General features: G+C 40.9%; 2 protein-coding genes across 3 annotated transcripts in view; both read right to left on the bottom strand.

Annotated features, from left to right (window-relative positions):
* NELL1 (neural EGFL like 1) overlaps positions 1-60674 on the bottom strand; it is an 876262-nt gene extending 815588 nt beyond the window's left edge. For both annotated transcript variants that reach the window (XM_021002019.1, XM_021002018.2), the window contains exons 1-2: positions 60299-60674; positions 48166-48294 (exon numbers count right to left, since the gene is read on the bottom strand). In XM_021002019.1, coding sequence (XP_020857678.1) covers positions 48166-48294; positions 60299-60347 — 178 coding nt within the window. In that variant the 5' untranslated portion in view covers positions 60348-60674. The remainder of the gene's footprint in view (positions 1-48165; positions 48295-60298) is intronic.
* Positions 60675-69427: 8753 nt separating this feature from the next.
* Positions 69428-137909, bottom strand: SLC6A5 (solute carrier family 6 member 5). The gene is made up of 15 exons (XM_078148283.1): positions 137406-137909; positions 134940-135078; positions 131168-131299; positions 130314-130487; positions 123361-123502; positions 120963-121095; positions 116724-116858; positions 112417-112520; positions 110462-110586; positions 98136-98248; positions 97222-97353; positions 94897-94996; positions 80849-80949; positions 76629-76796; positions 69428-74347 (listed from the first exon to the last, which is right to left on the bottom strand). Exons 1-15 carry the CDS (start codon positions 137907-137909, stop codon positions 74192-74194), a joined length of 2358 nt encoding a protein of 785 aa, XP_078004409.1. The 3' UTR covers positions 69428-74191.
* Between the last annotated feature and the right edge of the window lie 6270 nt (positions 137910-144179).

Genomic DNA, 144179 nt, shown 5'->3' with positions numbered 1-144179 from the left:
AAAAGAAGAGACAGATGTATAAACTGAAGGAAATCGAGGGGAAGCTAAGTGGCTCAGTGGATAGAGCACTGGCCCTGGAGTCAGGAGGACCTAAGTTCAAATCCGGACTCAGACATATAATACTTCCTAGCTGTGTGACTCTGGGCAAGTCACTTAACCCCAATTGGCTCACTAAAAAAAAAAAAGAAAGAAAAGAAAATAGGGTGGTGGGAAATACAGTTAGTAATCATAACTGTGAATGTGAATGAGATGAACTCACCCATTCAAAGGAAGTAGATAAAATGGATTCGAAACCAGAATCCAACAATATGTTATTTACAAGAGAAACACTTGAAACAAAGACACTGAGTTAAAATAAAGGGCTGGAGCTGAATCTGTTATGCTTCAGCTGAGGTCTAAAAGGTAGGGCTAGCAATCAAGATCTCAGACAAAACAAAAGCAAAAATAGACCTAATTAAGAGTAAAGGAGGGAAACTACATTTTGCTAAAAGGTACATAGACAAGGAAGTAGTATCAATACTCAACCTATACACACCAAATGGTGCAACATCCATTTGGAACATTCAAAACAAATTAAACAAATGCAACCAAAATTAGAAGGAAAGTAGGAAGGGGGGAGGGAGAGGTTTACAGCAAGTTTTTTTTTCTGATAAATAGCATATTTCTCAACTATATAGGAAACTGAGTCATATTTATAAAAATAAAAGCCATTCCCCAATTGATAAATGGTCAAAGTATACAAACAGGCAGTTTTTAGAAGGAGAAATCAAGCTATCAACAGTCATATTAAAATGCTATAAATTACTATTGATTAGAGAAATGCAAATTAAAACAACTTGGAGGTACTACCTTACACCTATCAGATTGGCTAACATGACAGAAAAGGAAAATGACAAATGTTAGAGGGGATGCAGTATTGGTGGAGTTGTGAACTAGGCCAACTATTCTTGAAAACAATTTGGAACTATGCCCAAAAGGCTATAAAACTGTGCATACCCTTTAACCTAGTAATTCCTCTTCTGGGCCTATATCCAAAAGAGACCCAAGAAAAAGGAAAAGACCCACAACTACAAAAATATTTATGTTCAATTCTTTTGTGATGGCAAAGAATTGGAAATTAAGGGGATGCCCATCAATTGGGGAATAGCTGAACAGGCTGTGGCGTATGATTGTTATGGAATACTATTGTGCTATGAGAAATGATGAACAGGATGGTTTCAGGAAAAAGAACCTGGACTTACATGAACTATCAAAGAATGAAGTGAGCAGAACCAGAAAATCATTGTACATAACAGCAGCAATATTGCAATGATGATCAACTCTGAAAAACTTACATAATCTGATCAATACAATGACCTAAGACAATTCCAAAAGACTCATGATGAAAAATGCTATCTACCTCCAGAGAGAACTGATGAAGTCTGAGTGCAAATTGGAATATAGTTTTTTTTTACCTTCTTTATTTTTCTTGTTTTGCAACATAGCTAAGCAATATATTTTGCATGATTGCACATGTATAATTTGTATCGTATTGCTTGCCTTCTCAATGGGAAGGGTAGAAACTCAAGGGAGGGAGAGAATTTGGAACTCAAATTTTTAAATAAAGATCAAAAATAAATAAGTGATCATTTAAAAAACAAGCAATTATGGATCTACCACCAACGGATTTATCTAAACCATTTTTAAATGTTCTGTTCAGATCTCTACTACTCCTTTGTACTTCAAATGTACAGAGTAGTAGACCTTCATAGACTTTCCCAAATTGATCCTTTTTGATCTCGGGTATACTAGCATTTAATAAATATAACTCCATTAGCATCATCTGCACCTTTAGTGATGTACCCTTCACTCTTAACCTTTCTCAGGCTTCCTATTTCCAAACTGAAAGAGTTTCTCATGGGTTGTCATTTAGCAAATTCTCTCATGTTGTCCATTTCAGTTAGACTTCTCTGAACTTTCTCCAGCTTTGTTACAGGATCACAGATTTTAAGTTCAAAGAAGTCTTACATACCCCTCATTTTCCAATTGATGAAACTGAGGCCCAAAGAGGTTAAATGACTTGGCCAGGATCTCAAAGCTAGTATCTGATGTAGAATTCAAACTCAAACTCTCATCTTCCTGATTCTAATCTAGTACCCTAGCTAAAATACTGTGCTGTCTTTACATTTGCTCGCCATACAAGTTTTTGTGGTTGTCGAGTTGTTTCAGCCACGTCTGACTCTCTGCGACTCCACTTGGGATTTTCCTGGCAAAGACACTAGATGGTGTGCCACTTCCCTCTCCAGCTCATTTTACAGATGAGGAAACTGAGGCAAACAGGATGAAGTGACTTGCTCAGGGTCATTCTCAGGCCAGACTTGAACTCATGAAGTTGAGTCTTCCTGACTCTAGGCCTGGCACTCTCCACTGTGTCACCCAGCTAAGTAGCAGAGCTAGGATTCAAACCCAAGTCTTCTGATTCCAAATTGAGCCCTCTGTGCACTACCCCACACCACCTCTAGTCTCCCAATACACATCCTCCTTACAACCATACTCTATACAATACTCTAAATTCTCTTAGTCCCCACTCACACATCTCCCTATCCTCTCCATGCTGGCATATACTTCTCTTCCCCTCCTTCCTTGTACTTACCTTCTAAAGAAGATTACAGTTAAGGAGAGAGACAAGGTGAATACATTCAGACATGACAGGAATAAACACTTAGAGCTCACAGAATAAAGAGTTTCCATGGAGTGCATCAATCATTTGGCTAGAGGGAGGGTTGGGAACACTAAGATGATATGGGGTTGAAATATGGGCCTTTGAGCTAATCAGCTGATAAATGAGGGAAACCCGGTCCCTCCAAGTATAAAATGGCTAGGATTTCATGAGTGATGATTATATTTCTTTTTATTTTTTAAAAATGAATCCCCCCATCCCAATACTTTTGGGTTGTTTTTTTTAAAATTAGATCCATGATTTCATAGGTATTAGGCATATTTGGTAAAGAAATTCCTTCCATAACACAGATTACCACCTGCTCCATAATTGTGTGGCCTTAGAAAGTTATAGTACTGAGAGGTTAAATGATTTGGGTTCACTTTTAAGGTAGACCAAGATCAGTTCACCAGGGCAAAGTATATTCTAATGTTGTAGCTTCTTGGCATAATCTAAGTAGGATTTTGTTTTGCTTTTCATTCTCCCCAAAAAAGTTCTGAGCACCACAAAACATACACATACATACATACACACACACACACACACACACACACACACACACACACACAAACACACACACACACACACACACACATCCCAGATGTCATGGGGGGGGGCAGGAGAATAATCTGCCATGTTTTCTTTATAAGTGTATCAAACAGAGTGATGATGTGTGAGTAAGAGATATGCAAAGATGCTTTTCAGCTTTTCCAGCTATGCTTAACTGCTGCTGTGACCCTCTTTTGGATTATGGTCTCATTCAACAGATACATGTAGTCTTTTGAGAGAGATTCTGATCGAACAGAGTACCAGAGACCTAAACAACCATAAACAGACTAAGAATAGTGAGTCACGGTGTGAAACTTTTTAAATGAATTATTTCAGAGATTTAATTTCCCCCAAAAAATGTCACAATAATAACTGTTTTATCTTTTTACACCATAATTATGATTTGGAGCCTTGCTTTTCTTATTTCATCCAGGCACACCACAACTCATGAATAAAATATGACAAGTTTGATAGCATCCATTGCAGTGGGTTCATCCGTAGCAGAAGACGTGCTCAGGATACAAAAAGCTTTGGGAATGGATAGGTCTTTGTTTCTCCATAGGGCTTTTATTTAAATAGAGCTGCCACATGTACTTTCCCACTCTCCTCTCCCCATCCCCCACGACGACCATTCTAAACACCTTCTGCCTTTTTTGGCAGATTGACTTTTTTTTTTTTAACGAAGACATTTCCAAATTATCAAGGGAAAAAAAAGGACTGAGTAGCCTATCTGAAAGACAAAATCGAGTTGGACTAATACATTCAAAGACAGAACTACAGTCACAGAACAACAGGCTAATGTGTAGCTATGAGTATATTTTACATGCTAATACAAAAATGTGCTCATTCACACCTGGTGACCAGTATTAATGAGACTAGAGAAGTCTACTTCTAGAAACTTCCTTTCCCCCAGAAGCCAGCCTGACCTTTTGAAGTTTAGGCTAAACACCATCATCAGCAGTAATTCTTTCTAAGGAAAGTCCATGAGAAAGAAGACAGAGTAATGGGGCTCAGCAAAGCCACTGGCATTTATCAAACAAACTGAGAGATGTCTGCTTTCAAGTTTCCAGGATTTATTTCATTTTTTAATTTGTTTAGTATTTTATTTTTCCTCAATTACATATAAAAACAATTTTAATATTTGGTTTAAAAACTTTGAGTTCCAAATTCTCTCTTCCTTTCTCCGTCCCCGCCACCCCCCTCATTGAGAAGGCAATTCAATATAGGTTATACATGCATAGTCATGCGAAACATATTTCTATATTAGTCATGTTGTGAAAGAAAACATACACCAAAAAAAAATCAAGAAAAATAAAGGAAGTTAAAAAAAATATACTTCACTCTTTATTCAGACACCATCAGTTCTTTGTCTGAGGACAGATAGCATTTTTCAACCCAAGTCCTTCAAAGCTGTCTTGGATCATTGTATTGCTGAGAATAGCTAAATCATTCACAGCTGATCATCTTACAATATTGCTGTTACTTTATACATAGTACATGTCACTTTGCATCAGCTTCTGTAAGTCTTCAGCATTCATTTTAAAAGCAAACCTAGGAGCATCTTGCTCTTTCTCAAATACTAACCCAGCTGGCGAGTGGGTTTCCTTCCCCCAACTAAATACAGATGTTGCTTTCCCCAGAGTTTGCATTCCAAAACATGTGTGAAAATAAGTGGCACCAGGACAAAAAGAAGTAATTCACTTTTGCTATTTCGGGAACAGAGAACTTGACTGAAAAGTTAAAAATCCTGAATTTGATCTATGGTGGAGAACACTGCTGGCCTGAGAAATCTGTCAGATTATTCTGATGAATGGTTTCATTACAGGAATATGACAAACAAGTCTAAGAGCCTACATGAGATGGAGACATCCAAAGACGTCTCTAATGTTCCTCATGAAAAAGATGCCTGATAGCTTAATGTAAGCTGGAATGCAGAAGCCTGAACATATGCCACTGTTTGCTATTGATGAGTGGACAGATGTGTAGCTCTCCATTGTGTGGGCAAAGTACAAAGTTGCTTGTGAATTTTTTCCCACTGCCTGCCCCCTCTCCAAGCCTTAAAAATGCTCTGGAATAGCAACTTACCCTCCCACATTCTCCAGCCAGCCAGTCTAAGGACCAAGACATGACTGCAGTCATCATTTGTGATGCACAGTGCTTCGTCACTTTGTCTTACCTCGTGTCATGTTAGATTAAACAGCCACATGCCACAAACCGACACAGCATGAAATGATGCTACCAAACAGTAGTTATGTTACAAAAGTGCAAAATAAAAACGCTTCTCCCTGCCTGTTCTCCCTCCCCCTCCCATACCACCACCACTCACTCACACACCAGACGTACTAGCAGTTTGGGTGGTGAGACAAGTCTGAATTTTTGGCACACAAGCACGACAGCAGCTTGAATACTTGTGAAAAAAGAACTAATTTTCATTCTCTGGGGATGGTGCAAGATAGCAGCTTTTCTCTCTCCAAGAAGCTGCCCATTTGGAGTTGCTACTCAAGGCCTGCTTTCCATCAGTTCAGATTTTCAAAGTGGCAAAAAAAAGGGTGGAGGGGTTTAAATTGTTAAAGAGACACTGTCAAATCTGACTGAAAACTAAAACTCAGCTCCTGAAGGAATGATAGATTAAAACAAAAATGGAAGAATCTAGGAGCCAGCTGCAACTATCCTTCCATTAAGGCAGCTCCCAAATCCCAGCAGAATCTGCATTGGTGTAGAAACCTCGAAGCTTTATCTGCCCCACCCCACCCTACCTAGAAAGCACACCTCACTCAACTCTCCCCACTCAACCCTCACAGTTCCTTTGTTAATCTTCAGTTAAATCCAACTCTTAAGGACCTCATTTGCGTTTTCTTGACAAAGATAGTGGAGTGGTTTGCCATTTCCTTCCTCAGCTCATTTTACAGATGAGGCAAACAAGGTTAAGTGATTTGCCCAGGGTCACACAGCTAATAAGTGTCTAAGGCCAGATTTCAACTCAGGAAGAGGAATCTTCCTGACTCCAGGCCAGATACTCTATCCACTTTGCCACCTAACTGGCCCTTTAGGATTCCTACTTTCCTTCAAAGCTCAGCTCAAGCACTTTGGCATACATGTGGTCCTTCCTGATAGATTTACCAGCTTCTAGAGCCTCTTCCCCCACTCCAAATTCATTTGCATTTATTTTGTGTATACTTTGCATATACTTGCATATGTACATGTTATCTCCCCCATTGGAATGTAAACTCCTTAAGGGCTGGGACTATTTCCCTTTCCAAGCTTATCATGGTGCCTGGCTATAGTAGCTTCTTAATAAATTCTTGCTGATGAATTTACAAGCTCCCTAAGTAGGCTGCCCATTTCCTACTTTTCCTCCCTCTGATGGACTTTGCAGAAGGCACTTTCCAGTCAGCACTGCTCCCCAAGCCCAGCCATCTCAGGTTCCAGTAATACAATCTAGGAGGCTGAAATTATATTCAGATACACACACACACATATACACACACCACTACTACTACTACTACTACCACCACCACCACCGCCACCAGCATGGGGCCAAAATTTTCCTGAGTCATTCCATCAGCCTGATCAGCAGAGTGACTAGATCTCAGCTAATCAGTTTGGCCCAAAGGTCCAGTCAAAAATAATTTCTTCTCAGAATTTCTACTGCTCTGTGTGTGTGTGTGTGTGTGTGTGTGTGTGTTACTCATACAGTCTAATCCTCTAGCAGCTGATGAAGGTAATGATGTAATTTCTCTATTCAAATGTTAATTCTTTTACTTCAGCAGCATTTTTAAAGGCAGACTGAAACTTTCTGTCTGAACTACAAGGACATAGCTAGGTCCTTCTTCTCCCACCAAATGTCTTAAGAATCTATGACTCCACCCAAGTCACTGAAGCTCCCAAATTGATCACAGCCCTGTAGCAGAAGGGACCCCAAATCTCCACTTGCTATAGGAAACAGACTTGGAAGGTCACTGCTCACTCTCAAATGAGAAGTTATAAACGCAGCTCTCCCACCTCCCAGTGTGCGTTAGCTGAAGATGCTTCAATGAGTCTGAGGGCCTCCTTTCAAGATGAGATGTTTGAAGCATGGAAATTATTAGGAATGGTTCCTAGTTCTGAGACTGTCAGTTTTAAGAATAAGAATTTGAAGAAAATACCATGTGATGGGAGCATTTCCTGAGAGTATTACCTCCCATTTATACTCCATATATAATGTATATGTACATAGTTGTCTGCATGCTATCTCCTTCATCAGAATATGAGCTCCTTGAGGGCAGGCACAATGTTTTTACCTTTCTTTGCATCCCCAGAACTTAGCATGATGACTGGCATATAGTTTTTGTTCTTTGTTGTTAATGATGTTAATTAGGAAACTGCCATCTTCTCCAAACAATTTGAAAAACAGAGATTTTCTTAATTTTAAAATTGTAGCTCTTACTTCAGACAAAGGAATAAATTTGATATAGGGTGAGGGAAGGAAGAAACAGAGAATGAACTATAAGCTCATTATAATTAGCAGTGTACATGGTAACCAATTTTCTTAAGCTTTGCATTAAGAAAAGCAAGGAGTCCAGAAAGAGAAAGGGGACTGTCCCAATGTATTCTGCCCTGCTCAGACCACACCTTGAGTACTATCTTCAGAAAGCATCCAGCAGAGGAAAGCTTAGATGATGAGGACCATGGAGACCATACAAAAATTAACCAAAGAAATGGGAAATTTAGCCTAGAGAAGATGAGATTCAAGAAAGACATAATGACTAACATAAGCTCATTGACAGCAGGTAGAGCCAATCAGGGAACCAGAATATGATGTGACCTAGAGGTGCTAGGAACCCCGAAATGCAAGTACAGGTGGAGGTCTGCCTTGAAAGAATTCAACCACTCAAGCCTTCTTTGAGTCAGAGATAAGGTTTATTGTGTCTCCAGCAGAAGCAGGCCACATTTTATGAATCTGAGCATTTAATGAGGATAAAACTGATACTTTTATACAGAAAGACTGTGGGGAAGATATGGATGGGATTAAGGAGTGGCAAGTAGCCTGGTGTGGGCCAAATGCAAGACAGTGAGGGCCACAGTGAAAGGGTTGTTAAAAGGATTATTGACTGAGAAGGGCTGAGTACCTCAGGAGAACATCAGGGATCTGGGTTTAGGGGCTGGGTTCCTGAAATTTGTGGGAAAGTTTAGGGGCTTTTCCTTTTAGGGGTCCAGCATGCATCTCATCCCCCATCATTAGGACATTTTTTTGGCCAGACCTGTGATTTCATTGGTATATGGAATTCCTGGTGAAGAAATTCCCAGTTCTGCAACTTAAGCTTAAAGAGATGTCAAGGATATAAGGGGTCTTAACACACCTTGGTTCACATAGTCCATATGGGTCAGAAACAGGACTTGAATCTGGGTTTCTCTCATTCCTAAGCCAGCCCTATGTTCAAAAGCTAGTCTTCCCCTAGCCTATCATACAGTTGGTGCTAAATTAAATTGGATTGAATCTGACTGAATCCAATTGAACAGCTGTCATGGAAAGGGGGTTAGACCTTTCTGCTTGTCTCCCTAAGATGGAATTAGAAGTAGTGGGTATGTACAAATATGTATTTTAATAATGTCTCCCCAAATAGAATATAATGTCCTTGATGATGGTGAAACTTTTTTTTTGTATTTGTATCAATAGTGACTAGCATATGATTAATAAATAATTGTTATTTATTGGTAACAAAGTAATATATCAATTTCAGTCAGTAACACAAAGTCATTTTAACATCTGCTAACCACCCTGAACCCACTAAATATGCTTAATAAAAAGTTGATCCCAGGAGCAACTTGTTTATTGAACCAAGGACAGTTAGCTTTTCAGGGCTAGCAGTACTCTGAGGAAGCTGAAAGTCATTTTTGCACACCAATGGCTTGATTCAAGAACAGGTACATGCTGTCACAAGCTTCTCATTAAGAGCAAAGGGGTCATGAGCACCCACGTTTGGGCTTTCCAGTCATTCAGATAATGCCTGACTGGGCTAGCACTGCACAGTGAAGAGCAACGTGGAGATAATTCTATTAGCAGTTCTCATCTGGTCTTATCCAGAGTATGTGGAACATATTTTTGCCCAGATTTGAGACAGTAGGATGCATCTCAGGGATGAGAGAAGACAAGTGAAAAATTGGTTGAGTGATTGTCAAGGAAACTCCCCAAATTCAGTTCAAGTCACTACTATGTGAGCTACAAGTGACTCCATAACTGGGACTACAGATACAAAGGGAACTAGTCCTTGTGCTCCAGAACCATGAATCCGATGGGGGGGGGGGAGTAACATGTTCACAGATAGGCAAGGTAAATATGCAAAATAAATACAATATTGATTGGGGGCATTAACTACTGGGAGAATCAGAAAAGACCTTTTGAAGGAGGTTGAACTTGACCTGAGCCTTGACCTTGAGCCTGAGCCTGGAATTGCAACAGGTAGAGTTGAAAGTGAAGAACATTCCAGTAGCATAAGAGATCCCTGAAAAAAGTCAATACCGTTTCTCTACTTCCCACCCTACCCATTTTAAACACTGGTAATGAATTTGAAGTGTCTGTAATGTATTTTATCCAGTAAATAAAAATACTCTCAACTATATAATGTTTGTACCCTCCCACATTGCAAAACAAACAGTGAAGAATAGATGGGGAGAGGCCTTCAACTTCAGATTGACTCCACCAACATACTCTCCATTCTCCCCTTTAATACTCTCAAATCTTTTCCATGGCCCCCAACACGAACCTTGTTGTGTCCAAAATCCATGCTGGGCTAGGCTCCATTATAGTAGAATCTTAGTGCTTAGGATTAATATTAACCATATTTGGGGACTTTGGATTTTTTCTAGGTCACTTTCATAATTCCCCACACTGAGCAGTCTTTGGCTGTTTCTCAACTATGTTTCCTAAATCTAATCCTTTGTCTATAAATCAAGCACCCCCTCTTGGGAGCACTTTAAAAATTGAGGGGAGGTCAGTTCTCCCATTTATGTCTATGGAACTTCCATTAACGTTAATGGCAATTACCAACTAGAATCCCACTGCGTATCGATCGGGCAAAGATCCCCCATGGCTTTCACTTTCCTCATCTCCAGCAAACACTTTGTCAGCTGGGTTGACAGGAATGTTCAAGGGCTTTTAGCATGCCACACAATTTCACTGGCTGCATTTAAGCTCCCACCCGCTCCACCCATACTAAAAATGTAAATACAGGCAGACAGGCAGTACCGTCATTGTCTGCTGAGAAGGCATAAAGAGCTAGGGAGCACACAGAAAATAAAGAACCAAAATTCTCATTTATTCACTTAAATGTATATTGGGATGACCCAGGAGCATTTGCATCCTAAGAAGCAAACTGATGATATCTTCTTTCCACCCTAGACCCCTCTGAAGAGAACATTGATAGTTTCTAAGAAAGTCTACTTTACCAAAGGGATCTGGTTACCTATAAGTGCTACCTAGGAATCCCAGCAAGCCTTGCAAGTGTGTGCCAAGATACAAGATACTGGTTTTCTGAGGAGAGTCCTGGTCTCACCTGACTTCACCACCCAAGTAAGGGAAGAATGGAACCTACTAGGTGAGAGCACCAGCTATCCTTTGTGATACAATGAACTTCGGGAGGTATGAGAGAAAAGGCAGGAAACTGTCAAGGGTGACATAGGTCAAACACTTAACCAGCCTTAAAAGATTACATAAATGTCAGCTACTATTAATGAAAGAGATCAGGTCTGAGCTATTATGTAGCTGCCACAGGGAACTAGGGCAGCCAGGTAGCACAGTGGATAGAGCATAGAGCCTGGAGTCAGGAAGACCCAAGTTCAAATTCAGCCTCAGACACTTACTAGCTGTGTCACCCTGGGCAAGTCACTTAATTCCATTTGCCTCAGTTTCCTGTTCTGTAAAATGAACTAAAGAAGGAAATGACAAACAACCCCAGTATCTTTGCCAAGAAAATCCCAAATGGGGTCATGGAGAGTCAGACATGCCTGAAACAAATGAACAAAAACATAGGGAACACTGAGATCAGAAAACTCCCTCTATTAAAGCAGGCCAGCACCTTCTCTGCAACTTAGATTCTGAGGGAGCTGTCCAGGTAACTAAGAGGTTAAATGATTTGCTCAGGATTATACAGCCAATATATGTCAGAGGCCAGATTTGGACCCAAGCCTTCCTGGCTTTGAGGCTGACTTCCTAGCCACTAAAAATCTGCTGCTGCCTTCTGTGTAACAGTGCTAAGTATTGGAAGGTAACAATCATATTCCCCTTATTCTTCTTTTTTTAGGGCTGAACATCCCCAGTGGTTTATAATATGTTCAACCAGGGTCAGGAGGGCCTGAGTTCAAATCTTGCCTCACATACTTACTAGTTGTGTGACTGAAAGCAAGGTACTAAACCTCTCTCTCAACTTCAATTTCCTCATCTTAAAATGTTGATAATGATAAGATCTGTCTCACAAGCTTGTTGTAATGATCAAATGAGATGTTATATGTAAAGTAATTTGCAAATTATGAAGCCCTATATACATGTGAGCCATTCAATTTACAAAAGTAGGTTCTGTGATTCCAGGATTCTCTATCTACTATTTCCTGTAGCTATTCATGTCTATTATTATTTAAGTGATTGATAAGACAGAGAGTATCCAGAGGGTGGTAACCAGGATGGCAAAGGGTCTTCAGACCATGTCACACATGAATCAGTTGAAGGAAGTAGGCATATTTAGCCTGGTAAAGTGATTCAGTGGGGAATATCACAGCTGAGTTCAAATATTTGAAAGATTGTCACATAGAAAGCAGAACAGACTTATTCTATTTGGACCCAGAGGGAGAACAAGGAGAAGTGGGGGGACAGAATCACAAAATGGCAGATTTGGACTTCATGGGAGGAGAACCTTGGTAATGTTGCTGCCCAAAAGTAGAGATGCTGGTTTCCCTCTTACTTGATATAATTGCAAGAGGCCTAATGACTGAGTATGATATAGTGAGGAGGTCTTTCAGATGTGGGTCAAACTAGATGATCCCCGAAGTATCTTCTACCTCCAAATACAGGGATTCTATGGCAAAGAGGCAGGAGACCTAGCAGCATGGGGAACCATGGATTAAAATAGCCAGGGGTCAATCAATATCCCAAAGGGCAAATGAGGCTTTCTTTCCCAGAGCAAAACATGTTTCAAGAATCATTTTGACTTAGACAGGAACATGGTACAAAATTACATAAGCCAATAACGTGGAACAAAAAACAGGATCAAAGGAAACAGTTTACTAAGTTCATCCTTCACTGGCACCACGTTTCACTTACCCAGTAATTGTACAGACCAACCTTCTGAACTGTTTCACTGAGTACTCAGAACATCTGCCCCAACACTGTTTGACGAACAGAAGTTAACTATGTCAGGAGTCTACAAGATGACACGTCAGAGCACAAAGGACATAAGATGCCAGTAGCTCAAGGCTCTACAAGATGGCCCCAGTATAACTCCTTTTTCAGGCATGACCATGGCACACATACTCCCAGATAATTTTCTCTGACTCTACCAAATATTCATGGTATCCCTCCCCCAACATGGACCCAAGATATTTTACTGCAAACTCTTTCTTCCCTTCCACAATGCCTTAGGAGCAGAGAGGGGAGAAGGAAACCTCTTAACCTCTTCAGAGCAGAATCTCTTTTTGGTGTGTGTCATGGACTTTGGAAGTCTGGTGAAACCCATGGACCCCTTCTTAGAATAAGGTTCATAAATGCCTCAAAGTAATTCATAGGATTACCAAAAAAAACCAATTATATTGAAATACAGTCATCAAATTTTGGGGGAAAAAAGTTTGCACTTTAATTCAGGTTAAAGAGTGCAAGTCCAACTTAAGATGAACCCATCCCAACAAGGATCACTGAAATACCAGATGTTTGGAATGAAGCAAGTAATCTTTCACCAAAAACCCACTCCTTCTCTAAACTTCACCATCACCATGATGATGATGATGATGATGATGATAATTAACATTTATATAGTACCTAATATGTTCCAGGCTAAAGTGCAAAGCACTTTACAAGTATAATCTCATTTTATCCTCACAAGAGCCCTAGGAGGTAGGCCCATTCCCATTTTGCAATTGAGGAAAGCAAGGCAGATGTCATTTAAGTGACTTGCCCAGGGTCACAGAGCGAGTAAGTGTCTAAGGCTAAACTTGAATTCAGGTCTTCCTGACCCCAGGAATAACTGTCTATCCACTTCACCACCTAACTGCCTGAAAGCAGTAAGCTCTTCACTGAGGTGGGAGACCCACTGAAGCATACCTTCCATCTGACATAGATCAAGCAATTTCTTCCTCCAGAAATGTTAGTCCTTCCTCATCAAAAAGGCATTTTGTTTTGTATTGTTTTGTTTTTTAGGCAATTGGGGTTAAGTGACTTTCCCAGGATCACACAGCTAGTAAGTATCAAGTGTTTGGTCTGAGGCTGGATTTGAACTCAGGTCCTCCTGACTCCAGGAGTCTCTATCCACTGCAACACCTAGCTGCCCCAAAAAGGCATTTTTTTTCCACCTTGGCTAAGCATTTAGACACAGACCAGACCAGATCAGCAAGCTGGCTGGGTTTTTTAGAGTAAATGAGCATATTATCCAAATAGAGGGGCACTTTTCATCCAGCAGACTCTGGAAAATGTAATTCATGAACTACTGTCAAGCCGCTGTGGGAGGGAGAAGCCCAAACAACATGACTTAGGAGTAATAGTGACTAAAATATGTCTTCAGAGTACAGTGGAAGCTTGCATCTAGGGTCAAAAGATGTAGGTTCAAATCCCATCTCCAACCAAGGTTTACTACACATACAACCTTAGGAAAGTCATTTAAACTTCCTGGGTCCTCATTTTCCCCACCAGTAAAATGAGATAATTGGAATAGAGAGCCTCAGAGATCCTATACAACTCTGACTCAGTGACATTATAATGCTATAGACCCTTTAGACTTTTAACCTTGTTTAGTCACCATCTAGTTTTGCTGACATAACAAGTCTGCAGTCAGCAGCAAGGGGTACTAGTCACCTTGTGAACAGCACCAAGCATCAACAGTCATGCCAGAATCTCTGTTCCCTATTCTTGTTTGAAGCCAAAAAACTGCAGGAATTCTCAGCACAGGAGCATCAGTTCTGATCAAAGAATAACACTGGATCATAGGAATTTGCAATGGAAGAGACCACAGGAATCTCCTAGTGCAACCCTCACACTTTACAGATGGGGAAACTGATGCCCTTAGAGGTTAAGTGATTGGCTCAAGACCGCAGAGTCAAAAGTCGAAAGAGAGAGGTTGCAACTCAGGTATTCTGATCCCAAATTCAGACTAAGGGAACAGATTTTTTTAAACAACCCTGTTTAATGGTGTTTAAACCAACCATTTCAATTATTTTTAAAATGTCGGGATATGAAATTATATCAAGAGTTGGTTTAGTTACTCAGCCTTTTCAAGGGAAAGATAAACTGAGAGTGAAGATCTACTGATTAACAAACGTATTACAAACTAGATAAGGACCAAGTCTATGGGAGGCGTATGATCTTCATAGGAAGAAGCAATACCCCTTCATTTCCCCCATGCTAAAGACACTACAAAATAGGTAGTGCAAGGGTGCAAGATTCCCATCAGGTTCAGGAGACAACTGATGGCATCCATCATTAGCATCAATCAGTCGATCCCCAAACACTTGTTAAGAGCCCACTATTGTGCTGGGCATCAAGGATTCAAAGACAACCAACAGTTAGTACCTATCCTCAAGGAGTTTACATTCCATTGGGGGAGATGGAATGTACAAAGATAGATCCATACAAAATAAATGCAGGGTAGTTGGGGGATGAGGAACTAGCCGCTGGAGGGAAAGAGGGAGAAATCAGAAAAGACCTCATAGAGAAGGTGGCATTTGAGTTGACCTTTGAAAGAAACCAGATTCTGAGAGGCACAGGTCAGGAGGGAGTTCATTCCAAGCGTGGAGCAATTTTAATTACAAAACAGAGACTGAAATACTACTGTCTTCCACGCCAAGCCCCCAAGCCTCATCTGGATTGTGTCCAGCTAAGCAATTAAACCACAGCACTGTGGGAAACAGGAGGTGGCGAGTGACATCAAAGATGAGCACAAGATCTCAGGCTGTGCCCTGAAACCCCCTATCTCAGCATTTTCACTCTCATCGATTATACCTGGGGTTGGAGAGACTCCTGTTCCCACTGGGCCAGGCTCAAGCTCCTAGGTCCTCCAGTACCTACAACCCTGAATAACCAGTGATCTGGGGACTCTTGATTAGGGGGGCCTAACAGCTGGTCTGTTCTTTAAGGGACAGACAATAGTCCCTCAAAGTCCTAGGAGCCAAGGCCAGGATCATGCTTCACCAGGCTCTGTGGATTCTTTGGTACCTGGAATAGGGACTGACAATGGGGTTGGAAGGAAGAGTGTAAGGGAGGATTCTTAGGAAAGGCTACCCGTACGATCTCTATTCTGGTGTCAGTCAGGAAACGTTGCCAAATCAGAACTGGCTGTCTCTCATCTCTCTCCAATCCCTAGCTCTTCCTTAAGAGGGTCAGGTAACTTCTTTACAAATTTGGTCACAAGTGCTGGTTTTAGCGAAACTATATACTGATTTAGGGAAGAAGCTGCTGAGTTCATTGTGGATTTTGGCCTCTGCTGGAGGCTATAAATGACATAACTGCTTATCTCAAGCCATGTTGGGCTGTTGTACATGCCTCAGAGTCCCGGCAGGAATGCCATAGTCAGGCAACAAGCCATCTTTGGTATAATCCTGTCAGTCACAAGACCAAGGAAATCACTATTACCCAATCAGCCTTGTACTCCTGAATCCCTGAACTTCCAACAACAATATCACTAGAAGATAAACAATCTATGATCACCCTCAGTATATATCTCTGTAACACTGAACCAGCTGCTAAGAAACGGGCCAGTGTTTTTTTTCCTCCATACATTAGAATGTAAGCTTGTGGAAGGCAGGGGATTTTTTGTTGCTTTCCTTTCTATCATTTAGCACAATGACTGGTATGTAGTAAGCATTGTTGACTAACTGGTGGACTGTTGACTGACTGGTGGATTGTTGACTGATGATGCCCATTCCAGGGGTGGGAATAGAATGAAGTAACCAACCCCTGAAATGATGGAGCCTTTATGGAAGCTTGGCTAACTAGCCTTTATGGCCCAATGTTACAGACACGAGGTATGACTGCTGCCATGCCCTAGAATCACTGGGTCATAGATTTAAAAACCAAAATGGACCTTCAAAGGCATCAGGAAATTCAACAGGCAGAAGTGGGCTCTCCAGCCATCAGCAACCTTCTTTCTGATTCAGCCTCTCATCTTTCTTGACACTCATGATAATGAAGAGATACTGTGACATAATGGGAAATGCAACAGAGTGGGCAGTCGGGAGACTTGGCTCTGCCACTTACTACCCATGAGATCTAAGGTAAATCATTTAATGAAGAGAAGATCATTTTCTTCATCAGTGAAATGAGAATAATCATATACTTTATGCCCACCTCAGGGTTGTTGTAAAAATAAAACGAATGTGTGAAAGCTTTCTGTGATATGAGAAAATCAAATATTGATTTTCTATTTTATATGAGTCATTCTGTAATTGATTCTATTCTACAACTGCTTGAGCCATGTTTCTTTGTCTCTGAGTTAAGAAGTTCATGAGTCCAGAAGTTCAGTTTTCCTCTCTGAGTTAAGTTTAAAAGTTGTTTCCCTATAAATCTCTTTAATTGGAAGAAAACAGTTATCTCTGTATCGCTAGCAGCCCTTACATAATTAGAAGAAATCTGTTATCAGTGGGATTTATACCAAGAATTCGGGGTTGGTTCAAAATTAGAAAAACTATCAGCATAATTGGTCACATCAATAACAAAACCAACAGAAATCATATGATTATCTCAATAGATGCAGAAAAAGCTTTTGACAAAATATAATATCCATTCCTATTAAAAACACCAATGAGCAAAGGAATAAATGGAGCTTTCCTTCTATCTAAAACCATCAGCAAGCATTATCTGTAATGGGGATAAGCTAAAAACCTTTCTAATAAGATCAGGGATGAAGCAAGGATGCCCATTGTCGCCACTATTATTCAATATTGTGCTAGAAATGTTAGCTATAGCAATGAGGAAAAAAAAGGAATTAGAATAGGCAATGGAGAAAAAAAACTATCATTCTTTGCAGAGAGTATGATGCTATACTTAAAGAACTTAGAGTATCAACTGAAAAACTACTGGAAATAATTAACAACTTTAGCAAAGTTGCAGGATATAAAAAACCCACATAAATCATCAGTATTTCTATATATTATCAACAAAGTCCAGCAGCAAAAGATAGAAAGAGAAATGCCATTTAAAATAACTGTAGACAATATAAAATATTTGGGAGTCAAACTTCCAAGACAAATCCAGGAACCATATGAATACAATTACAAAACACTTTTTACACAAATAAAGACAGATCTAAGCAGTTGGAAAAATATCAATTGCTCCCAGTGAGGCCAAATCAATATAATAAAAATGACAATTCAACCTAAATTAATTTACTCTTTCAATGCCATGCCCATTAAACTACCAAACAATTGCTTTATAGAGCTAGAAAAAAGTAAAAACAAAATTCATATGGAACCACAAAAGGTCAAGAATATCAGGGGAATTAATGAGGGGAAAATGTGAAGGAAGGTAGCCTAACCATACCAGATCTCAAACTGTATTACAAAGTGGTAATCACCAAAACAATATGAGACTAAGAAATAGAGCAGTAGATCAGTGGAATAGATTAGGTACACAATACACAGTAAAAAATGGGCATAGTACTCTAGTATTTGATAAATGCAAAAACCCCAGACTTTGGGACAAGAACTCATTATTTGATTAAAAAAACACTGGGAAAACTGGAAAACAGTATGGCAGAAATGACATATAGACCAACATCTTACACCATTTACCAAGACAAGGTCAAAATGGGCGCATGATTTAGACATAAATGGTGATACCATAACCAAATTAGGGAAGCATGGACTAGTTTACCTATAAGATCTATAGATAATGGAAGAATTTATGACCAAAGAAGAGATAGAGAAGATTGTGAGACATGAAATGGATAATTTTGATTATGTTAAATTAAAAAGGTTTTGCACAAACAAAACCAATACAACCAAGATTAGAAAGAAAGCAGAAAATTGGCAAGTTTCCCTGGTAAAGGCCTCATTTCTCAAATATATAGAGAACTGAGTCAAATTTATAAGAATACAAGTCATTCCCCAATAGATAAATGGTCAAAGGATAGGAACAAGCATTTTCAGATGAAGAAATCAAAACTATCTATAAACATGTGAAAAAATATTCTAAAATACTATTGATTAGAGAAATGCAAATTAGAACAACTCTGAGGTACCACCTCACACGAATCAGATTGGTTAATATGGCAGAAAAGGAAAATAATAAACGGAGGGAATGTGGGGAAATTGGGACACTCATGCACTGTTGGTGGAGTTGTGCATTGATCCAGTCTTTCTGGAGATCAATTTGGAACTATGCCCATAGGGCTATAAAACTATGCCTACCCTTAAATCCAGCAATACCACTACAAGGTCTGCATCCCAAAGAGATTTTTTTTAAAGGGGAGGGGGGGGAAGGAACTATTTGGACAAAAATATTTATAGCAGCTCTTTTTGTGATGGAAAAGAATTGGAAATTGAGGAGATGTCTATGAATTGGGGAATGGCTGAACAAATTGTGGTGTATTAATGCAATATTGTTGTGCTGTAAGAAATGACAAACAGGTAGGTTTCAGAAAAACCTGGAAAGACTTACATGAACTGATGCAAAGCGAAGTGATCAGAACCAAGAGAACATTGTACACAGTAACAGTCATATTGTATGATGATTAACTATGAATGACTTAGCTATTCTCAGCACTACAATGATCAAATACAATTCCAAAGGACTCATGATGAAAATGCTATATACCTCCAATGAAAGAATGGATAGAGTCTGAATGCAGATTGAAGCATATTATTTTTCACTTTATCTTTTTGTGGTAGTTTTTTTTTTTGGTCTATGTCTTTTTCCACAATATGATTAATATGGAAATATGTTTTGCATGATTGCATATGTATAACCTATATCAAATTACTTACTGTCTCAGGGAAGAGGGAGAGGAAGGAGAAGAGGAAGGGAGGTAGAGAATTTGGAACTCAAATTTTTTTTTAAAATGAATGTTAAAATTGCTTTTGCATGTAATTGATAAAAAAAATTATTCAAAAAAATTTAAAAGAAGAAATCTGTTATCCTTGAAAAGTGTAGGTGGATGCTAGGGAGTCTAGGCTGCTATCTCTGCAACACTGACTGTCCTTCAAGAAAGTCCGGTCTGCTATCACTGTGACACTAATTAGACATGCAGGTGGACACGACCAATGAGTTTGCCATAGCAACAAAGATGGAAGGATGGCTTGTCGCTAGTTCTGCATTCCAAACTTCCAGTCAATCATGTTGCTTTCCAATGTCTGTAATACTTCAAGTTTTGCAATCAATCATATTGTTTTCCATCTGTGATGCATCCTGTTCTTTGTTCTGCACTTCTAAGAAAATCAATATGAAGGCTAGTAAGCCCTACGTCATGGGCTTTATCTTAGTAAGGAGCTGAAAGTACTATTTTATTTTGTATGTGTTGGATTTGAACCCAGGTCTACCTGACAGTCCAGTACCCTGTCTGCTATACCAAATTATATCTCTATATCCCCCATGGAAGGCCTAGGGGAATAGAGAAGTGGAAAGTGCAGTATCCAACATACTGTGCCACCTGGTGACATCCTCTCCCCAATCTTAACCCCTATAGGAATAGGAGAAGCAGGTACAGGATAGGAAATCTAGCTGCCCTATGTGTGACAGTCAGCCTGGATCAGGAGAGAGGTAATATGTCAATACAGAGAGATATTTGACAGAATATTTGAAGAATTACATCATCCTAAGGAGAAAAAAAGATGGAGGTTTTTCCATTATAATTAAATGTTGTCAGATCATGATCACAAAAATTAAAGGGACAAAGTGATCTAATCCAAACTAAACAAGATCAAAGACATTCACCAGTGGTCATCAAGCCTCTATCTGAAGACCTCCAGTGATGGAGGACCCGTAAATCCTAAAGATCCCGTTGCATTTTATAAAAACTCTTCATCATTATGTTGGAGAGCTTTCTCACATGTAGAGATAGAATCTGCCTGTCTTGACCCTCAACCAATTGTTCTTCCTTATCCCTTCTGAGACCAAGGGGAATGAATGAGTCTAATCCTTCTATATGGTAGGCCTTCAATTATTTGAACACAGATATGATGTCTCCCCTCTTCCACCCAATCTCTGCTTCAGGCTAAGCATCCCCTTTTCCTTTAGTAGATCATTCTATGCCATAGAATCTATGGCATGAACTCCCATCCCCCATCTAGTTTCCCCCTCTCTAGATGCATTCCGAGTTGACAATATCCTTCCTAAAAGTCATAGCTCAGAAGTGAATGCAATATTTCAGAAATAGTCTGACCAGCAGAGAGTTCAGCGGGTATAACGCCTCCCTTCTTCTGGACATCATCCCTCTCTTATGATCATATCAGTTTTTCCAGCTGTTATATATCTCACTGTTGTCTCCTTTTAAACTTGTAGTCCACTGGAACTCCCCAGATATTTTTCGCATGTACCACTGTCTACCAACACTTTTAGGATCTTGTACTTGTACAGTTGATGTTTTAGCCTAAATGTGGAACTTCACCTTTTCCCTGAATATGTATCACCTAATTCAATTCAGTCCATCATTCCAGCCTATCAAAAGCTTTGTGGATCCTATCATCTGACAGGTTAGCTATCCCTCCCAGCTTTCCTTCATTCCGAATGTGATCAGCATGCCATCTCTGCTTTTATCAGAATCATTGATTCAAATGTTGAACAGCTCAGCATTTAAGACAAAGCCTTGGGGAACGCAACTAGAAACCTCCCACAAGGTTGGTCCATAGTGTATCAATGGTCTTCCAGTTTGGTCAGTCAACTGGTTGTGAATTCACATGATTGTCCTATCACCTAGATCACATTTTTTTCTCTTATCTACAAGGAAAATAATGAGAGATTCTGTTAAATGTATTGCTGAAATGCAGGTATGCTAAAATAATTAAATTCCTTTGATCTATAAGTCTCATAATGTTCAAGAAGGACCTGAATTTAAGAATACCTTGAAGGACCAAGCTATGTCAATTGATGCAGTGCAGATTTTTGTTTGGTTTTGATTTAGGTTTTTGTCAATAAGGCTAAGAGAAATGGGATGAACATTCGTATTTCAAAGCAAAGTGATAATAAAATTTTTATGCTAATTGATGTACCTGAGTTCCTAAGAGATCCCAGGCATCAATGAAATAATCAATAAATATCAACTTTGGTCCAGACTAGTGAACCAGAAGACCAAGCTCATGAAGGTTCAAGAAGAAAAATTCTGAGAGGTACTCAGTGTTAAATATAACCCATTCCTTCACATTCTTGGTAATTCTAGAGATCACTTGCCTGGAATTGAATAATCCAGCTTTTGCCTGAGAATTGGAAAGGTCACCTTCTGTTCCCAGTACTGCCAGATACCATGCCTAGAACAAAAATATGCCCTATCCATCCCCAACTGTAAGCAAGCACTAAGCCAAAGTTCTGTTCCCTCCCCAATAGCAGTCTTACTGAGAAGTGTTTAACAGAGGATTTTCTTCCACATAGCCTTTCTGATGGGAGGTCAACCTAGTTCCAGAAGTCCCAGTCCTAGTCAGTGGGATCTTCTCATTGACCAAACAAGAGATGGATGGCCCAACCAGCCAGAGTTCTTGAAAAAGAACCTGAAGAAAGGATTCATCCAGCCTTTCACTTTTCCCATCAAGATCTTAGTACTATTCATTAAAAATAAACTGAAAATCTGCTATAACCAGGGAGCCTGGTATCACTTAACTTGACATCTAATCCAATGGAATAGTTGGCAGGAGTAGTGATATTCACCAAATGCATTTTCCAAGAAATGTGCCCTGGTCCAGATACAAAAAAGTTACAACTGAAGGGTAGAATTCCAGAGCCAGATTATAATTGTTAAAGGTTTAAAACTAGAAGGAGCAAGAAAATCAGACAACCTGGGTAGCAACTGACCCAGGTCCGAGGATATGAGCCTTCACATCCTTGTTTTAAAAATAACCTTGTTAGAGTTTCAGCATTAACCTTCATTAATGTAGCATCTTTGTATTTTCATTAAGATTCAATAATAATAATAACAGACATTTATATAGCTCTTTGAGGTTTGCGAAGCATTTTACATATGTTATCTCATTTGAATCTCAACAAACCTATGGGGCAAGTGTTATTATTATCACTATTTTATAGATGAGGAAACTCAGACTCAGAGAAGGGTAAATGACTTGCCCAGAGTCACAAGGTAATTAGATGATAGAGATGAGAATTGAACCCAAGGCATCTCCTGACTCAAGGTCCAGTGTTCTTTTAGCTATTCTGTATTGTATCCCGTATCAAAATATAGAAGCCCTTTACAAGAAGGTCCACATCACCATAAAATGCCAACCTGGTGATTCTTATTAGGATCAATGAGACATGCAACCAAAGCAAGACCATTACCAAGATTCCTGAGATTTCTTATCCCTAAAACTTGAACTAATTAGATATGTGTAGTAATAAGCTATTGGGAGGCAGAGGGCCATTTCTGCCAATGTATGGATGACTTTGGGCAATTATCTTCGCCTTATCTTGTCCTTTCTGGGTGTCAGCTTTGGGTTTGGGTTTTTTTTCTTTTAACTTTTAAAATGAAGGGGTATTCCTCTTAGTGCTAAATCCATGAGCATATGATTGTATGTTAACTAGCATTAACCAGGACAAAGCCCTCTCATCAGCACTGCTGCAATAGCCTCCTGACTGGTCACCCTGAATGAGGCCTCTCTTCTCCCAGGTCATCCTCCTGATGCCTGCCAAATCAATAACTCTAAACAATTCTAACCATGGCATTCCCCTACTCCAACAGCTTTGGTGGCTCCCTATTATCTCTTTACTGCAATGCCCTTGCCAATTTGGCTCCAAGTGACCTTTATAGGCTCACTGCATGTCTGTTCCACCATACACTCTTCATTTCAGCCAAACTAACCCACTTCCAGTTCTTATCTATGGAAGTGTCCTCTTTGAGGAAAGGGGGATTTTACTTTAGTATTTCTGGCCTTAGGACCTGGCATAGTGTCTGTCCACATAATAGTTGCTTAACAAATGTTTGTTGATTTATTGATATCCTAGACAGACTTCTGAGTGACATTTAGGGAAAGGCAATATAGGAACAATATCAACAAATGGGGACAGAAAAAGGCAATAACGACCCTCAGCAAATCGGAAGTTCTGATTTTCTAGGACTCATGAAACTTCACTGTTCTATAAGCACTGCAAAGTCGTTCCCCATAGCAGTTAACCAGCGTTAACATGGACCAATAAAGTAAAACCCAGCTTTTCTTTGTTATTCTCAACCCTGAAAAATTATGGCAGAGGAGGGGGTCAGAAGCAATGTAGCACAGTTTGTATGAATATTGACTGGGTTATGATGTTTGGTTCATGCAACCTCCCTATAGGCCTCTAGAGATTTATAAATTCACTGTTTCAAGGCTTACTGGACAATAGCTTCCATGATGCACGCTGAGTGAATCTGAGCCATCCTCCAGCACCTACACAAGCTCTAGGTCTGTGCAAAAGCAGAGAGATGACTATTTGAGAAAGAGGAGCTAGAGTTCCTGAGAAGCATTAAGACTGGTGGAGAGTCCTTAAGGATATGTGCAGGGTTGTGGCCAACCCGAAGCCAAGGAGCTTCTACCTTTCACTAAAGACTTAAAACACCCCTCCTTGTCTTGGGAGGGTACAGCTAGAGCTTAGTCCCTGGGTTCTCTACCCCAGTAGTGTTTCTGTGGAACCACCCAAAGGCACTTTAGCAAAGATCAGAGGCAGAAGATATGCTTAATGATCTGGATGAAAATAATGGGGGAACTGGTCAACAAGGTTCCAGTCCATAGTATATATGCTATATGCTCTGACTGGTATCAACCAATGTGTAGGCATGGTGAATCTGCCTTCAAAATGTGTAATGTTACCTCTTTCCCTCTCTACTTCCAAGTAGGTACAGATATTCTGTATTTCCTGTCAGCTTACTGAATGGTGACAAGATGCCTTTTAATTTACAACTGAGCCAGAACCACATATGCTTACCAAAAAAATTATGCAGATTAAATCTCTCTCTCTTTCTTTGCTGGTAGTGAGGGCAGAACTGCTAAAGGTGTCCAGGTTCAGGTTGAATACTGGAGGCAAATGCAACAGCAGCCTGCTGCCTGCTGACAGTGGCCTCACATACCACTCAGATGCCATGTGGACATGAACTCAGGTGTCTCTGTCTTCTGTCTCTGCTGTATTTCTTTGTTTCCTGATTTTAGGAAAATCAGTACTAGAGACAGAATGGATCGGGTTACTTATGATCTTATGAGGCAGAAGAGGCATGAAAATTCCCCTCAGAAACCAGAGGTAGTAGCATCAGTAGCCAAGTCAAGTGGCAAGCCAATCCATCCCATGTCCTATAAGCAAAGGAATGTCCTGTCCATCAGCCATGCCACACTCAGAAGTGAATTTGGTGGGGAAAATGTTTTGTAGAAATCACTTTACATATGAGCCTACTCCCCCCAAGATCTTAGATGGTAGAGAAAAGTATGCTCCTCATGTTGCCATGTTTTGACCCTGGATCCTTCCTATACTTTTCTCAGTAATGGTAAAAGATAGTTGATATTAATTGGTTAGTTGATATTGAGGAGATGTTAATCAATTGATTGATTCTGGAGAAACACACTAGATGGGGGCTCATGAGCAAGAAGATACTAGAAAACAATAATTTAAAAAAGAAAGACTCTCAAGGTTACCTGTAGAATTGTAAAGTAGAGGTTGAAATTGTGCTTTAGGGAACTGACCTGCCAGTCTAAATGTGAATTAGGAAAGTAAGCCAGCCACAGTACTGCAAAATAGTAATAATAATAATAATAATAATAATAATAGCTCACATTTAAATAGCATTTTAAGGTTTGCAAAGCATTTTACATATATTATTTCATGCAGTTCTCCTGAGCCCCTCTCTCAATATATCCCAATCCTCAAGCAGACCATCACTGAGACTGATGAACTCAGTATTGTTGCAGGGGCCATCTTCTTACAGAAAGTCATGCCATCATCCATGCTTGAAGTATGAGTATACTTCTTACATGAGATGACCAACATAAAAAGCTATGTAGGCTAGGAAAAATGAGTTGCTAATAGTCAAAGCTATATTCCAACCTAATCCAAAACAAAAAGTATTTATTTATTTACTTATTTTAGGCAATTGGGGTTAAGTGACTTGTCCCGGGTCACACAGCTAGCAAGTGTCAAGTGTCTGAGGCCAGATTTGAACTCAAGTCCTCCTGACTCCAGGGCCAGTGCTGTATCCACTGCACCACCTAGCTGCTCCTCAAAAGGTATTTATTAAGCACCTACTATGTATATGACACTGAGCTTTGTTCTAGAAATACAAAGACAAAATGGAAAAATAAAGTTCACACAGGTAAGGCCCTTACAATATACAAAAGTATTGTTTGGTCATGCAGTAGTGTTCGACTCTATGTAACCTCATCGACTTTGATCACGGGATTTTTTTTGGCAAAGATAACTGGAGTAGTTTTGCCATTTCCTCCTCCAGTGTGTCCCCATTTTATAGATGAGAAATTGAGGTGAATAAGGTTTAAGTGATGTGTTCAGGGTTATAGAGCTAGTAAATGTGTGAGGCTGTATCTGAACTCACATTTTCCTGACCTCCAGCCCAGTACTCTGTCCATTACCCCACCTCATAGAGTGTAAAGGTTTCTGTTGTTTTTACTAAACCTCCAATTTTATTGGTGTGGGGAACTCCCAGTAAGAAAACTTCCTCCACCAAAGCAACTATTACTGCTTCTATGATTTCTAGCCTTCAAAAATTATCTGGAGCACTAACAAGTAAGCAACTTCCTCAGGGTCAAACAGAATATATGTGCCAAAGAAGAGACTAGACGTCAAGTCTTGCTGACTCCAAAGCTCGCATTATCTACTTTGCTGTCCTACCCTCACAAGCAGAGAGATAGGGCTAGGGACTGCACTTCTGATTTAAGTGGTATAGAAGAGAGGTTCCTAACCTGGGATCCATGGACCAAGGGTGAATTAAATGGAATTTAATGGAAAAAATTAAATGGATTAAATTAATTAAGAGGGGAAAATTGCATCTATATTTTCACTAACTTCTAGCTGAGATTTAGCATTTCCTTCAATTATGAAGGTTAAAAAATAATTCAGAGAAGAGTCCATAGACTTCACCAAAATGCCAGAGGGGTCTGTGATACAAAAGGGTTAAATACACTGGTAGAGGGGACTCTTGAATAGCCACATTCTTTCTACCTATGTAGCACCTTCTCTCCAATTTATATTCTTAAAGAGCTGGGACAGTAAAAAGTTACATTATTTGCCTGAGATTAGACAGATATGTGTCAAAGGTGGGACTTGAACCCTAGTTTTCCTGATACTGAGGCTAGCTTTCAATGCATTCCACCATATTGCCCTTATAGGAGGATTTCAACAATTAAATAAGCATAAACTAATTGGGTGAGGAAAGACAACTTTAACTTAGAGAGATGAGGCTCCCATAAGCGTTAACACATGAGCTGATCCTTAAAGGAAACAAGAGATAGTAAAAAACAGAGAGGAAGAGAGTATGCCTTCCAGGCCCAGATGAGAAGCTGCCAGTGCAGACACACAGAAGGAGGAGATGGAAAGCCAAGTTTGGAGAACACCAAGTAAGCATATGAAGCCCTCTGGTGCCCTCTCAAGGTAGGGTGGCAAATACTCCATCACCACACACAGGGACCTTTATGGCACACAGCACTTTAAGGCAGGTGCAGCCACTCGATCAATGCCACGGCTGCTGAGCGTTATTTTTCAGTTGATTTAACTTTACCATTATTTATGCTTTCAGACATCATAATCTGCAGGCAAATTTGTTGTCAAGAAATGAGAACTTGGATACCTGATGGATCCTTAGACCAGGCAGGCTTGTCTAGAAATCATAAACTTTGCAATCTCTAAACGTCAACTACAGGTTCGTGGGGTTTATTGGTTTATGGAGGCAGTGTGACTGAGAAGAAAGGAACACCAACTTTGGAGTCAGAGGACTTCAGTTCAAATCCAGTCTCAGTCACTACCTATGTGACCTTGTGTGAGTTCTTTACTCTCCCAAGATTCCAGGTTCCTAATCTGTAAAAGGTTAGAGTTGGATTAGATATTCTCTGAAGTCCCTTCTGGCCCTATATCAGTGATCCTAAGTTCACCTGCCAGCAAGAGCCTTGCATGCCTACCCACAAACACAGCTGTCTACCCTCCAAGTGGGCACAATGCCTACACCAAGCAGAGATTCCTGTTCTGGTTGAGCTTTCTGCGCCTCTGCTCAATTGGACATCCCTACTAATAAGGCCTGATGATCAATGTTTCATCTTAACCATGATAACCCAGAATTAGGGGATTATTAAAGATTTTGCACATGGTCACCCAATAATTTTGTGTATGGCCAGGTACATGAAGTATGAGCCCTGACAAAGGCCAGAATGTTTGTGGCCATCCTCCCCTTTCCTCGCTTCATGGTGATAGCATCAATATCAATGTGGACCATACCCTGTAATAGGTTTTTATACCATCTTTGGGGTTATAGGATAATAAAATCACACATTCAGAGCTGAAGTGGACAATGGAGGTAAGGTAGGACAATTTCAGGTGATGACACTGGGCCCCAACGAGGTTACATGACTTGATGACTTGACTTAATATCAAGAGAAAGATTAAAACTCAGGTCCAACAACTTCAGAGCCAGTGTTCTTTCCACTAAAACACACTGGCTTCCTAGGTGGACATCCTGGTCAACTGACTCACTTCCTCTCCTGTGCCAGACTTCCCACCACTCCCAAGGCTACACATTTTTCCTGAAGGAAAACTTCTGACTCCACAACCTTCCCTCCTGTGTTACCTTCGATATAAGTGCCCAGTGTATCCTATCTTTCCAAACTGCACTGATCAAAACCCTTTTCCACAGCATTTCCCCCTCAAACCAATGTTCAGCAAGTGAATCCTGGGATTCACATATCTTCAGTGCTAATAATCCTATGATCCTATTCATGACCACAAAATTTTGTTATGATAACTTGGTCCATCTATCCTCCCAGAATGTACTATCCTATACAATCTATAGCTTCTACTCTTAGTTTTTGCCTGACCCTTTTTTGGTTGAGATCTGTGATTTCATCAATATAGGGAATCCTGACACCAAAAAAAAAAAATTCCTTCCAATTTACCTGAAATTTATAGTCATGAAGACTTTCGAGGGGAACTGAGACCTACCTAGGGTCACATGACCAAAGTATGTCAGAGGTAGTATTTGAATCCAGATCTCTCTTCTATAACCAGTATACCACAATGCCTCTCATTCCTGACCTTGCCCCATGCAATATTGTTCCATAGTTAATGGCTACCTGGGTTGAGGGTAGAGTAAGATAAAGAGGAGGCTGCTGACACTGAATTACTGCAAACTCAATGAAGATCCAAAATGGTGAATGAATGGGAGGTAGCTGCCACTGCAAGGCACCCTCACTCCAGGAGCCATTAAATGCAGGAACACAAATCTAAGTATCTTCTTATAACCTCCAAACCAGTAGGTCTCCCCTGAAACTTCCCCATCACTCAGGTAGGGAACCTAGTAACCTACCAGCTGGAGTTACTCTCCTCATTCCATATCCACCAAGTATTTTACCAGTTGTTGTTACAACAGGATCCCATCAACCCCAAACCCCACCTTCCAAACTCTCATCCCTCATTCCTATTGGGAAGTCTAGAATGAGCTAATTAATAACTGATATTTATTTGGCACTTCAAACTTTGCAATGTGCTCTCTCTACATATTATCTCATTTCAACCTCAAAGCACCCCTACAAAATGTTATACAGGTATCATTCACATTTTACAAATAGGGAAACTAAGGCTAAGAAAGGTTAAGTGACTTGACCAGGGTGACACAGTTAATAAATACCAGAGATATGATTTTAGATTTCTAATCCTGAAAAAAGTACCTAGGAAATAACACATGATATGAACTCTCTAGAACTGGTAAAAAGCCTTTTCCCAAGGTCATTTCACTAAAGTCACAGCCTCAAGGTCCAATGAAGCATTCCAGGGAAAGGAATGTAGTATCTGAGCCCACAGCCTTACTGAAGTAGATTATAAACTCCTTGAAGGTAAGGACATTTTTCTTTTTTGTCTTTGAACCTATGGTGCCTATTACCCTCTTCACAGAAGGCATTCAGTAAATGCTTGTTGAAGTAAATAGATGTGATTAAGTCAAGAGGATGAATGACAGAATTGGACATGACCATTGCCAAGAGGTCAGCCCAAGGCAAGAACAGGAAATGTAGCCAGTATAAAAGTCCAAAGATTTGAGGAGACAGTTTGAGTCAGATAAAAAGCTTCCCAACACCCCCTAGATCTTGCCTCCTGAGTACTGACATCCGTGGTCTGAATCTTGGTCCTGCAATTTTCTGCTTCTGTCTCCCAAGTTGGGTTCCAACATTTCAAAGAGAATGATCACCTAGCTTTTCCTTAAACAAGACTCCATCTCTAGTTTCTAGGCATTTTCTCTAGATATCCCCATGCCTGAAGTGCTCTCCCTCCTCCACCCCAACTACTGAGCTCCCTGGCTTCCTTTAAGTCCCAATTAAAATCCCACCTTCTACAGGAAGCCTTCCCCAATCCCTCTTATTTCCAGGCCTTCCTTCTGTTATTAGTTGTTATTTATCCTATATTATGGTTGTTTTGTGTATATTTATTTATATGTTGTGTTCCCTATTAGATTCTAAGATCCTTTGAGCAGGGACTGTCTTTTGCCTCTTTTTTGTATCCTCAGCTCTTAGCACAGTGCCTGGCACATAGTAGGCATTTAAATGTTGATTGATTGATCGATTGATTGATTGATTGATACAGACCTAGCCTGGTTTGCTGGGTCTTGTTTACTCATATTCCAATTGGGACCTGCTCCTCTTTCCCAAGAGGAAGATAACCTTGTCCAACCCTCTTAATTAGTAATCCATGATGCCTCCTTTACATAGGAGATAGCATCCCATTTCTGGATTCCCTTACAGGCATTCCTCTTTCTCATACAATACAAATATATGTCCCATTTTATCTTCCTATTGGTAATATGTACCTTTTCATAACTACATTCTAGTAATAAGTCATATCCTTTCCACCAAGTCTCATTGTTGCTTATGAGATCAAAATTTCTCTATATATTAAATTGCCTCTTTCATCTTGTTTATTACTCAACCATTATACTTATATGTGTAGACATCTGAGCCCATGGTTTTCATTTCTGCCCCCATTTTTGAATTCTGTCTCCCAAAAAGATCTTCTCCATTGATATTCTTCTTCCTCTGTCACACCTGATGTGTTCTGGGATATCTGGTGTGTATATGTGTGTGTGTGTGTGTGTGTGTGTGTGTGTGTGTGTATTGTGTGTATATTTGGATGTGTGGAGAGAACAAGAGAGACAGAGACAGAGAGACACCACCCCACCTCTTTGTAGCTTATAGCCCTCTTTATCAACTGCTCAAGACTTTAATTCAGGCGAATTCATATTCACCAGCTTTTTGTCAACTCCTCCAACAACAAATGTTGGGAAAGGGCTTAGGCTAAGTAGTATTCCAAGAGGGAAGGGACAGGCTGATAACAAAGAGAACCCCAAGAGAAGCAAAGAACAAAATGTATTGAGCCCAGCTTCCTGCCTTCCCATCAACCTTTGGCTATGTCAGTAGTCAGTATGAGCTGCAGAGTACAGCGTTACCCTTCCCTGCCCCAATGCCCCAAACTGATGAACCACAGTACCTGGCTGTCAGGCTAGAACAGCAGACAAGGGAGTATTTCCTGAGGAATCTACCTTTTTGACAAGCGGCCCTTTGACAAACATTTGGAATATTTCTATTTGTCTTTAAATCTCCATTTCTGAGGTCTCACTGTAACTGCTCCAGTAGAAACAGCTCTCTACAGATGCCCCTCCAAGCTACCTTTGGCTTAGAGGTCCTTTCCAGTCTTACCCAGTGCTCACCTACACAAACTCTCTGCTTTACAAACAGATACACTCAAGGTTTGACAGAACAGGCTGGCACATTCCTGTCCACGTGTTTGTCCATGCCAAGCCCTCCAATCCTGAAAGCTCTGCCTATCCAAATCACACCCATCCTTCAAAACCCAGGTCAAGTTCTACTTCTTCTGTGTGAAGCCTTCCCCAATAACTCCAGCCCAGAATGATCTCTCTCACCTCTGAATTCCTAGAATACTTCATGCCTGCCCTATCCCTTTGACAACTGACAATTCTTTTGACACCTATATGTAATCTTTTCAACTAGGCAGCTAGACGGCACAGTCGGATAGATCACTGGACCTAGAGTCAGGAAGACCTGACTTTCAATCCAACCTCATGCACTGACTAGCTGTGTGACCCTGGGCAAATCACCTAACCTCTGTCTGACTCAGTTTCCTTATCTGTATAATGAGAATAGTAGTACTTGCCTCACAGGTTATTATATCAAGTGAGATAATGCTTGCCAAACATGGACTAAATCCTAGCTATTATTTGATTGCAACCCCCTTGATAGTGTAGACCAGAGTCCTATTCATCCTCAAATTTATAGGAGCTAAGCTAAATCTACAATTAGTCAATCAACAAGCATTTATTAAGTGCCTCCTGGATACCAAGACTGTGTTAGGTGCCAAGGAGGATACTACTACTACGATTAATAATAATTATTATTATTATCATTATTATTATAACTAGGCAGCGAAGTAGCACAGTGGATAGAGTGCCAGGCCTGGAGTCAAGAAGACCTGAATTCAAATCCAGCCTTAGACACTTACTAGCTGTGTGACCCTGGGAAAGTCACTTAACCATTTTTGCCTCAGTTTCCTCATCTGTAAAATGAGGTGGAGAAGGAAATGACAAAACATTCCAGTATCTCTGCCAAGAAAACCCCAAGGGGTCATGAAGAATCAGACACAACTGAAAACGACTGAACAACAACAATCATTGTAATTAGCACTCACATATCACTTTAAGGTTTGCAAAAACGCTTTACATGACATCTCATTTGATCCTTACAACATTCCTGGGACATAGGTGTTATTATTATCCCCATTTTACAAATGGGAAAACTTTAGCACAGAGGGGTCAAGCGACTTGCTCAGGGTCATATAGCAGTTCTTTCTGACTCCAAGTCAGATGCTTTATGTTATGTATCACCAAGAGAAAGAAAGAAATAAAGAAACAAAGGAAAAGAGAGAAAGAAAGAAAAAGAGAGAGTGAGAAAGAGAGAGAGAGAGAGAGAGAGAGAGAGAGAGAGAGAGAGAGAGACAGAGACAGAGACAGAGACAGAGACAGAGAGAGACAGAGAGAGAGAGAGGGAGAAAGGGAGAGAGACGGAGAGAGGGTGAGAGGGTGAGAGGAAGAAAGAAAGAAAGAAAGAAAGAAAGAAAGAAAGAAAGAAAGAAAGAAAGAAAGAAAGAAAGAAAGAAAGAAAGAAAGAAAGAAAGAAAGAAAGAAAGAAAGAAAGAAAGAAAGAAAGAAAGGAAGGAGGAAGAAGGAAGGAAGGAAGGAAGGAAGGAAGGAAGGAAGAAAGAAAGAAAGAAAGAAAGAAAGAAAGAAAGAAAGAAAGAAAGAAAGAAAGAAAGAAAGAAAGAAAGAAAGAAAGAAAGAAAGAAAGAAAGAAAGAGAGAAAGAAGAGAGAGAAAAAAGAGAGAGAAAGGGAGAGAGAGAGAAAGAGAGGGAGAGAGGGAGAGAGAGAGGGAAAGAGAGAGAAGGAGAGAGAGGGAGGAAGGAAGGAAGGAAGAAAAAGGAGGGAGGAAAGAAGGGAAGGAGGAAAAGGAAGAAAGAGAGAAAGAGAAAAAAGTGAGAAAGAAAAGAGAGAGAAAGAGAAGAAGGAAGAAAGGAAGAAGAAAAGAGAAGGGAAGAAGAAAAGAAAGAGAAAAAAGAAAAGAGAGGTGGGAGGAGAAGAAATGTAGTGGGGGACACAAGTACCTATATAAATTTATAAAAAAAAATAACTATAAAGAGACTAAATTCAGGACTAAAATGGAGGGATAAGCAACAAGACAAATGCCCACATTGCAAGTATAAACCTCAAAACATCCTGAAGAACTCGGTAACAAGACTGGATTAGAATTGGCCCCTTCTTACCGGCCCAGCTACCGTCCACGGCTGCCCAGGAGTAACACTGACTTATTTAAACCTGAAAACCTTTTTGGCAGAGATGTCATCAGGCCAAATATTTCGTTTCCAAGTTGCCTGGAAGCTTTCAAAATATAGAGACATAGCAAAGATCAAAATTGCATAAGGACAGCACAAGCTACATTATTGTCTTTATTGCTCTGTTTGCTACTTGAATTGTCCTGAGGCTCTCAGTAAACCTGACAGAAAGATGTTGCATAGGAGCCCTTTTATTCACTTACAAAAAATCAGTTATCTACCTGTTCAACAATCTACAGAACATTAAGTATGAAGGAATAATAGTAGAAGAGTGACTTGTCCTTGGACCATTTCTACCTAAACCCCATCAAAAAAGATGAGAGGAATAAGTTAACTATAATAATAATAATAATAATAATAGTAATAATAATAATAATAATAACAATAATAATAATAATAATAATGGCAAGGGACATTTATGTGTGTGCATGTAATAGATAGCATTTATATAGCACCTACTATGTTCTAGGCACTGTGCTAAGTACTTGACAATTATTATCCATTTTATCCTCACAACAACCCTAGGAGGTAGGTGCTATGATTATCATTCCCATTTTACACATGAGGAAACTGAGGCAGATAGAGTTTAAGTAACTTGCCCAGAGTCACACAGCTAGTAAGTGCCAGAGGCTGAATTTGAACTCAGGTCTTCCTGACTACACACCCAGCTCTCTGCTCATTATGGTACCACCTAGCTGCCTGTGAGGTACTTTAATTTTTTTCAAAATGCTTTACATATAACTGATAGTGTTTATCCAGCAGGATGTGGATCTGAGACAGACAATACTGTTGGACACTGAGTTTGGGCCTAGACTTGAACAGGAGGAAAGCAACTTGGATTTCCTTCAGGAAATCACCAAACTTCTTTAATGGCCCCAAGCTTCTCATGAAATCAAAGGTCTGGTGTCTGGGTGTTGTTTTGTTTTGTTTAAATATTATTAGTCCCTTTTTGTTTAATTTAGGACCAAAGTCAACAAATAATTTAAATGACATAATATTTAAATTCTTTTTAAGGCATTTGAAATATTATCAGTATCTATGAATAACTACAATTTTTGACATTTTAACCATCTTATTTAAATAATTCCATTCAATATGAAATAATCAGTTGCCTCTTTTGTGTGAGGCATTATGCTAAGTGCTAGGATGATAAAGACAAAAAAGAAATACCCCTCCCCCATCAAGCATCCTAAATGAAAAATATATTCATATAGCCTCTCAAACATCCAGTTCACCTAAAAGCTTGCCTCTAAAATTCTCAGCCCTATTCTTTGTTGTTTTTTTTTACAACAATGAATTCTATTGAAAATGATGTAATTTTTGGTTTAATTCACATAGCAAAACTTTGCCTATCAGCTAAACTGTATCACATTATGATTTTTATTACAAAATAAAAATGGAATTATTGAAAAATAATTAACTGATAGGTTGGTAAATAAATATTGCTCAGCCCTTTCATAAGCTTCCACAGACTAATAAGTTAGCTCCCTGAGGGAATGGGCTGTCTGTAAGGGCTGCCAGCTGTTGAGTCAAGAAGGTATGAGATCTTGGAGCTGCACTATGTTTGAGGTACACGGAAAGTGAAGGAGGAACCCCGCTGGGAGGTAGCCCAGCCCCTAACCACAGAGCCTGGGAAGCACAGAACAATTAGGCTTCCCCTGATATGGCCTGTGGCGTGGTCAATAATGGGCAAATGGGATGGTAGCAGCCCAATTAGAGGAAAGACCTGAGCAGTCATCCCCTTCCTTCCCTTCATGAAGCAGAATGGCTGAGAACCATCTGGCAAACGTATGAAAATGTGAGGACAAGAGTGGCAGAGGAAGAGCAAGGATAGATGGACTGCAATCTGTATTGCTGGAGGGAGATTCTGAGTGGGTGAGGGCACAGAACCATTTGAGTATTTACACAGATGTCACGTGAGCCTCATGCCAACCTTATGAAGAAGGCACTCTAGCTATTATCCCCATTTTACAAATAAGGGAAATGAGCCCATGAAAGCTACTCAAGTTCCGGGGAACGATAGTTGAGAGACGCTTATAAAAAAAAAGCAGAGAAGCCACAATATATTCCATGTCCTTTATCCCCCTTACAAATCAAGCAAGCCAACCCTCTGCTCAAAGAAAAGACGGTGTACAGGACAACCTAGAGGCAAGAGTCCTGGATCTGGAGTTCAAGGATTGATACTAGAGTTTCAGCTCTGCTACTTACTAGCTGTATAAATGGGAACAATGATTTAGGCAGCCTCAGACACTAGCTCTGTGACCCTGGGCAAGTCACTTTACCCCTATGTGCCTCAGTTTCTGTAAAATAAGGATAATAATAAAATTTACCTCCCAGGTTCTTACAAGGATGAAATGAGATGATATTTGTAAGAATTCTTTGCAAACCTTCCAGCACTGTGTAAATGCTAACTATTATCATCATTGTTACTAATATTTGGCTTGTCTGAGCTTCAGTCACTTAATGTGTGAAATGGGGGTAAAAACACCTGCCCCATATAACAAATGGGTTAGGGTAAGTGTAGTGATGAAATGAAAGATCATGAATTTGGAAGTACTTAGCAAACAACAAAGAAATAGATGAATATCAGCCATTTCATTATTAATAATATAGTGGACACAGCTTATAATGGATTGATTCATGGGAGATTTCTGAAGGTGTTTTGGCTTTAAGGAACAATTCCCAGTACTTTCTCCCCCAAACCTGGTCCCTAAGGACGTATATCTCAGATAGCTCCCCACAAATGGGAAGTGAACTGGGCCCAGATTTGAACAGGAAGAGGAGGAAGGACTAGACTACAGTTAGGAAAATGCAGTATTTTTAATGGCCCTAATCTTCTCTCTACAAAAAAAAAAAAGTTCGTCTTTTAAAAACTAATTTTCTTCCAGGGATGCATACTGGCAGGAAGCATAGAATACCAATGTCTTGGAACAATTAAAGTTTGAGGTCACCCAAAGGGCACTGTAGGCATAAATGGGGCTGCAGAACCAAGGAAACTATACAGAAGCCACAGTGTTAATATTACCAGACTTGCATGATCAAAAAAGAGGCAGGCCAGTGGGATAAGGAGAGGGAGGGATCCCTGTGTTTTTGTTTAGTTGTTTTCTCAGCCACGTCCAACTCTTCATGACTGCATTTGGGGTTTTCTTGGCAAAGATACTGACGTGGTTTGCCATTCCCTTCTCCAGCTTATTTTACAGATGAGGAAACTGAGGCAAATAAGGTTAAGTGGCTTGCTCAGGGTCACAGAGATAGTAAGTATCTGAAGTGGGATTTGAACTCAGGTCTTCCTGATTCTATCCACCTCACTACCTCACTGCCCTCATCTACACAATAAACAGACCTAAGGAAGCTCCCCCCCACCCCAACACTCAGTAGATGATCTGTGGAGCATGCTTGGGAGGGCATGGACACGTGCAGCCCAGGATGAGAAGACACAGATGGGCTGCAATCTGCACTGTTGGAAGGAGTTCTGGATGGGGAGGATAGTGGGCCTGAGTTCAAATCCCAGCTCTGCTACTTGCTACTCACGTGGCCAGAGTTACAACCTGTCTAGGTTCAAGTCCCTCATTTGAGAAAAATGAGGGAGTTGGTACCAGACAGCCTCGAAGGTCCCTGTAGCTTTAAAGACACGGCACCCCAAAAGTCTCATCACACCCCAAGACTTTGGTAAAATGGGGAGTAAAATACCTATTGAACAAATGGATTAGTGTAAGCTTGAGGATGAAATGGAAGACAGTATTTGAAAATGTCTAATAAACCACTAAAAATACATAAATTACAGCTAATTTTACCAAATTAGTAGAGTAGCCCAAAAGGCTGGCTGCAGTTTTAAGCTTAAAGATGAAAAAATGAGAGATACCAATGTCAGTCAACAAACATTTTCTAAGCTACAAAATGCCACCCTGTACGTATGATCCTATAACCCTAAGATTCAACACATCTAAAACAAGAACACTGTGGTGTAGGCAGAGCACAGAGTGCCAGATCAGAAGTCAGAAGGATCTGGGTTCAAATTCCACTCTAAAACCTACTTTGTGACCATTGGCGAGTCCCTCAATCTCTCTGAATTATTGTTTTCTTATCTATAAAATGAGAATAATGAAACCTTTGCGACCTACTGAACCGGGTTATTATGAGGCTCAAGTAAGTGTACTAAGGATTTTGCCAACTTTAAAGCACTAAATATTGTTATTGTCATTCAGTCATTTTTTTCAATTGTGTCCAACTCTTTGTGACCTCATTTAGGATTTTATTTTTTGGGTTGTTTGTTTTTTGGGGGTTTTTTTTGGCAAAGATACTGGAGTGGTTTGTCATTTCCTTCTCCAGATTATTTTACAGATGAGGAACTAAGGCAAACAAGGGTTAAATGACTTGCCCAGGGTCCCACAGCTAGTAAGTGTCTGAGACCAGATTTGCATTCTTCCTGATTCCATGCTCCACGCTCTATCCACTGCACCACCTAGCTGACCAAAGGACCAAAACAAAGTCAGTTATGATTATTACCATAATCACTTCCCCTCATCAATTTCTCCCAATTTTATCTATTTATATCAAAGAAATCACCATTCATTCAGTCATCCAGCATAGAAACTTTGTTGATATCTGTTCCTTACTTCCCACACCCAATCACTTACAGAATCCTATCAACTGTCCCCCTAAAATATCTCTTGAAGCTGTCCTGAAAGAAGAGATTATATACAGGCCAACCTAGTGGCAAAAACCCTGAATTTGGAGTTATGGGATTTAGAGGTTATCTTGTCCAATGCTCTCATATTATGGATGCAAAAACTGAGAACTACAGAGGTCAAAGGATTTACTGAATATTATACAGGATTAAGTGGTTAAGAGAGCACCAGAACTTGGGTCAGTCAATTAGTGTTCATTAAGTGCCTACTATATGCCAAGAATTGTGCCAAGAGCTGGGAATAGGAAAAAAAGTGGAAATATAGTCCCTGCCCTCAAGGAGTTTATATTATAATGGAGGGAAGAAAACACATAGAAGTAAGGTGAAAAGAGGGTTGGGGAGGGGAGAGAGGGGCAGGAGAGGTGGAGAGGGAGGGAGAAGGGGGGCAGGGGTAAGAGGAGCATGGTATTGGAAGTCTTGAGTGCAGCCTGGAGAGAAATAAGACACGACTAGCCTCAGCACCCTCTGGAGGTCTGGATGAGCCATCCAATCAAAGGGAGAGGCTGCAGGAGAGGAGGGAACTTCCAAAGTGTGAATTCCAGGGCTGGCAGGAGGCTTTAGGATGGCAGAGGAAGTCCTGTAGAGATCCCCAAACTCTAACACTAACTCCACTGCTCATTCCATTACACCTGCCTCCTTCATTTTCTTTCTCTTGTCATTGTCATCACCCCCATAGAGGCCAACATGCCACCCTCCTGAATTACTTCTAAGTGATTTTCTCCCTCAAATCCATCCTTCACACTGCTACTGGATTATTTTCCTTATGCATAGCTCTATTTCATGGTTTACAGATGCAGGACAATAGGAATTTACTTGGTGGATAAGTAGGCTGCAGTACTTTACTAATAATGGCTTGCACATAAGGGGTGGAAAAGACTTCATATCAAGGACACATGTGGCCTGAAAAGGAGGTAAGGCTGTAAAGCAACAAACATGACTGATGGCTAATCCAGGTGTTGCACTGATGTTGGTCTGTTATGAAAAGATCAGAAAGTCCCCTATGAGGGCTACATGGGAAGACATGGACAATTGCACAGGATAAGAAAGCAGGAACGGCAGGTTACAAAGATGACAAAAAATGGAAATATTCAATATCAATACCTAGTATGTGTCAGATAATTGGCAAAGATGACAAAAATAAAAATATTCTCTATCAGTCAACACATATATATTAAGTTCCAATTATGTGCATTGGGAATATAAAGAAAGGAGAAAATCAATTCCTGCTCTCAAGATAACTCATAGTCTAATATGATAGGAGCCACACACATTTGAACACCTGTGTGCAAGCAAGAAATGTAGAGGATAAATTAGAAATAATCAACAGAGGGAAGGAACTAGCATTAAGAAGAATCAGAAAAGGCTTCCCTGCAGTAAGTGAAATGTTAGTGGGGATGGGAAGAAAGCTAAGGAAACTAGGAAGCAGAAATGAGTGAGACTGTAGTCAGAAAGGAGACATTCAGTTTCAGATGTTGGAAGTGGAGCAATTTAAACGATGAGAAGGTTAAAGATTCAACCACCAATGAGTGGCTGAAGTGGAAATTGAGGCAGGGAGGTGGGGTCATAAGAATGAGGGATTTAAGAAACTGAGGTGAAAAGTGTTAGAGGATTACCAATGAGATTATTGAAATATCTGAGGTGACAAGGGAAGGAATGGTAAACTCAGGTTCCAAAATCATGGAAGGCAGAAAAGTAGCCACAATTCATGAATTCAGGGTCCCAGTTAGAGCCAGAAAAAGCCTTCAAAGTCACTCTCATTTCTGTATGAGAAAACTGATGTTTGTGGAGATAAAGTAACTGACTTAATGCTACTCAATAGCAGAGCCATAATCTGAGTTCAGCCCCCCTTCCAACAAATCCACTGCACCACGTTTCATCTCGAGCATGTCAGGAAATGACAGTGGCAAGAATAAGGAAAAAGGACAGTAGAGTCATAGGGAATGGAAGAGTTAAGGAGAAGTAGGCTCCATGGTTGTGGTGGTGGAGTAAGGGACTAGAAATGACAGTAGAGAGTGAAGAATATAGTGATTCTGAGAACCTTTGAAATGGGCTAAATGGTGAAAGGAATGACTAGCATTAGACACAACAGGGAAAGCTATAAAGTACTCAGAAGATGTCCAACTTTCAATTAACACGAAGTGCTGGCATGGTTACAATAGGAAGAAGCCCAGGATAAAGGGAAATTTGTTAATAAAGGGGCAGACAGGTAACACCCCTTACAGTAGAGAAGGGAAGTGATATTAAGACATTGTTTGTATGTAGGGTGGTATATTTGAATAATAGGAATTAAGAGAATGAGTCAATAGGATGTTGTTGTGACCCTATCCTCTTAGGAGAACTTCCACTTATAATTTCCTGGATAATCTGTCTATAGCAGGGTTAGCAGAGGTTGCAATGGAATGACACTAGGTGGTAGCTTCTACAGGCTAATTCACCACTGGTGAAGGGGATGTTGGAAGAAAAGCTAATCTTCAAGACATAAGTCAAATCTCCACCCACTTCCATGAAGCCTGTCCCAACTATCCCAATAAGAGATTTAAATCCTTCCTCTTAGCACCTATGGTATGTCCTATCTATGGAATTCATTTGGAAATTGGTGGATAATTCTTTGCAATATCTCTTCTCTCTATCATCATCTTAAATGATCCTTTTTTAAAATCAGGCTTTGTTGTTGTTTATTCTTTCAAAATTTCACATACTGAAGTGTTAGAGATAGCATAATACAGGGCACTGACCGTGGAGTTAGAGGATCTGAGTTCAAATCCCGACTCTGATGCTTACTACCTGTGTGACCCTGGGCAACTTCCCTGGGCTTCCTTTGGACTAGATGGCCTGCCTCTTAGGTGCCTTCTTGCTCTCAATGTATAATCCTGTGATCTTGTGTGGTTGGTTCAACTAGGGCATAAAATTTAAGGACAGGTACTTATAACCTTGAAGCACCTAGCCTATTGCAAGTACTCAATAAATGTCTGGCAATAGAAGTAGCATGGGCAGTGCAAGGAGGGCCATATTTGAAATCCAAGGACCTGTGTTTGAAACCAGGAGCTGCCACTTGTCAGTTATGTTATTTGGAGGAAATCACCTTTAAGAGATTAAGTTGCCCCATCTGTCAAATGGGAACCGCCAGAATGGATGACTCTGAAGATCTCTTTCAGTTCTAAATCTATAGTACTGTGGTCCTAAGATTTGTGCTGAGAGTGGAGTTGTGGCATGAATAATCCAAGAATCATTTGCATTTGACTTTCCAATTGGACTTTTGTTTTCCAGTAGATTTGGCTTCCCTCTTCACACTTGCTAATGTTATTAGCTGGCTCAAAGTAGTTTGCATTCCCTGAGAACACACCAACAGGCAGAGCCAAGCATAATGCAGTCTACTGGGCAGTAGCAGGGAGCCATCTAAGGAGGAAATTTTGTTGCAGAGTCCAAAGTAGTTCACACACATCTACACAAAGTTTAACCGTGAAATATTCCATTGCTTGAAAAGATAGGAACCTGAGCTGTATCACACATTATCAGCCCTGTGGTCTACCCAAGCCCTCAGTCTGTCTCTGATGGCAGCACCAAGCAACTGGAAGAGGAAGATTATCCTCCCATATAATCAGCCAAAAAGGTTTGTCCATTGTGTTTCTGCCTACCATCTGGAGGGAGGAAGAGGGTGGAGGCTGGCAATATGAACAGCGTTTGCAGATGGGCTCATTCCATCACACTTCTGACCAAGCAAGCATTCTCTAGGGGAAGACTTTCACTGATTAACCAGATTCTCCCCCTAGCAATCCTCCGAAACAGAAGTCCTTTTAAACAAAGGTAGGGTCTGGACACGTGCTTTAATTTGTATAGAGGACTTTTCTGCAATTTAAAGTGTTAGAAATTTGCCTGGAGTACTGAGAGCTTAAATGATTTGCCTCAAATCAAACAGCCAGTATGGATCAGAGGCAAAACGTGAATCCGAATCTTCCCACTATTGAGGCCAAGTCACACTATGCCACCTTTATAATAGGGTTCTTTAAAAAAAAAAAAAAAGGAATAATTCAATCAATATGGGTCTTTGTCACAAATCTGTTGGTCAGAAAACTAGATTTAAGAGCTGACCAAGTCCTTGGAGATTATCAAGCTATTTGAGGATTCTCTTATGCTTAGAGGCCATCTAGTCCAAACCCCTCATTTTTACAGATGAGGAAACTGAGGTCCAGGGACATTAATGACTTAATCAAGGTTCCACAAGCACTAAGTGGCAGAGCTCATATTTGAACCTTGATTCTCATGATACAAAATCAGTGTATTTTGACTACAAAATAATGCATCTAGGTGGCACAATAGACAAAGCTGGGCCTAGAGTCAAAAAACCTGAGTTCAAATCCAGCCTCAGACATTACCTGCCTGGGTGACCTAGGGCAAGTCAATTCATCTCTGTTTGCCTCAATTTCCTCAACTGTAAAATAGATAATTATGGCACCTCCCTTCCCAGGTTGTTATGAAGAGAAAATGAGGTAATATTTGTAAATCACTTACCACAGTGCATGGCACATCATAGGTGCTATACAGATCCTAGCTATTTTTATTAGAAGTAGTGTCAGAGATGGGACTTGTACCAGATCCTCTGACTTCAAGTTCAGTGGTCTATCTGCTGAGCCTCAGACCCATCTTTCCTTCACGAAGCCTTCCCTGATCACCCCAGCTGAAGCACTCTGTTCCTCCTTTATGCCAAGAACACTTACTATCTGTATCATTCATCTGTCACTTGGCATTACTGATTGACAAGGGATAAGAAGGCATGGATCTGTGCCAAGGCATGGCATAGGATCTCAAAGCTCAATTGAAGTATCAGAGAATAAGGGCTTACTGACCTGTATCATTATCCATTTTTGTGCACATGTCAACCCTATAGCAAACATTTATTAAGTATCTACTATGTAATCTAGTTTGTAACTAGATTATAAACTTTGAGGGCAGAGGCTGCATCAGGTTAGTGTCTGTAAACCCTACAGAACTATAGAAATCGAATAGAAGGGTTCTGGAACTTACTGATGAATGGGAAATTTAGAAAGGACTTGTGCTTTGCTGAGCTCATTAGGGCTGTAGCTTGAAAAGGTACTAGCTGTTGCTTGACTCTACACAGCCTATGTGCAAATGTTCGCATATACTGTAAGGTATTGAGAGGCCCTAAGAGTAACAATCGTTCCCCGTGTGTAAAAGGCATTTCTGTGGTGGGATAAACACAGATGGGAGTCCATATAGTAGGAAAGGAAGAGCTGGAGAGAATAGGAACCCAGGCACATGCCTCTCTTCTCATTGCCTCTTTTGTCCTTGGGCTTGCTAAGTAATAATAAGTCTAGGGGGAATTTATGGCCTCAAATAGAAGGTTATAAATCATCCTCCTTGGTTTTTCTTTTTTTCTCCCCATTTTATAACCTTGGACTACTTCTGAAAGCCAAAGCCAGCCTTGTGGGGTTGATAAGTCAATCAGGGCAAGCCTATTATTGGAATGCAGAGACCCAACCCAGGCCGGATTCCATACATGCTCCACTATAAGTATTCCACACTTCTCCCATTTCTAGTGCTCCCCAAACAATCCTATAAACAAGGCTAGCAAGTTAATAATTTTATGTATCAGGGAGAATGAATCAACACAGAAAGGGAGAAATGAAGGGAAGACTCAATAGAGAGGACTACTGATCAGAACAAGCAATGGAGATACGGTAGCCAGTTGACTTTCTGACATCAGACGGCTGGAAAGGCTCCTTGCTTAGACGTTGAAGGAGGCTGGGACAATTTCTCAGTATGTTCCCGCTTTTCTTGGAGCCATGGGGAAAGGAAGTGACTTTGAGGTAGTCATTTTACCCAAACTAGATTCAGTCCACAGAATAAGGACCGTGCCTCCCCACCTCAATCAGCAGTTCTAGTTTTCACTGATGTAAGGGCTGGTGAGGAAACAAAGGTAGGGCTACTGATGTTACTGTTGTTCCCCAAGTCAGTCTCGGTCTCAGTCTCAGTCTCTGTCTCTCTCTCTCTCTCTTCTCAAATTATGGACTTCTTCCTCATCTAATACCCCTTTCTTTAAGAATTCTTCATGAACCAATCTCAATCACGTACATACACAGTCTCCTAGAATTCCTCTCCAAAACATCCACTGCTATATATACACAACAATTTTGTTATATGACCAGATACAATTAAGGCAGTTCTCATGATTTACTATCGTTTGAACTTTTTGTAATACCTTTTTTTCATCCTAGAGTCCATAAAGCCATATGTTACTGACATAATCTAACATCACAAACACAACCTTGAATTTTTCCCTTTCTGCTAAATCAGAAATCCTTAACCTCTTTTATATCATGGACTCCTTTGACAGTCTGGAAATTCTTAGGACCCTTCTCAGAATAATAATTTTGAACGCATAAAATAAAAAAAAAATCAGGATCACTAAGGAAACCACTTTTTCCACTGCAATAGGCTGCCCAGTTCCCAAAAAATGATATTAAAATGGCATGAGCTCAAGGCCTTTCACCATCCCAGTCACCCTGTTCTGGATGTTCTCCAACTTACCAACGTACTTCCCGAAATGTGGTACCCAACACAATAGATGTGGTCTCATCAGAGCAGAATACAGACAATGATGCTTGAGGATTAGACAAAGGTAATTCTATGGTTGAATTTTTCATGTGGTTTTGAATGACTTTAACATTTTAATGGATGATGCCTTGCTGGAATGGACCTTTAAAATTAAGCCTCCATATTAAAGGCAATGCAATTTTAAAGATGCTCAGGAATTAGTTTGCAAAATATCACAGAGATGAAGAAAGGGAGATGGTAACGGGAGGGAGAAGGGGAGGGGGGAAAAGAGATTACTAGCTACTGACATATAGGACTTTCTCATTTCTATTTTAAAAGAACATGTTTTCAGGGGCAGCTAGGTGGCACAGTGGATAAGAGCACTGACCCTGGAGTCAGGAGGACCTGAGTTCAAATCCAGTCTCAGACACATAACACTCACTAGCTCTGTGACACTCTGGGCAAGTCACTTAACCCCAATTGCCACATTAAAAAAAAAAGGCTATTTGGGGGCAGCTAGGTGGCACAGTGGATACAGCACTGGCCCTGAAGTCAGGAAGACCTAAGTTCAAATCCAGCCCCAGACCAAACACTTGACGCTTAATAGCTGTGTGACCCTGGGCAAGTCACTTAACCCCAATTGCCAAAAAAAAAATTTTAAAAAAACACGTTTTCTGAAAATCTCTCTGAAATTTGTTTTTTATAGGCATTGAGGGCACCCATGATTTTAAAAAAACAATGAGAAAGGAAGAAGCAGGTGTCATGAGTAATTTTTTACAGCAGAATGCATAGGATCAAAATTCTAGAGTATGAAGGGACATTAAGGGTCATATAATCCAACCTCTTCACTTTATAGATGAGCAAACTGAAACCCAGACATATGGAGTGACTTACCCAAGGTCATCAAAGTAATAAGGGACAGAGTGAGGATGGGAAATCAAATCCCATAATTCCAAGTATAGTACTCCAACCTCCCTTTTTTCCACTTCATCAGTCACATAACTAAGAAGTGTAACTAAGAAAATACAAAATCCCACTGTCTATTGATTGTTGGTTACATGTATAGCCTATATCAGATTGCATGTCATCTTGCGGAGGGGGGAGGGGAAGGAGGCAGAGAACATTTAGAACTCAAAATCTTATAGAAGTGAGTGTTGACAACTAAAAACAAATAAATAAAAGGGTTTTTTAAATAATAAAAAAATTAAAATTTTTAAAAAAGATTGTTGGTTACATGAAAGTATTTGATTTGGTAAAGCAATACACTCTTCTTTTTATTATTTTGTAAAACCTTAGTGTGAACATCATTGTTCTGACCATCCTTTTTACACTCTGCATCACCTCATATTTTTTTCATATTTGTTTATATTCTTCATTATTTGTCATTTCTTATGACACAATAATATTCCATGGCGTTGTTCTGATACTCGCTATTTAGCCGTCAACCAGTTAGACATATGAATTACCCATGTTTTTCAAGAACTAATAAAGCTGTTGATAGTTTTGCTTACATGGGTCTTTTCTTCATTTTAACAGGAGAGCCAGGTGCGGTGGTATATACCTGCAATCCCTATTACAGGTAAGGCTTGAAGCTAATTGCTTGAGCTCAGGAGTTCTCAGTTTCAGTAGGGTAAAAGCCAATTGGACATCTGCACTAAACCAGCACCAAGAGAATGAACCACTAGGAACTGAGAGTCACTAGCCTGCTAACTAGCCTCCACCAGAAAAATGGGACAAATCAAAACTTCTGTGCTAATCAATATTGGGATCAGGCCCATAACTAGACACTGTACTTCTAGCCTGAACACAATGGGAAGATCCAGTCTCAGATTTAATAAGATATGATCCTATTAGTAGGATCAATGGATTAAAGGGAACGGACAGTCATTTTTGAAATGCTTAATGTACACTCAATTCAATGAAACATTTATTAAGAACCTACTATGTGCAAAGCACTGTTAGATGCTAGGAATACAAAGCAAAGAGAGAAAAAGGAAAGAGAAGCATCAATACTACTGGGAGAATAAAATGTAATGCAAAATATATATGAAATAAAGACCACCAACAAGGGTCGTGCTAAGCTATACTTGGAAGGAATCTAAGAATTCTAAGAGGCTACATGTATAATGGATATTTATATGCATAATGTATTTCAAATATTATACATATACCATATATAACCATATTGTTTTCTAAAGACATTACAATGGCTACACTAGCTGTATAGCAAGCCCGTTTTTCCACAGCCCTGCCAACATTGAATTTTATAGTTTTTAACATCATTGCCAATTTAGTAACTATAAAATGATATCTCAGAGTTCTTTTAACTTGCATTTCTTTCCTTATTAGAAGATTTAGACAGTTTTTCCATGTGGATATTAATTTCTGTTTCTTCTTTTGCACAATGCCTGGGCATTTCTTTGACCATTTATCAACTGAAGAATTCACCTGTGTCATAAATTTCTCAATTCCTTACACACTTGAGGGGTGTCAGATTTTTATCAGGCACATTTAAGCTACTTAAGTAACAAAAGCCAAAATAACTTAGAATCTAGAATCTCAGAACTGGGAATAACATCAATGATCTAGTCCAACCTTGATGTAAAGTGTAAATCACCTCTTTAAAGCAACCTCCAGCCTCTACTTGAATAATACTGCAACAGAGAAGTCACTACCTACCAAGGGCAGCCCATTCCATTTTTGAAAAGTTCTAATCAGTCAGTCAACATTTACTAAGTGCCTAATCATTTGGAAGTTCTTGCCTATATCAGACTGAAATCTGCCTTCCAGCCAAAGGCATTCATTCACCCTAGTGATGACTTCTAAAGTCAAGCAGAACCATAGAAATAGTGTTGGAAGGAACTTCAAGAGAACATCTAGTCCAGTTCTCTTCGTTTTACAGATAGGGAAAACTAAGCTCAGCCTACGAGCACTCAGATAAACAGCAGACCTAGGATCTGAATCCTCTGACTCCACTGACAATGCTCTTTCCACTATATCATAAATAATTATCTTTATTGCTTGCTGAGGTAGCCTGAAAAGGATGATTATAGACATTGAAAAGGTTGGTGAACTGGAAGGTAAGTGCATTTGAGGACACATTAATATAAATACTTAAGTTACCTAGTAGAAGGGCAGGAGTAGGGTTGGAGAAGAAAAATGTAATTTCTGGACATTTTATTGTCCCCAGAGAATCAATTTCTTCTAATTAAAAAACTACCCTCATGCAAATGAAGAGCTGTGTTTACCTTGAAACAAAAATGCTTTGCTGGTATTGTGCAGTCCTGACACCTGAGTAACTCCAACAGTCGTATTCACAAGATCAAGCTCTGTGATAATGTCAAGTTGAAGGTCAGGGTCCATTCCAAAGCCTACCACTGCAAAGAAACAAAGAGACATTTCAGCTTAAAATACAAAATCATATTGGCAATATAGAAAACTACAGTCAAGTGTGAAGAGAATATAGATGCCTTCTGAGACAAGGACTTAACTACAATCACACTCCCAAAAGGAAAGAGAAAATCTTTGTCTCCTTATTGCTACTACCTTCTTTACTCTAGCTTTTTTAGATCAGCATCCCCCCTCTCCACCCCACCCATGCTAGAGACTCTGAGATAGACAAGAGAGCTCCTATGCTACCTCCACCATCAGGGATGTCCCCGGAGTGCTCCCAATTAATCAAAACCTAACTGCCTGTAACAAAGGGGATAAAGGAGGCTTTTGCCTGGAGAAAGAAGCAGAAATGGAACAGAATAATAATAATGACTGACATTTCTGTAGTGCTCTAAAGTTTGCAAAGCGATTTACGTGCATTATCTCACTTAAGCCTTACCACAACCCTGAGAGGAAGGGGCCAGGAATATTATTATCTCCATTTTCTAGATAAGGAAATCGAGGGACTTGCCCAAAATCCCACAGCAGTCAGTGTCAAAGGCAGGATTTCAACTGTCTTCCTGACTTTGTGTCTAGCACTGTACACCCAAGCTGCTTCTCTGGGAAGAAAAACAATTGGTATCTTCCTCATAAGCTTTCAGCTAGGATGTCTTCCAGAGACAAGCCTGAGTACGCACCCCACCCACTTGGACTGAGGGCACAGACCTGGGTACCTCACACTCATCTCGGAGGCCTAAGCTTTCCTTTCCTGGATGAGAAGAGGAAGTAACAAAGAACTTCCTGCTTGGAATCAGAGGTGGGGAGGGAGGGCACAAGGTGGAATAACTTGTTCCTGATTGCGAAGTGATTCCCAACTATCAAAGGAAAAAAGCGAAAGAAAATCCTAATAATGTCCCCGGCACATTCTATCCAGTTGACTATGCTAAATCATTCATTAAGCCTGGGTCTTCACTTAGCATCTCAATAGTGCAATTTTAGTTGCGCTGTTGGAGACGCGTTAATCAGCTACAGCTGTCAACTTTTGCCTAATGGTAGTGTGGGTGGAAGCTTTGTAAATCTCACATTGAATTTGTCCAGTAGAGACAGGAGATGAAGGTCACTTAAACGAGGTGAACTATGATTATCATATTTACTTACACATTTCCTCCTCTATCCTGAGCATCTGGAAAAAAAAGCATGCTAACAAAAACACTTGCTACCAAATAATCCCATTCTCCCTCCCTGCCCTAAATAATTGCTGCCAGTCAAGTTTTCTCTAAATAAACCTTTTTTTTGCAATGTTCAAATAAAGGGTTAAATTAAAGGCACAGCTGGCCATTGGCTGGCCTGGGAATAGGGAAAAGGATTTGAGTAATTACTCCTCTGCCCCCACCAAGCTGTTTCTAACTCACTTCCCTCCCAATCTCTGCTTGTCTTCTTCTTCTACTGGCCTGGGGGAGGGGGGGGTGCAGGGATTTCAGTCCCCAAATAGAGGGGCTGCAGCAGCTGTCAGGTTGATCTTTTCCAAGCACAATGAGTTAATCCCCATCCCCGGAAAGGAAAGAAAATCCTAAACCATTAAATTATTTGCAAATCATTGCCTTCAGTCTTCTGTCACAAATGCACATAGGCTTCCTTTATTTTAATTTTCTCTCTAAGAAAGGGAGAAATGTTGAAAAATCTAGATGCCAATTAAATTTGTTATTGATTGTTTTATAACCCTGGGTCAGTCACTTTATTCATGGGAGAGAACAGCAGAAATTTATCCCACATAGGAAATTTAGGAGATGTAGCTCTTTTTCCCAGTGCACTTCAGTTGAGTAACGGAGGTTACCAAGCGGTTATGGACTCTCTGAGCACACAGGTGAGTGACCTTCAGCTGAGTGAGGAAGGTGCAACTAGCATGCTTTCATCCCAAATACTGCTGTTGCATCTGAATTCCCTCTCCATGCTATGTCCCTAACCTTGTTCTGTATCAAGACCTCTTATTTGAACTCATTGCTCTCAGATTCAGGTCACCTTCTGCATAATGCCTAGCACATAGAATGTTCAGCACATAGTAGGCACTGACTGTCCTGCTTGAGCTCCTGGATTTGATCTCAGATCTACTACCCATTTTCTGGATTAGATTACTCATATCCCAAGAATGGGACACTGAGCTGGAACCACATCTCTTTTCCTCCTACTTCTAGGCTCTAGACCTACCTGTTAATTACCACTAATGCCCTGCAGGCTTATACAGAGCATCAGTGTGCCCATAAATGGGGGAGAGGGGCAGAGGTATGCAGGGAACATGTCTAAGTTTAATCTGCTCTATTAATACTTTCTCTATTACTTGAGTCTAGAAAAGAATAAAAAGTAAATTAAAAAAAATAAATAAATCAAGCCCCAGTTTGTAACCATTGCCAATTTAAGAGGTATAAATGTTCACATTGAAAACTTAACAATCAGTTCTCTCAGGCTGCTCTGAGCTGGCTCCAACACACCTCTGAGAGTACCCCCCTCCCACCCAATCCCCAACCTTTCCATACAGTCAGATCCCTAATTCCTTCTTCAACATTATCTTAGGTGAAAATATGACTAGGATGGGGGGGGAGATTCTGTGAGGAAATTGAAGGAGGGAGAGAAAATGATCTCAGGATTTCTCCAAAAACTTTTAAAGTAGTCAACTTTCTGCAATATTTTAATGTAATATTAATTGAATAAGAAGCCTTGTATAGCAAATAAAGGGTAAGCCTTGGTATATGGAAGCTCTGAGTTCAAGTCTTGCTTAGGATATGTGCTAGCTGTGCCCACATGCAAGGCACTTTATCACTTACCTTTCAGTGTTCCAGACAATTCTCTAAGACTGAAAGTGGCTCTGCATTGGTAGTGACTCTGCCCATGCTTAAAGTTCATTATACTGGTTGAATTCACAGGTCTAGACTACCCCCTCCCTCAAAAAATGGGTATGAAAAGTCTGGTCAGGTTAATAAGGTATCCATCCTAACCCATCTGGAAGATTCCATGATATACTTCAATAATTAATTGATCTACAGAGTCGTAAGTATAATCTGAGAAAGGACCTAAAACAGTCAAGACATAGATGAATAGGGGAAGAAATGCCAAAAATTTCTTTGTAAATTGGCCCTCTACTCTAAAAAGATTATAATGCTATTAACATATTTTTTCAACCCACGAAGGGAAAGAATAAAAACGGCAGAGGAAAATGCCCACTAGTGTTTTCAGCAAGAAAAGAATAATTAGCAAATTCATTAGTCAAGGTTCTGTTCATATGTCAGGACCTCTTTACCTCCATCCCTGCCACAGGGTTTGGATGAGTCAGAGAAGCACTGACCCTTTGCAGCCCATGTTGTCACTTCCAGAGAAAACTGAGGTGCCCAGCCAAGCCCACAATCTAGAGAATAGGATGAAGTTCTTTCCTAGACCATAGCAAGGATGCTGCTTTAAGTGAGCAAGAATTCCACTCAAAAGAAACAATTCAAGTCTATAAGTGTTTATTAGGAGACTACTATGGGCAAGGAGCTGAGGACTCACACAGTTGGTCCAACGCCAAGAAGTCCTACCTGAGTGTTCCTCGTGCCTTGCAAGAATGCATCCAACTTATAGCTTCAAATCAATGCTAATCAGCCCCAATGGCACAGGACTCCTGAGCCTACCAACTTACCCAGAGTGACCTGACATGTCCCATCAGGTTGTGTCTAGGGAATTCAAGGGGCAGTGAAATCAAGGTCAGAATCCAGGATTCTATTTTCACCTTGAGAATGTACGGTAAAGAATTCATATTACCATCTGATTTGTCCACTCCCTGCGCATGTATTCCAGGAATCAAACCAGAGGTGAACTTAAAGAATCTTTCAATCAATCTTTTTTATTTTCTGTGAAGAACCTTGGGAAACATGACCTTAGCTGAAAACAATAGATGTCTCTTCTCCAGATGGAATGGTTTTGTGAAAGCAAGCAAGCTGCACATTATCTTGTGTTTCTGGCAGCTAAAGCAGAGTTTCCAGAAACTCAAGACATGGTTGCTTTTTTTTTTCTTTCACTCCACTACCAATGTACAAAAAGCGTACACTCTATTCCGCCAAGGTTGATACCCTCAAGAAATGCCCAGATGCCCTCTGAAGAAATTCCACCATGAGGGGCAGCTAGGTGACACAGTAGATAGAGCTCTGGCCTTGGAGTCAAGAGGACCTGAGTTCAAATCCAGCCTCAGACACATGATATTTACTAGCTATGTGACCTTGGGCAAGTCACTTAACCTCAATTGCCTCACCAAAAAGCAAAAAAAACTCCACCATGTCTTTGTTTTAAGTGTGACATGGATACCCTTCCCACTATCCATCTTTACTTCCGTCTCTGAGGATTTCTGATTCAAAGATAACTGAATTGCTCTTTTCCCAAAAGTACTGTGTTTCTAGGCATATACCAACAAGGAGGTCAAAAATTAAAAACAAAGGACTCCAGAAAGGTTTCTAGGTGGCACGAAGGATAGAATGCTGGGCCTAGATTCAGGAAGACCAGCCTCAGACACTATCTGGGTGAGTCTGGGCAAGTCACTTAACCTTCCTTTGCCTCAGTTTCCTAAGCTGTAAAATGGAAATGATAATAGTACACCTGCTTTCCAGAGATTTTTGTGAGGGTCAAATTTGATGATAATTGTAAAGTGCTTGGCACAGTGCTTGTTTCTTTCCTTCTTTCCATATGCCAACATAGTCATAGCAGTCCTTGGGTAGCAAAGAAATGGAAACAAAATCCAGACCTGTGAATGCAATGGTATAGAGAACTCTGGGTGTAGAGTCACTTATTGTCTTAGAGAACTGACTGGTGATTAATCACTTAATCACTAAGAGGTGAGTGAGTTGCCCGTGGTCACAGAGTCTATCCACTAGGAAATAAACACTTGGTTTATGGTATGTGAATGTAACAGACTATTGTTGTGGTATAAGAAACGGTGAATATTAGCAATTCAGAGAAGCATAAGAAGATTTGTATAAACTGATGCAGAGTAAAATAACCAATAACAGGAAAAGATATATAAAATCACTACAATAATGTAAATTAAAAAAGAAAAAAAGAAAAAATACTATCTAATTATAATGGCCAACCCCCAAATATAACCCCCAAAAGGGTTAAGAAAATGCTTCCCCTTGCCTTCATTGTAGATCTGGAAAACTATAGATGTAGAATATTGCATATATTATCAAACAGTTGGTTTTGCCAGATTGCCATTTTCCCCTTTCATTTTTATTATTTGTTACAAAAGATAACTCACTAGGGAAGTGGGAGGGGGAGGTTCAGAAATTACTGTAATGTAAAAACAACATATCAATAAAGACAAGATTTTAAAAAGAAAATAATATGATGATATAACTACACATAATAGAAATATAGTATAATACATTTTTAAAAGAAAATACAGCATAATATAGTATAGTAAAATAGAATGTTGGGTTGGTAACCCAGGGTACCCAACTTTGAATCCTGGCTGTGATACCAATTATATGACTTTGGAGGAATCTGTCATCTTCCTGGGTCTTAGTTTCCTTATCCATAAAAAGAGATTATACTAGGTGACCCTAAAGTCTTTCCCAACCCCAAATCTGTGATCTAATGAATTGAGGTGAAAAGAAATCAATTACATTCCTGAACACTATTTTTTTCCTTCAAATTGGTCCCCTACAAGATGAAAATGCCTTGTGCTAAGAGTAGGATTGTAAAAAGGATATCATTTCACACATTGCCCAGGGAATCAGGAAACCTATTAATGAGGCAGCATTTTCCTGTCCCCCTCCTTCAACATGGTCTGAGAGAACTGGCTTCATAAAAGAGGAGGAGAGAGAGAAATAGTTCTGCTCATATCCTAAGTGTGGAGCCTCTGCCCTTTTCAGGAAGCCTATTAAACTCTTAAAAGTTTTCCCAGTTAGTATATAACTGCTCTACAAATGTCACCAGCTGGGGAATTGGAATTACTCAGAATAAGCAATTTCTAAACAACTTCGAAGAAAAGAGAATTAATATCCTAGACACCCTAGGGCCAGTCCCGAACATCAGGGAGCTCTGCCTTAATTTCCTCTGACACCTGCTGCTGGCCGATCTCTCACCCCATCCGACTGGGCTGGGCTGGACTGTTCCAAAGTCCACTGAGTTCACTTGGTCCAGGTGGGTCAAAGCTCCCACCAATCAGCCTTAATTTAATTCATCCTCAGATCTAATCTACTACCACTATACTCATGCTTTTCTTAGCCCAAATGGCACAAGACAAAGGTAAGCTAGTTATTTTACCTCATCTCCCACTTGAACACCTTTTTTGTCAGCAAATTTATTTAATACACTGAACTCCAATTGTGCTATTAAAGGGGAAATTAATTTCCTTTCTCAGCAACTCTTCTACCCAGGCTGTGTTCCTTTAGATGTCTGCTCACAGCAGATGCTTACAACTCTCTCATCTAGTGATAAATTAATAACAGGTGAATGGCATCCTTTTCATGATTCTTTTCCTCCCCATCAGGCAGCCCCTTCCCCCTAGCAATGGTATCCAATTCAAATAAAAATGGGGGACCACTAATCCATACATAAATATCCCTGAAGGGCACATATTGACTTAGTTTTTAAATGTGGTGTTATCTGTGTTTTGCTGTATTTTTATTTATTTTGTTAAATATGTCCTCATTACGTTTTAATCTGGTTGAGTTCCACTTGGGAGTACTTCTGGCCTGTCTTTGATACCTCTGCCCAGAGCTTTGGAAGGACTGAAGACAAACAAAGTATTACTGTAGTCCAACAAACTGGGATTGACCATGTTAGTAATTAGATGACCCTGGGCAAGTCACTGAACTTTTCTGAGATTGGGTTTTTTAATGTGGAAGATGAGGATGAGAGTCAGTCTCAGAGTCAGGAAAACCTGGCTTTAAGCCCTGCCTGCTTCTGATACTTACTGGTTGTGTGACCCTAGGCAAGCAGCTTAACCTCTCACGTCCCCTTGGCATCTGCTAAGGCTCTAAATTATAGCATATCTGTCCTTAATGAACTCCATTGGCAGAAGAGGCTTCTTAATTGGCAGTTCCCCATATCAAGAAAGTCACTGTCACCCCTCCTCATAACATGAGGATGATAACAGTAGGCAGCAATGTGGGGTGGTGTAGTAGATAGTGTGCTGGACTTAGAAGAGTCAAGAAAACCTCAGTTCAAATCCCATCTCAGACACTTTATTAGCTGTATGACCCTAGGTAACTCATTTAACTTTTTCAGCCTCAGTTTCCTCTTCTGTAAAATGGAAATAATCATAGCACCTATCATTCAGAACTGTTGTGAGGACCAAATGAAATTATATGCATAAAGTGTTTTGTGAACATTAAAGTTCAACATAAATGTTAATGATTATTGTTATCATGTAGAATATATGAGAATACAGAATATTCTATATGTAATATAGAGTGAAAATCTATTAGCTACCTCAGCAGATTGTTGTGAGGACCATTATGCTAATTGATATTAAAGTGCTTTGTAGAGCTTTTGTTTTTCTTTTTTTGATCCATACCTGTGATTTCATCAAAGTAGACTCACCTTCCTGCCTCAGCACTAAAAGAGAAACTGCCTTGATCACACAACAAATATGTAGCAGGTGAAGGACATGAACTTCTTCATTCTATGATCCCCTCTATCCACTTAGCCAAGCTGCCTTTCTTCTACACAAACTTAGAGGCTACATGTATGTCACTCAGAATCATCCTCATCTCCAGACATCCTCCCTCTTTGTCCCCATTGTCTCTAGAGGAGAACACCACAAGATGGGAAGCCAGTGGGTAAATATCCGTTGATTCTCATGTATTCCCATATTTATGGTTGGAGGCCTCTGAGAAAAAGTGCTAATAAAAGGTAGTATTGTTAATACAGCTTTCTAAAGTTATTACTACAATATTCCAAAGCCCCAGTCTATCTAGGAACTCATTAATGAGAAGATTTCCTTCAGTGATACAGACTGTCCCCTATCCATATCTTCTCATCTGTTCAGCTTTTGTCCATATCATACCAATATTTCACTACAGCTGCAGTGGTCTTCCTAATAGGCTGTGGGCCTTCTTCCAGGTCCTTTGACCATGAGAATAGCAGAAAAGAACTCAGACTACCCATCAATTCTCACTACAAATTTTCATGATTACTGCTATTTTGCTGGATATGCCAGTTTATTTTCACAACACTTGCCAGCCCAAAGAACAGCATCTCTTACCTGTAATGCACGTGTATTTTTGTTTTGTTTTTCCATTTTTACTGTGATTTGTTACTTTATTAGTTTAGGGAACTACCAGCAAAGAAGCTTCCTCTAGCAATACAAATCTTCAACTATCCTTTGATCTCTACTCTTGAAGGGTTGAGTGGGGGCCCTGAGAGGTTAAATGATTTGCATGCCATCATATGGGCCATAAGTATCAGAGGTGAGACTAGAACCAATGTCTTCCTGACTCCCAGGCTCAGTCCCTACATGTGATTGCCTCACGTATTCCACATTATCCTTTGAACAAATGTCATCAGAATTAACAATTCACCCAGCATTTCTATGTGGCACCTATCATTAGATCTTTCATATGTAAGTTAAGTAACTACTGCTAGCCTGGCTGCTCTGAGTCCCACTTTAATTAAAGTGTGCTTGATAGGATCTATTCATTTCCACTAAAAAGAGACGATATTTGAGTAGCTCACTGAGCCAAAGGCATGTTTGTTTCATCCTTGACTGCTAACAACCCAAAGAAACAATTGTTAACACCAGATAAATAAACTTTCCGAGTGGGTGTGCAGTTTTAGATAAACTAATCACTACACAAGCTTTGCTGCCTATTGGGAAGACTGATGTGTAACCCTGGGATAATGGGTTCTTTGGTAGAATAAAAAAAAAACTTTACGTCTTGAATTCTAACAAATTGCACATGAGAGAATCTCGTCAGAATCTTTCCCTGACTCTAACCCTCTCTATGGTCCCTTGTTTATTCTTTCTTAGAAAACCAAGATGTGACCATGTACAAATAACACAAAAAACCTAGTGTTTTCCCAATGGTATTCCAAAACATCAGTGTTATATATAACGAGGATGAGGCACCTAGAACTTCATCTCAAGATAGAAACTTCAGGGGGTACAGAGGGTGTCACAGCACTGTTTCCTCCCTTGCTAGTCCTGTCCACTTGGCAGCAGCCTCACCCAAGGTCAATGTCTCTATTCCACCAAGTTTAGAGGCAGCTGTTCCAACCTGGATTGATTTCTTCCCATTCCACAAAAGAAGACTATTCTACATTAGAGTGCCTTTCTTCTCCCATTGACCACCCTTAAAGCATGGGTAAGCCTCTACACACAGCCACTGGCCCCAAGTGTACAAATCGACAAATACATTCCAGGCTAACATCTTCCCTGAGGTATTTGTACTTTAACTCATGGGCTTGTGATTTTTACTCATGTGGGTACATTCCCCTCACCAAGGTTGACCCAACCCTTAACAGACAGCTAAAGTTTTACCAAGCCATACACACATATTCACACAAGTGAACAACCCTTTGATGATGATGACGACTCTCTGAAGCTTAGTTACACTAGTCTTCAAAAACCAAATGTATATCTATCTCTAGCTATCCATATGTAAATATGTATGTACACACATATATATTATATATAATAAAATATAGACTATATAATCATATACTATTTATATATATATATATACATATATACATATATACATGTATACATATATACATATATACATATATACATATATACATATATACATATATACATATATACATATATATATTAGCTTAGTAGTGCCTAGAAGAACAGTAAGCACAGCCTTCAAGAACCTAGGTTTGCCTCCTAAACAATAATGAGGTTTTCAGGACAGGAAATAATATTTCACTTTTTAAGATAGAGTTTAAGGTCTCCTTGCCTAAATGAACAGTGGAAAATATGTTCTCTTCCACAGGGAAGCATATATAGATGAATATTTATGGAAATGGTTCAATGTGACTATAATAACTGAGCTGGACACTTGGCATTTCCTACGTTCTGCTCCTGGGAATACTTGATATGTTGGCATCCCAAGAAGTTAACTCAGTTCAAACTGAGCCCTCCCTCCGAAGTCTGTCAGAACCAGAGCTAGAGCTCTTGGGCATAGCCCCTCAGCCCAGAGTTAACCAACCTGACTGATGCTCTAGGCTCGGTGTTGGCGGTTGGATTTTGTATAGAATAAGCCCTCCTGGTGGGCACTGACTCAAGAGACAGCTTAGCAAAGCCAGAACGAGCTTTGCCTTTCTGTTCAGCCTGGGACTAGGGTGAGATGGGCAGGCAGACAAAAGTGAGCAATGGGGAAGAAACTTTGACCCCCAAAGAAGGTTTAATGGGGCTGCTTTGGGAGGGTGGGGAGAAGCATCAGTCATTTCTCACCCTTTACCGAAGCCGTGCCAAGATAAGAATATACAAGTGTTCCTTGAATTGGACAAAGGCCGAAACTGAATCTTTGGACCCAGACAGTTCCTAGCATTGTGGTTGGGAAAGGAGGGAAGGACGAGATGGGGTTAAGAGGGAAGGGGATTAGAGGCTAGCGAGAGGACAAGACTCCCTTCTTCTCTCTCCAAACCCAACTCTGATTCAGTCCACAAGCTGTCATCATAATGGGAGAGCGCTACGAGAACTTTTTCTCTCTCAGAAACCTCCCCTGTCCCCCTGCAACCTTCTTCCAGTACATCTGGGTTCCCCTTGTGGGGAAAAGAAAAAAATGGGAACCGCCGAGGTTCCAAGAGAAAGGGAACTTCGTCAGGCTTCTAATTGAGGTTCTGGGGCAACTTGGGCTGAGGTGGGGTAGGGTGAGAGGCATTGCCTGCAAAACCACCCAGGGAAGGCAACTGAGCCTCAAGAGTGACAGGAACTGGAAAGGGTCTCGTGGTCAGAGCCACTGGGTCACTTTCCAACTCCCTGGGAATGGGCAGAGACTTTGTTTCTCTCTCCCACCTACCATCACCACTAGTCAAATGGAGAAGAAAGAACGGAGATGATCTTTTCTCACTGTGCCCCACCCGTCACCAGCCCCCAGGATGCCCAGTGAAGGGAAAAAGAGGCTAGGGGCAAAGGGTGGAATGCAAGGATTTTCGAATAAGCCTGCGACTTAAAAAGCAAAGTGGAGCGGAGAGTTGGAGCCATTATCCTGAACTAAAAAGAAATCTTTTCTAAGGAGGCGGGGGAAGGGAGCTATAGGCCTGAACGATTCACCTGAACAGTCACTATTGCTCCGATTCTCCAAGACATTTGCTCAATTCGCCACTTTGCGGGTGGGGACACTGCCCAAGTCCCCACAGCGCGGGAGGGTGGGGGCGCTTGGTTCTGCTGGGGAGTCGGGATGCTTCACCATCTCCAACCCGCCAGCCTTTCCACTCAGCGGCTGTCGGCCCGAAGTACAATATCTGGGCTACACGTTCAGGGCTCCCTTTAAGCTTCAGGCTGCTTGGATCCCTAACCCGGCTGTGCCAGCCGTGCTACCGGCTGGGAGGGCGGTGTCCAAAGAGCCTCTCAAGTTTAGGGACTGGGGAAGGGGAGGAGGGGTTCCGCCATCTGGGCTTGGCTTCTGCTGCACGCCCAGGCACTGTCCCCTGGGGAAGGCAGGGTACGGGCTCGGTGAGCTAGACTCGCCACCTTGACTGAGGGGAAGCAGCGTTAATAGGCACTCCCAAAGAGCGCCTGCTCTGCCATCACCCACACCTTGCAGTCTCTAGGGCTGCATCTCTCTCCACGGTAGTCTAGGGACCCCCTACCCTCCTACCCTGAGGCTGGTGGGTCAAGGAAAGAGCTCACGCCTAGCAATCTACACCGCCCCCTACCCCTAGGAAGAAGGGCTGAGAGATGCTGGAGAGCAGTTCACATGCCAGTACCCCCGATTCCCGGGCGCTTTGCACCGATGCTCCGACCCCTTCTGGGTCTTCCCTCCCCACAGCCCCTTCCAATAATACCCACGTACCCCGAACTCCACTTACCTGACCTGGCTGCGCTCAAACAAACCCACAGGACCAAGATTACATCCATTGTCACTGGCTCGCGGTGGGTCCCCGCGGGAAGGGGCGCACAGAAAAAAAAAAAAAGCAGAAATAAAGAAAGCTCTAGGAAATCTTGTGGCCCGCACTGCACGGACCCTTCAAAGTTGATGGCAGGAGGGTGAGGGATGGGAGACTCCAAGGGGCCGGTGACGGGGAGACCAAGCAGAGCCCCGAGCACAACCACGGGAGAGAGAAGACTCGGCCAGCCAGCAGTGGCCGGTGTGGTGCGGTGCTGCGCTGCGCTCCGGGATCAGTCCATGCGCCGTGCCGGGAGACGGTGCGCCGTGCCCGGGGAGGGTGCCCGGGACGCCCTGCCCCGCCCTCCCCTGCCCTCCCTCCCACCCACCCACCCCACCCCTTGGGCAACCCAGCAGGCGGCGGGCTCCGGCGGCTTAGGATCAGAAGCCCAGGCGCTGAGGCTCAGCTCTTCTCAGAGCTCGGGAAAGGCGTTAGGGGCTTGCCGACTCCGGCAGGTTGCGCTCCCCTCCTGAGCCGCTTGGATCCGCCTTCTTCTACCAACAGCGGAGGAGCAGAAGGAGGGAGGGAAGGAGGAGGAGGAAGAGGAGGAGGAGGAAGGAAGGAAGGAGGGAGTGAGGGAGGATGGAGAGACAGAAGGATGGAGGAGAAGGGGGAGGAGGAGGAGGAGGAGGAGGAGGAGGAGGAGGAGGAGGAGGAGGAGGAGAGCGGCAAAGCGGCAAAGCGCGGTGGCTGCTTCTCTGCTGCTGCTTCTCCTGCTGGGTTGCTGCTGCCGCCGCCGCCGCTCCTGCTGGACTCAGAACAACGAGTCCGAGAAGGGAAGAAAATAAATAAATAAATGCACGCCGCCTCCCGGTTGCCGGTTGAGAGCCCCTCTCTAGTTTAAGCACAAGAGCCCCGCCGTTCCAGGCTCTCCCCTGTCACAGCTACGCTGCTCTGCAGGTTGAGGAAGTTGTTACAGTTCATCCCGCCGGAATTCAGGATCCGCCGAAGCACTCGTGGCTGCCTTCGTTATAAGGAAAGCGATAACCCGGAACAGCCGCCAAGCCAGCCGGCCCCGCCCCTCCCCCAAAACACCCAGGAGAACACTGGTTTTTCTGAAAGAGAGAATTCGCCCTGGCAGCTGGGTGGGAGGAGAGGGTGGCGTGGGAGATGGGGAGCGCAGGGGAAGAGAGAGGAAAGAACAACTGGGCACTGTCCTTCTGTCTCTTCCCATCACCACCACCTCCTGACTCCACCTCTGAACAACTTTCAGTCAAACCTCCTGAAGAAGACTTGAGTTTGGAGAGTCTGACATTCAAGGAAAGAGGTGGAAGAGGCATGGGGGGTGTGGAGGGGGAACCTCTTCCAGAAAAGATGTCAAGGATAAAAAGAAAACCTAGCCAGTGGTCTCACGAGCAGGGTGAGATACTGGGATTGGGTTTTGAGACATCTGGGGGTCTGTCCGTACCCCTGCCTTCCTCCAGGCCAAATACCGCTTAAAACTCCCGTTACTTTATGGTACTGTCTGAAGAAGAGCTATCAAACACTCTCCTGGCATCGGGAACAGGCAATATCCCCGAGGGTGGCCTGAACCAGATAAAAATGTAACTGGGAAATAATCAACAAAATAAATTAAAATGCAGTAAAACATAGATAACATTGCCATTTAAAACTAAGTCAATTTGCAGTCCGCAGGGATCCTTATGTTCAACTTTTAATAGCACCTCTCCCCTTTCTGTTTGAGATTGACACCGCTGGTCTAAAGCAATGACTAAAGAATCAAAACTGAAGGTCAGTGAAAAGTGGGTGGTAGGCTTGCAACATGTTACTCAAAGATGACCTGAGCACGAGAAACAGGGTGCAAGCCATGATCCAAGAAAAGTGTGCTTGGAATAGACAGTGCACAAATGATGCAGCTGAGAGTGAGGGATGACGGAATCAGGGTATTCTACTAGTTCCCACATAGGTTTAAAAGACTTCGAGCAAACCTCCAGCACCTTGGAGAGATCCTCTCTTCAAGGAAGGCTGTGGGCAAGTGCAGCTCAGAATGAGAAGGCATAAAGAAATATGAGTGTCCATATTGAGGAGAACAAGATCCACCTACAGATTGACCTTTGGGGTGGCAGCTCCCTGCTTACTTCTCAGAAACTTTTTAATTTTTTTTTTTTGTAGTGGAACAGGATTTCTGAATCCCTTTCTGGGAAGGGCCATGCTTCTTCAAGAGGAGACAAAAGCATATAGCTCCCCATATAATACCTTCTCTGGTCCATGATCCTTCTCCATAGGGAACTTTGACCTTTGAGATTTCCCCGTGCCTCCAACCTGCAGTTTATCTTCACTGTCATCTTCATATGTTATTTGACTGCATGCAGAGTCATGAAAACTGAAACTACAGAAAATATGATTTATACTACACTAAGTCTCACATGATTTAAAGCTCCTGGTTTAGCTCTTTTTATCATGGCCCTCTCCTTGGGCCTTAGAAGGTGGAAAGAGTGTTTTCCCGTAAGTTATCCCTTATTTCCATCCTTTAACATTCCTCCTACAAAGATCACTATCCAGAGTCCCCTTCATTACAAGGGATCAACTATTGACTTTCTTTCTTCCCATTCCAAACTCACCTTCCTTTATTTCATTTGTATTCTGAGAAATAATTTTGTTCCAGGCTGCCAGATTGGAGAAATTTAAAACGAAGTTCTGACTACATTGCGTTTTTTGGCCCTTGCCCTATTTTTCTTGTCATTCTTCCTTCTGGGTCTTTGTCCCACTTTGTGCTCTACATTTGGGTCCCTTGGCAGGCAGAAAGGAGAGTGAGCAAACAGGTTAGTTCTGGATGCTGACAGCCTTACTAAAGGGAAGGAAAGTGAACACACAAATCACAGGGCCCAGTGCATTCCAAAACTGAAGTTGGAAAATGAAGAAGTAAACTGATGTCAAGAGTTGGGCTTAATCTCATTTCAACCAATTCTCCTTCCATCTCTAAGGGGATTCAACTCTGGCCCTGGGGGAGAGCAGACCTTACTGTTTTCATTACAGAGCCAGGACTTTTTCTTTCTGTCTGGAGGTTTGTATTTGTAAGTCTAACACTAAAATAACACCTTGCAGAAACGAGAAAGAAGAATTCCCCAGGTCCAGTTAAGTCTTCTGGAGTAGAACACCAGAAACTCTATAATATTGTGAGATGTTTCCTCTCTCAGTAGTTTTCAAATAAAACTTGGCAAGGATGGGTGCCAATGGTTTTAGTCATTGCAACAATCTATTAGAAAACTTCAAAACCCCAATGTACCTTGTTTTGTTTTGTTTTGTTTTTTAGGCAATTGGGGTTAAGTGACTTGCCCAGGGTCACACAGCTAGTAAGTGACGAGTGTAAGTGACGAGTGTTTGGTCTGAGGCTGGATTTGAACTCAGGTCCTCCTGACTTCAGGGCTGGTGCTCTATCCACTGCGCCATTTAGCTGCCCCCCTAGGTACCTTGAAACCTGCCATGACTAGGGTACAGAATCCCAGAATTTGAGAGTTGGAAGGGACCTCCCTCAGAGACCAGTCAGGCCTACTCAGAAGCAAAAGGAAATTCCACGATAACATACACTATAACTGGTCATGCAGCTTTCTGCTTAAAACCTACAAAAAGGGGAAACAACCACTTCTTAAGGTGGTTTATTCCACCCTGTGCCACCTCTTATTTTTAGGAAGTCTTTCCTGTTGTCAACACTAAATAGACCTCTTTTCAGCTCCTATCCACTGCTCCGAGTTCTGGCTGGAAACAGCTCCAGTTCTCTGGTACCAAACAGAACAAGTCTCATCTATCCTGTTCATATCAGCTCTCCAAATACTTTAAGATGGCTGTCTTGTCCCCTCTGAGACTTCTCTATTCAGGGCCAAGAATTGGGTGAGACAGCAGGGCCTATACATCTTAAAGTCTCTGTAATGAATAATTCTGTGAGACTAGGCTTTTAGGTTGTTCCACTGAAAACAAAATAAGACATACTTTGTCATAGCAATGTAGCATAGCATCTTTAATACTAAGAAGAGTTAATAGGTTACACATCTTTCCTAGATACCTGGTATTTCATTATTTTTAGAAAGACTGATTCCTGGGGAGATTTTTTGATGGTGGGTGTTTTTAAGAGTCAGGTGATCTCCACAGCAAAAACTCATGAAAATTTCCATGATAAGAGGCAGTGTTCTTTCATTTGTGTGTCCAAACAGCTGCATACCAGTTTATCAAATGCCATGCTCTTTGCTATTTGCAACTACATGCACTCTCAGTGTAAGCAGCATGATGTAGTGGAAAGTGACAGATTTTTAAAATCAGAATTGAGTTTGAATCCCAGCATTCAATGATATTGGCTAAGTCACATCATTTTCTTGACCTTAGCTCCCTTACCTATAAAATGAGGGGTTTAAGCTATACAATTTCTAAGGTCTCTTCCAACACTAAATCCTATTATCTCCTGACATGGGAGTTCCAAGGTTTCACAAACCCGAGTCTATTCTGTTCTTCCTTGTCTCCTCATCTCTACTACCTATTCTCCAACTGGCCAACCCAGGAAATGATACTTGGGACAACTGTGGCTACTCATTAATAGCTGCTGAACCATCTTTTGGCATGCTGCTTCCTTCTGGACCATCAATAGTATCATCAGTGCCATTTTGGATGGGCCAGAAAATTTCACAGAGGGATGGAGGAACATAGATATCAGAGAAGTATCAATGTGAGGAAGTCTGGAAGGAGGTAAAAGAGAATAAGATCAAGAAGGTATTGGATTTGTCAAGTAGAAGGGCTGCTTCATACTCTGTGACTAAAGCAAAGAAAGATAGTTAAGTAGAGAGTTTTTAATGGATGGAGGAGAGGAGATGAGGGAGCCCATATTTAATGAAGCTTATTTTCTCAGTAAGGTAGGAAGTGAGATCATCTAAGAGGGTTAAAAGGGAGTAATTGATGTCTTTTTTGAGAAGAGATGATTTGGAACATTGTTAATAGGGAATACAACTGGGACACAAAGATGATTAAAAGGCTTTCTGTGCAGTGATAGACACTCAGTTAAGTTTAGATAACAAAGTTAAGTGACTTCTTCCAGCTGGAGCTCAAATGTGGGCATGGAGAATGCAGATGGTGGTGCTATCTACTATACAATCCCTTGCTCTATTTCTTTTTAAACTATCTATCTCCCACCAAATCCATAACATGATGTAATAGAAAAAGAAGTAGATTTGTTAAGAGATCTGAGTTCAGTTCAATTCAATTTAATAAATATTTCATAGGGTCCTAGATTTAGAGCTGTAAAGACCCTCAAAGGTCATTGAGTTCAATCTTCTTATTATACAGATGAGGAGATTGAAGGCTAGTGAAGTTAAGTGACTTGCCCAGGATCACACAGGTAAAAAATGTCTAAGGCAGACTACAATCTCAGGTCTCAATTATTTCCTATTTATCCTGTATATAGCTTGCTTTGCATATATTTGCACATTGTCTCCCTCTAATAATCTCCTTGAGGGCAGGGACTGTCTTTTGCCTTTTTGTATCCCCAGAATTTTGAACAATGCCTGGCATATAGTAGGTGTTTAATAAATGCTTATTGATCGATTCCTAACTCTGGATCCAGTGCTTTATCCACTGTATCACAGTGATAGGCCAGGCATTGTGCTAGGTATCAGACAAATATAAGGCAAAAGCAAAATAGTCTTTGCCCTCAATGAGTTTACATTCTACAGGGAGAAAGCAACATGTATATAAATAAATAAATACAAAATACATACAAAAAGTGAATATAAGTAACTGGGAAAGGGCATTAAAAACTGCGAGAATTAGGAAAATCTAGCTGTGTAGGTAGCACTTAAGCTGAAATTTGAAGAGAGTTTAGGGATTCCAAAAGGGTGAGGTAAGAAGAAAAGCGGTCTAGGCACAGTGGACAGACTTCACTGTTTATTAGTTCTGATTCTGCCACTACTAGCTGTGGGATGTTGGGTATGACCTTTAAACTCTCTAGGTTTAACTCTGTCATATGCAAAAAAGCATTGCATTGAATGATCTCTAAGTCCCTTCCAAATAAAAAATTCAGCATCTCTCACTCTGATTTCTAGAAACACATCATTGTATCACCTTGTTCATTCCACAGACAGTGGGAAAATGGAGAAAATCTTGGTGCTCAAGTTTCCAATAGTAGTGGATCATTAATAGTCTCACTCTTCACAAGCCAAAAATTATAAAAAGAAAAGATTTCCCCCATTCTGACTGTCAGACAAATTGCTAACTGAGTTCTCTAATCCTAGTCTGAGAGAGTCTTTTTGATTTGCTGATATGCATCTGTGGAATAATGACAAATAGCATGTGTTTGAACAAACGAAATTCAGTGGCCCATTTGGTATGACCAGCTCTGATAACTCCAATGTTCATTATATCCATGTTTTTACCAAATGATTTTTAATCCTTCAGACAGAGCCATTGTAATTAGTCAAAGAAGCTTAGAATTGAAAGAACCTCAAGATGAGAATAAGCATGTGAACTTTACCAATTTTGTTGAGTGTTAAGGAAAGATGGTCAATATTCTTAGGCAAGCAATGATCCTATAGCACCTCAGGTGGTGACATCTCCCTATCCACACCACCAGCTCTCAGAAAAATCATAGAAGTTCAGAGATCTAAGGGACCTATAGCACATCTATTTGGACCTTTTCATCCTGTAAGTGAGGAAACAGGCCCAGAGAAATGAAGGGGCTTGGGTTATGTGGCAGATTCAAGACAAGTACCAAGTTTCCTGATTCTCTGTCCAGTGCTGTCTCTATTAATTCTCACTTTGAATAAGTTATATTTTCCAACCTTCTTTTTCTCATTCAAGTTCTGGGACTCTCTCTTTTTTCTTAACTAGGCAAGAATGCTGACCCAATTATATGGCCTTTATGCTGTCCAAATCACCTGTTGAGTTTCCTCCACTCAGTCCTGCCTTACTCAAGCAGCAACCTTGGCTCGAAAATTGTCCCCCTCTCCTTTCTCCCTTAAAACTCAGTACCAGAGAGCATGCCTGTATTCCCAGTTATTGGGGTAGCTAAGGCTGGTGTCATGCTTAAAGCTCAGGAATTCTGAGATGTAGTGGTGCTAAAGGTGGCACACTAAATCTGGCATCAATATGGTAAATTCCTGGGAGTGTGGGACCTAAAAAGGGGGTAAATTAGCCTGAGTCAAAAATGGAGAGAGAAGGAGAGAAGAGGAAAGGAGAGGAGAGGAGAGGGAAGTGAGGAAGGAAGGAAGGAAGGAAGGAAGGAAGGAAGGAAGGAAGGAAGGAAGGAAGGAAGGAAGGAAGGAATATTAATAGAATATTATTACTTTATAGAGAATAATGAGTATAAAAAGTGTGAGAAAACATATGAAATGATGCGTAGTGAAATAAGCAGAACCAGGAAAACAATATACACAATGACTGCAACAACAAAGTAGATGGGGCTAATAACAAAAACAAAGCAATCAACACTGACTATCACAAGGGAAAGGGAGGTGGATTTGGGTCCAAAAGTTCTGCCCTCTGCTATCTACTGCCTATATAGTCATTGATATGTGACTTTACCTCTTAAGGCCTCAGCTCCCTCATTTGCAAAATCAAGCTGACCTAGATGATCTCTAAGATCCCTTCCTGCTCTAGCACCAAAATAATTTTCTTTTGGACATAAGACCAGATAGCTTCCCCTTACTTCTCCCATGTCCATATTATGTCTTGGTCATCATTTCTTTTTTTTAAAAAAAAAGGATCTTGAAGACTAATTAAACAGAGAGGCCACTTAATACAATGGATGAAGAGCTAGGCTTGGAGTCAAGGAGGTTCAAGTCCTGCCTCTGATATGTAATGGCTATGTGACACTGGGCAAGACACTTAACCGCTCCATACTCCAGACAACTGAGTTTCCTCATTTGGGAGTTCTCTATATCAATGATATCACAGGTCCAGTCCCTATTTCCCATCTCTTATCCTTATTTAAAAAGATAACAAAAAATAAGACTGAGAAATATGTTGGGGGCATGCAGACCAAGCTGAAGACCTAAGAATTGTTGGACATCATTTGTTTCTCAACCAACATCCTCTTCCTCCCATCCCCAAGATAACTTTCTCTACTCATGTGAGAACACTTTCTTTTTGTTTTGTTTTGTTTTGTTTTTTAGGCAATTGGAATTAAGTGACTTGCCCAGGGTCACACAGCTAGTAAGTGTCAAGTGTTTGGTCTGAGGCTGTTTTTGAACTCCGGTCCTCCTGACTTTAGGGCCAGTGCTCTATCCACTGCTCCACCTAGCTGCCCCTGGAGGATACTTTCTAAGAGGATAAAGCACTATGCTTAGCTTGGAGTTTGCTGAACCAGTTTTCTCTTCCAATGTTATTTATATATCTACCTTGCTGGTATATGTAGGCTTAGTCACTAGATGTCATTCTCAGGCTTAGTCAGTGTAATGACGTTAATTCTTCAGGTTTCAACAGCTGCATTTTAGCCAGGCTGGTAGGGAATGGGGGAGAGTTGTTTTCCTACTTTGGGTAGTCCAGGTCACTCTTGCCATTACAATGCTGGAGTCTTGACCCAAAGTCAATTCATTATGGTAGTTTTATCCAAGATGAAAAGGACCAAGCTTTGGTTCTCCAGACAGGAAAGTCTTAATTCCAGTTCTCCTACCTAAACCGTCTTAAAGACTAATAAAGTAATAGTTAATTTACAACAAAAGATTTTACTACTTCTCTCCAACATTCACATACACACACATATACCCTTATACCACACACACCTACACACACACATACACACACACAGCCCTTTGAGGGGGATAATTAATAATTTAGCAAGCAACAAAGCATTCTGATGATTAAGAATACAACCATTTAATTGATATTTGTTTCTACAGTAGCTTGATATTTCATTTTCCCAGGAGGGTAGTTTTCCCTGGCTGCTCTAGGTTTCCAACAGTAAAATGGATCAATCCTGCAGATACCCAAAGGCTATTAGTTAAGTAAGAATGAAGTTGGGTAATGGGTTTCCAGCAGACACAACACAGTAACCATCATGTTTTAACCACTGACATTTATTTAGTGTTTTTAGAACTCATACATTATAGGATAAATTCTAATTTATAACAGCATTATATAATAGGCAAATATATAATACAATAAATTGCATTTGTACACATAAATACAAAATTTGAGGTAGGGCCTCAAGAATAATGACTTCTTAAATGAACAATATATAATATGCACTATATAAGATATATATGATGTATCATTTGTAACATATATTTTCTTCATGTATAGCTAATGAAAAAATATAATGACCTGATTAGGGAGCATATCTTTATTTTTCACAGGCAATAGTTTCCCTATGGAGCGCCTGTATTCATGACATTACACAAGTATGTAATTACCAATTAACCTATTCAGTTATAGGTCTGGAATAAAGTGCCAAAAAAGACAATAAGGACACAAGACATTATGCATGACAGACAACAGATTCTAGTTCAACACTAATTCTTATCCTAATGATGAAATACACCTATAAGGCAAATGGTAACCTGAAGATGTATTGAAAACATGGCAGGAAAACCAAACTATTGAAGTCATAAGATTCTGCTTGCTCTCCAGTGACAAGTTAAACCCCAGATCAAAAATGCACTCTTTCTTTGGTTGCAGGCTGCTTCGAGATGGCAGAGGCAGGGACCATGAGATAGCAGAAACACATGATCCTTCTGTGGGCCTGGACAGCCAAATCTCAGGAGGACAAAAGTTCCATATTTCATGAGTACCGGATATTCTCTTTGCAGAAAATTGGGAATTGAGGCCCAATTTCCCAATCTGTTTCTTCCAAGCTGGAAACTCCCCCCACAAACTATAGTTGGGCAAGTGGAGAAATCCCCCCCTCACATGGCTCATCCAAATTGACATTGCTGGACAGCCTACAGTGAAAAGTGCCCTGAATCCGTGTTTCTAGCATTATGCTGCCAAAACATAAGCCCTGAAAAGAGGAACAACACAAGGCCAAATCCCCATCAACAAATACGCATCAGGATGATCTTGCTCTCCATGGTCTCCAAAGCAATAGGATTATACAAGTCTCTAGGAAGGGGAAGATGATCAGTGAGCAATGAGATGAGCACAAAGGAAATCCGGACCTTCAACATGGAAAAATCAAGCAAATGGGTAGGTAGGTAGAAGGAGACACTGAACACTGAGGCACCTCTAGATGATCAGTGAAGTAGAACCTAATTAAAGGTTAGCTCAACCAAACAAAACACTGATGTAAAGACAGTCCAAGTCTGGTCCAAGTAAGAGTCATTATGTTCAACCCTTCTTTTTGAAGCATAAAGTGCTGTTGCTTCTTGCTGAAACACAAGTTGGTTATATTTCTTGCATATTAGAAATACTTGGAAGACCCCAAAACAGTTGAGGTCATCCAGGATTTTGCATTGAGTGTAGTTTTCATGCACAAAACACAAAGTAGGACATTTGAACTGGTCCCAGAATTTGACCTCTTTTGAGCACAGAAGCACGTGACAAACACAATTTTGAACAGATTGAAAGCTACTAACTTGCAAGGCTAAAATCTGCATAGAAAGCCACAACACCAATAGTTCATAAATATACAATTATTCTCCTTGGAGGACCTTACAGGGTCACTGGTTTTTCACATATGGCTTTTTGCTTTGGAATGAGTTTCTGGCATTTGTTGGTGTCACCAAAATAATTTCATCAATGGAAAATTACCAAGCTCTTCTGCACAATAATAAATTTCCCTAACAATTCCAATGTTCTTTAATCAAATGGAAAACTGTCAGGTAGTAGAGGCCCCACATGTAGTTTATGGTGATATTGGTAACTTTTAAAAATTCATTTATTTTTCTTGAGCTGGGTGCAAGCTTTTTAATGTCGCAGAAATATTTGTCAGAACTGTGTACATATTAGCTGAAATAGTACTGACCAAGTACTTAAGATACACTGGGTTTCAATGACTGGAAAGAGATCTGTCTTCTCTAATATCTCTAAACATAAAAGATTGAAAATTGGGAATGGCTATCACAATGAAAGAAATGAAATTTTAAAATTAAAATGCTTCAGATTTGCAGCCCCTAAGAAAAGTTAGGAATTTCTCACCTGGTACTAGCCACTTCAAACAATTTTCATCTAAAATTTCAAAATAGCAAGAAAACAACAGATGGCCAAAGAGTAGATGCCTATGTTTTATCTTCTTGAATAGATAAATTCTAATTAACACAAAAGCAGCCACTTCTAACTGCACAGTTATTAAAACTATCCAGTTAAAAAAAAAGTTTAACCAGCAATTAGGTTAACTTATTGTTTGGATAACCTGGCTACATTGGAAAGAATTTTTTTCTTTTAATCACCAAAAAATAATTGGAAGAAATTCACAATGGCTTCTGAAATCAAACTCAATTTTTAGCCAGAAAGAGGAAGAGAAAAGTGAGAGCAAGAGAACGATAGAGACAGAGAGACACCCAGAGACACAAAAACAGAGAAAATATAGAGGCAGAGATAGAGAATAGAAAGAGAAAAGACAGAGACCGAAAGACAGAAGTGGGTCGGGGGGGCGGGAAGAATCATCATCACATACATATAGTGGTAATTGATTTGTGGTCTTTTCTCCAACCATCAAAATAGAAAGTCTTCTCTGCTTTGGAAAGGTAATTCACTCTAACACCAAACAGATTCCCCCAGCTGCCCTCCCCTACCACAATAACCACTAAAGCCATTTGGTAGGGCCCATTCTCTTGATCAAATTGCTCTGCCAAACCAATGGTAGCTTCTTATCAATATGGCTTTTTCCAGGAAGTGAGTACACCATGCCCCTATGAAACCCACTGGCATAGGTGAATCAACAGCATAGCACTGTAAGGCTAAGTTGTGAGTGCTGATTTTGGTAAAGTCTCTGTACAAAGAGCATTATTCTGCCTCTGTGAATGACAACAAACTCTACCATAAAGTAGGGGTGAAGGGGACCTTGCAGACTATGGGGGTGTGGGGATGGAACCAAATCTCCCAACCCACTTTCATTCCATTTTTCACATACTGCTTAGGCAAACTTTAAAGTTCCACACCCACGTCAGCAAATGGCAACACTATTTGCCCTAGAAAAGAGAAAGCTCAGCAAAATGAGTCAGTATTTTATGCAAAAGAAATAGGTTTCTCTCGGAAAATGTGACGTTAAGGTCTGGTTTGGGGTTTTGTTGTTTTTCAAATGGATGAAAGTATCACATCAATAGACATGTTTTTAACTGAATATTTACCTGAGACCCTGTAATGTGAAGACATAGAGACAAATAGGAAAATGATTGAAACGGTCCCTCGAAAGGAATCAATTTTAGATTTGATGCTATTACAGTGGGCCAAAAAAAGAAAAGAAAAGAAACTCAGACTACTCTAGTCTAAAGTCACCATATCTACATTATTTTGTAAGATATTTATATGGATGTAAAACAGCACTACTGGTACACACTACATGAACACAGATCATTCTTTAAAAAGCTCATCTACTTATGTATAGGATATAAGGAGATAATAAAGGTTACAGTTTTGCTCATCTTGGTAGACATATTTTTCTCTCTCATTATAATGCAATTACAATAAGTGCTATAAATGGGGAATTCCTAAAATTGGATTGGCTAAATGTATTCTTAAAAGCTAGAGTCTTACTTGGCTTGATCACTACTTACCTAAGCTGTATTTATCAGAAAATCCTGTAAACGCAGTGACCTAGAAATGTTCTACCAGTCCAGGGACAGCATGACTGCCTTCTACTAAACTCTCCATTTCTCTATATTTTAATGACCACAGTTGGCAGTTACTGTGAGTGAAAAAAGTTGAGAGTAAAAATTGAGAAGTTATCAGTCTGTCTTTAAGAGTTTATGTCCTATATATATAAAATATATAGACAGAGTTGGGGTAAGTCTTGTTTTCCCAGAAGTCGAAAGAGAACAATATTTCCACAGCTTATAGAAAAGCATTTAAAGAGAAGAAATAAGAGAGCACTACATTGAACCACACAGCTAAATGTCATGTTAAAACTAGAACATAGAACTACTGTGAGAATATAAAATCTGGCACAAATTATATGATGGCTTCTTGAGAAGAGATCGCAGAAAGACAAAAAAAAAAATGACCCAAAACCCCACAGATGTGGCTTCATAAAGAAAGACTTAAATGGAAGGAACAGAAATGATTTTTCAGAGTTCTATGCTGAGAATGAAAAAACTAGGGGCTTCAAACTATGACACCTTTGTTCCAAATGAGAGAGACAAAATTCAAATTATTCATGGAAACTCATGAAATCAACCAATTCAGTGATGTCCACATGTACCCACCTGGCTTTATACCAAAAATACTTTCTGATCATTGCCATTTTAATGCCTTCCAAAAATAAATTTTCTCCTGAACTTTAGTTCTCTGGAAAAAACTCACTGAAATTGCTCATTCAACTCTCCATGCTAATATCTTCCAAATCACTGGTGGCCTCATGGCTGAGGTCACAACACCTTAGCACTCTGCTTCAACTCTACCTTGGCCACCAAAAGGAAACATGCTGCACTCATCAAACCATTCCTCCTTGTGGCCCAAATGACTGGTGGAAACAACTTTTTCCAATCCACTCCCTAAAGGTGAACAACAGCACAAGGGGAAAATCCAACACGTAGGAAGCCACTAACTGAAAGCCAACACTGCTTCAAGTGGTCTGTCTAGTTCTTCACTACAGCATGCGACAAAAAGTCCTACTTTTCTAAGCAACCGCTCTCATGCACAGAAGTGAAGGGAGATGTGGTAAGTGGGGAAGAAAGTAAGGACATGGGAGGGAAACAAGAAAAAAAAATCATAAATCAAGGCTGGGCTGTTGCTGCCATAAGACTAGCATTGGGTCCCCAGTTCGAAATCCTTCACTGGCAGTTTCAATCCCAGGGACGATGTTCCCAACGGGTCGATCATGTTCTTGTAACGCTCTCCACGGTGCCGAGCCAAAAATGGGCCCCAGTCTGGCTGTGGAGAACAGACCAACTTGAGCCTCTGAAAGAGAACCAAAGGATGTCTGTCACAGGTCACAGGAACCAAAGTCTTTCCTCCTTACACTTAAACTAAGAATTCAGAAAAGGTTTACTATTAGACCCACCTACCTTGTGACCCTCCCTAAATCTCCTATGGCAAGAAGTTGTTCGGCAAGATCGGGCCCAGTAATTAGCTGGGCCAGGAAAGGGGGATTTACTTTGGCTCATTTAAAATTGTTTACATCACCCTGCAAGTAAAATTATCATGCACTGCTGCTTAGGGTTTGTTTTGCACACAAATTTGCAAGATTAATAAAGGATACAGAGCCCAGATTTTAATTAGATATTTTTTTTCCTCCAAATGAAGAAAATTTGTAAGATTTTCTCCCCAACTGCTAAACATGTTCTTCAGAGGACACATGCTCAATTACTTCAGCTCTGCAATCTCAACAGTGGGTAGTGGTGGCATCTAAATAACTAAATTTTCTTTACCATATTTCCCAAAAGGACATAAATGGCCAAATAAAAACCCTAATCCAAACCCAAAAGATATATTATGAAGAGTGAGCAAAGATGTTCATTATCTTATTCAAAAAAGTGGTTACTTCTCTCTTCGGTTCACAGAAGCAGGTTCCTGAAGGCAAGCTAAAAATAATGGGAATTATCTAATTCTCTCACTGAAGTCTTCATTGAAAACTTAATTTGATTGGAGAATTTTGTATTTAAAAAAAGAAAGAAAACAAATCTCTGGCTTTGTGGATGGAGTAATTATATGTTTATTACCTATTAAAATGAATCTGGCTCCTCTATCAGTTACTTTAATCTCCACTTTAATTATCAGTTTGCAACCTTTATATCCCAAATCAACCATAATAAATGTATATAGCTGACTCATCAGGTTAGGACATTGCAGGCTAAGATGGAAATACCCATGACTAACACTGTGTTTGTTCCAGTTGAGCAGGATTTCAGAGCAGTGGGCTAAGGTGATTCATTGGGACATAATTGCAGTCACTAGGTCTCATTATATAACAGTGATCTAAAAACAGGACATGAAATATAGGAAAGATTCCCAGTGATGAAAACTGGATTACTGACTTAATGAGAACAAGTCTGCCTCCTATATCTGCCAGGGATAACTATCACATTCTAAGCAGATCATTTCAAATTAATGAATTTCAACTTCCATCCCCCTGGTTTTTGTGCATTTTCTAATATCGCCCCATGGTTGACATGAACTCATTCTACTTCTTGTATTCCAGATCCAAAGGGGCTCCTTTCTTTCTAGTTCTAGTTGACTGAAAGGGCAAGGACCCCAAGGACACAAGTTACTCAGTGTCAGTATTACTGCCCTCTAGTGACCCATATTTTTCCTTGTGCTCCATGGACCAGTGGTCATCCTAGTAGCCAGATTTTTCTCTTACTAGTACAGCGTGAATAAATTTGATTCTAACAGCAATAAAATCCAGATTTCGCTTTACTAGTAGCTTATATAAAGCAGTACAAATTTTCTCATTCATTCTGAAGAGGTGTTATCGCATTGATAAAAGTGAACATATACTATAGAATCACACCATTTTACAACTTTTGAGTTGCACAGGTCCTCTCCAGGCTAGTCCTTTCCTTTTATGAGGAAATCAAGGCTCAGAGATATAAAGTATCACTGAATCTAAAGGTAGACAGGTGACCCCCAAAACTGTTTAAGAGCCACTACATGGGATACATCCTATGCCACCTGTTCGCAAAGTCAATTGTTGCCTGGAGACCCTTATCTCTTTCCTACAGGGATAGTGCCAATCCCATCAATGTTAACCACAGTTGAACAGCAGGCAGCAAGGAGAGAAAACTGTGACAGATTAATTATACTGAATGTATTTCTAACATAGAAATGATGATAGAGTTCAGAAAGAAAAAACTGGGGTGGAGGGGAAAAACTAGTGAGAAAAAGGAATTTCATGTGTAGTTAAAAACTAAATACTGGGATTTAAAATGCAGGTGAGGGAAGAGAAGAAGGAAACTCCAGGGAAAGGAGCTGAAGCTATGATCATTTATTCAACAGAGCTGTCACCAGGTTGAGGAATAGCATAATAATAGCTCTGCATTTGGATTGGCTGAAAACCTCCATTAGTAGAATAATACATAATAAAAATGGATTTAATAGAAAACTGTGGCAATTATAATCACTTAATCATCGGGTCTACCTCTTGAATAAGTTTACTGAATCTGTTTTTCTTTTCATGCATAGATTTCCCTGGCTTTCCCTTGGGAGGGGTTAGCAGGGGAATAGAAATCCATAGAATTACCTCAATAAATTTGCCTGGAGCTAGATGCATTTTTATCACAAACATAATTGGGATCCAAATAACTGAACAGGCCAGCATCAACCATCCAAGCACCATCGACCAGTTGGGGTAGCGGTAAGAGCCATAGGTCATGGGTTCCCACTGATAAAAACTGAAGCAAAGGATAAACTGGAAAGAAGGGGAAAAGAAAACAACACATGGTTAAGGCAGGTTCATCAATAATAACTTGGAGCATGTCATCCCACACACAAAGGAATTAAATTGGCCCTTCTTCTAATTCACCTGGCCAAACTATGGCTCATATCAAGCAAGTAGCTCCTTGCAGAGTTTGACCCAGAATGACACTGGAGAAGTTATCTGGTGCAAACTACAGCTATAAAGACTGATTCATCTATGTTTCTTTTAATAAACAGTGGGGGAAAGAGTATTGTTATAGCTTTCTGGCCTTACAATTGGGTGGAGGCAGCATGGTGGGTCACACACTAAAAAACAGGAGCACAGGTTTGTAATCCTGGATCTGCCAGTCATTAATTGAGTCACTCCATAAGTCTCAGATCCTTCCTATGCAAAATAGGAATAATTGGTCCCCTAATTACTTGTCCGGGACAATAGTGGATAATAGACTAATTCTGCCCCCCACCCACACAAACCCACAGCAAGAGATCCTCTGAAGACTTGGTCAGGAAATAACATGAATGATCCTATTTGCTGAAAATGAGAATGAGAGAAATGGAAACAGGTGTGTCTTGCTCTCATCAAGCCTTCAGAGTCATTTCCCAGGGACCGTAAGGCTAGATTTGCCAGCTTTATTACATCTCTAGGAACAGTGGCCTGGATAGTCACATGATTTGCCTCCCTACTCCTTTGAAATGAAAAATATCAGTGTTTAAAGTGGAGTGTGGAGAAAGAATTATAGTAAATAGAGCACATGAAAGCACTTTGAGAAGCATAAAACCTCGTACACATGTAAGACATTTGTATAACATCTTCATCATCATCTGTTATTATTATTATTACCATCACCTTTACTGGCACACCAAGCATACGTAGTCCATACATAGTCTAAGCAGTCATTTCTATGCACTCAGACTTCAGCACAAAAATTCTAAACAACCCTGGCCTGTAGACAACTATTTTTTCATGTTCCTACAACGAAAGAGCACTACTCCAAGTTCCTTTTAAACATTTGCCCCTAGAGTTATAAGCTTTATTACACAGTCTATTGGCACTATGGTCTAATGTAATTATGTTAAGTTGCTCCATTTCATTTACTATATAAATAGCAATACATCTGCTTATGTTTGTGCATAATTCAGTAACGTGATCTGACTATGTATGCAATAATTGCATGGAGAATATTTATAGCCCTGTAAATCCAAGGAGGCATGCATAAAAATGATCAATTTTATTTCCAGGGCTACAAAGTCATTTAAGCCATAACGTTAGCTCTTCCTAGCTCACTACCAATCCTAGATTTGTAGTAGGATACAACAAGAACACACAACAGTGGATGACAGGGTCTTTTTACTTCCATGTCTAGATGCACAAATATCACATCATGCTGATCAATGTAAGATCATTCTTCATACTAAATTCCTTTCTCAGGATTTAGTTTCAATAAAATCTCACCTATTGACTATCCACTGATAATGTGGTGCTAAGTTGAGTCAAATCCACCCACCACCGAAAAAAATCTGAGCTTGCTTCCCAGAAAACAGTACACTAGCAAGGACATTTTGTTTTACGTATACCTTCAGAAATGGTTTCCAAAATGTAGGGCCACTTGAGGTCAGAGTGTATATAAATTCTCACTGAAAGAAGATAGTTTGGTTTTTCCCTTTGCTCTCATACTTTCTTTTTTTTAATTTCTTTTTCTTTTCTTTTTGAAATTACATCTGCTTTGATTTTTAATTTAACTAATGTAATTTTCTTTCCCTCCCATATCCTACCCTAAATGAAAAACAAAAACAAAACTCTTGGAACAAATACTCACCATCAAGCAAAACTAATTCCTGCACTGTCCACATTTTCCCCTAGGATGAGTTACAGTACGTCGTTTCTTTAGCAAAGAACTAAGTAGATGTGTTACACAAGAAACACATAAAGTCCTTAGAAAGGTTGAGACTAGAATCCAGTTCCTCTTAATATTCTGTTCAGTGGCTGGGCCCACAGGAAAAACAAACCATCAAATGCTTCTCTTCACGGGAGAGCAATCTGTCACCATTAGCTAATGCCTGAACAACAGCAGATTCTCTCAGGGAAGGAATGGAGAGCTAAAGGGAGTTGGGAGGAATTTCAGTGTTTTTAACTCAGTAAAGTCCCAGATTCATGTCAATGCTAAATGGGAGATAGAGGTGACTCAAAGTCTTCACCTGAGCCCATTATTGAGTTCAATATTCTTCTAAATGCCACGAAAAAGAACCACAAAATTGAAAGCAGCACATCTTGGGTGAAACATGTAACCGTGTCACTCCTGTAGTATGTGGAAAGTGGGTAGGGATGGGGAAACAAAAGCAAAAGCAAAATCTCAATGGATATGCACAGCTTAAAGAAACCTCCCAATATAGAAAGAAAGAAAGAAAGAAAGAAAGAAAGAAAGAAAGAAAGAAAGAAAGAAAGAAAGAAAGAAAGAAAGAAAGAAAGAAAGAAAGAAAGAAAGAAAGAAAGGAAGGAAGGAAGGAAGGAAGGAAGGAAGGAAGGAAGGAAGGAAGGAAGGAAGGAAGGAAGGAAGGAAGGAAGGAAGGAAGGAAGGAAGGAAGGAAGGAAGGAAAAGAAAGACCCATGAGCAATCTAGTGTTTTTATTTCAACTATCTCTATCTAAAAAGGGCATGATTTTTTAAAAATCACCCTAAATTCAGTTGCACCTGAAAGAGACCCTGAAGGAAGAAGGCAGGGATATAATTGCCCCCAGTGTCAGACTGGCTGGGAAGCAGAACAATCCTCTTTACTGTCCTATCTCTGCATAGGGATGGGAAGCATGCTTTAGAGATGATAGATTAATCAAATATGCCTTTGGCTCTGTGCTTCTCATCAGAGAGATAAGGATCTATAATTTATTTCCAACTCAGAGACTGATATGGCACATGTAAATGTATATACTACACTTCCTCAGAATCCAACAAGCATCTCTCCAGTTCAAATGTCTCCACTACTCCCCTAGGGCAAAAGAGTGAAAGCAGGCAGGCCGAATCCCATAGGGATTCCAATTTTTATTTGGGCCAATAAAAAAACCCCCACTATTGGCAGCAACTGAGGGGCATGTTCTCACTCCATCAATAAAGCATTTCCCTTCGACCAAGTAGGTAATTCAGATCTTTCTATAGTGGACTCAGTTCTGGTTTTAAAAGAAGGCAAACATATCTTACACCCTTTAAAATTTCACATCTAAACTCTTCCAGCAAAGGGGACTTTTAGAATAATGGGCAGGGGGAGGGGAGGACTGCATGCCAAAGTAATGCTAATCACTTTCCATGTAGACGGAAACAAATGCATCACATAGGTCTTTTTTTCCCCTCTTTTTGTTCCAGCCTCTCAGAAAGAAGTTGAAATGATGTGATTATATTCTCCATGACAGCAAAAGAAAAGAAAATGCAGATTTTCTTCACAATTATCTTTCTCCCTGCCTGATTTCCTTCAGAGATACCAGCACTCAACCTTTGGCTGGTCATTCTTAGTCTGGCTTCTAGCGCCACCTGCTGGAAAATGGGAATATGAGAGCACCCATAGCTTTCCAAAGAGCATTAAAATAAGAGATCGTTTATCGAGACTTGAGGGATATCAGTTTACAGCTGACAGGGACTTCAGAGGAGGAAGTTTGGGGTCAGGGAGCTTAAATGACCTGCCCAAAGATGCTCAAGTAGTTAGCATCAGAGGTAGGATTTTAATCCAGGCCCCCTTACTGCGGAACCAATTCTCTTTCCACTGAACCTACTGCCCCAGGGATCAGGGGAGAATCTGCAGTATGAATCCAGGGGCCCATCTCCATATGAAGGTCTTTAAAGAACACATCAGCAACCTCTTGTACAATGAAAGGAGAAAGATTCCCTTTGTAAGTACGCATAGAGTTACTAGGATAAGTACACAGTGTTCTCATCTTTGAGATTAATTACACAAAGCTACCACGCTCTGCTCTTTAGAAGGGAAGCATAAACAAATCAAATAAATCCAGAGAAATCTAATTCATGAGTTGGAGCATCCACTGGCAATATATGATCCTTACTGTAAGAATAGTAGGTGTTACAAATGCCCAGCAGACTTTCCAGAATATGTTTGGCTGGAACCCAATCATCATTTCTATATCTTCACAAAATCTCTGCAAACCTGCAAACAAACAAGCAGAAGCAGTCAGGGCATCAGGCAATGTAGGAAGATTGGGTCTCATTACAGAAACACATTCAAGTTCTTTGGCCTAACATGGCACCTGACTGATACAAAGGTCATACCACTTATGTAGGAGACCATCTGATGCACGAGTTGCTCTCTGTCCAGAAGATAATGTAGAATTGAAACTTTAAATAGCTATTAAATGCATGCAGCAGTACGATTCAAGGATTTTACCTCCTGTGACACCTAAAAGCTATTGGTCCACCAGTAGCATTTAGACTATATCAAAGCAGTCTAACACCAGCTCAGACTTGCACATATGCTCATTCTGTTGTCTTTGACAGTGCATCAGTTGATAGAATCAGAGACTTAGAGCTGGAAAGGACTTTGGAGGTCATCCAATCCAATGACTTCATTTTAGAAATGAAACTGAGGTTCAGAAAGGAGAAATGACTTGCCCAAGGTCACCCAAATAGCAAGTGGCTGAGCCAAGATTGACTAAATCCCATGTTTTTTTTTTAATTTCTTGAATCATTATGCCACTCATCTAGAAAACCCTATGATAAGCTCATCCAATGGGTACAGCAGATAATGAAAAAGCCTCACAGAATGAGTTTAAAATTTATTATACTTCATGCGGTTTTCTGTTCTCATTAGTCAAACCGATAAAGCTGGCTTTTATGGGCCTGTATCTAGGATACATTTTTGTTTATCCTATGCGTGGGGCCAGCTGTAGAGCCATCAGACAAAAATTTCCCCATTATAAAATCATTGTGTCTTGATCAGCTTCCCTCCTTGGTTCAATGAGGCTTATTGTCATCCCAGTCACAGATACAATTGTAATCCATAGGTTAAAGGAGATGGGGAGAGGAGGTGGGTGATAGTGGAAAGACTCATGGGACCTGCATTTGAATCCCTTGTCTACCGCTGGAGCTTGGACAAGTTACTTAAACTCTTTGTGACTCAGTCTTCTCATCTATAAAATGAAGGATGTAAGATTACATGAACTCTGAGATTACTTCCAATTCTAAATATCCGATCTTATGATCCTAAGACTCCATACATCAATCATTCCAAAGACCTTTTCACTTTTAAAAGGCATGGGGGGATAAGCCAACACATAAAGAATAATAGATGGAAAATGCTTTTGGGTCATGGGGTTACTGTTTTCCCCCTTAACCTCACCAACTGTGCTTGGAAGCACTAGAAGAGAATCAAAGTTTCCCTAAGACTGGTTCCTGCCCTCAAAAAGCTTATATTCTACTAAGTCCCCTTTGCCCCATCTCTGACAGGTAGTAAGTAGTCTTCCTTCTACCCAGACACTTCTAGCTTCTTCCTTCATTTTTTAAACAGAAAACTGATGTCCTGTCAGGAGTAGCAGGATAACAAAATTCGAGCTGGACAGGATCTGAGGAGACCATCTAGTCAAACGTGTACCTACCAATCTGCTCAACTGGATCTTCATCTAAATGCTCATCCAGTCTTCATCTGAAGACCTTCAGAGACCATGAAAGACCACAAATTTACTCTTTCTCAAAGTTGCCCGCTCTGTTTTTAAGATAACTCCAAGTGTTAAGATTGTTTTTTTTACTATTGAGCCTAAATTCTTTTGTCTGCCACTTTGATATCATATCCATTTAGGTGCTCTCTTTCCCAGCCTAAACATTCTTGGTCCTCATTCTTCAGATCCTTCCCTAGCCTGGCCACCATCCCGGGTAGCAGGGTAGCCCCCAGTGTATCAATGTCATTCTTCAAATTTGTTCCCCAGATCAAAGCAGAGCCTGGAGAAGAGAAGGCTTAGCAGGAGGCACACGATGGCGATCTCCAAGCATATGAAGGATTGCCATATAAGAAAACTCAGCTTAGTTTTGCTTGTCCCCAGAGGCAAGTATTAGAAGCAAAGTTGTAGACAGTCAGACTTAGACTCAATAGCACATATTGTATACACAGTATATATAGAAGAGAGATCACATCATACTTGAGAATTTCCCATCTCTCTTGGGCTGATAATCTTTGTAGAATTTTAGGCCATGGATTCCTATCTATCTGGTCTATGAATCTTGGAAATTCACCCTCCACTACTGAAAATGTAGGTGGAAACATGTCAGGTTATCATTGACTTTCCTCCCTTGTAAAACAAATCCCAAGGTAGTACAAATTCTAAGACAGAATACTTACTTTTCCCAAGTTCTCTAATCATTTTTACTTCAGCACTCAGTTCTTTGTTTCTGGTCATAGTTTAATCCAAGATAGCATAGAGCATAGATTTAGTCTTGGAAGGAATCTGAGAAATTAAGTCCAACCGCCTCACTCTGCAGATGAGGAACTAAAGACTCAAGAGGTCAAATGACTTACCCAGGTTCACACAGATAGTATCTGAGGTAGGATTTGAACTCAAGTCTTTCTTACTCCAAGTTCAGCACTCACTTCCTATGCCATTTTGCCTTTTCTAGCAGTTCTTCTGACCCTGCCCTATCACTTCAGCAATGTGAATAATTACAGCTCTGTTCCCTGCTGCCCAGCTAGGTAGCATGGTAGATACAGCACTGTGCCTGGAGTTCGGAAGACCTGAATTAAAATCCAGCCTCTGACACCCCCTAGCTGTGTGACCCTGAGCAAGTAACTTAATCTCATTTTCATCAACTGTAAATGGGAATAATGATAGCACCCCGCTCCCAGGGTTGTTATGAGGATCAAATGCGATAATATTGGTAAAGTACTTAGCACAGTGCCAGGCACATTAAAAATGCTTCTCCCCTTTTCCTTTGCCCTGTCCTCTCCAACCTCCTGCCTCTACCCAGGTTTCCAGCCATGCTTGTCCTTTCTGAGTTTCCTGGATCCCCCTGGGTTTTCTAAAACTGGGAAGAAGTTCCTTAGTTCCCCTTCAGTTTTCCTTTTTCTATTCTCTTGCCCCATTGGAATCCCCAGCCCTGTCTAGATCCTTCATGCTGCTCATTGGTGACCACAGGTATTTCAGAACCCTAAAGCCCCTACACCTCTGCCTGACTCCTTCCTCAATACAGCCCTCTCCCCACTGAATCTCTTTTTTTTGGGGGGGGTGCCTAGGCAGTGGAGTTAAGTGACTTGCCCAGGGTCACACAGCTAGTAAGTATCATGTGTGTGAGGCCGGATTTGAACTCAGGTCCTTCCGAATCCAGGGCCGGTGCTCTATCCACTGCACCACCTAGCTTCCCCCTCCCCATTCAATCTTATGGGTAAACTGTTAGACTTGGAATCAGGAAGGCCTGAGTTCAAATCCTGCCTCAGACACTTACTAGCTATGAGACCCTAGACAAGTCACTTAACCTCTTAGCCATAGTTTCCTCATCTATAAAATTAAGATAATAATAACACCTACCTCATAGGGTGGTTGTGAGAGATAATGGAATGATCTATGTAAAGTGTTTTACAAACCTTGAGGTGGTAAAAAAGAATGTTAGATATCATTATTGTTATTATTATTCCTGTATCTCATTACCTGAGGGATCTACTACTCTCTGGGACATGGAAATGAATGACAACAGGTTAATTAGATAAACTAGTCTCTGCTCAGGTATTACTCCCCTCAATGCTGATATTTCCTAGCCCTTTAAAGTGGGCAAAGCACTTTACATTCATTATCTCATTCCAACCCTGCAATAATCCTATGAGGTATGTACTGAATGTCTTATTAAACTCCATGTTACAGATGACAGGTTAAGTGACTGCTAGCCAATGGTGCCCCTACTAGTAAGTATCAAAGGCAAGATTTGCACCCAGGTCTCTCTAGACTCAAAACACAGTGCTCTTTCCACCACACAACACTGCCTCTTGGTGCAACTGAAATGATTAGCTTTGGCTGACAAGCCAACAGGAGAGATCATCTTTGATTAGCAGGAGGTTTCTCAGTCTCCCTGTTTTCACATCATGTAGAAGACTGCTTAGTGTCCCCAAGAGCACACATTCCCGGAAGCATGTAGTCCTTGCTTTATTTGCTAATTATCGCTAGTATCCTGGCAACTCTAGCAAGAAAGATGATCTCCAACTTGCCAAGCATTCATTCACTCACATTTCATGGGTAGAATACTTATTGTCACAGCTCTGCAGGAGCCAACCTGCTGTGACTATGATCATTCCTGAAGCAGAGTAAGGCTTAATGCAAAGTCTGCTAAAACAGCAGGCCCCTGGAGTTATAACTAAGCATAGCCTAAGACGTCTAATCACCTCTTGTTCTCTATCTCTAGGTTCTAGAATATTCTTTATAGGACCACGGGGGGCAGGGAGATAGCTGGTAGAGGGTGGATGTCTTCAGTTTCCTTCTTGTTCTTGTTCTGATAATGAGATCATCACCATCTTAACAGTTGTGTTAATTACCTACCCTGTGGCCCAGACCAAAACTCTCTTCCAGGGCCACTTTGCCCCTTTTTGTATTCTTTCCCATCAGAATGTAACCTCTTTGAGAACTGGGTCTGACTCACTTTTGTATCTGTACCCTATTGCCTAGCACATCGCCTGGCACAGAGGAGGTACTTAATAAACACTTGTTCCTTAATTAAATTACTCTGCCTGCAAAGGGCAGAGTTTTGTATGCATGGAAAGGAGCAATAACAGTCAAGACTGGAATAGTAAGTTAGTGGTAGGTTATAGAGAGCCTTGAGGACCAGGAAAGGTAGTTTGAACTTCACTCAGTAGGCAATAGAGAGTCACTGAAGGTTTTTTGAGCATGGGAATGATGTGAACAGATGGGTGCATTAAAAAAAAAAAAGATTATTCTGACAGCAGCATGAAGGATAAGATTGAAGAAGAGAGAGAAATTGGGATGGGAAGACCTGAAAGGAAAATATTGTATGCAGTAATGGGGAATTTTACTAGGATGGTTGCAGTAGTAGCAGAGAAGGGAACAAATGTGAACTGCTTTAGAGATGAAAACTACAGGTTCTGGTCATTAATTGGATATGAAGGGTAAGGGAGAGAGGAGTCAAAGACGATCCCAAAGTTCCAAGTATGGGGCAGTGAGTGAGTAGAGGTGCCAATGACAAAAACAGTGAAGTCAGAAAGATAGATAATAGGCTCAGTTTTAGATATGCTAAGTTTGAAGTGCTGCTCGTTGACATCATTGGAGTTTATCTGGAGCTCAGAAGGTCAGGACTAGAGAAAGAGATTTGAGAATTGCTGGTAATAGTAGTAGTCTAGGAAACCTTAGGAGTGAATGAGATTTCTGAGGGAGAGAATGCAAAAAGAGGCAGGGATCAAAGATGCCTATCTTTGGGTAGCACCCACATTTAAGGAGCCAAGGACATAGACAAGAAGCAGTTGCAGAAGTAGGAGGAGCATGGTATCTCTGAAACTGAGAGAAGAGAGTTTCATTAGGACCAAAAGCTGTAAAAAGATTGTGGAAGGAAAAAAAGGCTTTTGATTTGGTGATTGTGGGGTGACTGGTGCCCTTTGAGGGGGCAGTGTCAGGGGAGTGATGGGGAAGGAAGAGAGAATATAAGAGCTTGGGGAGGGAGTGGGTAGTAAGGAAATGGAGGCATTCATTAAAGATAATTGTGTCAAGAAGTTTAGCAGTGAAGGGGAGAGATGGGATGTTAGTTATACAGGGAAAAAAGTGTCAAGGGAAGACTTTTTTAGGATTAGGGAAGCTTGATCATGTTTGTAGGCAGAGGGCAAGGAGCCAATGGAAAGACGGAAAATAAGATAAAAACAAACATTATTCCTAGCAATAGCACCAGAATTAGCCAATTAAGGCATTTGTACACTTACGAATTTTCCTTTTTCTTTGTTGCTTTATCCCATTGTACGCCTGCTGGTGGGTAGATGTTAGTGTTGTTGTTTTTCAGTCGTATCTGACTCTTCATGACCCCTTTTTGGGTTTTCTTGGCAGAGATATCAGAGTGGTTTCCCATTTCCTTCTCTAGTTCATTTTATAGATGAGAAAGTGAGGCAAACATGGTTGAGTGACTTGTCCAGGGTCACACAGCTAGCAGGTGTCTGAGGCCGGATTTGAACTTGTGAAGATGAGTCTTCCTGACTCCAGGTACAGCACTCTACCCACTGCACCACCTAGCTTCTCCCCAAGTATAAGTAATAAAATTCTTTTTTCAAAAGAAATAAACGAGTTACATGCTGTTTCCAAGGAATAGGATGAGAAAGGAAAAAGCCAGACTCTTTTCCCACTAACAAATCTGAGGCTGGAGCCGAAAATTCACCAAGAGGTGGGGGGGGGGGGAGGCAGTAAGAACCAAAAGTGAACACCAGTAAACCATGAGCCTAAGTCTTAGTAGAAAACTGCTCCCATCACTAAATGGGCCTTGAGCAACCACAGAACATGAGTAGAAATCAAGGAATACCTTCTGTTTTACTTTACAATGTATGACTTTATGACTAACTTTGAATGTCCACAAAGTTCTTTAAGAAAAACTTGAAAGTTGTGCTATGTTAACATTGTCTAGGTGCTTCCTTGTGGACACACTACAAGTTACAGCTTCAGGTCTATTTGCATGCTTTGCCATCCCAAGTGGAATAACCTGCTTTAAGAGAGAGTAGGTAGCCCTCCTCAGAGGTCTTCAAGCTGACGTTGAGTGACCATTTGCTGGGTATGATATAAGGGGGGCTCCTTTCACATATCACTTGGATGAGATGACTGGGGAAGCCTCTTCCATCTCTGAAAATCTATGACTCTCAGGATATCCTCATTCAATAATCAATCAATAAACATGTATTAAGCACCAGCTATGTACCAGGAACTGTGCCAAGTGCTGGGGATACAAAAAGAGGCTAACGATAGTGCTTGCCCTTATGGAACTTACACTCTAATGGGGAAGATGACATGCAAACCAATATATACAAAGCAAGCTATATGCAGGATAAATGGGAAATAGTTAATAATTAATGGGAAATAATAATTAATGGGAAGGCACTAGAATTGAGAAAGACTAGGAAAAGATTCTTGTAGAAGGTGGTGTTTTAGTTGGGACATAAAGGAAGCCAAGGAGGTCAGTAGTCAGAGTAGAGGAAAGAGTTCTAGACACAGGGGAGAGCCTGAGAAAATGCCCGGAGAAGAGAAATGGAGTGTCTTGTTTATGGAACAGCTAGAAGGCCAGTACAGTACGCGTTGGGGAAGAAGGTGACAGAAGACTTGAAAGGTAAGAGGAGTTAGGTTATGGAAGGCTTTGAATGCCAAACAAAGCATTTTGTATTTGGTCCTGGAGGCAATTGTGGGGGGAGGGGTGGCAGTAATGTGATCAGACCTGCATTTTAGGAAACTCACTTTACTGGCTGAATGGAAAATGGATTTGAGGGGGGACAGACTAGAAGCAGGCAGGTCCACAAGAAGGCTATTGCAATAATTAAGGCATGCAGGGAGAGGGCTTGCAGTGTCAGAGGAGAGAAGGTCTGTTTCACCTTTGGACAAGGCCAAATACATTTTGAGTAATCGGATGTTGGAGACGGAAAGGATCTTAGAGAGCAGCCAATACTAGGCACTGGAAGGGGTAAGGAAAGGGAGACACAAAAGAAATGCATCACGGTCTATGCCTTCAATGAAGAAACTACTTCCTAATCGAGAAAAAAATTAATTAGCTTCCTAGAAATTCCCATTAGAAGTTAATTTTAATGTATACAATGCAGGTTTTCTCTGTTTGACATTCCCTCCTTACTTATGACTCTAGGGATTCCTGTTTTACTTTCAAATTCAGCACAAACACCATCTTCTACATGAAGCCTTTCCTGATTTTTCCCTCCTTCACCCTATGTCCCAGCAACTCCAGTTTTCTCCAATATAATTATCATGCATTTCTTTCATATGTATTTTTATACAGCCTTGTATGTACATATCATTTTCCTCTTTAGATTACAAGCTCCTAGAAGGCAGAAATAATTTCACTTCTATCTCTGTATTCCCAGCACCTAACACAGTGCTAGTCATACAGAAGAGGCTTAATGAATGCTTGTAGATTAATCAACCATCTAAGAACAGTTTGTACCCAAAGACAATAATGGCATTAACATATAGAGGATGTTGACTACGGGCAAAATTGGGAAGCAGATGAACCTTGTCTTCTTCAATTTACTCTCCCATCCTCTATCACCCTCAGCCTCCTCACCCTCAACCTTGTGTGTCCCTCTCCTAAAAATCCTTGCGAAAGTATTGACTGAGAACAAATAGTAACTGACCTTCATATAGAATTTTAAAATTGAAAGGGCACCCTACATACATCAATGGCAGACACAATGTCTTTTCTAAGCTTTGTATCACACCCACCACCAAAAGGCACAGTGCTTTGCATGTAGCTGGCAGTAGAACTCTGCTCTCTTCCCCACACTACCTGGAACGGTGGTAGGCTCATAGAATGTATTCATTGAAGGCTTTTGTCACTGATTTAACAATTAAGACCCTTTTTGCCTTCTGCCTATTGTCCCCTATCAAGCAAAGCAAGGAAGATTTATATCCTGCACATCAGCTCTATACTGAGATTTGAGAGTTGTGAAAGAGCCAAAATACAAATAAAGAGGTCAGATGGGAAGCCAGTAACATCAGAGAGGGAAAAAAGTAAGTCCAGATTAGAGGGCTTTTTTTTAAATTAAAAATCTTGATGAGTTCAGCAAGCAGAACATGTAACAAGAGCTGAAGACAGATTTATTCCATCATAAAAGCCACTGCCTGGTGCAGTGCCAACATCCTTATTATGAAAAGTACAAGGATGTGGAAGTCAATGTTCCAGGGGGTGTGAAACAAGCAATTGTTGGAGGTGGAAAATAAATCACACCAATTTAAAGCACTGTGATCTGAGCGAATGCACAGACAAAATTAAGAATTTCAACTCCAGTGTGGAACCAATCTATTCTGCCTCTACAAAACCCCATGTCATTTATCTGATCTCTTATTCTTCTAGCCATAAGGTCTGTGTATTGGCTCCCAATAAAATTCAAAGAAATTTAAAAGCGATTTCATTTATTTAGAAGGTGCTTAAAGGCACAATGCCTGAGTCAAACTCAGAGAGCTAAGTTTCCATCCTTATACTGGGGTGCTAGAGGCCCAGGGCCCTTTAAGAATACCGAACCCAGATTGGTATTGAAACCAAGCACAGAACTGAACATTCAGCATATTTTTTTTTTAATACAAACAACATGATAGGATGGATAGAGTGATAACTTTGGATGAAGAAGACCTGGGTCCAAATCCTTTCTCCAACCCATAAAAGTAGGGTAACCTTGGGCAAATGATTTAATCTCCGTCTCAGATATCTCACAAGGATATGTATAGTGGAAAAAGCAGTGACCCTGGAGTCAGGTGACCTGGTTTCAAATCATGCTTCTTTTATGACCTTGGGCAAGTTAGTTATCTTCCTCGAGCCTCAGTTTCCTCATTTGTAAAATTTAATCATTGAACTTGAGAGCCTCTGAGGTCCCTTCCAGCTCTATTTCGATGATGCTAATTCATAGAGTTTGGCACCTGGATCTGTGTTAATGGTGGAAGTTAAATTCCCAACATGACTGAAATCACAGATGGTTCTCATATCTCGTGTTAAAAGCCAATAAGCATGAAATTCCCTCTGTTAAGAAGGAAGTACACATCTCCAATTGTTAAAGCTGGAAGAGACCTTCGAAATCACATAGTTCAGCCCCTTCATTTGGCAAATGAGGAAACCTAAGCCCAGAGAGACTGCACCGAGCAACATCAGGACCAGGGCCAGGGCCCCTCGCTTCCCACCTAGAACTCTTTTCACTTCAGCTTATTCCCTCTTGTTTCATTGACTCACTTAGTTTAAAAGAAGATGATGCAACAAGCAAATTGTACTCGTCAGGGCAATGTTTTTCTGATACGTCTCATTTTTGTCCAGCCTTCTACTGACTTGGCATTTTTATCTGGCCTCATACTATTGAAGTGGAATGCCAAAGAGCAACCCTTTCCTACATGGTACTTAGAGTACATATCATTGCTTTCCTGAATGATCAATATTAAAATATAAGCCATAAACTCAAACTACAGTGGGATACAGTAGAAAGAGAATTGGATCCATAATTTGAAGACCTGGATTCAAATCCCATACCTGTGTGACCTTGGACAACTGACTTGACCTCTCTGGGACTCAATTCTCTCCCCTGTAAAATGAGTGGATTTGGCTAGATGTCCTCTGAGGTCACCTTCTAGCTCTCAATTTATGATCCTCTGATCCTATTCGCTTTATCGGGAAACATTCTATTCTGATTGGTGGGTTAAAAATCCATTTAAGGAAAAAAATAAAAAGAAAAAAGAAAAAAGAATCCATTTAAGGTTCAATCTGAAATTTTCATCTAAAACGTTCGTGCTGGAGGTAGCCCAGTGAGTTACAGTCTTCATAGAAAGAGGAAGTGCCCACACCCATTAAATCGCAGATTTGCAAAAGTGTCCAAGTATTGCAGATCACTAAGGGCACCAGCACCAAAACTTTCAAGATACATATACATAGGTAGAGATAGAGATAGAGATAGAGATAGAGATAGAGATAGAGATAGAGATAGAGATAGAGATAGAGATAGAGATAGAGATAGAGATAGAGATAGAGATAGAGAGAGAGAGAGAGAGAGAGAGACATAGACATAGATAGATAGAGACAGAGACAGAGACAGAGACAGAGACATAGATATAGATATAGATATAGATATAGATATAGATATAGATATAGATATAGATATAGATATAGATATAGATATAGATATAGATATAGATATAGATATAGATATAGATATGGATATGGATATGGATATGGATATAGATAGATATGGATATAGATATAGATATAGATATGGATATAGATATAGATATAGATATAGATATAGATATAGATATAGATATAGATATAGATATAGATATAGATATAGATATAGATATAGATATAGATATAGATATAGATATAGATATAGATATAGATATAGATAGATATGGGTATGGGTATGGGTATGGGTATGGGTATGGATATGGGTATGGGTATGGATATGGATATGGATATGGATATGGATATGGATATGGATATGGATATGGATATGGATATGGATAGATATAGACATAGACATAGACATAGACATAGACATAGACATAGACATAGACATAGACATAGACATAGACATAGACATAGACATAGACATAGACATAGACATAGACATAGACATAGACATAGACATAGACATAGACATAGACATAGACATAGACATAGGTATAGGTATAGGTATAGGTATAGGTATAGGTATAGGTATAGGTATAGGTATAGGTATAGATATAGATATAGATATAGATATAGATATAGATATAGATATAGATATAGATATAGATATAGATATAGATATAGATATAGATATAGATATAGATATAGATATAGATATAGATATAGATAGATACAGGTACAGGTACAGGTACAGGTACAGATACAGGTACAGGTACAGATACAGATACAGGTACAGATACAGATACAGATACAGATACAGATACAGATACAGATATAGATATAGATATAGATATAGATATAGATATAGATATAGATATAGATATAGATATAGATATAGATATAGATATAGATATAGATATAGATATAGATTAGATATAGATATAGATATAGATTAGATATAGATATAGATTAGATATAGATATAGATATGTATGTATATCTTTTGGGACATAGGGAATCTACTTCCAGTTTTATATGCAAAAATCTATCTCATATTTTTATGCTTTAAAACTAAAGTAGAAAAAGCTTTTGGTTTAATGATGCTTTTAAGCTGTTAAATAAGTCTGTTTTAGCAAAAGAACTATGTAAAGGTGTCTTTTGTGAATATCATCAATGAGGATATACATATCAACACAGGTAAATTAGAGCATTACCTTTTGCTGGAATGGAATACCAAGTAAAGAATTTCACTTGCCCATCCAGTTACCTTGGGAAATGATGTATTGGATGAAAACATCTCTGAAATTCCCTTTCAGCCTGGGCGGTCTATGTAAATTCCCATGGCACAGAACTGGGAATTCTGATATCTAGGTCTAAATGTATAGTTAACTCAGTCCTGTACTTACTTTTTTCATTCTCTGCTCAAAGCAGAAAGTGCTTTCCTAGGACTGTGAACATTTGCTCAATTTTAAAATCATTACAGGACCTGTCAGCTTTGGCCCTTTCATTATGGGGCAGAATTAACTTGATTTGGCAAGGGACTGGAGGCAAATTCAGTCTTAGATGAGTCTCAGATGAGACCCTGCTTCACAGCTCATCCAGCCATCAACTTGGGCCACCTAACCTTCCTCCTTGCTGCCCACACATATACCTCCCTTCCCCACTTTCCACTTCTCCCTCTAAGCACAGTAATCAAATTGTTGCTACAAATGCTTAGAGGGTAGGTATGCTGATTACCCTACGATTCAACTCACCATCCCCGTAACTGCTCAGACCAAAATCCCCTCCCCTGGTCATCAATCCTTTATATATGCCATCCACTCTTATTAGATTGTAAGCTCCTTGAGGGCAGGGATAGTCTCAACTTTGTGTTTGTATCTCTTTGGTACATAGTAGGTGATTAATAAATGCTTTTTCACTCATTCATTCATACAAAATCAGTATGAGACACAGTGCTATCTTAACAGCCTGAACTGTTTAGCTGCTAGGTCGCCCATTCCACTAGAATCTCTATACTCACTTTTCTCAAAGGATGCAGTTTGTCGAAGTGGTCTATGTAATACTCTCTAGCCAGAGAGCACATTTCCTTTCTAAAAGTCCCAGGAGCCTAAACCTGGGGCAATGTCTCTGTCATGACTTGGAAACCAGTTAATGCTTCCTACTTCCCACAGAGTCTGGTTTTTTTTTTCCGTCTTCATGTTTTCCATTTCAAAGAATTTCTTAGGCAAAAACAGAAAAGTTCCCAAGTAGCAAGCAAGGTGTTTTGAAGAGTGGCTTCATGGCACTTCTATATAGATAGAGATGCCAGATCTAGTAGAGATGCCAAGCTGCTATTTATATCATCTCAAAGACTGCCAGCCATGCAGACCTTCAGATTAAATGCCACCTGAAATGGCATGCCCATTGTGACTTCCAAATACCCACTCCTAAGGATAATGCTAGATCTGACAAGGCAGCGTGCCTGCTTTCTATCCTTCCTATGTTATAGACTATAGACTAATTCTTGTCTTCTCTAAGATGCTGCTCTCATCATTGGAGGATCATAGCTCTAGTGCTAGAAGGGCCTTTCATCCCAGGGTGTGCTAGTAAATGTTTAACAATCAGCTCTCCCAAAGAGATGCATGTGTGACACACTTTTAAGTTTGATCTGCATTGTTTTCTCCATCATTTTCTTAGGTCTCAACAATTAACAAAACAATAAATCCAGACATGATTTGCTGTATTTTCCAATTTCTGAAATGTAAATGCTCACACTGAAATCTTAACAAGTGGATCCCAAGAGCCAGTTCAAGCTGCCTCCAACATATTTCTGACCTATTCTAATGCAATCACTCTACAGTTATGGAAACTGAAATCCCAGGAGGTTAAGTGAATTGCCCAGAGTTACAGAAGGAGTCAGCATGAAAGGTAGGATTCAAAGTCAGGTCCTCAGACTCCATTTTTAGCATTCTCTTTTCACTGGCCCACACTGCCTCTGAGAAAATCATTTTTCTAAGGGTATCACTCATCTTTTATTACTCACAAAATCCAAAAGAAGTCTGATTCACAGACCTGTTTCCTTTATCTGTAAAATGAGGCTGGACTGGATGATCTCTGAAGGCCTTGCAGTTCTAGTTCTATGAAACCCTAAGATTCTAGGATCCTATGAGAAGTCCTTCCTCTCTCCCCCAAAGTGCACACACATTTGCTTAAATTTTTTTGCCCTTCTCTAGCGTCCCCAAAGTAGTACCTCTATCTTACCATTCTTTTCTCCACACATAGGACATATAACAACACTCTTGCATCCAAGAAGCCATTCCAAATAATGCTTGGTTACTCCTTACCATATATGTAGGAAATCCCAACAAGCTCAAAGATTGCAATGATGACCAGTGCATATGAGGCTGCATATGTATCCACGAGTTGAAACATGTAAATTCCACCCTAATGGAAACAAAGTCAATTCAACAGTTAAGTACACTCTCAATACCCTTTTCTCCATGCGACATCTGATGTTTATTTTGTAGAGATAGCCAGGCTTCAGGCTGGAAGGGATGCTGGGTGATATCATTCAGTCATGGAATCATGGAATCTCAGAGCTCTGTGGTATGTCAGAACCCCATGCAGTCTGATCTGTACCTGAAGAAGAATTCCTTTTTTGAATTCCTCTCAAGTGGGATATCCAGCCACTGAAATCACAGCTTCCTGCAGCAGCCCATTCTTCTTTGGTTCCAGTTCTTTGTTCCTACATCAAGTCTAAATTAGTCTCTTTTCAGATGAGGAAACTGAGAGCCACCAAGGTTAAATGACCTTCCTAAAGGGCTCCATGGGTCATAGGCGGCAGAGTTCGGGTTCCAACCCTGATTTGCTGACTCCAAATCTCAAGCTCTTCCTACTACCATACATTGCAACTCAACACTGCAAAGTCCATGGAGTGGACCAATAATTACTGCAGGTTGGGGAGAATTTGTGACCACTAGGTATGCCTCTGTTCAATTAATAAGTAGGGACCCTGGAAAGAGTATCAAATGCCTCAGAAAACATTCAGGCTAATCAACAGAACAAGCACAGAGAAGAATCTAATCTCTTAAACTGAAATGATGAAGATCCAACATGGGGAAAGTCATACTAGTGTTACCAATATTTCTCTTAATAAGCACACCTGACTTTGAATAATAGATTGCACTTTAAGCAAAGACAGTGGAAAATGTTGATATAATCATCAGTTGCATTAATAGAAGTTTGGTATATTATACTGGCAATTCCATTCATGTATTGGTTGGACTAAATAGCCATTGAGGTCCCTTCCAACTCAAATTCTGGGATGCTGTGAAATAAAATGCCTGGAAATAGGGAGGTGCTAATCCCTCTGATTCTCTGTACTGATCAAGCATATTTGGAATACTGGGTTCAGTTCTGGATGCCATATTTTTGGAAGGACGTTGATTAACTAGAGACCATCCATAGAGACATGACCAATATTTGGAAGGATGTCAAGAATATTCCACATGAGAATCAGTTGGAAGAAAATGAGGATATTTAGCCTAAAGAAGAGAAAGCTTATGAGGAATATAATAGCTTTCTTCAAGTATTTGAGAGGCTACCATATAGAAGAGACCAGAATTGTCCTCCATGGTTCCCAGGGGGCAATGGATAAAAGTTGCAAAGAAGCAAATTGTTCCAATTCTTCTATGTTCAGTAAAGAAAAAAAAAATATCCAAATAATTAGAACTACATCCCAAAGCAGAATGAGTTTATGCAGAAGATAATAGGTTCTGCTTTACCAAAATCTGCAAGCAAAGGCTAAATAATGACATTGGGGGGGGGGATATATCTTCAATGGGATTCTTGTGCAGGTATTGATTGAACTAGAGTGTTTCTTTGGTCCCTTCCACCTCTGATACATTGCAACTCTCCAATCATCATTTAAATCTATAATATCTGCATTTCTGATGGTTCTTCAATTGTCTAATGGCTCCTAACTCTCAAACATTCATTCTCTTTTCCTAATCCTCCTACCTAATGAATTGATATTACATAAAATCTAATTTGTATCAGAAGTTTGTCTCAGGGCCCCAGCTAGACTGTAATTTCCACAAGGACAGAGGCTATGTCTCCTTTATCTTTAAATCCTCAAAAACTAACACAGTGTTTTACACACAATAAATGCTTACTAAAAGGTTATTGAATTTGATTGTTGAATTCTCTTCCCAAAGCCTTATGCCAAATAATTTTTAACCTGTTAAAAAAAACATTTAAATGCATTTGAGGAACTTAGACCTTTAAAAGAATCTTGTGGTGGACTTTACTTTAAAGCGAATAATCATCCAGCAGTTTCTCTATTTTGCAAGTTCAGACTTCTCTATATTGGGTTTTCTTAGTTAGGCAAGTCCATTATGTGGCTACCTACCTGGTTCAAGGATACACCTATCCATTGCTACTGGCCAAAATGGAGGCAGAATTAATTCTGCCTTATGAATCCCTAATTAATTTGTGTAAACTCCATTTTTGTGGCAGCAACCTTTGTCTAACAAAATGCCAAGTAAGTAGTAAGCCCATAACAATTGCACGAATAAATGAATAACGAATGAGGGAATGAAGAAGTGAGGTAGAGAGCAATGTCCTACCCTGCCTTCCTTTCCCCAAGAGAATCCCAGCAAACAACTTACCTGAGTGATCATAGGAAAGCCCATGATGAAGAAACAAACACAGCATCCGAGAGTAAAGACAGGCTTGTGTGTGCGCAAATACTTTGGAAACTCATCTGAGATGGAGGTCACTATGGTCTCAATGGTGGCAAACTGTGGAGGTAACAGTAAAGGAAAATGTTAGTTATACAGCCTAAATAAACACATTCATTCTATAAAGGAAAAAGAAAGGAAGCTATTTCTTTTAATAACCCAAAAGAACCTACTGGGATCTTGTCACCAATTATGGGCAAGGAGAGCAATAATGTTTTATTTCTTAGAAGTCTCTCCCCCTGCCACTTCCCTCCATTCCCACAGACACACACACACACACACACACACACACACACACACACACACACACACACTACATTCTTTCATCCATCAGAACATTGGAAAGTATTCTCTGTTTATTAGGTAGCTATAGATTCTTTTCCTATCATTTACATCTCCTTTGCTTTCTACTGGGGGGGGGAGCAATCCACTTAACTGATAAACCTAGCCACATTATTTGTAAAAAGTCATTTTTCCTAAAAACGTGATCATTTTCTTCCTCCTAAATCAATTTCTTCCTCTTTCCCACCTTCTGATAATTTTTGGTAAGAAATTTGAGTGACAGCTCAAAATATACAGAATAAAGATTGGTATGCTGTTTGGAAAAACAGACTCCCCTCCAAATTTCAGAAATACACACACACACACACACACACACATCCCCACACCTTCCTTGGTAAAATCAGCAAGTCCCTAACTGTCCTCATCTTCTTCAACTGTTTTCAGTGCCACCTTCCCCACTGGGAGAAAGGACAATTGTGTCACATTGGAACCCTGCATAGGCCCTGTTAGAGGTTGTGCTTTGGAAAAAGCTAAGGAGGCAAGAAAACAAGTCTGCTCACCATGGTATCCAACCCAAGAGTCAGGAGCATGAGGAAGAAGATTATGGCCCAGAAGGGAGAGAGAGGAAGCCTGGTTAAGGCTTCAGGATAAACCACGAAGGCAATACCTGGTCCTGAAGAAGACAAAACAGAAAGGATTACAGACTATCTGTATACAGAATATGCAGACCACCAAAGGAGTAAGTATCAGACACAGCCCAAGTGGTAGATACGACCTGCACAAAGTCTTCTCTATTGTAGCCTCTCATAGACGTAGTATGGTGCTCATTTGTATCCCCACAGCTTAATACAGAGGCTGGCATATGGCAGGTGCTTAATAAATGTGTGCAGTGTACCCTATCGTAGCATACCATTAACTTGTACTGTGTGTGACCTTAGGCAGAATATTCTTCTTCTCTGGACCTTGGCTCTTTCATTTGTAAAATGACAGGGTTGGGCTTAGGGGGACAATGCAGTATAGTGGAGAGAATACTAGATGTGGAGTCCCAGGACCGGGGTTCAACTCTCAGCTTTTCGACTTCTAGCATGGTACAGCAAAAAGCATGATGGACCGGCAGTCGGAGCTCAAGAATTTAAAACCCTGGCTCTGCCACTTACTACCTGTGTGACCATGGGCAAGTCTCTTAAGTTCTCTGGGCCTCTGTCTCTTCTTCTCTAAAATGGAAAGATTGGACTAGATGACCTGTAAAGTCCCTTTCCAGTCAAAGTCACCGATCCTTTACTACCTTTGTGACCTGGAAGGGGCTTTCTAAGTCTAAATCTCTGATCTTACATGATCCTATTCACTTCATTACCTGTGTGGCCTCTGGGAAGCCACTTAACTAGCCGATCTGGACTCCAACATCCTCATCTGCAAAATTAGGCCAGGCAGAACAGTGATTCCACCATTGCCAACAGAAAACACTGCATAACACCAAGGATAAGTCATAGACAACAGCCAAAGATCTATGGGACTTGGTTTCCTCTTCTTTAAAATGGGGACAGCAACTCCAGCCTCATGCACAGGCTTCAGCTATTGAGGAAATGATTCCTGTTAAGGACTTCACAGATGTAAATTTCTTTGTTAAATATGAAAAAAATAATACATTAGAACAGACAAAGACAAGTTAATGTCTTGCGCTGAGGGACCTGCACTGAAGTCAGGTTGTGAAATAGGAATCATAGCATCTGGAGTTTATAATTCAAACATAACAGCACTTTTTAAAAATGAAATTTTTCAGGCTGTTGGCTCTTAATGCTGTCTAGGGCCTTGGGGTATTTAAAAAATAAAGACTTGAATAGCTAAGACACTGCAGCTTTATCTCTGTATTGAGCAGACTATAACCCCAACTTTTAAATACTCCCAGCGCGAAACATAAAGGAAAAGTATGAATTAAAGTATGGCTCAGAATGCATAAAAGCAAGCCAGTCATGATTGGAAGGCTGCTCGGTATCCTCAGAATAGACGAGCCTGTAGAGTCGGGCTGTATGCCTTCTAACACTCACTTCCCAAGGATCTAAGTGTAGCCAGAGAAGTGTACTCTTTGATCATAACTTGGTTTTCTAGGTGCATGGAGTTTCAAGGGAGGAGTAAGACTGGGCAGAAAATCTGTTTTAAAAAATTGAAACTGTTCATTTTCAGTTACCACTCAGATAAGAATCAGGACTGGACCCATAGTTTTGCTTCTCTTCGCAAAGATGAAACCCAATGCAGCCCTACAGCAACACTCCCAAATGAATCCCGAACCAGATTAAAATATAATTGGAAAACATTTTTAAATTAATAAAAATACCATAAGCAAGTGATAGCATATTAATTTGTGGTTTTCTAAGTCAATATGGTACCCAGGAATTCTCACATACAGTGCTACTGGCATATGTTTCTATCTGAGTTTGACACCACTGGCCCAGAGCACAAAGAGGGTAGACTTGACCACACAGCAAGAATTAATCACCTAATAAATGCAAGTAATGGTGCTAAGCAATAGGGAAACAAAGAAGGGCCAAAAATAGTCCCTGCTCTCAAGGAGCTTACAGTCTAATACGGGTAACGGCAAACAACTGTCTACAAACAAGATACATACAGGAAAAATTGGAAGTAGTCCCAGAGCGAAGGCACCAAGATTAGGGACTAGAAAAGACTTCTTGATAAAAGTATGGCTTTTACCGAGACCTGAAGGAAGAATATCCAGGCATGGGAGACAGCCAGTGAAAATGCCTGGAGTCTGGAGATACAGCTTTGTGTGTGAGGAACATTGGGAAGAATAAGGATGAGAATCAGGCTGAAAAAGACTGGAAATGTAGGAAGGGGCCAGATTATAAACAGCTCTAAAAGGTAAAGTGGATTTTTATATTTGATCCTGTGGTAATTGGAAGCCATGAGAGTTTATTGAAGGGGGGAGTGGGGATGATGGTAGTATTGGAGGAGAATATGAGAGATGTCATGAAGGTTGAAACAAGACCTGATGAGTGATGGGCCATAGGGGCTAAGAGAGAGTGTGAGGCTAAAGATGACACCCAGGTTTCAAACCTGGATGGAGAATGGACAGCCAATACATGTCAGAAGTAGGACATAAACCCAGGTCTCCTGGCTCTGAAGTTGGCTCTCTATAGTTTATACCAAGCTGTCTCTCTTTTAAAAAAATCCATTATGATGAACTCCATTTATCCAAAATTTCTATAGAATAGAATGTTCTGGTTATAATTAGTCGGGTTAGGTGAGAATTATCTTCCAGAAAAAATGCCAACTTCTTGAGAATGGCAGGGGGGAGTTTTTCATTCATCTTTTCATACCCAATACCTAGCACAATGCTTTGCACATAATAGGCACTTAATAAATTGGAAATAGTTGAAGCAAATCTGCAGATTGACAGAAGTTCCAATAACTAAAACATAATAAAAATACACAATAAAACCACTTGGATTCTTAAATGGATCCTTGATCTCAGGAAGTATTCCCTCCTCCAATAATCTGAGAGCACCCTTATCTTCCTGAATGGTTCCCATCCCTCCCCCCCAACTTAATAATCATTTAAGTGTCTACTATGGGTCAGGCTCTGTGATGGGTACTAAAGATACAAACACAAAAATAGGAGTCCCTTCTCTCACAAAGATCCACCCAGCACACTTGGAAATTTTATCTGGTTCTTTAACTATTTCAAGGAAGCCAGTACAGCACTCAGGTTGTCCATCATTTACCCCTGTGACTTGTGACAATCAATCAACTCCTTTTCTGGTCATGCACGTCCTGGAAGTCTTCTATGCCATTCCTTGGGTACAAGAATGTTGCGACTGACCACAACTCTGACCACGTCCCTTGGGAAGGTCACTGCTACATGATTCTCAGCCAAAGAGAGCATCACTGAGAGAATATAAAGGAATAAAATGATACAAAACATAATTGATTCATTATTTACAATAGTCCAGGGTCACAGTGCTGAACATTAAAGGACTGAGGTCACAGCGGGCTGTAATGGATGCATATTGACCCTATGGCATCTCCTAGTGGATGCAATAAGCCTAGTCATTTGAAATAAATCCCTGGTACCTGTTTGCTTGTCTCTTACAAAAGCAGAGGTCAGAATTAAGGTGCAAGGAAGAAGAGGGGGAAAAAATCTATCCACATCAGTTTTCCAGGTTAAGACTCCAGAAAAATGGAAATTCCTAGAGGCTCTCAAATGTTATTTTGAGCAGCAATGCCTCTTCCCCAGAAGTCTGGACATCATTTAGGATTTGAAGCTAAATAGAATTCTACCAAGTCACTTACAGGGAATCCCCAAATTAATTTAGTCTGTTATCTCCAAGATGAATCCCATATTCATTGATTCTAAAAATATTTGCTGATCTAGGTGCTATGCAAACATCATTAATGAAGCTGAGTTTATTTAAAAGGATAGGAACTGGACCTGTGATTTCATTAAAGGGCAGTTTTCACTTTTTTAAAGAGAATGAAAAAGCTTTAAGAAGGGGTTGATTGATGAAAGTTAACAAGCAAGAGAAAAACTGACAAAATGTGCCTTCTTTCCTTTTTTTGCAGAGTTGGGGGACTAAAGTGTGAAATATTAGATGCACTGGAGATATGAGGAAGCTAGGTAGTTCAATGGGTAGACTATTGTACTAGAGTGTCAGGAAAATGTACATTTTGCCTCAGATGCTGCTTGGCATGTGACTCTGGGCAAACTTATTTTCACTCTCTATGCCTATTTTATCATCTCTAAAATGACAGGGTTAATTCTGGAGAGCAATTTGGAACTATGCCCACTATAAAAATGTGCATACCCTTTGACCCGGCAATATCATTTCTAAGTCTGAATCCCAAAGAGATCATACAAATGGGAAAAGGACCCACATGTACAAAAATAATGATAGCAGCTCTTTTTGTGTGGCAAAAAACTGGAAATTAAGAGAATGCCCATCAGTTGGGGAACAGCTGAACAAGTTGTGTTATATGAATGTAACGGAATACTATTGTGCTATAAGAAATGATGAGCAGGCAGACTTCAGAAAAACCTGGGAAGACTTAAATGAACTGATGCTGAGTGAAGTGAGCAGAACCAGGAGAACACTGTACACAGTAACAGCCACATTGTACAATGACTAACTTTGATAGACTCATCTCTTCTTGGCAATGCAAGGATCCAAGACAATTTCAAAGCACTCATAGAAAATGCTATCCACAACCAGAAAAAGAACTATGGAATCTGAGTGCAGATCAAAGCATATTATTTGCTCTCTCTCTCTTTTTTTTTTGTTTCTTCTTTCTCATGGTTCTTCCCATTGGTTCTAATTCTTTGTTACAACATGGCTAACATGAAAATAGATTCAATATGAATGTAATATGTAGAAACTTTATCAAATTCCGCACTGTCTTGGGGTGGGGGAGGGGAGAGATGGGAAGAGAATTTGCTACTAAAAATCTTATGGAAGTGAATGTTGAAAACTAAAAATAAATAAATAAATGTATATTTTAAATGAATAAAAAATAAATGACAGGGTTAAATTTTATACCCTTCAAGTTTCCTTCCAGCTCTAAATCTATAATCTTGTGACATTATAAATACACAGATAAACTATAATCTAGAAATTTGGAGCACCTACCACAATCCAGCTCCAAACAACATAGGGCAGCTAAGTAATATAATAGAGACCGTTAGACTTGGAGTCAGAAGACCTGAGTTCAAAGTTGCCTGAGACATTAGATGTGTGACCTTGGGCAAGTCATGTAACCTCTATGCCTCAGTTTTCTCATGTGCAAAATGGGGGAAATTAAAGCCATTACTTCATAGGGTTCTAATGAAGATCAAATGAAATAAAATATATAGAGTGTTTTATCACCCTTAAAGCAATGTGTACAGGTGATAAATACTAGCTACTCATAGTGAGATGCAGACACAGACAATGAGTTTGATTGCTTTTGCTCTACTATTTTTTCCTCTTCCTGTTTTATTCTTTGTACTTGAGGTTAAAAGAGAGAGAAAAACATTCAGAAATGAAGGTTATATAAAAACAAAAGATATCAACAGAAATAAGATTTAAAAAAAGAAAAGGAAAGGGTAGTTTGGAAGAGAAAGGTCTATAGCATTGCATACTAAAGAATCTTGGATCTGTCAAATTGCTTATTTTAGGGAGGGGGAGGGGAGAGATGGAGGGAGAAAAATTTGTAATTCAAAATTTTTAAAAATTGTCTTTACATGTAATTGTAAGAAGTAAAATACTATTTTTAAAAAAAAGAATCTTGGATCCCAGCACTGGTACTTATTAGCTGCGTGATCTTGGCTAAGTCCCTTAAACTCTTTGGTCCTCAATTTGCTCATCTGGAAGATGAAGAAGGAGATTGAAAGAGATGATCTCTCTATGGTAACTTTATGACTCAAAACCCTATGATCCCCCTTCATCAACTGTTGATACACTGCCATATGTATTTCCCTGTTTGTGAATAAGACTCCTGTAGATGCAGAACTACTTGAGATTTATGAGATGATCTAGAGATTTCTTTAAAAGATATATCTAGGGCAGGACTTAGGCTAACATGGGCCTCTCAGTTTGAGGAATTACTTCTTCCCTATAGCTCCATCAGCAACTCACAAGTTTACAAAACGAATTTTAAAAGTGTAATAGTCCCATTCAGCTAAAAAACAGGTCTACTCATAGGTTTGCCTATTTACTTGGTTGGGATGGGAAGATTCATAGGATAGTAAACTTAATCCTGCCCAGTGAATAAAGCATCCTTTGGGGACTTTGTGGGCACCCAGAAAGACAAATTCTCCCAAAGGGAAACTTAGCCATTCCCTGAGACTGCATAAGTTCCCAAGGAGGGAGGCTCCCTAGGGCCCTGTCTGGAATAGTGTTCTGCTGCAAGGAAGATGAGCTTCCCTCAGGGTTGAACTCACTCTTGGAGAGAAATAATTAAACCTCAGGGATCGGCTGGCTCCTTAACTCTTTGGAGCTAAAAGAGGGGTACTGTTAGTGCACTCTACAGCAGGATTTAATAATCCCTAGGGAACCTATAGAAGTTAATGCAGCCTCAGAGGAATTACATTCCCAGGGTTTGACACTCTCGACATCTGAAAAATGTCTCGACCCCCTTGATAATAGTGTATTTTCTTATTCGGTTCACCTTTACATCCCTCCCAAGAGCCTTGCACATAATGGCACTTAAAAAAATATTTTGTGACAGATGAGTGTGAATAAATGGACAGCGGTACTTTTTCTAAGTAATCCTCATTCTGAACTCTTATAAGTTAGAATTTGTATCATTGTATTGTTTGTGAAGGGCTCCTTCCTGGCAAAGGGAGAAAGCTAGGATGAAAATGTATTGTAGCAACCTAAGTTTCCTTCAAATACTTAGTTCTTTGAGATTTAACATAAAATACCTTTTATATTAGATTCTCCACATGCAGGCTGATTCACCGAGCTATGCCAAGCACCAATCGTTCTGAATGGCCCAAGGCATAGCCATCTATCTGTACCTGGGTCAGTAAAAAGATCCCTTACCGAATCTCCTAAAGATTTATTCTTGACTTTCACAGGTAAGTGGACCTTTTGCCGCCTCCTTTAGAAGATTACACTATTAAAACACTTTGAATAGTCATACAAACTATTCCTTTCTTTGGGATCACTTAAAAATCTGCCCAGTGTCTCCAGAATTGGGTCCCCTTTGGCAGAGATTGACTTGGTATCTAGTCAGATGAAGAAGCTCTTCCCTACTTCATTTTCTTCAATGCCTTTTCCATTTGATTATACAGCATCTTAAGTACTGAGGTCCAGATGTGGTGGTCCTACTGTCATAAATTATGAAAATAAACTGCTACAAAAACACCAGCAGATCTGTTCCATTTCACATTTGTCTGCTCTGTGCCCTCCAGCTTCACCTATAAATATTCTCAATAAATATTCAGTTAGCTCTCATGCCAAGGGAAATCACTGTCTACTTTATTGATTTCAAAATTTTCTTCAGAAAATACCTAATTACTCCAATTTCAGTGGGTTGAAATCAAAATGTTGCAGAGGACCAGGAGCCATTTTGCATCTTAAAAGAATCAAAACTGCAGGTGACACAATGGAAAGACAGATATGGGTATACCACAGCATATTACTAAAGGTGATGAGCATTCTAAATAGAAAAAGATATAATTACATGTATGGCAAGAAAAAGATACAAATCATTCATGCAGCCAAATTGAGAGCTAATATATGGACAGCCTGGCTAGTGCACTGATATCCACACAATGTTAACAGACTCAGAGGCAATCCTCCAGTGCATTTTGAAGACTATGTGAAAGGATATGGATAAGAATCACAAAATATTAGAAGTCAATGGTAAATTATAATCTAAAAAGTGAAAGGAATATTCATTCCAACATGATCAAAGATCCATGGTAAAATAATCTGGATCCTGGATTTTCAAGTCAGAAGATTTGTGCTGCAATTTCAGCTCTGCTATTTACTGTCTGAGTGATGAGCAAATCATTTAACTCTCTAGGATTCACTTCCTCATTTGTAAAAGGAGGGAGTTACACTAGATGACCTCTCAAGGTCCCTTCCAGATCTAAATATATGATAATATCAAAGTATTCAGAAGAAAAAAATAATAATAAATCATAGTACCTATCACTTGCTTTAATTTTTTTAGACCTTACCTCTTTATCCTAAGAGACTAGTAGAGACTTCCTGGAAGCAGAAATTCAGAAAAACTATTAACTGACCAACTAAGAACATTAATAAGATATATATGAAATTAAGAAAAGTTCTTATAAAATAGCAGTAGGTTTAAATGGTGGAAACTCTAACCTAGAGCCACCATGGGAGGATTTGCTCATTCAGAGTTTTGTTGACAGAAATGTGAAGGCTCAAGTGTCTCTCAGTTAATCATAAAATGCCTCCTTTACCCTTTGTTTTGAGTTGAAGTGGGAAGAATGGCCAAAAAAAATGGTGGCCAAGACTAATATGGATTCCAGAATCTCAAAAATGGAAGGGCATCTAGCCAATATTTGACCATGAATCCCCTGGACAATATCCCAGACAAGTGGTCAATGAAGACCTCCAATGAAGGGGAATCCACTTCTTCCTTAAGTCAACCATTTTGAGATAGCTCCATTTGTTTAGGAAATCCCTCCTGATGTCAAGCCAAGATTTGCCTCTTTCAAACTGTTCCTATGAATTGATTTCATTGAGAACTACCAAGAAAAGTTTTATTTCCACCTTGTTGTTGGAAAATCTTTTTGCAAATTCTGAGTCTTCTTTTCTGCCTTAGTGAGTAGAATCAAGCGATCATAATTGAATCTTTCTCTGATGATTGAGGCTCTTGAATGGTCTCAGGTTCATCTTTGTGAATATTCATTCTCATTGTTCAGCAATGAGAAAAAAACACTTTTTGAGCATCTGCTATCCAAAGCTCTTAATTCCCTCATCCATCCTACTTCAAAGAGCTCTATTTCCACCATTTTGGAAAAAAATAAGGATTTTCAGCATTAGGTTCCAGGTCACTATAGCTGTCTCTCCTTCCCAGAACACATGGCTTTACTAAAACATCTTAGTTCTACAATCCAGATTTTCAATTCTTAAATTTGAAAGACCATATCTTTTCCCAAGGAGATGAGATGTTTGAACTAGAGTTATGCCCAAGAAGGGAAACATAACATAGATGATAGTAATCTGAACTTGGAGCTTCAAGATGGCCTAGGTTCAAGTGTCTCCTCTGAAAAATACTGACTGGTGTGACCCCGTGGAAGTCCTTTAACCTCTCAGTGCTTTAGGCAACTCACTGTATAGGCAGAGGGATTTTCTTCATCATTGAAATCACAGGTCAAATCCCTTTGGGATTATTGCTGGGAAAACCAGCAACAAATGGCCTAAATCCCTGGAAACTCCACTCCATTGTCACAACAATAAAGTCAAGGCGACTGAACCAAGGGAACAGGATCTTAGTAGTCAGAGGTAATAGGACTGTGTTGCCAGGCAACCTGGAAATCAATCCATTCTGCTTTGGGCAGGGTATGCTCTGAGACAGTCTAGGTGAAAAGAGCACTGGGTCTGAAATTAGAGGTCCTGGGTTCAAATCCTATCACTGATGCTAATTACCTCTCACCTTGGGATTGCCATTTAAAGGCTCTGGGCCTCAGTTGCCTCATCTGTAAAATAAAAGATTCCAGTGCTATTGGCCTTTTTACACTCCCATTCTAACCTATGCACCTTTTCACTGGCTGTCCCCCATGCCTGGAATACTGTCACTCCTTGCCTCTGCCTTTTGGCTTCCCCGGCTTCTTTCATCACCCAGCTGCAGAAGCCTTTCCCAGTCCCCACAATTTCTCACACCTCCACTCATGCTGTATATGCCTTTTACATCAGGTTATTAGCATGTTGTCTCTCTCATTCCCATGTAAGCACCTCAAGGGAGACTGCTTTTCTTTTTATCCCCAGCACTGAGCATAGTGCCTGGCACATAGTAAGTACTTCATAAATTAACTTATTGACTGGCTGACTGACTAGAAAGCCTTTGAGATTCCAGCTCTACATCTGTGGTCTCATAACCTATAACCTCGAAAGGTTCCTTCCAATTCAGTCATGCTAACATCACCACCACCACCCCACTAGAACATAAGCTTCTGCCATTCCCAGATGCTTCTCCAGAAAAGTGCCTGGAAACCTTCAGTCAGTCTCATATTCTATAAGTTATAGGTCACATGAATACTTATACACATTTAACTCATCCCCCTGGAACTTTCTATATTCATAAAAGTTCCTGCCATCTTATTGCAGATATTACTCACACAGAAGGATCTGTTATCAAATGACCTGAGTTGGAATTCTGACTTTGCTAGCTACTTACTTCCTGTGTGACCCTGGGGAAGTCACTTCCCCTGCTGTATGTAAAATGACCGAGTCAGACTACAGGACCTCTAAAGCCCCTTTCAGCTCTGAGTCTATAACTCCTATCATTAGATCACAAACAGGGCGTGCTGGTAAATGTTTAACAACCGTCTCTCCAAGGGGAAAAAATGTACCCACTAAACAATTTCAAGTTTGATCTGCATTATTGATACTTTATTAAGTCTATATAACCAACGAAACAAATCAGGCCTGATTTTTCACACTTGCCAGTTTTCCAAAGTATAAATATTCACACTGAAACCATAATGATCTGTTTTCCCAAGCTGGTTCATGTCGGCTAAAGCACACCCCTGAACAAACAACCATTTTAGTGAAGACAGATTTGGGTGGGGGTGCGGGTAGGTGCTGGTAGTGGAGGAAAACCACTAACAATAGGCTCTGCCTCTTCACTGTTGTCTGTTAAACACTCAACCATGGTAGGGGCAGCTAGGTGGCACAGTGGATAGAGCACCAGCCCTGGAGTCAGGAGGACCTGTGTTCAAATTCAGCCTCAGACAGTTGACACTTACTAGCTGTGTGACCCTGGGCAAGTCACTTAACCCCATCTGCCCCACAAAAAAAAAAATCACTCGCCCATGAGATAAGCCACCTCTTTACATTCATTATTCACTTTGTTGTTCAGTCGTTTTAGTCACATACAACTCTTTGTGACCCCATTTGGGGTTTTCTTGGCAAAGATCCTGGAGTGGCTTGCCATTTCCTTCTCCAGCTCATTTTACAGATGAGGAAACTGAGGCAAACATGGTTAAGTGACTTGCCCAGGGTCACCCGGCTAGTAAGTGTCTGAGGCTGGATTTGAACTCAGGAAGATGAGTCTTCCTGACTTCAGGCCTAGCACTCTGTGCACTGCGCCACCTAGCTGCCCCTCATTAGTCAGTTACCGACACTGATTGACTACGAAAGGAGAGATACCTTGGGGTAGTAGAAAGAATGCAAGTTCTGGAGTTAAGAAGACCTGGATTCAGGTCCTACTACTGACAAACACAGGCTATGTGACCCTGAGAAAGTCCTTTCTCTCAGCATCCCATGCAACTCGTTAAGACAATAAATTACAGTCATGTCTCTCTACAGGTAGTTTACTAAAGAGATTAAATCACAGGTCCTAACTGCAAACAAAAAAATCTGCAAGAGACTGTGCTAGACATATTAGAGACACAGCATAGGAAGGAAAATCTCTCCTAGAATCATAATCATAGAGTCTGAAAGCCAAAAGGCAGCTTGGAGATCATCAGTAGACTCCTTCCATAGAAAAGGAAATTGAGGCGTGAAATAATTTTTACCAAGGTCACCAATACAGTGACAGAGCTGTGGTGTGTGGTTCAGAGCTTTCAATATCGTGCAACAGATTTCCCATACCACCCCTCCCCTTTCCCTAACTTGCCCTCTCTTCCCATCCTCCAAAGGAAAGAAAAGTTTTTAGACACATAGCTTTGAGATAAAATCCATAAAAGTGCTTTGGAAATAAAAATCATTTATAAAAGTAAGATATTTCTGTTCCTGTTATTAGAATTCCACAAACTCTCCTACCATCATTATCCAAATGAGTGCACCTGACACTGCTATTATAATTATCAATTTAGTCTAATAAATAATCCCCCTTCAACTAAAGTAGAGCTCACAACTTATTTACTCTCATTTGAAATTAATGAAGAAAAGTAAGAATGGTGGCAGAGGGAAGGAATATTTCAAAGCATCCTCTTTGCTAGTCTGCAAACCTCTAGGACTCAGGAAACACCAGAGAAACCAACAGAAGTCATCTAGCTCCCACTGTCTGATCCACCGGTCATTTCACTCTGTCCCCACCCCCTACTCCTAATAGGAATCCATCACATGTTGAAGACCTGAGTACCAGGCAGAGCAGGCAAGTAAGGGTGATCCACTGAGGTTTCAACTGCATTGTAGTGACATATATGGTGTTGACCTTAAAACACTATCCAAATGTAGGTTGTCTACATTACCTTGGTCAGCCACATTCTCAATGTTTACTTTGCGCTCGTTTGCCATGAAGCCAATGACGGAGAAGATGACAAAGCCTGCAAAGATGCTGGTAGCACTGTTGGTACAGGTGACAATGAGTGTGTCTCTGGAAAGAAGAGACAAGAGCCATCATGTTATACTTAGCATGTGGGCATGGGCATGGTCCACGGTTTCAAGGCTACTGCAAGTAAGGATTATGTCATTCATAGTACCTTTATCCCTAGCATAGTAGCACCTAATAAATGTTGGTTGCTTGATCAACAGTTGAACATTAATCCATCCTTATTATAGACAGGTTTCTTCTCTATAGCCTACTCATAATAGGCAGGGCCCATATACAATCTTGCCATGTAATTTGAGGGATGTGCAAGAGTACCCCACATCAAAAATCTGCCCCAGTATCTTTGTGTTTAAACACTGTCACTGGAAAGTCGGTTTAAATGTGAATGCGTTCCCTGTGATGGACAATAGGGCAATCTTTTATCATTCATTATGGCATTTGCCAGGATTTCTTTATCAGAGGAGAGCAGAGCAGGACCCTGAGGGAAGGGGATACAGAGCAGGGATGCCCTTGGGGGAAACACATGGCAACAAAGGATTGGAGGATAAGTAGTGCTGGAGACAGGGAAATTGATTGGGGCACTGCATTGGGAACTGAATAGCCAGACAAAGCTTAGGTCAGGGGACTGAAAGGTAGAAGAAGAGCCCAAGACAGGAGGTGGGAGGAGCTGAATGGAAATTTCACTCACTTCCCAAACATCATCTTTGTAGAAGCCCACTGTTTCCCCAAGTGAATAGGTTTGTCCAACCTGCCCTAGCTGGAAGTCTTTTCTAAAGTGACAGGGATCCTGCATTCCTTTGCATTTTCCATGTGCCTACAAATTTTCAAATCCTTCATTAACAAGTAATTATAACATTATTCATCCAAACACCTTGACCAGGCATTTAAGGCCTTCTTTCATAAAGCCTCAATTTATTTCTTCACTCTATTTCTCTCTTCTTCCCTACAAATAGCTCCACTCCTGCTTAATGGATCTATTGATTGTTTTTCAAACATTTCTTAGGCTTTCCTGCCTCAGAGTTTTTGCTTACACCTTTTTTTCCAATCTGGAATGCTCTAACCATTCCTTTCAGTTACTGGAATTCTTCCCATCCTTCAAAGTCTAGAAATAATCCCAGCTCATTCAAGAAAACTTTAACAAAGACCCCAGCCCAAAGCGATTTCTTCCTCTGAGTTCTGATAACTCTTACTCTGCATACCACTCATTTGGCACCTTTCATAGACAGCAATCCCTGATATTTTCAGATACTTTTCAGGTAGGCAGGTCCTTTCTCCCTATCTAGACTATAAACACCTCAAGTACAAAGGTCATGTCCTAAATTTCTTGGTATTTCCCAATAGCACCCAGCACAGAACTCTTCCTACAATAGGCTGCCAGTAAATGGTGTTGAATGACTAGTCTAAAAGAATCTTCCCTCTTTTGGTTGGAGAGTTGGTGGTCTATGGGAATAAAATGTTGAATTATATTATCAGACATAGTCATGTGTGTTGACTTAAATATTTTTCTTTGTTACAAGGGAATGCTCATGTTGGGGGGCAGTGAGTATATCTGGTAGTGTTAGATATAAAAACAAAAGACTATTGAAATAATCCAGGTCTAGGGTGATGAGGACCTACTTTAGGGTAACTGCTGTGTGAGTGGAGAGAATGAGACTTCTAGAAATAAACCCCCAGGAGCTTACAGTATGGTAATCCTGACCTACCACTGACTCCCTCCCTGCCCTAGGAAAGCCACTAGCTTTTCAGTAGAGTTAAGAGTCAGGGATTGATTCACCAACCCTGACCCCAGGACTCTGAGTCCAAGCCGAGGGCTCCACCCCCTGAACTTCCTCACCTCTCCACTTCCACCTCAACCTTAGCCAGGTTCCAACCCACCTGTAGCAGTTGTTATGGAATTTGTTGTAAGAGGAAAGAGTAATCAGACCTCCCCATGCAGCAGACAAAGAGAAGAAAATCTGAGTCGCTGCATCCTTCCACACCTATGAGACAAAGGAAAGGAAATGTCAGGTTAACTTTAGGGGCAAACTTCAGTGGAATTAATGAGGGGAATTTTCTCAGTTTCACAAAATTCAAAGGAATTGTACCAAGTGCCATGCAAAGTTGGGGAAGCTCAGCATGTGGGCCATCTCAAAAACATGACTAAGTCAAACACGTGGGTTTACAATTGAATCTAATGAGACAGAGGTTGATCTGGGGAATAATAACTAAAGTCTTCACAGAGAATGACTCCCAGTGGAGTAATTCACACCAGAAGATACCTGATAACAAAGAACCTAAGTTAGCTGTCTTTGCTGCGAGTTTTTCCCAAGGTCTACGGGATGAAATCCAGCAATTTAGTAAATATATTTGCTTATTACTTCGAGAAATATCCAGACTTCACAATATCTATCTACAAATGTGTAAACAAAAGTACAGAGAAAAACAGTTATTATTGACCTGGGATGTTCTTAACAGAGTTCTCCTCCTTAAAACTTAATATAGAGGGTTGGACTGACTAAACCATCTAGTTGAGCACATACTTCAGCTCAGTCACTTCTATGCAATGAACAAAGTTCCAATGCTCAGTTAGATCACAAATATGCTTCCCATTTTTGTTTTGCTGTGTCATCTGGGGTAGATAAATTCATCAAAAATACCACATAATAGAGTCCAATAGAGGTAAATGCTTTCTTTCTTACATAGCCTCCTTTCTATTCAATGGTTTCACTACAAGAGTTTGGTCCTCAGTAACAATTGTCCTTATCTCTGCCTTGCAGAGAGACTGTACTGTATAGTGGATAAGATGCTGGCTTGAAATCAGGAAGACAGAGTCAAATCCTGCCTCTGACATAAATTAGCTCTGTGACTTAGGGTAAGACTCTCCTACTCATTATGAATGAATGAATGAATGAATGAATGAATGAATATTGTGCTTCACACAAATCCCTAGGACTTACCTTCTAAATTATAGACTAGTTGCAAACTATATTGATTGCGGACAGTGCCCATACCAGGGGGTTCCCATAATGAGGATCTCACAGATCTTTTTCATATTTGTATAGCTCTGCTCAAAGATTACTTTCTGTCTTCCATCTCACTATAATTTAGCTAATCACATCTCTTGCCCCCTTAATGTATAGCTTTTAACTACCCTCATAAAGCATTGGAAGGATAGCAATGAGTGAGATCCATAGACTGCCACAAGTGCAGGGGGATTTAGATAGATAGATAGATAGACAGACAGACAAATAGATGTATGTATGTATTATATATATATATATATATATATATATATATATATATTAAACACATATGTATAAAGTTGTTATTAAGTTACATCTGTAAGTATACTTCCATGCATGCTGTAATTGTTGGTTGGCAGGGTCTTAGATTGTGCTGCATCAGACAAGAGTATGTGAATTAACGATGGGAAAAGTCATCTCACCTCTCTAGACCTTGGTTCCTTCATTGGTGAAATGAGGAGTTTGAATTAGATGGCCTCTCAAGTCCCTTCCAATGCTAATCTAAGATGCCATGACATCAGAGGCCCTTTAACCACACCCCTTAGACTGCAAGATGGCACAGCCACCCTGCTTGGATGAACAGGGAGTCACCAACTCCAAGCCTTCCTGGAACTGACCTGCTCACGTACCTCAAAGACTCCTGCATCTTACCATGTGCACCCCCACTGAAACCAAAGGACTGCTGGGTCCTACCATCCACACTGCTGATGAATCCTCCTATAGATGTGTTTTCTCCCCCAATTACAATGTAAGCCCCTTGAGAGCAGAGGCCATCTGTCTTGTATTTGGGTCCCTAGAATTTAGCACAGGTTTTAGCATGTGGTAAATTCGTAATAAATGCTTTTTCATTCATTAGAGAGAGATAAAACTTGGGGATAGATTGTCCTGTCCTGTCTGAAAACCAATCTCTAGCACTTCGATGCAGTCTGGGGCACATATCTGTCAGAATGAGAATGAGATTTGGCCAGTGCCTGATCCTTCTTATTAAATATGACAATGATAGTGACTAGCAATGCCAGAGGTACTGTCCGATAAAACCCCAATCTCCAGGGACAAGGACAAGATAATCCTGTCCTGACTCAATGACTGAGCTCCTTGACCCTGGGCAGAGTGCCAGAAATTCACAACAAAGAGGTGGTAACCAACAACTACAGGGACAGCGTCCTTCGGATCATGGACTCTTGCCAGATGCCAACACTGCAAAAGCCCAGTCCAAATTCAAGGCCAATGAGAGCAACCCATAAACCAGGTGCATAGTGTCAGCTGACAGATGAATGGCACATCATAGCCTTCTTGCTGACAACCCCACTTCAGAGTGCTTCCTCTGTGCTGACAGCAGTGACCACATGAGTGGTTCACCTCTTTGTCACTGCTGAAGCAAGTCTACCAAGCAAGGCTTAAACCCAAAGGTGCTGTCTTCATAGCTGCAGTCCCTAGGAATCATAGGAGCCTAGATCTAGCTAGAGCTAGAGGACACCTTCAAGGTCATGAAGTCCAAGCCTCTAATTTTACATAAGGTGATTTGCCTGAGGTCGACAGGTAACTGAGCAAGGACTGAGCAGGTCCTCCCTCTAACTCCAAGTGCAATGGTTTCCATTGCATTACAGTGGGGCCCTGGCACACATACCATATATATACTCCACATGTAAAGGAAACACAAGATTAATCTTTTTTTTTCCAAAGCAAGGAAACTCCTGTCATTTAAATAATTAAACCCTCATTTACTGATTTTTGCACACTGGGAGTTCTTAAAATAGGAACACAGTGATGTAGCATGAGAGAAGTTAGGACAGAAAAAACGGTGCGTTCCGTGCCCACTTCGGAATGCTGGGAGTAATAAGTGTGTCTGGTCCCTTTGGAAATATAATTGCTTCATGGTTGGCTGGGTACAGTTAATTTCCAACCTGTGTAACTTGGCTTCATAGACATAATCATTATTACCACACTGACATCATGAGATAGTCTGAATATTATCAAGGGAATTCCATTTTTCATTTTAACGCTATCACATAACCACATATGAGGCAGGAGATTTGGACAACTGATCTAGGCAATCTGGAAAATACTAAATATGCATTTTTTTTTTGTTTTAATTCATTTTCTAAATTAAAATTTCCTAAATTTATAAATCTATTTCCAGGTCTACATAGAAGCGTAAGTAATCAATCAGCCAACATTAATTAGGCACCAATTATGTGCCAGGGCAAATGTTTCATGCTGAAGTTACAATGACAGGAATGAAACCATCCTTGCTCTCAAGAAGGGATGTTCACAATCCATTGTCTACCCAGCAGACCAGCCCCAAAATATTTACCAGATGGTGATGGGAAGGAAAGTGATATTGATGAGCGATGCTAAGTTGGTTCTTCCTACACATCTGTCCAATCCATCATACATAAGAAATAAGTCCAAATAGCTAGGTAGCACTTATATGGCACTTTTAGATTTGCAAAGCATTGCACACGTTATCTCCTTTAATTCTCTCAGCAACCCTGGGAGATAGGTGCTATTATTATCCCCATTGTTGTTGTTCAATCATTTTTCAATCATGTCCAACTCTTCATGACCCCATTTGGGGTATTCTTTTCAAAGATACTGGAGTGGTTTGCCATTTCCTTCTCCAGCTCATTTTACAGATGAGGCAACTGAGGCAAACAGGATTAAGTGACTTGTCCAGGATGATATAGCTAATAAGTGTCTGAGGCCAGACTTGAATTCAACAAGATGTATCTTCCTGACTCCAGGCCCAGCACCCTATCCATTGTGCCACCTAACTTCCCATCACCACTTTACAACCGAGGGAACTTCAGCAGAAGAAAAATTAAGTGACTTTCCCAAGGTCACATAGCTAGTAAGTGTCTAAGATGGGATTTGAAATCAGGTCTTCCTGATTCCAAATCTAGCACTCTTACACACTTGTACCATCTAGCTTATTATTTACTCTACTAAATTATACCCTCCACTAATGCTGACAGCAACCCTTCCATTATAATAACCTAATAGATTAATCCAGTGGATTTTCTTGAGGCACCTCGAGGTGCCTCAGGACCACTTATCTAGTAAATGGCAGAGGCAGCACCAGGTTGTAAACTCAGCTTTTCCTGAATCCAAGCCTTGTACACTATTCACTGTCCCACATCACCTTTCACTAGAGCATTATAAGTGAAATAATGAGCTTACTGTAGCATCGGTAAGTTTCTCCCACTTAGGTGTAATGAAGTACCAAATCCCCGCTCCGGCTCCTGGCAGGGTAACTCCTCGGATGAGCAGGATCACAAGCACAACATAAGGGAATGTAGCAGTAAAGTACACCACCTACAAAGACCAACAAACAGTCTTACTTTGAATGGAATGGGTCGAGACGTTGATGCACATGATAGCACATGCCAAGAACAATTTACTGTAAGCACCGGTAGACAAGCTGTCAAAATAGCAGGTCTACCACTCCCAGGTCCTGCTAGAGCTGACTTTGGGGAGAAGAGGGAGACCTAGACTGCTCAAAAGTTCTAGAGCAGGGGCTCTTAATTTGAGGCCTGCCAAACCCAAAAGTGTCCATGGAAAGAGTTCAAGGGAGTCAGTGAACTAGGATGGCAATAAAAACACATATAAATGTTGGCTAACCTTTGGTTTTCTTTGTCATCTTATGTATTTTATTTTGTGGATTTAAAAACATTCCTATGAGAAGGAGTCCACAGCCTTCAAAAAACTACCAAATAGATCTATGACACCAAAAATGGAAGAATCTCTGGTCTAGAGGAAAGAACCCTTGCACATGTTCCGATAACTGGCAATCAGGAATATTTAAACAGGAGAGGACACTCATTTTTGTTGTGCACGTCCAGTAAAGGTGAAAAGACACTCAATCCACAGTCAAACAGTAATGCTGATGATTTGGATGTGAAAGAGGCATGGATAATGTCACCACGCTAACAGAGTATCTACCTCCAGTGATATAAGCAGAGGGAGCAATGCCTACCAGGGGAGAGAAGACCCTCACCCCATGGCACCTACAGAACGAGGACCCCTCGTCTAGCTGCCCAAAGGCACTCTGCATTCTCACTTACACTCACTGCAACGCTAAATAGCAGCAGGTTTGGGGTTCAGAAAATAGATGCCCAAAAGTCAAGAAAAGAATGAGTATGCATTTGGTGTCTGTATTGGCTTTTAGAAAAGGTAGTGGTTAGTCATGTCCCTCTCTAAGAGATCTGGGACTCTTTACTACTGAGAACTAGGGGTCTTTTTTCTTATAGTACAAAGAGAAGAAACAGGAATCTTTCTTTGTCAACCTGATTGAAAAGATGATAACGCTTTGGAAATGAAGAGTCTGCCAATAGTTTGCCAGTCTCATTCTGATTTCTTAATAAATATAAGCTGGGGAAGAATACAAATATACAAGCACTGCAGGAAAAAAAAAGAACATTCAGAAAATGGACCATGAGTCAGCAACGCAGTAACAGGGAGCTTTATTTATTTATTCCAAAGCAAACACGCTATTGGGAAGGATAAACAGGAGTAGATCAGTTGGAAAGGATAAGATGAACTTCCACTATATCTATCTCCAATCAGTCTTTCACCATTGTATTGTGTCTGATGCAGGACTGGACAACTTAAAAGGAATATGTGGAAGAGAGGGGTTAATGATGCACCAAAAAATGATTAAAGAGCTGGAAAGCAAAAATCTAAGAACTGTGTCAATCTGGCATGGAAAGTCTTTCTTCTCCTTTCAGGAGAAGAGTGGTGGGCTACAGTTGCTACATATTGCAAGGTGTCTGCTTTGTCAATTGGTTCTAAGATTATTGATTTGGAGCTAGAAAGAATCTTAAAGATCATCTAGTCCAACTTACTCATTTTACAGACAAGAAAACTGAGGCCCAGAGGGGGTATGTGATTTACTGAAGGTCATGGACAAACAGGTAATAAATGGTAGAATCAAGATTCCAAAGAAGGTCTTGGATTCTAAATTCAATCCTCTTTCCATTGGCCTGCATTTTTCTTTGTGATAAGAAAGGGTTGAACGTTAGAGGACATGTTGGAAAATAACCATTTTAAGATCAAAGGGCATCAATAAAATTGTTGGGTGGGTTTTTTTAATCCAAGTTAGTGTTTTTTTTTTATTGTTGAGCTCTTCTACAAAGAATAGTGACTAAGCATTCTCAATCTCCTTAAAGACTTCCAGGAGAAAGCAACCTCATCCTCAAGTAAAGAAAAAAGAACTCATGTGTCTCTATCACTTTGCAGTGACATTGTTCATGTAATTTCCATCACCAAATTTTCCAGCAAAGTTAAGTGGGTCGTTCACCTCTGTTCCCAGGCACTGCATCACGATTAAGGCCTTTGCAACCTTGGCCAAGATAATGGATGGTGATTTGTCACTTCCTTTAAATATTTCCCATTAAAGTAATTGATCCTTGATCCCTGTTTGGAAATCCTTCCCAGACAGGCAGAGCCACAAGTTAACTGCTCTGAGAAAAAAAAAAAAAACACCTATCTACACAGTTCCATTAACTATCACCGCTAAAGAGCTAATTTCAAAAACTACATAAGACTCAAGAGCCCTGACCATATTCCAGGGTGGTGGGAAGAAGTGAGCACAGCACCCTCTTAGATAAACTCATAGGATGTCAGAGACAGAAGATGCTTTAATATCAACGAGTCCAACTCCTGTATTTTACATATGAGGAAACTCAAGAGCAAAAAGAGTATGGGATTGGGCCAAGGTCAAAGGGTTAGTGACAGAGCAAGAAGAATCTAGTTTTCCCTGACTCCAAGTCTAGCATTCTTTTGACTTACAGTCAAATGAGATTGGCAAATACCCATTTTCTGCTGATCAAATTTCTCCTTTTCCATTACCAAGGCTAGCACTTTCTAGATAAATCAATGTCCTTCAATTTATGGATCATTCAGGACACACTAATTACACTCCTCTTCTCAGTCAAATAGTCATGACCTAGAAGCTCCTCTCCTTCCATTTACACCTTTCCTAAGTCAACCAGCCTTTCCTCTGTAACTTGCAAGACCATTCTCACAGCTGTTCTTTCCTGGTTCTCTTTTTCTGGATTAATTACCACTGAGCAAAGACCTCATATGCTTCTGCTGGAAAGTCATTTGGCTAAAAACCAGGGTCCAATGAGCCCTAAAGAGGTTATAGAAACATGGATAGTGTTTACTCTAAACTTAGATCTAAAGAAGGAGCCCAGAATCTCTAACGAATTTTCTGTTCTCTGTGGGAACTGCCCCAGTTGAAGGCTGAGGGTTCAAATCATCTCATATCCTAAAATTGCCACTTAGGGGCACTATAAGAGCAAATTAGGCAGGGGATCAGGAGATTTTGAGTCTAGGCCCAGCTGTTCCAGGAACTAGCTAGGTGACCCAGTATGTCACTTCCCCCCTCTGGGCCTCTGTTTATCTATAAAATGAAAGAAATGAATTGTAGGATCTCTGAGGTTCCCTATAGCTCTAAAAACCTGGGGCAAAGGAGAAGAGCTCACTAACACCTTGGAAGGCTCATCAAGTCTTTTCAACAGGAAGAAACAGGACACCAGTAAAGTGGGCCCAGGGCAATGGGGAGTCAAAAGTAGGCTGGAGTTCCCTGGGATACCAGGAGAGAGAGAAGGTGGCAAAGAAAGACCTCACAATTTTGCCTGATTTTTCCTAATAAAGGGTTGTTTGTTTGCTTATTTTAATATAGCCACACTTAAAGGCAGAGACTCTTAACCTGGGACCCAAGGTCTCCCAAGAGGTTCACGGATAGATTTCAGGGGATCTGTGAACTTGGGTGGGAAAAATAAGTAAATCTTTATTTACAATAAGTTCTAGCTGAAATTTAGCAGTTCCCTTAGTTATGATTGTAGGCAATAAATGTTAGTATGAGAAGTCCATAGACTTCACAAGACTGCCCAAGGGGACCATGACACAAAAACTTTAAGAGTATCTGCCTTAGCAGGCTTTCTTAGATTAGGAGCAAGAATTTAGAAGCAGGAAGCCAAGGATCCCCACTCAAAAATATGCACCCTGACATTCAAAATCCACCATTCTATTTATATGTCCTTGGCTCTTAAAGGAATTTTGGTTTCCCCTGTAAAATACGATCACCTCTGGAAGGTATTGTATCTGACCAGCTAACATCAAAGCTGTCAATTAACACTTGGTGTTAACAGCAAACTGAGATCAAGAGACCACAGTTCAGGACTGTAGGGAAAGGTGTAACCAAAGTGGAGTTGGAAGGGGTGAGAGGGCCACTCTACCTTCTTCACTTGGCCTTATTTCTGGTGAAAATAGGATCCATGTTGCCCTCTGATGACCTCCAGGTGACCAATCACATCCCAGGGCACTGCCCCTGGTGACAACTACAGTTTAATGTCTTACCACCTGGAAAGTGGGTTGGAAGTTTTGCTTTTGCAAGTAAGGAGAAACTCTTACTTTGCCTGATGTCTTGATGCCTTTAGCAAGGGATGCATATACAATCACCCAAGCCAGGAAGAGACATACGACTAGTGGCCACCTAATCTCTCCAGGATATTCAATCCCTGCAGAAATCTTCAACACAAAATACCTGAGAGTCAAAAAGACAGTGACAGTAAGTTAGACTGCAGTCAACCAGCAGACAGGATTTTCAACGGGACTACATTGACCACACTTAAAGGCAGAGACTGAGTCCCTGAGCATTCTAGAGCAGAGAACTTCAGATTAGATCGATGGATAAGCAGCCAGGATTCAGTGATTTGAGCCTTTGCTGCACAAAGCAGACACACTTCCTTGGGTTTGGTTTTACCTATGCTGAGACATTCAGGATATCTTAACAGTCAAATCAAAATTAACTGTAGAAGGGAAGTTCCTTGAAGACAAGAATTTTTTTTAATCGATTTTGTATCTACAATACTTTGAACAAAGTAGGTACTTAACAGGTGTTTGCTGAGTTAATCTCTTCTTCCCTACCCCCTTCCAGAGCTAAGTAAGCATTTCTATGTATGTGCCTATTCAAAACCATATGCCTTCATAAGTATAGTCTAGAGAATATAATTTAATTTTTATTTAATGGCAGAGGACAGCAAATCAGTCACTCTCAATTCTTGTTGTCTGGTAACATAGGTGTATATAGTTGTAGGGAGGTGAAATGTGTGGACCCCAGAATATACCCAGATCAATATCTAAGTATCTTTTGAAATGAACCTTATTGTCATTTTTTTCTGAGACAAAATTCTAATTAATCAAAAGCTCTGGTTGAGTTCATCAAAATATCCCTCTAGTAATATTATTATCATCACCATTGATTAATAATGGTGGTATTATCAGTGGTTGTAGCTCTTGGGAGACCAGTAAGGTATGCTATTTTTGGCAGATTTGTATAATAAAGATAAGAACAAAAAATGAAGTATGCAAAGAGGTGGTCTATAGCGGGAAGTGTGCTAGAACTGGCTTGCTAGAACCTTATGCCTTGAAAAGCTGCAAAACTACAAATCAGGGCTTCATTTCTTGTTTTATTGATTGTCTCAACTTAAGAAAGTGATGGAGAAAACGTTAATGATGCTGATTAAATTTAAATGCATCCTGCCTCCATTTGGGGGGTTGGGAGGAAAAAGGTTGCTGCACCTTTACCAGAACCACTGACAATTGTCTCAGGCCTTACCAATCCTTTCACTCTTGACCTCAAGTTTATTTGCATTTCAACCAGAATCATTATTCCCCCTCACACCACAACTTCACCACATGAGCCACATTAGTAATTCTTGTTTGTTTTTTTTAATCAAGTCTCCAAAATGGTTTGAAGAGATCCAGACTGTCAATCTGGGATTTGAGAGGAGTTAAAAGGAATATTCCAACCCCAAATCTAGGTAGCACTAGATACAGTAACCTCGTGAAAGGAGTGGCCTAAAAAACAGACAGTCCTGGCTTGAGGGCCTCTGTTGGTTTAGTATTGATTTTGAGGCTAGTCTACATTACCCCATGACTTTAGACTATCGGTGGCTTGTCACAGTGCGGTATAAAAGACCTTAAGATCTGTGTAGCGAAGGAAAAGTGTACTAGCTGCTGCAACCCAGAAGATGGCAGCAGAGAGCAATTTAGGAGGCACTGCAACGAGTGACCAGCAGACACCCAGCACGTAGAACACAGTACTCAGCAGAGAGCAGCATGATGATGTCACCAGTGAACAAGCTTGTTTGGTAGGGTCAGAGGTGTGAATTACCCTAGCCACAGTGTGCCCTAAACTCAGCTACAAATGTGTGAGGTCCCTTCACATGTGCTCTCTGCATGTATAGCCCTCTGCATTAACGTTCCATGGTTTCTGCGCAAATAAATATCTTACACTGGCTGTGAGAAAGTGTACCCCAGGGAAAATAGACAGAACGTTCTTTTGATATCCAATTCACTATACTGTAGGATTTGTCTTTTGTTTTGAATTAATGTGTCTTCCATGGTTGTCTTAGCAAAAGTAAATACATCACTAGGGGTTTATGAGCTAAGACTTTGAGTGGGTGCTGACCCTGAACTAGCTTTCTATGTATGAGGGGATTTGGAGGGCTACATACATCACTTTACTCACTAAGCATTATTATTCAACCTGACTCTCCTTTTCTAGTTCTACAGGGCACTTTAGCAAAGTAAAGAAGCCTCCAGGCAGCGTGCCAGAGAGAAAAACCAGCATTTTCCACTTCAATAAGGAAGATATGGGAAGCATGACAAATTGACCCTGGCCTCTGGTGAGCAGACTAGGGACCCTGGCTAACTCCCGTTTGGGACTGCTATATGTTCATCAATTGATTTCACATGTTTTCTTTGGGGAAGGAAATTGAGAGTCCTCTAGAAACTTCCTTCTTACTTGAAATACTCTTCACTTCCACTGACGAATGTCTTGTTGGCTTGGCTGGTGAAGTTAACCATTGTCAGGTTTGGATAGGCAGTCATACAGAAAGTTGAGTTCTTAATTTGTATTTTTGGATGATCACCAACAAAACAGGAATCTGTTTGGGAGATGAAGAGGGAAAATCAATCAATCGACAGACATTTATGAAACACCTGCCCATGTGCCAAGAATTATATCAGGCATGAGGGACGCAAAAATTAAATGTTTAAAGGAAAGAAGCATCTGCATAGCTTCAGGAATTCTAAAAATGAAGATCAAATATAGTTCCAAAATAGAGTGATTTCAGGGAAATGCTGAGTGACGTCCTCTAGAATTAGAAAAATTAAACCTCTTGAAAGTAACCAAAAGATTCAGAGCATTGGATTTCAACCCAACGAGAAAAACAACTTAACAAACATTTGTTACGCACCTTCTTCATACAGAGCACTGGGCCAGATGCTAAGAAAAATATAAAAATTACATAAGGCATGGAAACCTATACCAAAAATTACAATATACAATATATGAGACATACATTAGAGAAGTACGAAACAAAGTATGCATCAGGCCCAAAGGCAGTGATCACTATCTATGAGCAGGGATGTGCTGGTAAATGTTTGAAAATAGACTCTGGGGGGCGGGGGGAGGGGAATGTACTCATGACACATTTTTAGGTTTAATCAGAATTACTAACATTACCTCCATTACTTTCTTAATTCTAGGCAACAAAATAATAAAATTAAGCCCTGAATTTGTAGGTTTGCAGATTTCTGCAGATAAATGCTCATACTCTAAATTTAATAATCTGCTCTCACCAGCTGCTTTAAGCTGGTTCCAGCATACCCCTGATGAGGAAAAATAGAGAAGACTTCATTTAGCATGTGGCATATACTTTAAAAGATAGCCAGGAATTCAATAGGAAGAAGGAAAGAGAGGGATCTAGGTATAGGAAATGGAGTGAGCAAAAACATGAAGACAGGAAGGTACAGAACGTGTTTTGTGGATAGAGAATAGTTCCAGTTTGGCTAGAATATGGTGGCTGCAGAGAAGGACTTTGAGTTGAGCCTATAGAAGTAGAGTTGGTGCCAGGTTGTGAAATACTTTGAATGCCAAGCTGAGGAGTCTAAACTTTATTCAAGCTAAAACAGGGAGTCACAGAAGAAGAAAGAAAAAAAAAGAGTAATATGACCAGATCCATGTACTAGGAAGATTAATCCAGCAGAGGTATGAATTACAGTCTGAAGGGGAAAGAGAATGGAAGTTGGAAAGATATGTTAATAGGTGTTTGCAACAGTCTAGGGAGGTAGTAATATAGTAGAAAGAAGGTCGATCTTAGAGGCAGAAGACAAGGATATGAACTCAGCTCTGTTGCTTATCTACCTTTGTAACCTCAAACAAAACCTTTACCTCCCTGGGCCTCATTTTCTCATCTCTAAAATGGGAGAAGGGTATGACTTGTTTATTTCCATTTATAAGATTTAAGATTTTCAAAGTGCTTTATATATACACAATCTCCTTTAATCCCTCACTACAACTGTTGGCAGCTAGCTAGTTGGAAGCGTAAGAGTACCTACAGAGAGGGCTTTCCTGGTTAGCAGTTATCATAGGGGCTGTTAATATCCCAACTTTACAACAAAAGAAACAAAGGCTCAGCAACTTGCCAGCGATCATAGGAAAGATTCAAATGAAGGTCTTCCTGACTCCAAACCCAGTGTTCAGAATGGATAATCTTTTCCAGCTGTAAATCTATGATCTGTAAGATTACACATAGAATTAGCAGCACAGCCAGGTCTGGCAATCAAGTCTACTGCCTCTTGATCCAGTGCTTTTATTCCCACCCTAGCACAGTCTCCTAAACCTGCCATTTTCAGCATAAAACAAAAAGAAAGCTTGTATTCAACAACTGTTTCCTGGCATGGCTCAATGCCTCCTCTTCCTGGCTTCATATCTCCTCCTAGTTCTACTTTTCAAGCCATGAATCCCGATTTCCTTCTATAGCCATGTAGTAATTACCAGCCACCATCATCACCAGGGTGCTGCTTAACAGAATGACAAAGAAGCCCAGGTGGGCTGATATAATAACCATTAAACATTTACCCAGAAAACGTTTGTTCACCAACACCCAGGCTTATACGCAAATGACTAAAGCCCAATAATCAGGCATCTCTGTGATCAGCAGGACAGTCTTGTCTAATTCCACAGAATTTCGTGAGATTGGTTACCTAACGTGGTAGTAGGAGAAATAAGCAAACAGTGAATTCCTTCTGAACCTATGCTGAAGCAGAGGAAAAAGGGGGGGGGGCATTGTAAAACCATGCGATGACAAGGCACTCACTGGATTATATCTCTCAGAGAGTGGTGGGTGGAAGGCAAGGTCAGTGATTCTGCTGCAGTGCACCACTCTGCAGTACCAGACCTTCTCTCCTTTCTGCAGCATTCCCTTTCTACCATCAGGGGGCAAAAGTGTGCTTTCCAGCCCCCTAAACCTAGCCATCTCCCTACAGAGATAACTTTTCAGCCTTGTTTTCTGCAGTTCACCAACCCTGAACAAAGAGGAGAAACAATGGTCACGTTAATTGTGAGGATGGAATTCTGTTTGCTGGGGCAATTTTTAATAAATGAAAGCACGTTCCTTCTTAAGACTTGGAAGGGAATGAAGCATTTAATTAAAATTTTAATTAAAATTAAGATATATTTATGTGTTTAAATTAGGTCGTGTTTCTGTTAATGTTCTGGGGGTAAGGTATATAGCTCCCATTCTTCCAAAAGGTCAACAAGACTCATATTACAGGGAAATTATTCTTTATTCTTAATTCAACAAATATTGATTACAGTTCTATTATGTGTTGAACACTCCTAGAGAGATGCAGAATTTGGAAGCCACCCAGTCGCAAGATCTCAGGGAGCCATAAGACAGAGAAAAACTACATAATAGTATATGATGAGTGCATTACAGAGGGGCAAAACTAAGTGCTAGGTCTAGGGGGAAAGGCATCAGGGAAGGCTTCCTGGAGGAAATGTCATTTGAATTGAACTGTAAAGGCTAGGTAGGTATTCAACAGGCAAAGAAAGGAAAGCATTATAGGTATCAAAAATAAACAGAGGCACCAACACACACACACACACACACACACATACACACACTGTTCAAGAGACAGAAAGCAGACCAGTTTGCCTGAAATATCTAATACATGGAGGATAATTATAGGGAATAAAGCTTATAGGGGATAAAAAGATAGTGTGAGATTGTGAATTTGAAGAACTTTGACTAGCAAGCTATGGAGGTTAATCTTTACTCAAGAGACAATATGGAACCACTGAAGATTTTAGAGCAGTGAGTAGCTTAACTAGGTCCTGGACATTAGATCACCAAAGATTATCTAGACCACTCCAGAATAGTTACACAAATAACTGAACTCGGTTTTTCAAAGACGTACAAAGCACTCTGGTAGGGGTCTAGAGAAACATACATATACACACACACATACATACATACATAATGCATACATATATGTGTGTACACATGTGTGTGTATATATATATGTATATATTTGTATGTGTGTGTGTGTATATATATATATATACATATATATATATATATAAAGTTGGAAAAAGATAACTCATATAATCAGATCTAGAGCTGGAAGGGGTCCCAGAAAACATCTGGTCCCATCCACTCATTTCACAGATGAGAAACTGAGGCCAAGAGAATTTAAAGTAATTTCCCTATACTAACACAAGTAGTAAGAAATAGAACTAAGATTTGGACCCAAATCCCCTACTTTCAAATCAAACACTAAACACTACACTACATAAATTTCTGCCCTGAGAAGTTTATAGTCTGTAGGGACATAATCAGGATGAACGATTTTTACCCCTTTTCCCATAATTCATATTCTGAATAACACAATGTACTTGCCATAGATGCTAAATTATTGAATCCGTTAAGGAAGGGTTCATGTTTTAAATCACCTCAATATTCCTATTCCCAACAGGATAAGGACAGTGCTCGTCTATAAGAAAACCATAGTGTTGATGCATACAATCATAGATTTAGAGCTGAAACTGACCTTTAAGGCCATAAATCCAATCCCTTCATTTTACAGGACAGAAAACTAAAGCCCTACAAAGTTAAACGATTTACCCAAGGTCACACAGGTATAAGTAGCAGAGACAGTATTTAAACACACCTCTTCAACTATGAACATATATATTTTATATCTATGTATATGTATATGTATGTATATATGTATATGTATGTAATTATACACATATGTACGTATATATACACACATACGTATATACATATATAGCTGAACTATTCTCCGTTTGTATGTTAGGTGTGTTCTGCTTGTCTTTCCACCTAGACTATAAACTCCTTAAGGGCAGGGATCAGTCCTTTATTTCTTTTGTCTTTTACTCTCCTGACCAGAGCTGATACTTGGTGAGGGGGAAGTAGCAAAGCAGGCAGCAGGCTAAGATGCCATACCCATGGGAGGGTACAAAATGGTATACATTTTTAAAATACGATTTGTTAGAGTTAGATGGCACAGTTTTAACGCCAGAAAATCCCACTCTCAATGGCATATAGCATTTCAAGCCACTTATAATAAAGACTTTATACATCCAATGAACAGTAAAACACAGGATGCATCTTTTTCAAACACTCGGACGTCACTCAAATCACCTTTCCTACCATGGTCAGAGAGTTCACACTTAGTTCACACTTATCAGGGTGCCCAGATTTTGTTTTGATCCCATGATCAAAAACATTAAATAAGGCTTCAACCCAGAATAACTTTATTTCACTTAGGGGACCACATATGCTCCTGGAGACAACTGCTTCTTGGTAGCCAATAGCTACCAAGGTGTGGAGGGAGAAGGAGAGATGGAACCATTTCCACCTCCAAACTAAACTAGAGTGAGAACCGCATTCTTCTTAAGAGAAAATGTTCTGGGGCCTTTTAATACTAAAAATACTGGGGTTCTGGATTTGACCTTTACATTCACAGTGATCACAACACCAGAACAAGGTCCAAGTTCTGCAGTGTCTAGGAGGAAATCATCCTCAGACTGCTGAATCAGGGATAAAACTCCCTGCTCCAAAATGGCATTTCCTTGGAAGTCCTTTGGCCTCCGAGGTATAACCTTGCTTGTGAAACAGCCTCACAGGACTGAATGGCAAGATTCCAGGCTAACTGATATTTCCTTTAAATCTAAAATGGCCTGAGCCCATTATTTGGTTTGATTCCTGCAGCCAAAGAATATCGAGAACAAACATTCAGACTCCCATGCCAAGGGCAGACGGCTAGGTGGGAGTGGAAGAATAACTATAGATCAGGGTGTTTTCTGGCCAGTAGTTATGGCAAGCAGATTTTCCAATTCTGTGACTGCACAAAAGACTGAACACACAATCCCTAGAAGTGCCAAGACCTCATAGTAGCTTGAGGGAAGAACCCCAAAATAAGAAAGTGGCATTTTATAGTAGAAAAAATACTAGCTGTGGATCCAGATTTAAGTCACACCTCTGATGACTATTCACATGACCTGGACAGACTACTTAATCCCCTTGAGCCTCAGTTTCCTTTCATATATATAGAAAATGAATTAGTTGGCCTAGATGACCTCTAAGGTGCCTTCTAAGTCTATAGTTGTAAGCATTTTATTAGACAATGATGTCTTCAGTTTGACCTTTCTATTTTAAGCTTTCAAATTAAAAGCTCTCTTGAGAAATAGTAATAATTACTGACATTTATGTAGCACTTTTCTCCAAACAATTGTAAGTAGGTTTTGCAAGTGATGCTGTCTCTTTTGCAGATGAAAAAACTGAGGTTTAAAAAAGGTTAAGTGACTTGCCCAAGGTATCCAGCTAATACGTGGCAGAGAAGAGCCTGAAGCCTGTATATCCACTGTTCTTTTGGCTAAACCATACTGATATCAAACTGTGTTTAGCTATGTACCTCCATAACTTGAGGGGGGGAGAGAAGATTTATCTTTCCCTTCCAAATCACTCAGAGGTATAAATAATACCTTAACACCAATGTAGGGGGAAAAAGCAATTCTAAGTGGCTCTTGTGACTTTGTCATCATACAATTACAGACCCTATCAGCAACAGAAGAAGTAGTCTATGGTTGATGAGATATTTAATTAAATTTGACTGAATTTAATTTGATTGAATATTTAACAAGGATATATCAGGGAATTTTCATTAAAATTAAAGAAATTTCAAAGAAAACTGTTATTAATACTAATAAATATTCATGGTAATCATCATATTCCCATCATGAATACACAACAGTTTACAAAGCACTTTTCTACCCACTATCTCATACTAACCTCATAAAAACAACTCATATCAGCTGCCTGACTTATCTGACATCACAAAGTTATTCAGTAGCAGAGCCAAGCATTATGTTAAGAAAACATGTTAGAAAGCATCATATCTGTTAGAAGACATCACAAGTACACCCACACCCATCTCTTCCCTCCAAAGGCAGCCAGGTATGGTAGAAAGAATACAGGACTTAGAGTCAGAGGTTCAAATCTAGGATCTGTTATGTAATATCTATGTAATATCAGGCAAGTCACTTAATTTCTCTGAGCCTCAATTTCTTAACCTGTAAAATAAGAGTGCTGGACTAAATTTTTCAAATGAGGAAACTGAGGTCCAATGACTTGATGTCAAGTGACTCACCCGAGATCTTTCAAGTAGTAAATCAGAGGTAGGAAATGAATCAAGACAAAGTCCCCACATCATTAGTTTCTAACCCCACACTTTAAAGACAACTCTGTTCCTTCATTTTTTAACCTCAAACTTTAAACATGGACAACTTTCTACCAGGCCCAACTACTTCACATCAGAAAAGGGTTTCCACATAAAGATCTTTAAAATGAGGGGGAAATCAAATATGGGCTGATCCCAACTTACCTAATAAAAGTTTGGTTTTGTCTTTGCAGTCTGGTGTATTCCATGGGTTGTTGCAAGAGGCCCAGGGTAGCACAGACACAAAGGAGGCAAACAGGTAGAAAAGTGTGTAGCATATAATCACATTATAGTATATGGCTATTAGGACTGAGATGATCAGCATAGCGATGCCACATCCTAAGGGGGCAAACATTACAGGTTAGTAATCACAAATAAAATCCCATCCTACCCCATCCCATCCCGTGGCATCCAGATATTGCCCCAGGAATCATTTTGGAGGAAGAGGAAGAAGAAGAAGAAGAAGAAGAAGAAGAAGAAGAAGAAGAAGAAGAAGAAGAAGAAGAAGAAGAAGAAGAAGAAGAAGAAGAAGAAGAAGAAGAAGAAGAAGAAGAAGAAGAAGAAGGGGCATAAAACAAGTAATCTTTTTTTGCAGCCAGAATGTTAATAGTGGAACAAAAAAAAAATCAAACTACTAGGCTAGCTAGAATCTCTAGGGTATGGATTCAAGATCGAATCACCTTCCCCATGATGGGGATTAAGGGAAACTGAGATTTGGGAGTGAGGCAGCCTTCCTGGAGATTAAGAGCCAGGAGGAGCTGGGGATGCAGTGGAGCAAGCTCGGAACTGGCTTGTGTCCATGGGCAGGACTCTTTGCATTGGAGTTGGTGACTGGAGACTGACTACCCTTCCTCACCTCTTGGTATATCAAGGTCACTGGTTCATGGTGCCAGATTCAGGAGCTAGAATTAACAGTTACCATTCCTAAAGAAGAAACTGGGAGGGAAACTGAGGGGTTCTGGGGGGAGGAAAAGGAAACAAAGCAAGAGGTAAATGGGGGAGGGGACAAAGTAGCTCACCTTGTAAAGCAGGTATCGCTTTCCAAACGGACACAGGACCCTGGCTAGCAAACTGCCCCAGTGATACTTCCAGAAAAAAGATGGGCAGACCGGCCAGGGCTAGCATCATCAGATAGGGGATGAGAAAAGCACCTTATTATATTAGAGAAGGACAAGAGAAGAGAAAGTAAGAATGTGTTTCAAAATTAGGGCAGGAAGAACAGCACCTGCCTATCCTGCACCATTACACCTTAACCCTTGGAGTAGCACTCAGATGTTTGGATCAGAGATTCAGCATGATAGCAGATCTTTGGGTTCAGATGTCCCTTACATAATATTTTAATACTCTACCTCACCTCTTTTACTGATTCACTAGATGTCAGTTCAGTTTTTTTTTAATGAAGTTTTAAAAATCTTAGGATAATAGATTCAGAACCAGAAGGGCCCTCAGAGCATGACTATGCCTACCTCCTCACTTTATAGTTAATGAATAAAGTCTTGGGAGTTTAAATTACTTGTTAGATGTCACTAAAATAATATCACAGGAAAGATTTGAACCCACATATACTGGCTTGAAATCAGTGGTCATTCCACTATTTCATGCTCTCTGTTGGTTTGGGGTTTTGCTTTAACATTCATTCTGTTACTCCTGTTTAGCCTTCTATCTACAAGGCTGAGTACATGACTGCTAAAATTAGCCCTTGATCACCTTGAATCATCTGGGCATCTTAAACATTTCTGCAGGGATGTGCCATGACTAATTAGCCACAGGTGTAGTGAAGAGGGTTTCATTACACGTGGGAGGATGTATCAATTGCTTGGTTGGGTTTTGACCCCAAGGCCACTGGTGAGGGTGGTGTGATTAGGTGACAGGGCAAGAGCTGGGGTGAGGGCCTGGAGTCCAAGGAAATACCCAAGGCAGACTGGTATCTTTAGCCAGCATATCTTGGCTTTAGGTGAGGTTTGAGAGTAATCTCTAAATTCACTTCCCATTCTAAAACTTAAGAAATCTCAGTTTTTCTTGAAAATGAAAACCAAGTCAAAGCTGCTAGCTTCCCTGGCTTTCAAACTGTGTTTTTTAATTCTCTCTGTAATTCTACTGTTTGGTAATGTGTAGGGCACATATTAAGAGCTTACTAAAAGCTAATCCACTAACAGGCTATGGGCTGTCATCCAGAAGGCACTGAGATTGGGAGGGGGTAGAAGGAAGATTGTTCTCTGGTAAGGAAGACTCCTAGATCCTCGGCACCTGGGTGGGTAGCCGAGTCACAGATCAGATTGCCCAGTTGTGGCAGGGGATGAGTGGAGAAGAGGAGCAGGCCGAGCAGGAAAGTCTCAAGGACTCAGTAGGTGCAGTCCAGGCTAGGCAGACTTAGCAAGCCCTGCAGTGAGCAAGCCCTGCAGTGAGCGCTGTGTGGGGCACACACAGACACCCCTCCCCCACCCTGGGCTCTATCCTTTCCCTATAGCCTTTCTAGAAACAATCCAGGGCCCGCATCCCTCCCCCAGCGAACCCAAACTCCAACCAAAGGCGAGCTCAGAACAAGGCTTTCCTAAGCCGCAGTGCGGAAAAACGCTGAGAACGCTTTATTCCAGGGGCTTCTCCGCCCCCGTCCCTGCCAAGGAAAGAAGGCAAATGATTGGCTCAGGCCGGGTGCGCGCGGGAAAACTGCCAGGCCAGCCCCCAAGGGCGAGTCAGTAACGAAGGTGGATTTAAGCAAATCTACTAGGTACTTGATTTCAGAAACAGGAACGAAATTGTGGCCAGCTTTCCATTGTAGCAAAATCAAGCAAACTGAATACAGAGATAAATAATCACGGCAAAGGACAGCTATAGCAGGGGCCCTTCACCTTTTGGGTGTCATGGGCTCCTTTGGCAGTTTGGTAATGATCCTTTCTCAGAATAATGTTTTAAAATAATTCAAGGAAATGTTGAACTTCAGTTGGAGAGTAGTGGGGGGGGGGAAGACACAATTTTTTTTTTCGCCATCCATATCTATAGTCCCCAGTTTAAGAATTCCTGATCCATAGCATTACTGGTAAACTATCCTTGAGGGGAAAAAAGAACCTTAATTACTGACATCCCTACATGCTCTTATAGATATTGACTACATGGCAAAAGTTGTGTCCCTGAATTCTTTGGGATGTTTTTAATATGTTTGTTTTTTCCATCTTGACTTCAGATTTCACTTGCGTGAGGAATTCCCACTGTAGAATTTCCCTCGGAGATGAAGATCACACCTTTATGATTCAGTCTTAGAAGAAGTGCTTAGGGAAATAAAGGGTTAAGTGACTCAGCGAAGGTCACGCAGCTAGTATGTGTCAGTGGTAAGTTCTGAACCCAGCTCTTCTTGAGTCACTGCACCACTCAACGACCTCTAGCGAACTTTTTGTGCCGTGAGAATTCTGTCCAGGTGCGTAGCTTTTCCAGGTGGGGACACCGGCCAATCAAATAGCAACTTTGTCCGGACTCGGAGATCTCTTTGGTGAGGAAAATTACTAAATGCAGGTGGATTTGAGAGTTGCCTTTTTCCTATTCAACACTGAGCATTTCCGCTGGGTGATGGAGGGGATGAGCTGTACTGGGGGCTTTAGAGAAGGATCTCTGCTTTAGAACTACCCCTGTAGGGCAGCCAAGCCAAGTGACTTGGATTGGCCTGAGGACATGAGAGATTAGATAGAATCGCAGCCCCAAAGCAAACCACAAAAGACTTTACTAGAGTCAGAAGCGCCTTGGGTGACCTCAAAAGTTGCCAAGTTTTCCAGCAGGCGTGGCAAGAATTAAGAACCGTTTAACCGAGCGTGTGAGGGGAGAACTCGGGGGCCAAGAAAGTTCCAGAGACTGGTTGTCGCCTGTTGGAGGGTGCCTACCTCATTTAAAAAAGGCTTCCCCTTCCAAAAGAGTCCCTTCGACTCGCAGTAAAGGTGAAAACAACGAAAATCGCCCAGGGTTCTATTTAGCTCATTGAAAAATATGCCCTGCCAATACATACATACATACATACATACATACATACATATATATATATATATATATATATATATTATATATATATATATATATATATATATATATGTTTGTCTGTGCGGTCGCTAAGTGTTTTGAGAGACTACTCTCACCTCATCACCCAAATTATTTTTCACAAGTATTTATATCAGATTAGTACAGTACTCACACTAGACAGCATGGTACCCATTCAGATCAGTAAAACAATAATCAAGTCTACTGTTAATAACTTGTCTTCGGGAGTGGGAATCTCTGGGTTGTAAAATTTTGGTTTAAGTGTGTTCTCCTGGTGGGATAGGATTATTTAAGAATCTCAACCTGCTTTAAGATTCTAGGCGCCTAGAACAGCCTCAGCATACATGATTCCTGATTCAGTAAATGTATAGTGAAAGGCTAATAAGACTCAACTGCTTCATCAGAGTGAGCGTGTGTGTGTGTGTGTGTGTGTGTGTAGGAGGGCAATGTGATAATGGCCACGGTTGTCTCGTGGCCAGGATGGTAATTATTGAAGCAAATAGACTCACACCCCCAGCCCCAAACCTCCCAGTTTATTTTCTCATGCTCAGGGTTTTAAGTGATGGGTCCTATTTGGATCCGGAATCTAAATGGATCCAGCTGGTCAGTTTTCTTAGGTTTCCCCGTTAAGGAACTAGCAAGAAACAGGCGTCCTCAAGGTCCGTGGGAGCAGCCCAGAACATCTTTCCAGGCGGAGTCGAAGTCCCTCCCACGCCCCACTATAAAGCGCCCGGTAGCCCCTCCCGGAGGAAATAGAGCAGAAAATCCTACCTCCCCCATTCTGAAAGGCCAGGTACGGAAACCTCCAGACATTGCCCAGCCCCACTGCGTACCCAACCATGGACAGGATGAAGTCCAGTTTGCTAGACCAGTTCCCTCGGGCTTTATTCTCATCCCCTTCATCGTCCTCCTAGGGGTGGAAAAGCACATTGGTCGGTCCCATAACAACCCCAGTGTCCATTCAACAAGCAAGACCCTCATACTGCCCTTTTCACCCCTCACCCTCCAAGCCCATTCCTCCCTCTTCTATACTCCCCCCCCCCAAAAAATAAATAAATAAAAATAAATAAACCCCGATCAAGCACTTTCCTTAGGCACCTGCGCTAAAGCAAAACTGGGGAGAAGCTCTCTCCCACTGAACCTCTTTTTGTTATGTAGCCTAGGGACGTTAAATGCACAGCTCCCAGGTGGGTGGAGGGAGGGGATAAGCTTAATTCAGAAGTATTTTCTACTTCGGTTAGAGGGAAGGAATGGGTTGGAGGCAAGGAATGAATTGGGGGGGGGGAGCTGGAAAGGGCGAGATTTTAGAGATGGGGAAACGACCTAGAAAGTATTTTCAGAACAATGGAGAAAGGCAGGGAAGTACATTCCTAATTAGCGTCCAAAATTTTGGAGTTTTCCTTGAATCTGATTCTTCGCAAATGGATATCTGAAAGAATCTTTTCGCCCGAGTACCTCACCCTTGCTGGCAACTAAGATACAGCATGGCTTCCAGGAATGGGAAGACGGGCCTCTCAGAAGCCTGTCAGGCAAACTAAAGTGTAAAGGGGGGGGGGCAGGTCACTAGACCGAGATTTTAGGGGCCGTGGCCACTTCAGATCCTTCCTCTTTCCCCTTCAGAACTTCAGCATATCCCAGAACTCTGTGTTCTATGTCCTTTTTATTGAGTGGGTTCGAAGACGGACCCGGTTATCGCGACCCTCGGAAAATGGACTGATTTATGAAGGAAAATACTGGGGGAAGAAATTCGAATGGAATAAATGAGAAGAGGAGAAGGCAAGGGTTGGAAAAGACTGGGCAGTCAGGGGTGGGGGTATAGGTCTTAAATCAGGCAAGAATAAGGACTACATTTGGTTGGGGTATTCCTCTCTCCCCTTCAGAGGTCTGAGGGTGGGGAGACACAGAGAAAGGGACAGAATGCAACTGAAGCTCTGCCCTGTTCATCAGTGTAGAGGTAGAAAGACAAGTAAATGAGGTAGTCTTTCTGTCGTTTGCGTTTTGACAGACAGACTCACTGCCCTTGATTCTGCAGGGGGCAAGTCCAGAGAGAATCATCAAACATCTTTGCCCCATGGGAATTTGTTTATTTGTTTTTAAAGAGAGTGGAGGGAATGTGGCCTGTGCCTTTATCCTCTCCTCAGCACAATCCCTGCTCCTGCCGGAGAGGTAGAGCCCAGCTATATGTATTCAGTTATCTGAGGCAGACATGGGGGGAAGAGGGGAGGAGGCAAAAGGAGCACGGGGGAGAGGAAGAAAGAAGGGATTCTTTAATGAAGGACCGGGAATTCAGGGAAGAAAGAATGTTTAAGAGTTTTCACCTCAAATCCTGCAGATAGGATCACCTGACTCAAGCAGACAATCTTAGCAACTCTCAGTTGCCCAACTCCTAAGTCCAAAAGGGTCCCTCAGCCAATTTGGCCAGTGGCCAATGGCACTGAGAACCATTTGCATGTTTAGGGCACAGGCAGGAAAGGAGGTCGAGGGAAAATAATGGGAAGGAACAGGAAGGAAGAAAGAGAAAGGAACTAAATGAGAAAAGAGGTATTTGTCTACCATAAAGAAGAGGCACAGGGTTGGTTGACTATGCTTCCCAAAATTATTTCAAGTGCTCCTCAGCATTTACCTACCCTTGATGGGGGTAAGATTCTTGTGGGGAAAGGGGGAGAGAATGCTACCACTTCCCCAGTCTGGAATTTCCAATTCATTTAATTGTCATAAATAATTCCCATAGGCATGAGTTCCTTCTTTTTCTCCAGTAGGTTCCAGACAATGGTAGTAAGGGAACAAAATTAATCATAAATGGGAGGGGCTATACCTGTTAAAGGAAGTGGCTCTGTCCTGACCAAAGAGGCTCCATCTCATATTTTGGAGTCAGCTCTGTTGCATCCCACCACCACCGCCACCTGAGCTGGGGGTATGCTTTGCATAACAGTCCATATCCTAGCAATACCTCAACAGATCCATCCCATGCCCTCATCCCCTGCTCCCTTTCACTGACCTGGAGACCCAGGAGCATTTAAAGCTCCAAACTGCTTCTAGCTGCACCCACCCATTCACCACAGGGTAAGACTCTTCCTACTCTGGTTTCAGCTTGATATTTGGCAAGCACTTATTCTCCTGGCTCTCTGCCCAATTAACAGAAGCAGGGCAGTGAGGGACTGAGGGCAGTGAAGCCTGAAAATGTCTTGCTGGCTTGAGGGCGTTCGGGGAGGGAGAAGCAGAAACCAAACTTACCGCAGGGGTAGAAGTAGTCGTAACACTGCCTGGCAGAACCGAAGTGATGCCGTCTGTGCCCAGCACCACAGTGCTCTGGCTCATGTTTATCCAACCTGCAGCCTGAGCACTGTTCTTCTCCAGCGATCCCTTGCCCGGGCTCCCACTCTCATCCCCTCCAACGCTGGCACCTCGAAGGGCGGGAATCCTGCAGTGCTGAGCATTGCCTGGGCCCGGGCCCGCAGTAGGGGAAATGGTCTGCAGGGCATGGGACTCGATAGAATCCTGGCGGGAGGCAGCATCTAGTGGAGCCCTAGCGCTGCAGATCCCAACTTTGGTCCGCTCTGACTCGTAGCTTTTGGCTTCTTCCGAAAGGAAAGTTTGAATACCGTTGGAAGCCGACTTGGCAATCCTAGGCGGCTGGGAAGGGGCAGCAGGGGAAGGGTCGGGCTCGGGACTGGTCCTTGTCACTGAGGAGCCTTCTGGGTTTCCCGAAGCCTCCAAGCTATTTGCAGGCGGCTTGTTCATATCCTTTGGACCCGAGTAATCCTAAGAATACAATGTCACTTTCGAGTAAAAAGAAAATCACAATACTTTTGATATGTATATCTGTACACAGATAAAAGAATATTCCAATAATTTTATCACCGCCTCCAAAATGTCTAGCAAGGTAATTGGGAGTGGGAATTTCATATATATGCCTATATAGACAAGCCAATATTTTTCAATTAGCCCATCTCGTCAATGACTACATCTCACGAATAGGCTAATAATATGTCTTCCCAGTTCAAGAGTGAACGGAGAGAGACCAAGCCAAAATGATGATTGGGGGGGGGGGAGCGTAAGAGGAGTGAGAGGCGGGAGCAAATATCTCTACAGCTGTGTGCTCTCGGCCTCTTTTGGTTTCACAACACGACTGTAGGGTGCCTGCTTCCCCCATCACCAGTGTAGAAAGATTCTTTAATTTTCCGCCCCATTTCCTTTGTCATTCAACAATGCACACTGTCTTTTTTTTTTCGGGTATGGACAAGCTGCTGCGGCTCAGGCAGCAGACTACATAGCCAGTGCTTTGGCACCCGCCAAAATGCCCCCCTCCCCGTACCGCCGAACCCTTTGCTCCGTTTCGAGCTCTCAAAAAGCCACCTAATTAACCGTCAAATAGGGAGGAAGGAGTGAGCCCCACGATCAAACAAAGAGAATATGAAAAAAAAGAAAAAAGCGGGGATAAAATGTGAGCATTGGTTACTACATACTTATATTGGTATTCCTCGAAATCTGTAAAAGGTCTAAAGGAATTTGTAAAGTTTTTCGAGAACGACTGTTTCCAACACTCAAATCTCCTTCCAGAGTTAATCTGATATGATGACTTCCAAGCAAGCTGCTAATTCTTGTTTATTTTCCCAACTGTCTCCCCTCTCTACCCCGAATGAAAACAACCCCCTACCCAAATCCCCTTTTTTTGCTTCCTTTTCATGGCATATTAAACCTTAGCACCGACAAATAAATCTATATGCGAACAGGCCCCTTCCAATCTTACAAAAGCACGAATCTAAAGGTTTCATTTTGTATCAATCTCAAATACCTGCAGTTCTGTATAGGATCCCTTCACAGTTGCTGCTATATCCGTGAGCTACTCCGCCTTGTATTCAGGAATCTAACTGTTCAGCACCACGGACAGCGCTCCTAGGCTAATCTGTTCAAAGAGACCTCCAACCTTGAACAGACCGACAGGGAAACTTACAAATATAAATACCTGAGGCACCGAGACTCTCCTCCCCCAACTCACCTCCCGAAAATACACCAAACAGTGTCATTTTTTAAACATTGATTTTTAAAGCGAATCTCCCTCTCTCCTCAGCCCTCTTGATCTCCAAAAGGAATAGAAACAAACACTTACCATTGTCTTAGATAAGCAACAGATTGAATTGGTAGAAGACAAGATCCTGCAGAACAGGCTATCTATGGAAAGGATTTTGTTCCCTCCAGAGCAAAGCTTTCTATATCTCCCTGGGAAAGATTGGGTTTGCGTCAGTGCATAGCAAGGTGCCCTTCGTTTGACATTTTCTTGATAATAAGAGTTTGATAAATCATTACCCCTTGGATTCCGATTTTAAAGAGACAACAACAGCCGAGAGTGCGCCGGCCCCTTGTCACTCAGGCGGGAGGAGGTTTGCGTGTTCAGCGTGACTCATAGGGGTCTGATTACTAAAGCGAGCCCAGCCGGAGGAGAAGACAGAAGTTTGCTTCCTTCTAATTAAAGGAAACATGTGAGGACCACGTCCCACTGCACCTAAAGTGAAGGGAAGCATCGCTCCAGCAAGAAGCGGTTGGGCCAATTATTTTTTCGTTGGTTAAGTCATTGTTGTTGCCTATGACCCTTTCTCTTCCTCATCGAGGCCTGACTGGTGTCTCCTCAGCTCTCTAGATTGGGAGTCAAATTCTAAAATGATACCATCTTTCTTGAGAAGCAGCACCCAGTGCTAACTTCTGTTTGAGGGTGCTTATAATACATAGAGGACCACCTAGCTATGTATGAGATCTATGGCTTACAGATTCATTCACACTCTAGTTTCTAAATAAGATTTTCGTGGATCCCATTTATGTTTATGTCATTTATATTTAACTTTCGTTAACACAAGCGAGGACTCTGAGAGGAATGATGTTGACCTTCCCCCCCCCCCCCGCCCCTTATTGGGAAAGAAGCCTATCGTTCCTTTAACCCCAAGGAAGAGGGAAAGCTTTTAGGAGGGAAAGAAGAGTTATTTTCAAGTCTAGGGTGACTTTTAGTTCTATTTTTAAGTGGAGGGGAGGGAAATGCACCACTTCCCTCCTTCTTTGCTCCCTTCAATGATAAAAAAAAAAAGCCAACCTCTTTCTGTGAAGCAGAGAAAGTCATCGTTTGTAAGCGCTGTGTTGCTGCAAGATGGGGCGGGGGGGGGGGGACGGGGGTCAGAACACGAATTAGACACCTCATACAAACAAAAATCTTTCCCGGGCAAGTGCCATTGGGAGACAAGAGAAAACATAAATTAAGGTACTATTGCCTTTAGTACCCGACCTTCCAACCTTGCCAACCTCTCTCCCCAGGGATAGGGATACGGGTAGGGGTGTGGGCCGGAGGGAAGAGGAGGGTTCTGAAGAGAGAAAAGACAGTGAAAGAACGGTTGTGGTTTGCCCTCATCCAACATCACAGGTAGTTCCCGCTTACTCCCCCTACCCAACCCCCATTGAGCTAACTCCTTATTTGGGGATCCACAGCTTTTGTGTCACCTCAGTAACTACACTACCAAGGGTCCCGTCCCCCCCCCCCCCATGCAGTGGAAGAACAATGCGGAGACCGCCACTAACCCACATTGTATTGGGTGTTCTGTTTGCGCCAATGGAAACTGGGGGAAGGGCAGGCAGTCGAAGTCTTCCTGCAGAAGCCGTAGAGACTGCGGCTACCACCTCCATCCCCCTCCCATTTCTGTCTCCCTCCCACCTCTCCGCTTCACACAAGTACACACTGAGCTGCATGCTGGACAGATAACAGCGGAGGTTTTCCGCAGCAAGCCTCTACCCGCAGCCTCCCCTCCCTCTTCCACCTTCGAAAGAAGGGAGCATGTAGAGAAGGTTGATTGCCTTTGTCAGTCCAATGTTTTACATTGCAGAGCTAGTAAAGAACTCCTGGAGGGAGACAATAGTAGTTGGGTCCACGAGCCCTTTCCGCTTCAGAGGCGCCGGGAGCCAGAGTAAGCTAGGGAGCAGAGAGTGAGCGATGGGGGAGAAAAGAATCACGATTATGTTTCTTCGTGCAGGCCCCCGACTGGAATGACACCTCAGCGAAGGAAGACAGCTCATCTGACCACGTTGCGGGGTGCGGGGACAGAGGCATTTGCAGACTGAAATGGCCATGCTTCCTTAGACTGGCCTTAGCCCCCCTCCCCTTCTAGATTGTCGTGTTCTAAATCGCCCTCTATTGTTGCCACCCACAAGCATTTAATTGGCGCCTGCTATGTGCTAGACTACCCCCAAAATCCCGTCCATTTATCAAGTATCAGGTATTCAAAAGAGAAAAGTTACAAATGTCTAAAGGGCTGTTGGTTTAACTTGGCTTTCTTTGCTTGGGGTCCCTAAGGTTAAGCACCTAGAGGATAGCAGAAGGATTCTGTTATTTTTTTTCTTTCTAGGACGTGTGATAAGCTCAAAACGAAGAGAAACCGAACTGCCCCAGTTCTTCAGATTTGGGTTCCAAACAGTAAGAAGGTCATTAAAGAAGAAACGAAAATTAAATGGGGGGGAGACGGGAACCTGAAGACCCACTGAACTTAGAGCTGGAAAGACTTTGAACATCATCTGGTCCACCCTCCTCATCGTGCAAATAAAGAACCTGAGCCTTCAGAGAAGTGAAGTGATTTGCTCTCGGTCACACGGCGAGGTCCCTCACGGGTTTGAGTCTGGACTCTTTTCGACCTCTTTATCCCTAAAGCTTCGGGAGCAAAAAAACAAAAACCGTAGTCGGAATTTTTAAAAAATTTTATTCGTTGGGGAATTGGGTGGAATTGATGACAACCAAGGTCCTAGGACTTCAGAGTCAAAAGTGTTTCCCATAGCCTGCTCTGCTTCACATACACAATAGGCCTTTGGGTTGTTGTCCCACTACCCCCACTCCAACACTTAAAGCATCGAAGAGCCCCCAACCCAGAAGCCGTCTGAGGAGTGAGTCTCAGCTTAACCTTACTTCCAAACAGCAAGGTAGTCTAGGCGTTCTCTTTCCCATCCCTAGACTACCTCCCTGTCCCCATCGCCTGCCACACTGTTTAAGACAACCGGGTTCTGACTGCACAGGGGAAGCTAGAGTCTGGGCTCTATTGGCCCACGTAGCCCCTAAAGTTCCGGGAACGGAAGAGTTACACGTGTTTGTTGTTTGTTTGGTTTTTTTTTAATCCCCGGTCAGGATTTTTTTTTTTAACTTGATGGACATTTGGGTGGAATTGCTGAGTGGGAGCCCTGTGTCACGTCCAGCACCAGTCCCAGCTAATGTACCTCATAGAGAAGTAAAAATAGCAACCCAATCACCCTCCTCCTTTCCCAACTCCGAGGCTAGTCAAACACTGTGGTGACGCCAGAGCCGCCCATTAGGTCAAGGGGTCTGACGTGGTCTCCCCCTTGTCCGGTCCCTCTTCTAGTCACGGGTCCTTGAGTTTCCCGCGTATATTCCGCACATCAGGCTCCTAAGGAGTTGGGAAAGGAACGCACAGCAGAGGAGGAAGTCCGCAGGTTAAGCTACCCTGGGAGCAAAATTCCCCTCCCTCCCCCCTCCGCCTGCCCAGTTCCTATCACCCCAGTCACTGTTTCCCTGGAGCCCCATCAATCAGGCAGGAAAGAAGAGACAGAAAGAGCCAACCCACACCAAAGATGTGAAAGGGAGGCTGTCAACCCTGGCTGTCTCTCTGGCTTTGTGGGGACCTGAACAGGACAGAGCCGAAGGTGGAGAGGAGATTCAGACCTGGGGAAGGCAGAGGGGATGGCATTGGATTTGGCTGGCCCTTTTCATGTGTGGTTGATGTGTCAGTGAAGTGAAGCAGGACTTATGGAGTGGAGGTGAAAGAGGGTGGTGGGAGAGACAGAGAGAGACAGGCAGGCAGAGAGAGACAGAGAGAGAGACTTAGGGCACAGTGCTCCTATGGGTCTGGTGCAGGTGGTGTGTAGGCTACTGTGTATGTCATTGATTTAGGGCTATCATCATGCCAGAGAATGTGTGCTTGTGTAAAAGGGGGGAGGGGAGAGTGTGGGGGAAGAATGGGAGACAGAGACAGAATGAATTTGTGTAGGCTTTAAAAAAGAAAACACGTCTTCTTAGAGAGATTGCCTGGTCTATTGCAGCCTGTTTAGAGTGATAACCGCCTTCCAACACTGAAACAGGGGTGACTGGAAATCTGCATCCATCACTGCAGCAACCATTCTGACTGAATTAACAAGTCACTACAGTCTTAATTACTTTGTCAAAGATGAAAAATAGTAATTGATTTTGTCCCTGATCACTTTGTTTTCTAGGTCTCCCTCCATGCTGATAAGCAAATAAATAGGCTTTTTTTTAAACCTATGTCCACTTGGAAGTATGGGTTAGATGGTTGGGAAATGAAGCTTTTTTTTTTGAAGTAAATGAGAGAGACTGAGGGTATGTACAGGCCCATGTATTTGAAAGAATGCTTCAAGAAGACTAACACCCTAGCCTCCAATCTGCAGAGAAGAAAAAGCTTGAGGGGGAGACATTTTGAGCTTAAGTAGTTGACCTAGTCTGTATTGTATGGAGAAGATAATAAAATAACTACTAATATCTCTATAATGCTTTAAGGTTTTTAAAGAACTTAACATATCTTATCTCCTTTGGTTGAGCCTTTGTGTCTCTAACCATGAGCATGTAAGTGAATATGCACAGGCCAATTTTGTTTAAAGATATATCTATCTGCTACCTTTGGAGATAATGGCTATGCCTCTCAGAGGGTTTGTCAAAGTGGTTTGGCCGTGTCAGAAAGGCATTTGGTACTTTGAGTTCCAGTTTTTTTAGTGCCACCCATTCCAGTTGCTTCAGTTTAGATACATAAATTTCATTTCATGATCTTTTGAGATAGCAAATCAAATCGCTTTGTTCCTTGGGTCAAATAGATTTTAAAATGGACAGATAGCCCAGATAGTACAAGGATATGCTAATGTGGACACATCATTCCAGAAACCTGATATTTTTCCTTCTCTCTCCTTGTTCAATGAGGCTTGGAAGAATTTAAAATACAGTTTAGAGCTTTATTGAAAATTCTC

This window comes from Phascolarctos cinereus, unplaced genomic scaffold, assembly GCF_003287225.1.
Source record: "Phascolarctos cinereus isolate Bilbo 61053 unplaced genomic scaffold, phaCin_HiC Scaffold_9;HRSCAF=440, whole genome shotgun sequence".
Classification (NCBI taxonomy): Eukaryota; Metazoa; Chordata; class Mammalia; order Diprotodontia; family Phascolarctidae; genus Phascolarctos; species Phascolarctos cinereus.
This window is presented reverse-complemented; position numbering and strand designations above follow the sequence as displayed.

Coding starts and splice junctions, on each gene's coding strand:
- SLC6A5 (XM_078148283.1), bottom strand. CDS start 137,909: ATGAACAAGCCGCCTGCAAATAGCTTGGAGGCTTCGGGAAACCCAGAA. Junction 131,300..134,939: donor GGCCTTTCAGAATGGGGGAG/GTAGGATTTTCT, acceptor TAATATAATAAG/GTGCTTTTCTCATCCCCTAT. Junction 116,859..120,962: donor GCATCAAGACATCAGGCAAA/GTAAGAGTTTCT, acceptor TGGTCTTTGTAG/GTGGTGTACTTTACTGCTAC.